Genomic DNA, 133,059 nt, shown 5'->3' with positions numbered 1-133,059 from the left:
CTGAGAGCTGAATAGAGAAGAGAAACAGGGCTTCTCCCTGATTCTTAAAGGAGTCGCTGCCCCCTCGTCCCCTCGTCTCTCTGGCTAACGAACTGGGCTGGACGCCTTGCCCCCTCCTTATGGTGCCGTTGAACTCCCCCTATAGGGGAAGAGACAGCCCGAGTCTGTGCAAACATGTCTCTAAACGACGTCTAACTAGCCCTTATTACATGAACAGATTGTTCGCAATGTGGGGGGACAGCATGTCAGGTCTTCATTTTACCCTTGAGTGCACTGTACAGTAGCACATGACACACACGCATACACCCACACACACACCCACACACACATACAGACCTATCCAGGCAGACATTCATCTACATTAAATTCAACCTGTCCAGTGCTTCCTGGTGCATACTAAGCAAGTTCAATAGTTCGCCTGGGGCCCAAGTGAGCTATATAAGCTGTATGCTTTCAGCCCTTTTAAAATTCATTGAGTTCAAACACAGCTCAAATATAATGTCCATCATGCCAATGGGTTGGTCTGATTGGATTTCCTAACAGTGCATAGGTCTAGTCATACAGCATAACTCCTCATTGTGTCGGAGGTCATGGAGCTGAGACAGGGGCGATCTGTATGGGGCCCTGTAGAGAGAGGTAGGGGCGATCTGTATGGGGCCCTATAGAGAGAGGTAGGGGCGTTCAGTATGGGGCCCTACAGAGAGAGGTAGGGGCGATCAGGGCAGTCATGGTAGGGAACTGGTCCCTGTGGTAGGGAACTGGTCTTGTGACCAGAGGGTTGTGAGTTCGCTTCCCAGGCCTGAGGCCATGACTGAGGTGTCCTTGAGCAAGGCACCTAACTGCTCCCCGGGCGCCGGGCTAGGGCTGCCCACCGCTCTGGGCATGTGTGCACCAGAGCCCCCTAGTAATCACTAGTGTGTGTATGTGTTCTTACTGCACAGATGGGTAAATGTGGAGGATAAATTTTGATTGTGGTGAAAAATCACAATTGACAAATATGGCACATTTCACAGTATGGGGCCCTATAGAGAGAGGTATGGGTGATCTGTATGGGACCCTATAGAGAGAGGTAGGGGTGATCTGTATGGGGCCCTATAGGGAGATGTAGGGGTTATCAGTATGGGGCCCTATAGGGAGAGGTAGGGGTGATCAGTATGGGGCCCTATAGAGAGAGGTAGGGGTGATCAGTATGGGGCCCTATAGAGAGAGGTAGGGGTGATCAGTATGGGGCCCTATAGAGAGAGGTAGGGGTGATCAGTATGGGGCCCTATAGAGATAACCTCATTCCCAGGGCAAGCAGGCTTCACACACACAAGGCAGCTTATTTCCAAACCAGCTGTTTGACATGTCTATAAATATCATTGTGACAACAGTAAATTTCTACCTGTATCACTAAATATTTTACATGCAGGTTTCTAACTCTGAATGTGGAGCTCTTCTCATCCGGAGTGAGAGAATGAATGAGTGAGCCCTTTATTACATGAACAGTGAGTGAGTGAATGAGTGAGTGATAGTGTGTGCTAGAACCGCTAGCAATATAGAAAGTACTGATATGTTGGGGACACTCAGGTAATTGAACAGAGCCATAACCAATGCATGGTTTCACATCCCTGTTATTTCCGCTGCCATGATTCTATAGCAGCAGTTTCAGATTGAGCTACCCTTGTGAGCTGAGTCTATTTAAGATTGGGGTGAATGTAGTGCATTGTGTTTTTCTATTACAACAGGGCTAGGATCACTTTACTGAATGCAATAGTGCACCCAATTATGATTCCGTGAGCCTGGATTCTCCCACAATATAAGCCACATCCAACATGCTGTTTTTAGACATATGTCTTGAGGTCTAATTAATCTACCTCTAGAGAAACTACTTCTTTATTTCATAAGTTATCTCATTTAATTCCTGCTTTATTCTCGAAATTAGCCCTAAATTTAAGTGTGTCATATCTGAGAGGTCAGTCAATCATCAATCAATGAATACAACAGTAGTTCTTACTGCAGGGAAATTCCAGGGAGTTGACCACTGCTAATGTTTTTGAAGTGCCACTACTAATCAGAGGATGTAGAACAGCTTTTAAAGTTTTTTTTAAGCTAATTTTGTTCAAATTAAATAGTAATTTTTTTCATTCTGCCAAAAAGGAAAAAAGTCAAAGTATGGAAGACGTAACCCAGCAGCATTGCAAGTGCCACGTCCACCGACAGCTTGGACTACCACACTTACTGGGTTGAATCTTGGTTTTCTATTATCAGAATTAACACATTTCAAATAAAACAATGCTGCTTTGGAATTCAGCGTCTCAACCATCAGTGGGAGAGAAACCCAGTGAATCCAGAATGCTGTTGATTCACACCCATGCTCAACAACACCCCTGCTGAAATACACTCGCATGAGGACCTGTGTCATGTGGAGTATTCATAGTGAAGGCTGAGAAATACGGCTGCCTTGTCTAAACGCAGTGGGCCGGGACACAGAACGATAGGCCAAGCAAAACCGTGCCGGTTACCCACACCCCATCTCAATTCATGGCAGGCCCGTGAATTATTCAGACCTTTATTCAGAGCCCAGCAGCTAATGGAAGATTGTGCCGGTAACAGAGGAAATATCACTCACACAACTCTGCCTGTCTGTATCACACAGACTTTTAAAATGACTTTTTGATCAGAAAAGTTGATACGAGTTTCCTGTTCGTCGGACTGCTCCACTGGCATTGGCCTGGATGTTTTATGTGCTATGTGCTCCTTTCCTTTCCAAGATCGTCCATCTATACGAGAGTAATGAGCTTCTCTCTCTGTGTGTCTCTCTCTGCCCCCAGGACTACACCTTGACCATGTACTTCCAGCAGTACTGGAGGGACAAACGACTTGCCTACTCCGGGATTCCTCTAAACCTCACCCTGGACAACAGGGTGGCAGACCAGCTCTGGGTCCCTGACACGTATTTCCTTAACGATAAGAAGTCCTTCGTCCACGGCGTGACCGTTAAGAACCGTATGATCCGTCTGCACCCCGATGGTACAGTCCTCTACGGACTTAGGTGAGCACTCGCACCTCTCGCACGGACTTAGGTGAGCACTCGCACCTCTCGCACAGACTTAGGTGAGCACTCGCACCTCTCGCACGGACTTAGGTGAGCACTCGCACCTCTCGCACGGACTTAGGTGAGCACTCGCACCTCTCGCACGGACTTAGGTGAGCACTCGCACCTCTCGCACGGACTTAGGTGAGCACTCGCACCTCTCGCACGGACTTAGGTGAGCACTCGCACCTCTCGCAAACTTTGCTACTACTTCCAGGTTAAAGGGTTCCCAGCTGTGCACAACAAATCATCATCAGTCACTAACGCCTGCACATTGTACAGGCTCTGTACAGGCCGTCGAGCTGGAGTGAAGAATGGAGCACTGAATGAGGAAACGCTCTCATGGAGCATTGAAAGCACAGACTACAAACTTTAGAGAAATCCAATCCAGTGTTTGTTATAAACAAAAGCACTGGATGAACAATACGCTGTGAAATGCAAATGATATAAACTGAGTTTGTTGTCGCTGTTGAAATGCTTTTATCCTATTCTTTTCTCAGTATTATTGAATCTTTGTTAAGGTAAGACACTCGTGATGCCTGGACTCTGAGAACGTGCTGATGTATTGCCAGAGAATGTCCTATTCTGGTCAGAGCACTCGGCTGCTAAATTACATAACTGCTAATGTGCGTCCTTATCTCATTAGAGCCCTTTAGTGTTATCAGGTTTTTCGATGCTAAATGAGCTCTTCTGCTTCACCCGACACGTAAAGAGCCTGGTGTGACTCTGTTTCAAGCTGCAGTGGAGAATGAGAGCGAGAGCGCAACTCGATATAGCTTCCCGACTCGCGCAAGAGTTCTCAGCCGCCACGTGGCATCCTGCCGCTCGCGCTAGGCAGGGTAAGGTTGCGCAGTTGCGTCCTGGAATAATTTCTAGAGTGACATTTGAAAGCAGGCTTAGAAATCGGTGCCGTGTTTTCCCACGGCGCGGCCGAGAGTCTCGATCAGAGGAGACGGTCGCGCAGGGGCGGATGGGAGGGACCGTTCATTTGTCGCCGTGGCCATTAGAGCCGGAGCGTGCGTACAGTGCTGCGTGGGAGTGCTCTCATTAGCGCGTCTCTGAAGGCACGCGCAGGTGATTTAAGCGATTCTCGCTCGCTTCTGAAATGCGCTCGCAAATGTGGCGGCAGAGGCGGGAGGCAGCCGCGCTCCTCCCCAGGACGCGTGCTGACCGAAACTTCTGTTAAGGCAACGCCGTGAGAGGAAACCTGAAAGTGGCCGCTTGATTCTCAGAGCTCTTCTTCATGGAGAGATGTTCCATTGCATCTCCAGGAACCTGGATGTGGACCCCTAATGAGAAAGCCAGAATCGACAGTGGCAAGGCAGAAGCAGCCGGACAGCATTAGAAGGCCTGAAAAGCCCATACTGAGATGGGAAACTGCAGGAATGGCAGGGTTCCTAAAGAACATAAATGAATCATAATAGGCAGAAATGTTATATAAATGTAATAGATGTTATCTTCTGCCCTGCTCATTTGTGCATTTTAGAGTTAGCTCTTTGTCATAAATGCAACCCTCAAATCTCATAGAGAAAACAAATCAGTTTGTTATTAAAGTTCATGTTCTCATTTGGTGGGAGATGAGATGATAGATTGTAAAGGTTCCATGTGACCACAGCAGTTGTGAACTGAGAGGCGCTTAATTTCCCCCGAGTTAACAGTGCATCTCTCCTCTTCTCCATCTCTAAATCCTTCCCTTCTCTCCCTCTCTCTTTCTCCTCTATCTGTCTTAAACAAATGAAAACACAACCATGATAAATAACCGTTCGTTCCTGAAAAACTGCTGTGACATGAATTTAGAACAAGCAGGCAGCATTTTTTTATATTCACATCACTTTGGATATTCATATGCAGTTATGCGTGATGGTGACTGTGTGTGTGCGCCCTGTTCTAGATTGAGTTCGGAACCTTCTGCAGGGTGGGGGCACACACATGGTATGAAGGATTCAAAGGGTTGAGCTTGATTTGTAGATTTGTAGTGGACCCCCCCCCAAGCTAGCAGCCAATCATTGAACCCCATCTAGGATGCTGACATGTTGTAACATGGTGCTCGGCTAAACAGGAGTGCAAAAAAGAGCGATGTAACCAAAGTGAAACAAACAGCGGGTTATTTGAGAAGTAGTAGTGCTTAGTGCAAAGTACAACTAATGAACTCTCAAGGCATCGTGTGAGCACACCTTAGAGTCTGGGTGGTTTAAAGGCTGCTTTCTTCGTCTTGATCTCACTCGTCGGTCGTTTCTGGTGAGGGGAGCAGCTCAGGACGGGGACTGCACTCACGGGTCAGTCGTGGATGCTCGGACGTGCCCCGCGCAGCTGGTTAAAGGAGCTGAATGATGTGTGAACATCAGCTGCATCTTCTCCATCCCTCCGCAGAAGGGCCGTGTCCACAAACAGAAATAATTATTTGCATCTACTGTAAATGGGAAAAAAATGGATCAAAATGTGTTTGGATTTGCCCTGAACACATGTTTATGCTAGAAAATGTGAGCGTAATATGCAGGTCTTTTGTGCATGAAGCAATATGTCAGTATGGTGGCTGGGATTTGCTGCCTTTGTGTGTGTGTGTGTGTGTGTGTGTGTGTGTGTGTGTGTGTGTGTGTGTGTGTGTGTGTGTGTGTGTGTGTGTGTGTGTGTGTGTGTGTGTGTGTGTACTTGCTGTCCTCTCATGACTGTGTGAAGGTAAGAGTTTTATAGGCAGATCCTGGTGGCACTGACAGAGGTGTAGGGAATGATAATGGCTCCTCTGTGCACTCATGTGTTCTGTAATTGAACCCATACCAAAATCCACCTACAAAACACACACACACACACACACACACACACACACACACACACACACACACACACACACACACACACACAAACACACACACACACACACACACACACACACACACACACACACACACACACACACACACACACACACACACATAATCCTCCCCTTATGCAGAGCAATTCAGGTAAGGTCACACAATTATTCAACAAGATGGGAAAGTGTTACAACCATATCGATGGTTCCTTAGAGAACTACCTCTTCAGTTCTCCCCTCTACTTCTCTTTCGTTGTGTGTGACTAGTGTGTGTGTGTGTGTGTGTGTGTGTGTGTGTGTGTGTGTGTGTGTGTGTGTGTGTGTGTGTGTGTGTTTCTTCTTTATTGTGTTCTTCACTCACTGCTCTGTGTCTGTAATGTAGAATCACCACAACCGCTGCTTGTATGATGGACCTGAGGAGATACCCTCTCGACGAACAGAACTGCACCCTGGAGATAGAGAGCTGTGAGTGTCTTATTCCCACACATATACACTTTAAAAAAAGCAAGAATGGATAAAAAATCCACAGTACAGCTTGTGTCTTAGGAGATCTCAGAAAGTGCCTAGCAGTCGAAGGCCCTTCTCTAACCAATACATGTTTTTGAAATGGAGATGGTACTTTTACCCAGGCAGGCCAGGGGCCCGGAGCAGGTCAGGGCCCGGAGCAGGCCAGGGGCCCGGAGCAGGTCAGGGGCCCGGAGCAGGCCAGGGGCCCCATCTGCCTGCTCCTAGCCTCTCTCTTTAGCTCTCGCTGCTGCTCTCAAATATGTCACATTTGTGCTTAAGCTATTACTGTACAACATGTCTAAAGACAGCTCCAGAACCCTGACTCTAATGTATGTACTCACAGTGAATGTATATTGTACATGGGACAATTAGGCAAAAACAAGGTTCTTTAGGCACAGTGGTGTTTAGGTCACTAACGTCTAGAGCCAGCACTGTCCAACTCCATGATGTCTACGGCTCGCTGTGCAGATGGCTACACGACTGACGATATCGAGTTCTACTGGCAAGGAGGAGACACCGCCGTGACTGGTGTGGCCCGAATAGAACTCCCCCAGTTCTCCATCGTTGACTACAAACTGGTCTCCCGCAACGTTGTTTTCTCTACTGGTGAGTCACTGCCTGACAGCCTATACATAAGTATAATACAGCTTATGTCAGGAGACCCACTTACACATTGATTTATGTTCGTGTATCGCAGAGCACATTCCTGGGCTCTTATTTGAGATCGGAAACACGAGTTGTGCTTTACACAAGTGTCTGGCTGCCTTCATCCCGTCCCCATGACATGCAGCGGTGGCTCAGGGGGGGAAGGCCTGCTCAGCCGGTCCTGCGCGGGTTATCCGAGCAGAACCATGACAAGGCTGCTCCAGAGACTTCTCCGTTGGTTCAGAGTGCTGCCACTGGCTGCCTTGAGCATCTCGCACCTTTGCCATGTTGACCTCAACTGACCCTTGATGCTCCTCGGCATGGAGTTTGTGGCCCTTCTCTTTCTCCCTCTGTCTGTCTCTCTCCCTCTCTTTCTCTCTCTTTCTCTCTCTCTCTCTCTCCCTCTCTTTCAGCCTTCTCAGGAGGACTCGTGGAGAATATCTTTCAAAGGCAGGATTAATTATCAACTTAGCATCATGCATCTAACCTCCTGTCATAGAAACACTATCACTAGCAAGTGATAATGGAAGGCCAATTACTTCTCTGTTTCTTCAAGCTGTTAAAAAAAGAGAGTCAGAGAAAGTGAGCAGGAGAGGAAGAGAGAACCACTTGATTCAAGACATCATATATTCATGAGCCAGTGGACCCACTGCATAAATGAATCTGCTCTAAAGCTGCAGGACTCACAGAAGCCATGCAGTAATGATTAGTCCCACTCCTGAATGAATGGCTCAGAGAATGGGCTTCAACAGCCACTGCACATATTGGTGGGGATTCGAAAGAATCGCTGGTTTGTTGTTTGAACTCACCGTGGATGAGAACAGAAGGGGAAAGAGGAGGATGAGGGTTGAGGGGGTGCACAGAGGAGGAAAGTGACCTCCTTGTGGAGAAGAGAATGAAAATCTAAGATGCACATTGAAATGGTACCCTGAAAGATGAAATAAAGGAATAGTTCACATCAGACATCTATGCCATGCCCTGATTCCTATTGAAAAATGTGTGTGCACAAGGTGTGTTTGGCACAGAGCATGTTCCGCGTGAGCCGTGCCTTCCAGTGCGTGTGCTGTCGCTGGGCAAGGCGTGTGGTCCACGTGAGCTGAGCCTTCCCGGGCGTGTGCTGTCGCTGGGCGAGACACATGGTTCGAGTGATCTGTGCTTTCCCATGCGTGTGCTGTCCCTGGGCAGGGCGCGTGGTCTGTGTGAGTGTGCCGTCGGTGGGTGGGGCACGTGGTCCACGTGAGCTGTGTTTTCCCGAGCGCGTACTGTTGCTGGGCAGGGCGCGTGTGCCACGGTGACTCGCAGAGCTGAACAGGCATTCAGATCTCAGGCCGTGTCGTTCCTGGGTGATTTGCCGCAGTGTCAGATCAGCATTAAACTCCTTTTCTGAGAAGTTAATCTTTGTTTTTCTGTTCTGTTCGGGCACTAGCGCTCAAGGCTGAGCTACAACAAATCACAGACAATTTATTCGGCCGTGATAGTCTGTTGCCGTAGCGACAGAGGCAGTCTGCACAGCCATTGCCATAGAAACTGAAACAAAACATGAAGTATGGCTCCGCTCTCCTTGACATAAATAGCTTGTCTGTCTCTCTTCTTTCTCCACCTGTCCTCGCTGTCTCACTCTCATCCATCCTCCGTTACAGGTGCCTATCCACGCCTGTCTCTCAGCTTCAGGCTCAAGAGGAACATCGGATACTTCATCCTGCAGACGTACATGCCCTCCATCCTGATCACCATCCTGTCCTGGGTCTCCTTCTGGATCAACTACGATGCCTCGGCAGCCAGAGTAGCATTAGGTACGTTCTTCTCCCCTGCGTGCACACCTCGCACCGCCGAGAGAAAGTAGGTGTGAAAAAGCGGAGAAATCTCACCTCCGTCGCTCCGATCTGTCCCGCCCGGCCGTTCATATATGGGAGAGTGGTGCGAACTCCTTCCTCAGGACACGCGTGAGCGTGTAAACACAGGGAGCGCCCGCACGCTGCCTTGTCGGCTGGTGCTGTGTAGGCCCTGCAGGCTGGACCATGACTCAGTCTGCCCCACAGGCCACGCAGACTCTTCGGTTGGAGCGAGGAGGAGGAGAGAGTAGACACCTGCCTATTCCATTTCAACCTCACTTCCTCCACCTCCTGTGGCACATCCACCCTCCGCTGCACACTCCCACACCCCGGAGTCTGGAGTGTGCTGGCAGTGGTGGGTGTCCAGCAGGGGTCAAACCCCGTCGTGTCCTGTAAAAATTAAAAATTTAACATTTTTTATGTGGACTTTTCTCTAATGCTGTGTGTTATGACAAGGGATGTGTAGCAAGTGTGTGTGGGCGGGAGAGCAAACAAGAGAGAAAGAAAACAAGAGAAAGGCAGAGACACCGAACTCGGTAACTGTGTGTGTGTGTGTGTGTGTGTGTGTGTGTGTGTGTGTGTGTGTGCGTGTGTGTGTGTGTGTGTGTGTGTGTGTGTGTGTGTGTGTGTGTGTGTGTGTGTGTATGTGTGTGTGTGTGTGTGTGTGTGTGTGTGTGTGTGTGTGTGTGTGTGTGTGTGTGTGTGTATTTGTTTCTGTGATAAAACTGGTGTGCTGGGCAGTGGTCTACTTTTGGGAGAATATCCTCATTAACCACGTTAAGCAGAGAAATGAGAGCACTTTGCACTGGGAGGAAAAAGTCTCCAGACACACACACACACACACACACACACACACACAGAGCACCCACTGCACCTGCTGCTAAGGATCTCTGTCTGTTTCTCTGCCTCTGTCTCTCTCACACTCTGTCTGTCTCTCTCTCTGTGCATCTCTTCCTCTATTTGCCTTTGTCTCTCTCTGTTGTACTTTCTCTTTCTCACTGTGCTTCAAGTTAACCCACTAAAACCAGAGATCAATGCATCTGTTGGGCAATTGCATTTCACCTCCATCTCCGTGCTGTGCTTAGACACAGTTCTGGCTGGTGGAGCTCGTCTTGAAACGGCTCAGACCTCCCACCCCGCCTCCTCATCCGGCTCTGGCCTTCCCACCAGACACAGTGCTGTCTCCGTCCCCCCCCCCCCACACACACACACACACGGAAGTCCATCATATCAGAAGGGAAATGCGAAAGGGGATCACATAATGCAGATGCTCTGCTACTGTTTCTCAGTTTAAGCCCTTTCTGTTTCATCATTCAACTCACTTGGCCACCCATTCACGTGCTGAGGGTTCAGTTTGCACAGAGCTTTAACGGGATTCGTGGAACTTGAGCTCTGGCTAATGACTAAAACCTGTTCAACTGAGAGTCTTTCAATGCCAGTTTAAATATGTACTTGTGAATCCATTACATAAAGAATTTGTTACAAACTTCTAGAGAGTTCTAGACGTGTGAATTGTGAATTAGTTAAGTCCATAACCTGAAACGTGGTTGTTGTGCAACCTGTTTTGGCATCATCATTGGTTTGTAAATCATTACATCCAACCATATACTCACTGATGAGAAGGCAAAATTATTCTCAACCAAGTATGTTAACCAAAGACGAATCTAAGTCGAATTATTCCGGTTGTTCCGGTGATGTGAGCTGAGAGTGAGAGTGACTGTTTCTGAGTGTTTCCAGAAACAGCGGTGTAGTGGGTACTGGAGCACCCCTGTGAGTCTGCCTGCCTGCCCCTGCCTCCGTGCTGAGCACACCCCTCTCATCTGGCTCAGGTGAAGACCTGCTTCACTGCGGTTAGCTGACCAGCCAGCACATTTGATCTTCTCGAGCTGTGCCTTGTTCAGGAACAAATCGATGTGCTGAGCTGCACCTCTACAGAGACACACTGGCTTTAGGATTATGTAAGACAGCATCTTTCCGCCCACATATGTCCCCTCTTAATCTGGGGACTCCTACCTAAAAAAGAACTGGAAGTGTTTTTCTTTTCTGTTCTGTTGAACAAAACTGGCTAGTTCTGTTGCGTTTGAGTATATCATCTACTTTTTTCCGTTTTTCTTTTTTCATTCTACTTTTTAGGTCCGTAACTGACCTAAAGTTTTGCATGAATATTGCTTCTTTATTATGAAAATAAAACACTTTTCAATATGCACAAATAATCTTATGTGTCTTTTAAATGTTGTTGCTCAAAACAACAGCTTTGACCTAACACCCGATTTAGTGCATTTTAATTTGGGAAATTTAAACTGGAAACCACCCAAGATGTCTATCCTGTTATTTTGCAGCAGTTCACAGAAATGGAAGGCAAGTGTGGTTTGTTTCACACATAAGATCCTCAGTTTATGCTTAAGAGCTGCTTTGCTTTTGCACCAGTTCTATATAAAGGTGTCAATTTTAGACTGTGCATCTCAGTCTTTAAGGAGGAATCTTTTGTTAAACATGGAATCAGCTTTCTCTATCATTGCAAAGGATGCTTCCACCAAATGACTGAATCCATCTGAATATCCTTGGAGAGAGAATATGTACATCCTCTTAGAATTCAATATCTGTGCAATGCCAGGTAGTCACATCCTCATTTATGACGTGTCTGGATTGTAATTCCAGGAATCGTGTTAAATGTGTCTTTAAATGGTTCTGCGACAGGTCGGGATCAAGCTAGGCCAGGCCCATTTTGCAGTCAGCAGACAGAGCCCTCTCTCGTTAACAAGATAGCTGTCTTCTCAGGGGGGGATATGCTGCAGACATCACTCTCCCTAAACCACCGTCGCCCACACTAATTACTTCTTTTGGTTTTAACATTATTCCTATTGCTAACATAGTCCACGACAAGCATCTGAATGACTGCCTCACTGCCCCTCTCTCTGTCAGCAATTAAGTGAAGAAACTTGTCACGTTAAAGACTTAACATGGACTAAAGCTAAAGAAAACAAACCCCAAATCATGGACACTCCCTGCAGATTTATAAAGCGGTCACTGCTCTTCAGGGGTCTGCCGAGGAAGAGCACCTCACCTCCATGTGCCTACCCTGAGAGGCAGGGTCAGCACCCCCACTCCACACATCCGCACCTGGCCTGACCCGCCTCCTCGTAAAGGGGATATTTAGGTGAGTTCATCTGGCCCTGTGACTGTGTGCGAGCTCAGGCTACGAAAGGCATCTCGTATGAGACGGCCCCTTCCTCATTAGCTCCTGAAATCCCTGTAGGGTGACTCACGGGTAGGTCTGATTTAGTGACGGACGGAGGTTCCAAATAAGTCGCATTTCAGAAAAAGAGGTATTGAAACCCCAAATTCCATTCCATATTGGACAATGCGTCATTCCATCACTGATGGAGGCATTACTTCATAATAAAATATAGGAATAGTTGAACGTAACTGTGGCAGTAGCAGTGGTATCAGTGATGTAGCTGCCATGATGTCAATTTTAGTACAACTTGAGTAATACTGAACACAGTGTATGAACGAGCACATACATTCCCATATGTCTTCCCCTCACATGACTCTATTACCATGTATACTGTACGTATACCGCACCATTAACAGAGTGTCAGAGCGTGACCCAGTAGTGCAGGGCAGGTGCTGATGGCCTGTGATGCATGAACAACCAGAATACAGCATTACTGCTAGCAGTATGCAGTGGCAGCTGTGATGGGCATATAATTTAGGAACGTAATCCTGTTTTATGCATGGTTGTGATGTATGTAACATGAGAGTATGCTGGTAGTTTGTAGGTAAAGTAAGGTGCTAATAACTCCCAGGTCATGGGTTTATTTCCCAGGGTGTGCATAGTCATACTGGTAAATATATGTAAGAGAACATGTCAAATGCTGGTAAAATATTACAAAGATGTTTTAAAATTACATATATTCTTAATTTAAGAACAACAATGTTGATATTGTCTGGTATGTACAGTATTTCTCTTTTAATTTCACAGGACAGGAAGGCCTGTGGATGCTGTTGCATTCGTCCACGTCTTAGTTTCCCAGACATGCATAACCCCTCAGGATGGGCCATTTACTTCATTGTGCTGCCCTCTCTGTTTTCCACATTGGGGCTCCTAGCTAAATGATCTGAAAGAAATGATTCAGAGGCTCTCTGAAGTACACTCAGGCCAGATTAGATCAGATTTGGGACACCCCCCTGACAGAGCCACAGCAGCAGTCTGTGTGGAAACCAATGCCACACCATGTACCAATAGTCAAAATACCTTAAAGGTTTGTAACATCTAATTTGGTTGTTACTGAGAGGCTAAATATATTTATAGACCTTCATAGATAAACATATTCCATTGTTGGCTATCAGTTATGTTTAGCTAAGGCCAAAAGCCTATCAAAGATAATCCTATATCCTGCAAAGCTGACTCACTGAACACACAGAATAGAATAGCGTAATACACATGCACAATGTAAATGGATGTAGATAGAAGATCTCCACCCAATATTTAGATCATATAGTCTGGGAGAAAAACCATAGCTATGAAAAATGAATGCCATTCTGTATCATTACATGGAAGGGCAGGGTCAAGAAAAGGCAGAAATCGGGAGTACGGGAGCAAATCGTGCTCTTCATGTACTGAGATGATGGATTAAAATCTAGCATGTCGATCATCCATGACATCTTATAGGCTTTGTGGATGCTGTATATCTCCTTATGGTTTTGATTTGCTTGCAGTAAGTTCTCTCATTTCCAAAGCTTCATAGCCAGATGGGTCTTGTTTGGCACTTTAGATGGGTGGTAGCCATTTGTCATGAAAAAAAATGTGCCTATTACCTTCCATATGGAAGTGAAAGTTAGGCCATGAAAATATAATAAACAGTACAGGAGTTTTTACAATACATACACTGCCATCACAGGAGGATGATTCACTGCTCAATTTGACACTGTGATTGTGTAATTGGGTTTAGTAAGCAGAGCTCATTTTTGGCATTTGCAATTTGTGACAGAGCTCAATCTGTAGCACCCATCCACATAGTCCAGATTCATGGTGGGCGTTGGAGCAGAGCTGTCAAAGGAGAACGATTTCATCACAGTTCCTTTGGCTCAATCTCTGAATAATCTCAGTGTCGCAATGTTCTTTCTATGTATACAGCCCCATATATGTCTTATTTCAATTTGTACTTTTTTTTCCAGTGGGCCAAATGGATATTTTGTGTTATTCTGAAGCCAGCTAAAATTATGGACTGTGAGAGACTACCAATTCCTACCATGTTACAATGTTAAGTCTGTTTTGAGGATGTGTGACCTTGTACAAACACCCGATTGGCCAGGCTGGGTCCTGAAGCCTTGGGCTAGCTTGACTTCCAGATTGGAGATCCTGTGCTCTGCTTTTGTTTTACAAGTAATACATTCGATACATGAAAATGTACAGCGCATGAGGTCTTAAATACTGGGACCAAATTCCACTGGTCTTTGGGACTTCTTAAGTGGCTATTAACGTCCATTAATCTCATGCAGGAATCACTACCGTACTGACCATGACCACCATCAACACCCATCTGAGAGAAACACTTCCTAAGATCCCCTACGTCAAAGCCATAGACATGTACCTGATGGGCTGCTTCGTCTTCGTCTTCCTCGCCCTGCTGGAATACGCCTTCGTCAACTACATCTTCTTTGGCCGAGGCCCACAGATGCAGAAGAAACTGGCCGAGAAGGCCGAGAAAACGACCAACGACCGGCCCAGATACGACGGCAACAAGGTGAGGGCAATCATGATTCATTAACATCACTGTGACCTGCTACGATGGTTCCTCGGGGCAGACAGCTCCAGGTCCAGGATCAAGCAGTTAAGATGGTAATCTACAGATTAGGTTGAATTAGGTGCGATTAAGGCAGGAATTCATCAACTGTCTTGAAGTCCAGTTCTCTGGAACTAGAGCTCAGCTCCTCCTGTTTTAGACTGTTTGTGTATATAGTTACAAACCTACTTCATAGTTCTGGTAAAGCCTGTTTACATGTAATGTAGTTGTAATTGCGGAATGGCAACATTTGTTGAGAGAAGAGCATCAACTCAAGACAAAACAGATTACCCACAGATTGTTTAGCTTCACGGATAGAGTTACACTAAATGGGGCATAGAGAGAGCAAAGCTTTTAGTATTAAAATCAGACTGAGTTATTGAATTAGTATACTTTTACTCTTCACTCTCTTTCACACAGATGGATAGTCTAGCTTTGCACATCTGATGGACGCAACTTTTAACATACGCAATTTCTGCATAGTATATAATGTACTATATATATATATATATATATATATATATATATATATATATATATATATATATATATATATATATATATATATATACACACACGTGCACACACACACCCTAATTAATACACTTTGATCTTTGATGCCAGGATTTTGTCATGTTCTACTTCTGTCTGTTTTCTCACCAATTACAGTGATTCTTTTTCCAGTGATTTTCCAATTTTAGCAAAAACCTTTAACTACTAACCTACGCAGGCCATTCCCTCTTATGAATTAATTAGCATGATTTCTCTGTTTTAGAAGTGCTTCAGAAGTTCAGCTGTTGCCTTGTCAACACGAGGAGAAATATGGCCACATGCAAATTTACATACGACTGTGTCATTGTTAACCTTGTACATGAGAACACAGCATACGTTATGTTGTTATTAGTTATGTAATGAACTTCTATCCTGGCTCAGAGACCCAGTGGAATATACAGTTACTGTGGAGTAACTCTTCTCACTCATAACGAGACACGACTTAAGCTTTTAGCCTCTTGCTGTGAAAGGTGAAGCCAACGCTCTCATTAAGAGAATCTCTCCTTTGTGTTTTTCTGGCCAGTCTGTTCAGGAAGGAGGGAATTGCAAGTCGTCGACCGTTAAACAGTCCAATCAGGTACAAGGCCACCGTCACTCACGAGGGGTGAGTGTGTGTATTGCTGGCTGTTCCTTCAGTATCTGTGACCTGCTTGAGGTCCTGACTCACCGTCCAGGTCTTGGGCTGTGAACACAGAGCTCGGAGGCTGTTCCTTGGACACGCATCGGGTGCATTTTGTGACATCTTTGGAGCTCTCTGTCTCTCTCTCTGCCACATTGTTCTCCATTTTATTGCACATTTAACTTCAGGTGCAGTTAACCAGCAACTGGTCAACATGACCAACATATCTGAACACCTTCAAATTAATGTTTTCTATTCTGCTTTAATTCACTCTACTCTGTATTACACCACCACTGGTGCGGGTCATTACTGAGATGCTTGAGCTGTAATTATATTTCTCCTAGAATGTTTTTCTGAATTATTTATTACTGCCGAGACACAGAGGTAAAAGTAAATAAACAATGGATTTCACTGAGGCACATCCTATAGGAAATAACCAAAAGATGGTGATTTTGTTCAGAGAAATACAGATTACTATGGGCATTACAGTTTTACAACTGCTAGTCACACTGGGATTGAACTCCTGAGACCTGACAGTTGAGGAGAGTATTATGCAATGGGAATTTTTTGATAGAATCAGTCAGCTAACTTTATGTGCAGTGCAATGTATACAAACAAACAACCAACACAATCGAGTTAACTTGCGCACTATGCAATGTATTGCGTTTATTAAATACAGATATGATTGAGGAACAACAAAACATACATATATATATATATATATATATATATATATATATATATATATATATATATATATATATATATATATATATATATATACATTAAGTAGTGAAGTACACAAGGAGAAACACACCATCAGAAAGGAAAAGGAAGCTTAAATAAAAGTTTCAGTGCACTATTCAAGGTTTCCAAACAAAAAAGAAGCGACTTGTTTATACATTCATATAAGCGCCGATCAGCCGTAACATTAAAACCATCTGCAAAATATTGCAAATAGCAATATCTTCTTCATGCCACTACAACAGCTCTGATGCCGTGAGGCATGGACTCCACAAGACCTTCCAGCGTGTTTTGTGGTATTTGGCATCAGGATGTTGGCGGTGGATCCTTTAAGTCCTGAAGTCTTGAAGTCCTGTAGTCCTGTAGTTGAGGCCTGGATTGCACTTGTGTTTTCACATCATTCCACAGATGCTCGACTGGACAGAGATGTGGGGAATTTGAAGGCCAAGTTAACACCTTGAACACTTTGCCATGTTCCTCAAACCATTCCTGAAGAATGTTTGCAGTGTAGCAAGGTGCATTATGGTGCTGAAAGAGGCCAAGGCTATTTGAAAATACTGCAGTATGGTGTACTGTGATGTGGTGGATAAAGTTCAGCATGGGCACTCTGACTATTCCATGGCTACGCAGCCCTATACGCTGCAAGCTGCAGTGCAGTGTGCTCCAACACCTTTCTGTCATAGCCAGCATGAACCTTTTCAACAATTACTGCTGTGTGGTCCGTGCAGACGGGCAGGCCTTCGCAACCCCAAGCACATCAGTGAGCCTTGGGCATCCCTGACCCCATCGCTGGTTCACCAGTGGTCCGTTCTTGCGCCACTTTTGGGAGGTTTTTGGGAGGTTGCATTCTGGGAACACTCCACAAGACCTGCCATTTTGTAGAGGCTCTGACCCAGTCGTGAAGCTGTCACAATTTGGCCCGTGTCAAAGTCATTTGGATCCTTATGTTTGCCCATTTTTCCTGCTTCCAACACATCAACTTCAAGAACAGACTGTTCACCTGCTGCCTAATATATCCCACCTCTCGACAGGTGCCACTGTAATGAGATAATCGATGTTATTCTCTTCGCCTGTCAGTGGTTCTAATGTTACGGCTGGTGTGTATAACAATCATGGTTTTTGGTTGTCACTGTAGTGGAGCTTAATTAAAGGCCACTTAGCACACATTGAGAATTCACTGTTAAGAAAAGATACTAAGAAAAGATACTAAGATGAATTAACACTGAGAGTTGCTGGTTGCGAAAGACATTGTGGACATTGTGATCCCATACACTCTACCCAATGCCTTTTAGCCCAAGGTGAATAGATTTATTCTTTCAGGGACAGAAAAAGACTCATCTGAAGCCTGTTTGGCAGGGAGCAGGTTTATAGCACAAATCCCACTCCCTGTGAAGCAGACCTATTTCCTCCTGCAGGTCACTTAAGTGTCTCCACTCTACCTTATCCAGATTGCTGTAGCTGAAATTTACTTCATAACCCCTTACATTCTAAATCTGCACCTCTAGGGGGCTTATGCGAGTCGTATCAAATTCTGATATGATTCTGATATGATTTTTGATAAAAGCTTTATCGGGAATACAACAAATGATTAAAAAACACAAGGAAAAATAGAAGCAAAGCCCGCAGCCATCCTGACCCTCCTCTGCATGCAGGTGGACGCCCAAGGCAGCATTCTCCTGACCACCCTGGAGATCCACAACGAGGTGGCCGGGGGCGAGGTCACCACCAGCATTAGCGAGACGCGCAACTCCACTTCCGTGGAGTTTGACAGCTCAGGGATCCAGTACCGGAAGGCCGGCGGGCTCCGCTCGGACGGCGCAGGACGGCCCGGCCTGGACAGAAGCGCGCAGCCCAAGAAAGCGCGCCTCCGTCGCCGGTCCTCACAGCTCAAGATCAAGATCCCCGACCTCACGGACGTCAATGCCATCGACCGATGGTCGCGAATCATATTCCCTGCAGCTTTTTCCCTCTTCAATTTGATCTACTGGCTTTACTATGTGAATTAAGTCATGGATCTGCGTGGGTTTCTCCCGCTGCAATTCTCTTTAACATTTCAGAGGTAAAAGGAGACCTTTTTTTTGTCTTTTCGAGGGACGTGTTTGTGCGCCAATATGTTGAGTTTTTTTGTACCTTTAAACCCTTGCATTTCTGTGAAGGGTACCAAGGGAAAATGAAAAATGCACTAAATTGGGATACATTTGCAAACACCTTCAAACCCATGTCTGTTTCTACATGCACGCACATCCATACACACACATACAAAGCAGAATCAGTTTTATAAAGACTCTGTACATAACTGCTGAAAGTCATGGGACTTCCACATGATGCAATCAGAACCTTTTTAACGTCTATGAGCCTAATGCGAGGAAATGTCAGCTGTGGTGAATTTATCAAGCGATTTAGTTTAAAGGCATCATCTCCAAATGTGACATGCCACTCAGTCTCCACTGTTAAGAGTACTGAGTACACATTACTGACCTTTGTATTATGCCAAATCATGGAAATGCAATATACTTTATTTAGGGTTGTGGTTTCACAAGTCTCAGTGTTGGATATTTTTCCATGAGTTGTTCTATTAAATTTTAGAATTTTTGCTGATATCAACATATTCATGTGTATGAATGGACTGTTTGTAAATAGTCATGCTATAGAATGCTTTGATGACATCATTTCCATCAGGGTTGATATTATTTCCATCTGGGTTGATTATAAACAATCTTTCACAGACTTCTTGTAAGTACTTCAGTACATCTAAAAATGTCAGTACTACAGCTAAAAAAGTCAGGCTTGATCATTCATCACTATTCAACAGCATCCAAATGTATAAACGTGTACATGCCAGAGTTGGAATGTTCAAATCAGGGCCTACTAATGATTTCCATAATGCTGACATATGCATTATAGGATTAATTATTAAGTATTATTCATAGAATTGGGATTCAAGTTGCTTTTGTCAGTGGATGTATAGCATTTAGCATGTTTATGTTTTTTCAGTGAGACATTATGACTCATTTTTAATGAATGCGTGAGCATAATAATATTAATATGGGCCTTCCAGGAGCTACTGGATGGTCCATTGATCATTCTCCATTGTTTGTTCTATTCTTTTTCCAGTCATTGTCTTTTTCTGCTGAATTGTAGGCTAAAGTAATTGTGGTTTGGAGGGTACAGTGTAAACCGACTTGTCTCAGGGTCTACTCCATAATGTTCCTGCATACTTTTCATTGTTGGCCATGTGCATATATCAGTATTATATTTGTTGCGCTTCTTTTCTATGATATCACCATGTACACTAAACATAATGACTGCATATCATATTTTGTCTTCTTATTACAATAGCATGGTATTATTTATATCTACTGAAATATACAAATTCCATCTTGCTTTGGAGATCTTTGCTATGAGTTATAGTGCTTCAGGGACTGATGGCCATGATGTTCAGTGAGAGAATTATGTAATTTATTGAATATGCAGAAATGAATAAATGACCCAAGTATGTTTATATTACCCTTTGGAAATACGCGGTCTGTTTTGTCAGCATGTCATGCTCTCTGGCGGCTTGGCAGTGATGTGGTGTCGAACGTTGCTCAGTATCGCATATTTGATTGCGCCTTTTCCTTCTATTACATGTTGTAAATATTTGACATGATATCCAGATGTAATCTCTTTTACGTGTTTCATTTTCAACCTGTTCTTTTTGTTTTATTCTGTTTCTCAGCAAATCATCACATCTCTATTAATGAAATGTGTCTGAATTGGCAGGTGTTTGTAGGGTGGAATTACAGAGAGACTGAGGGCATTGGTTTTAAAAATAAACTTCACTCTTTCGCCTAGTCATTTTTTCTTATTTTGAACTGCTATGTGCAGTGTTTATATAAGGCAAAAGAATAAATGCATTCTCTGTCTGTGCTCCAACATCTACATGTACCCATCACATACATAAGACCCAAGTGCTAATGCAGGCGTTTCTTAAACCTGTTTATTTCTAAGATTTACTCATAGACCTTAACAGATCTCTTTGAACTTCAACTTTTAAACCTTAACGTTTTCTACCAAAGCAAAAGCAAGACTGTATAGAGAGTTTATTACATTTGCTTTATCCACGTCTTGATATCGAATCTGGTGCCAGCCTGTGTCCTATGCAGAACTACTGCCTGAAATAGAGCCAGTGCTTCTGTGCTGCACATTCTGTAGATTCTGCCAGCATTGTTACTTAACAGTGTGAGACAATGATAAACCTCTCTCATTTCATATAACTACTACCAACAATGGCCTCTTTGTAATAAATGCACGTCATCAAAACAGACTAGCCTTTCTCCTGAATTTCTCTGCTCTCTGCTCAGTAATGCTGCTAAATTAGCATGATCCAAAATGGTAAAGAATGTTTTTCCTTTCTGCTTTATACAGTTTAAGGGATTATGTGATTTTAAGTGTATAACAGTGTACAGTAGGAAAATATATAGAGATAGTTTAAAAAGAGACATAGGACATAGGACAGGTCCTTCATCATTCCTGTACTTTGCTTGCACAGATGATGAAGGACCCGAAATGTCCTGGTTCTCTGGAAACTCTGTGTACTTCACTACAATTTTGAATCTTTCTCTGTCTCTGTCTCTCTCTCTGTCTCTCTCCTATCTTTATATAGAAAGATTTGTGTCTATATATAGAAAGATTTGTGTCTATCTATCTATCTATCTATCTATCTATCTATCTATCTATATATATATATATATATATATATATATATATATATATATATATATATATATATATATATATATATAATGGTATATATGTATTTTATTTTATTAGTGAGAACATTTGCAAAGGCTTCAAGCTCTGAGATTGGCAGTTGTGCAGTTGTCCAAATATCCTTGAGAGAGTTGGCATGACTGGCGTGACCCTGCATGTGTGTGTTCCCGCGTGTGCCTGAATGTGTGTCTGATTATGTGTGCCTGCATACGTCCCCTAGGCACAGTGGGTTTATAAAAAGAAGTGACTGTCCCTCGAAGCCTGGCACAGCCATGGGGTCAGAGGTCAGGGCAGACCCTTGGCACCGCCACAGTACGACACAGATTCCTCTGCACGATTCGTCCATATTTGGGTCTTGCTCATCATAGCGACCATGGGGCAGTGAACACCACAGCAGCTATGATGGATCCAGAGCGTAAACCCATCAGACAACCGAGCAAGGTCAAGCAAGAGAGGTAAGGTGGTGGCAGACGGGGGAGGAGGGGTACCTGCTTCTCCATCACCTTCAGATGGGGGAGGAGGGGTACCTGCTTCTCCATCACCTTCAGACGGGGGAGGAGGGGTACCTGCTTCTCCATCACCTTCAGACGGGGGAGGAGGGGTACCTGCTTCTCCATCACCTTCAGACGGGGGAGGAGGGGTACCTGCTTCTCCATCACCTTCAGACGGGGGAGGAGGGGTACCTGCTTCTCCATCACCTTCAGACGGGGGAGGAGGGGTACCTGCTTCTCCATCACCTTCAGACGGGGGAGGAGGGGTACCTGCTTCTCCATCACCTTCAGATGGGGGAGGAGGGGTACCTGCTTCTCCATCACCTTCAGACGGGGGAGGAGGGGTACCTGCTTCTCCATCACCTTCAGACGGGGGAGGAGGGGTACCTGCTTCTCCATCACCTTCAGACAGGGGAGGAGGGGTACCTGCTTCTCCATCACCTTCAGACGGGGGAGGAGGGGTACCTGCTTCTCCATCACCTTCAGACGGGGGAGGAGGGGTACCTGCTTCTCCATCACCTTCAGACGGGGGAGGAGGGGTACCTGCTTCTCCATCACCTTCAGACGGGGGAGGAGAGGTACCTGCTTCTCCATCACCTTCAGACGGGGGAGGAGAGGTACCTGCTTCTCCATCACCTTCAGACGGGGGAGGAGGGGTACCTGCTTCTCCATCACCTTCAGACGGGGGAGGAGGGGTACCTGCTTCTCCATCACCTTCAGACGGGGGAGGAGAGATACCTGCTTCTCCATCACCTTCAGACGGGGGAGGAGGGGTACCTGCTTCTCCATCACCTTCAGACAGGGGAGGAGGGGTACCTGCTTCTCCATCACCTTCAGACGGGGGAGGAGGGGTACCTGCTTCTCCATCACCTTCAGACGGGGGAGGAGAGGTACCTGCTTCTCCATCACCTTCAGACGGGGGAGGAGGGGTACCTGCTTCTCCATCACCTTCAGACGGGGGAGGAGAGGTACCTGCTTCTCCATCACCTTCAGACAGGGGAGGAGGGGTACCTGCTTCTCCATCACCTTCAGACGGGGGAGGAGGGGTACCTGCTTCTCCATCACCTTCAGACGGGGGAGGAAGGGTACCTGCTTCTCCATCACCTTCAGACGGGGGAGGAGGGGTACCTGCTTCTCCATCACCTTCAGCTTCCTTTCAATGAGGAGCTACGCCAACTGTTTTTAAGTAACTTGTGCATACTTGGCTAAATGCACTTAAGAAATATTTTTGGAAGAATTTGTTTACTCTCTCAAAATGCTTGTTTTCAGCTGTGTGACTTAAAAGTGTACTGTGATCCCTATTTATTTACGTCGCATTTTTCATATTGCACAGAATAAGTGAACACATTTCATGACCCAACTAATTAGAGTTTGCTGCGATGTGCGCAAATAAGATGAAGACACAGAATGTTTGGTTAAAGGTTAAAAAATCTAGGATAAAATACATGAGGCTTTGATAAAATGATGGTTTGAAGAGGTATCAAGATGCTTAAGAGAGCATTGTAACAGGAGCCTTTCAAGGACAGATTTGCTGTGTTCTGAACAGATCAAATTGATGTATGTGAAACAGTATGAAGTGCCTCACTAAATGCACAATAAATAATAAATAAATGCTTATAATGACATAATAAATGCTTAATATGGCACATTAGCAAGAGATAGTTTGAATCAGTTTGGAAATATATGGACCCACCTATACATGTAGGTTAGAGGTTACACACACATACAAACATTAATTCATTTGAGGTGAATATGTTCTGACTGCTTAATTATGACAGATATAACTAAATCAGATGAAAATACAGGTGCTAGCAGTGATTATTTTAAACAAATACCTAAGAGTGTATACTTATTTTTCTCCTTCTTCTTGTTATTATTATTTTTATTATTATTATTCTCCCCCTCTACCACGCTGATGAAGAAATAAATCAGCCAGCATCCCAGCATCCATCGATCAGCCGTATGTGCGCTAAAGGCATGACTTGAGTTATTCTGCTTCCCCTAAAGGTTTATTCATTCATTGTGGTAAATAACCCAAGGAGTGAAATATATGTAATATATATAATATAAATATAACACTAAATGAATGGTATTTGCATCACTCTTCCCTGCTTTTCTTGTGCAGGCTCACTGTACACAATCTGAACTCAAATGTCTTCGTGATGGTACTGAACTGTTTCCTTCAATACGATCAGTCACTAGGACACCCAACAGGACCTGATCAGGAGATAAGTGTGTTTACTGTGTCTGCACCAATTTCGCATGTATCTAAATGTCTTCAGCTCTGATGAAGAGGTCATGAGCTTGTGAAATGCATGACTCTTCTCCTCTCCAGGGACCATAAACATCTCCTCTTGCTCACTGTGTTTGCCTTAGGGCATCGAAGGATCCCTCTGACATTTCTCCATGGCACCCTGCAACTAATCCTTTTATAGGCCTGTTCCTCTCTCACTCCTCAAAGCAAACGGAACTGGGAACTTTAGGCCACGCACTAAAACACTATCACGTTTCCTCCTGTCATTCATATACTGCGTCTGCCTTTCGTTAAATCATCTACTGAATGTACACCTCTAGTATATCTATGCATTTCAACCGAGGTCTGTTTCAAGCTCTTTACTGTTCATAAGGGGATGGTCTTTGTCATTTACATGAGTGATGCACTGCTAAATGGAAATGAAATCTTTATGCAAAGTGCAAATCCTTTTCGACTGCTTAATAGGCTTTACGCCTGAACAGAAACCTTATTATGCTCTTATCTTCAGATTCATCTCCTACATCTGTTCCATACAGGTTCTGCAGTCCTCTTCAGGTTCCACTCAAAGATGTGCGCCAGGTTTCATATACGCAATTCTACTCCTGTGTGGAATTTAACAATTACAAAATGTACTGAATAAAGAAATGCTTAGAATGCTTCTAACACTCAAATAAAGTTGGTCCAATACTCCAGATGCCAGAGTAATGAAAACTTTACTTACATCTATTAACTAAAAGCCAATGCCATCAGAATGGTGATTGTAATATCCTACACGTGTATTATTTATAAGGCAGGAATATGAAGTATTATGATCATGACCATAAGGTCCTGTATCATGAGCATATGCTCAATTTGTGTTTCCGTCAGCTTGACAACATGATTGATTAGTGTAGTTGCAAATGCCATGAGATGAATAATTACAGCATACATGATTAATTAAAATGCACTATCAAATCTTAGCCCCTTTAGCCACACAGAATACATTTAAAGGTCGAATTCTATAATTAGTTTATTTTGAGGAAAACACAAAGATGAGTGTGCAAATAAGCCTTACTGGCTCCTTTAACAGAATGAGTCTTTTTACAGTGCTGTATCAATTTGTGCGGTAATTGGCATGTAAATTAGAGCTCTGATATAATGCTGAGAGCGGAGGTCTTCTCCACAGGGAATAATAGCAGGTAAATTAGCTTCCTTCTCTTGGAATTAAAAAGCTCTTAGCTCTGAATATACGATGTTAAGCAGGTCAGGCCCATAGCTATAGTCACATAGCCTTCCATAGGGAATGGTGAAAGATGGGTAATATCCTCACGGGTATAAGTAACCCACATTCTGTGTCTGTGCAGTTTACACTGTCTATACAAGTGGACCTCACTGCTAGTCAGTAGCTAAGAGTATAAGAGTACAATAAGTGAGTCCAGCCCACATAGCCCCCAGGTTAGCAGTAATGCAGGCTCATGCTTACACTGGACTGCTTCTCTTCCTCCTTGTATATATGGCTTTGTGGAGAACCTTCACGGGTATAAGTAACCCACATTCTGTGTCTGTGCAGTTTACACTGTCTATACAAGTGGACCTCACTGCTAGTCAGTAGCTAAGAGTATAAGAGTACAATAAGTGAGTCCAGCCCACATAGCCCCCAGGTTAGCAATAATGCAGGCTCATGCTTACACTGGACTGCTTCTCTTCCTCCTTGTATATATGGCTTTGTGGAGAACCTTCACACACTGAGGCCCAAGAGGATTTCTCACTCCAGAGCTTCGGTGGTTCGGCCCGGCCCAGTAATTGTGACGCCCCGTGACTGGGCCGGAAGAGCAGCTGAGGAGCAGCGATAAGGGGCGGAGCTGTCCGGAGTTGGCGGGAAAACCCGGACACCCCCCCCCCCCAAAAAAAAAAAAAAACAAAAAAAAAACCCACCCCGACACCGAGTCACGCAGCAGCCAAGCCTGTTCTCCAGCAGGACTCCCCCACATCAGCAGGCTGCTGGGGTAGCCATGATGAATGGCTGTCGTCAAGCTATACAGCGAGACGGTGCGATTATGATGTAAAACCTTCAGGATGACCTTGTACCCAACGGTTAGAGCAAAAGCATGACACAAACACAGGTCCATGCAGATGCAGCGCCTGTTTAATGCCATTAATATCTCACATAGCAGCTAGTTCATAGCCGTTACCCGTTACTAATGGTCTTGCTAGTTCATTAAGAAGAACTTTTAAAGCAGTCATAATTAAAGAATTCAGAAGTCTTTTAAATCAGGATGATTTCTTGATAAATCTCATTAGAAAGATTTGCTAACAGCTGCCTGCATATATCAGAAAGATGAAAACTGATGAGGAGAAGCGAATTACATCTGTTTATGCAAAACTTGGCAGCAATTGTTGGGCCATCAAAATTATTTAAGGACTGTCTGACAACTCTCACCATAAGTCTAATCAAAATGTAAATCAAGGCATTACACAGATAATTAATTTCCAACTTTGCTTAACATTGCAAACGCACAAAGCTAGCGTCTGGATGTGTTCTATTCCATGGTTGATTTGAGTGTTACAAAAAAAAGATAAACGCTAATAGACATTAGTGTGAAAATTTAAATTAATCCACAGTGCATTTTGTTTCTATTAGTCAATGACATCAAAAGAAATAAAGCAAGTAAATAATCTAGGCAGTGTATGAATACCTTAGCTTGTGTTCAGCATTGTAAAAAAATATACTTGATGGACAATGTATAATTATGATGTTATTACACCATCCTTTAGACAGGTTATGTACAAAGAGGGAGAAATATGAAAAAATCATCTTACAAATGGCAAGGTTTTTTTTTTTGTCTCCAGTCTCCGTGACTGAGGAATAACATCAGTCTTCTTTATGCCTGACCTTTTCTTTGCCTCTCTCCAGAATAAACCACGAAAGTCTTCCCCCTCTCTCTTACCCTTCACATTAATGCCAATCTCCACATTCATCTGTGAGAAAGACATTACAGAGCCTGTTACAGCAGAAGAGAAGCTGTGAATCACAGCACTATTCTGTAATGTAGTTACCCAGAAACAGACCAAACATGCATTCATTTTTGCTGAAAGATGCGGTGAGGTTCGTAATTAATTGGACAATAACAAAAAGAAATGGCGCTGCTATGGCTCGACCACGCTGGACTCAAAGTGAAACAGTGTCTGTGATGTTAAAGGGCAGGCCGTCTGTATAATTTGAGGGGCTGCGCGTCCATGAGGGGTGAACTGTGCGGGATTAACTGTCCTTTTACCACACCGTCTTCTCTTTTTCAGGAACAAAAAGTAATTAAAAGCAATCGGTCAAATTAATGTAATCTTAAATTAAAATATACTGGCTGCAAGCATTTTGCAATTGATGACTACCAGAAGTGTGAAACTCAAACATATCACACTGGGTATCTTCACTGGTGATCTTCCAGTTACAGACCACGCAGTTTAAGCATTCTTCTGGTTCATGTTGTTCTTGGTCTCTCCCAACACTGGTGATTGTACACAATATTTTTGTACACACAATAAGATTAGCTCAGGCATTTTTTTGTCATGATTAGTCTGAGATGGTTGGTCCAGGTAGTTGGCACCACAATTAAGGACGACATACGGGCTCAGTTGGAAAGATTCCAGCAGTCCAACCACAGTCCAACCACAGTCCAACTACAGTCCAAAAGGTCCCAGGCTACAGCGATTTGACAGCGATCAGAGGTGGGAGGGCCAACATTGCCTGCCGCTGAAATAAGGCGTCTCAAGTTTCAGCGCCATGACAGGCAGGGTGCATAACAACGCTCATCCTCCAGCTTTCATGAACACTGCTTCGTATGTGGCTATTAGCTGCGATCAGATTCATATCTGTCTGATTCATTGGCAGTTCGGTCTGTACTCACATATATCATTCACACATCTAAACTGTGGCAGTGAACACCGATGCCACATTACCAGCATTATCAGGAATAAATTCAGGAGGGCGTCAAATAACACAGGTCTTAAATCAATGAGGGCTTGCATTCTTCAATACTCTTTAGTTCTACAATATTTTACTGGCACTTAGCATTTGTCTGATTACATTGCAATATTGCTTCAGCAAAATTTCTGTGTTCATGGTTTGGAAAAAATGCTCAAACATGTCCTAAGCATGTTCATTAGGCCAGTACAACACACCAATGTCATACATCAATAAAAGGCCTGAGAAAGGACTTGTCTGCAGAATTTATCGTCTCCTTCTATTTCCTTCTCAACTGTGCAAACCAAGCCATCAATCAAGCCATCAGTCCAGCCTACAAATAGAGGAATAAGTATCTGTCAAAGGGAGCGTGCCCATAGATCTGAGCTAGTAGTGGATGGCGCAGGGTAGCTGGCCAGCTGCAGTTGTACCTTAACTGAACCACAGCCTAGCAATGACTTATGGGAGATGACTGGGAAGAGGGCGACCAATCAGCAGCGACCGCAGCAGAAGGCTAAACGGGCCTGGACGACCTTAACTGTAATCCGTCAGACAGAACGTTCCAGAACAAGCATTTATTCTCAGAGGCATCATGCGTTTCCTCACTCTCCTTTCTCCACATTTGGGATGGACCCCTCAAGAATTTGAAAAGACATAAATCCAGGCTGGATCTGGCAATAATTTTCTGTCATGGATGAACAGTGACTGCCAATCCTACTGACTGGTAATGGGTACAATCTCCTGCTGTCTGTTTTTACTTCTCCCTGATGTCCTTGGGTTGCTCCTACATTGTGCTGGCCGCTGTTTGGTTTTCTGCCACACCTCCCAAAGATTCATTCCAATATTTATCCTGTTTGATTCTCTATTCACTGTCTTTTAAAGACCTTCACGGCCACATATGTAATAGTCGTGCTTAACAATACAACTTGCTTGGCAATAAATACTCATATTACTCTATGATGAGTTACAAAAGACAGTTTTCTTTTACTTACAAATTATTAGGAACATTTTTCTTTCTTCATTATAACTGTACAGATTCAAGTGAACAGCAATATGATGTGTTTTGTGTTGTCTTGTTTGTACAATAATTAGTTGTTGGTTACATGATACTGAAGCCTAGCCAGAGAACGGTAGCTGGACATGTTCCCTATTGAATCATTCAGCGCTCGTCAGAATGGCCACACACACAGAGCGGCTGTAACACAGCAGATAGCTGTCCAATAGTAAAATGGAAGGTCTCATCAGCAAATGGTAAGACTTGCCTGGTTGCGTCAGATTGTCCACCTCTTTGCCCTTTACACACCCAGGCTCTCCTTGCTCTTGATTTGTAGTCATAAATGTTTTTTATAAATTTGCATTTTAAGAAGTGTGCACTTGACCACATTCTAGGGTTATGGTTTCTGGATGAGATGAAGATGCATTAAACCTTCACACTGAGCCAATTTTTTGTATTTTTGAAATACTGGATTAATTAACACAACCATACTACCACCCTACCACACTACTACACAACCATACTATCAATCAATCAAATTTTATTTATATAGCTTTTTACAACAGTTGTTGTCACAAAGCAGCTTTACAAGTGTCCAAGTCCAAGCCCCCAGTGAGCAAGCCAAGGTACTACCACACTACCACACTACTAAACAACCATACTACCACACTACTACACAACAATACTATCACACTACTATACAACCATACTACCACACTAGTACCCTAGTACCCAACCACAACCATTCCACAGTACCACACTACTACACAACCATACTTCCACACTGCCACACTGTGTAGTATTGTGGTAGGATTGTTGTGTAGTATGGTTATACTACACAACCATACTACCACACTACTACACAGCAATACTACCACACTACTACTACACAACAGTGGGGAACTGTCAGGGCCCTCTACGCCCTCTCAGAGGGCCTAAAATATTCTTAAAACATTATATATAATTATCCAAATTTATTTTATCTACTTACAGTTTTACAATCAACATCTAAAAAATTACAAAAATATAAGCAAATAAATTATTCAACTGTGTCTATTCAATCTGTGTTGGAAGGTGAGGGGTTAAGTGGAAGCCTGTGAGCCTGTGTCTCCCTCTATCAGGACTGTGATGCCCGCTGTTCGTTTACAGAGGGCCTGGCAGTTATAATTCAGCATAATACCAGTTTCAAATGACAGTAAAATTGACCAATCATATCTTCCCTCTTAGTGGGCAGGCTTAACTGTATGATAATTTCTGCCCGCTGTGGCGACGCTAGCTGTCGTTAGCACCACCGCTAGCTAGTTTCGATTCAGTCCTTTGACGTCCTCATTTACATATTCCGCTTCCGAGAACCACGGAGCTGTGAAAAACTTATTTTGTTTGGAAACTTATTTTGCTTAACAGTTATCTAGTACAAATGTTATTGCTTATTGCGTTTCTAAAGCTATACTGTCTTCTCGGTTTTTCTTTATTCTTTATTGCAGTTTATTAGGAGAGGAAAATTTTTTTGGGGGGGTGGGGGGGGGGGGGGGTATGCGGGCCCAGGTTTAATGGTCACGGTTCGCTACTGCTACACAACCATACTACCACAGTACCACACTACAACACTACCAGAGCTTAAAAGAGAGCAGGCAGAGCATATGCAAGGGCTCACTGGGTGTTCAGATCTGAAAAATTTGCTGATGTTACTGACTGTCAGGCAGTGGGTGTTTCTCTGATGGTAATATGATGCCACACCGTCCTCCGCTCTGGCATTAATCAGTACTTTTTGCTAAATGCTCTGCTTTACCCTGCACTGCTTTGGCCATACTAGGTTTTGTGGCATTAGCACTGTCAAGGGATTCTAGATCTTTCAGTGTTACGCTCTACATTGCGACTGCATAGTACTTTACCAAAGAGACATTCCCTGACCAGCTCGGGATGACCATCCTCAAATCAGACCTGACACTCCCTTCCCCTTACAAATCACACACCAGCACCTTCTTTTGCTTATCTTAATTGATTGGGTGCATTTTCCTCCCTGTCCTCCCTTGGCGTTCTGTCAGAGACATCATTATGCATTCAGAGTGCTGTGCTTGGCAGGCACGAGGGCGAGATTTCACTGCATCCATTATCCTCCTCCACAACCTCACCCAGCGTTAATGATAGAATCATTAGCACCATCAGTGCAGGAACTTGTGTCTCTTCAGTAAGAGCACTTTTGCCTTGCAGGAGTCACTGAAAGGCTTTCTGCATGTGCATGCATGCATTCATGTACACTTACATTAAAGCTGCATGATGATGTGTGTGATGTGTGCATACAGTGTTTGTAAACATTCTTATACTTTCACAGGTGTGTGTGTGTGTGTGTGTGTGTGTGTGTGTGTGTGTGTGTGTGTGTGTGTGTGTGTGTGTGTGTGTGTGTGTGTGTGTGTGTATTTGTCACCAGATTGTTCATATTCCTTATTGGAGTCATGTGAAAGGCAGTGTGTGAAGGCAAGGGAATGAAGAACCCATGCCTCACTTTGTTTTGTGTGTGTGTGTGTGTGTGTGTGTGTGTGTGTGTGTGTGTGTGTGTGTGTGTGTGTGTGTGTGTGTGAGAGAGAGAGAGAGAGAGAGAGAGAGAGAGCAGGGTTGTATTCAGACTTGGTGGGGGGAAGTGGGCGTGAATGTGATTAGTCTTCTCCAATATAAAAAGAAAGCAATGTGTGAAAAGTATTTTCCCATGGCTGACCCCTATGCCTACACACAAAAGACAGCAACATTAATCAAAGCCAAGCTGGGCTGGAAATCAAGTCTGACAGTGGCTGGGCCCTTCTACAACAACACAGATAATATGTAGCAATCAAGCACCCCTAACAAGCTTTTATTAACAGATGTGCCACAGAGACAATCCAATAATGACCTAAGCTCTTTAACAATCAGACAACCAAACCAGTGCTCCTACAAAGGAATTCAGAGGGCCCCATCAAACTGAAAGCTTACTTGTGGCTTTTGAATGTAGGGAATCAGATTGTATATTTTAGTAGTATGTAGTAACTGAGCTAGTGTCAACATATGGGCTTATAAAAGAAAAAGTTCTCCTGTCATTCTACGGGAGCCCGTTCAAACCCTTTAGATAAGAATTTCACCATCGCAGCTACTGTTGGATTGCAATGCATAAACGTCATTAAAAATAAATTGCATAAATTAAAATGCATCAGATCTACTTCTCTCATCTAGGCGTCTAGGCTTACACTGGGATATATTTGGCCTTTCACAAAAACACAAACAGCCACAGCTGCCGCATGAAAGTAACAAAGATATGTCAGGATATTTGAGGTCATTTGTGTCTTTAGGGACGCCGTGGTCACATGTGGCTCATACAGTGTAAATAACCAAAGACCTTGTTCAGATTTTACAGCAGTTATTATGAATTGTGCATAGCTTGTCACATCTGCATTTTCCTCGAGACACTTGATCCTCGTAAAACTTAAAGCACAAGCATGCTGGCCCACAAACAGACACCCACAAGGAGGATTCATTTGATATGATCAGGTTTTAGTCTTATGATCAATGCTAACAAATCATAACTGGGAAATCTACATATTAGGTCTTTACATAACCTCTCTGGTATGTCTGAAAATACAATTAATATGTTTATCATCTTTGGAGGTCTGTATCAGTGTCAGCTCACACCAGAGACGGTCTCTGGCTCACACCCACAGTTGACCCCTGCATGGTGCATACTGTCACGGTGACAGCTCCGGACCCCTCCTTGTGGGCATGTCGCTACGTTGTCTGCGTGCCGTTATGTCCATGTTTGTAGTTCCGTGGGTGTGGGTCGTCTGTGAGCGTGTTCGTTAGTCTCACCTGTTCCTTGTCTCGTGATCACGAGGGTATGTGTTATTCACCTATTTAATGTGCATTCGTGCAATATCTTGTGCTCGTCTTTGTCTGAAGATCGTGCCGTGTGAGTGTCTGTGTGAAGTGCTTGCGCTATATGCGCCACACTTTGTTCGTTGTTCTTCACAATAAACGTTGCATGTTGAAGATACCCGCTTGTCGTGCCTGCCTCCTCCCTCCCCGTAACACATACATTATTAAACCCTCCTATCATTCTACCTTTTCGGCCCATATGCACAGCAAGCAAAATGTATGGCCTCTGTGTCTTTGCAGGCTAATCCTGGTCTGGCCTGCATGGTGTTTTAGAAGTGCCTAATAATAATAATAATAATAAATATATATATATATAATTATCATGTATGGATTACACATCAAAACCACAACATGATTTATATGTTTTAAAGCCGCATACAATATGGAACTGCACATTTTGCATGCAGTAACACACATGACAATGACCTACAGCATGAGAAGTTAGTCTTGTATAACAACCCTCATCCTACTTTGTTTGTAATAGTGGGTGGGCCACTCCAACATCTCTACACGTTGAGCTGTTTGGTGCTCTACTTTAATATGCCCTCCAGAAGCTTGGCACATAGCCCGGAATCCCTTTTTACGTAATGAGGAAACTCCATACATACATGCACATGTCCTGAGATAGGACCTCTGCAGAGGTACTCTTAAAAGGGCAACACAAAGCTTCAATATCACTTTAGTGGGTTAAACAAGAGCACGCAACAAACAGGCGACAACAATCCAATTCAAACCACTTTTAGGAACAGTGAGTGAAATATTACACAGGCTGTACTTTCAACCGTGGTGATGGTCCACTAAATTTTAGCAAGGTCTCCCAAAATGTCAATGAGTGTTTCAAGGCTGAAGAGAGACGATGAGGACTGTTGAGTTGATGAGTTTGCGTTGGCTGAGGAAGCGCATGAGGGAGTATAGGAGAAGGGACACGCAGGTACACTGTGGGTTGATGATCAAATTCAGCTCGGTATTATTCAACTGTAGACACCTAAACTCCAACTGACTCAAGAGCTGAGACATAGTAATAGAATGTTTAATCACTAAAGAGAGAGAATAGAGATGTGAACAGATGTGAAAAATGACCTTAAAGTTGAATTATTGGTCTGTATGTTTCACAAATGTAACATGACAAAACAGAACAGATGTTTAAAGAGGCCTAAAATAACACAACATAGCATACATATGAGCAGGCTCTGAGTCTGAGGAGAGACACTGGATTGTGGAACCATGACCTGGAGTATTGAGCTGGAGTATTCGGGGCGACAAATCTGAGAGTAAATGTTTACTGTAAGAGATGTCGCATAAACCCATGTTGTAAAAACTGTTGTAAGGCACGAGACACATCTCCAAAAAGCCATTTCACACACGCTCTTCTTTGTGTGTGTGTTAGCTGAGTGCCTACATGACTCAAGCTCTTCAAATGAAGGACTGGTAGAACAAAGCCGTATCCCCTGAGGCCAAGACACAACCTCTCGCTTCCCTCACTGCTTGTGAATATCAACAATGATGTAACATTCATTGTCAGTCCTTCCTCCCACACAGACCCAGACTCAGACACACATCCATGCACACGTGCACACACATCCCTCTCTACACCAGCTCACACTAAGTGGAAAGGTATATTTACAGCTAGCGGGCAGCCTCGAACATGCCTCATTAGAGCACTCCCCACAGCAATACCTGACATTCTCACCAATTCACTCATGGTCATCTGAGGTCATCTTGGCTGCAGGAATCTGGTAAGAGTTGTGGTGACCCTGTTATTCTGGAATTAGTGAGTCTAATAGGCTCTTTAATGTAGGAGATCGCTGCTTCCAGCGACAGTTTATCATTTACTCGCATTCATTCAGCTTCTGAGCAGCCTCTCATTAGATGGAAGTGCGTTCAGACACAACAAACGAGGATTCGTACTTGGGCACTCACTGTTAAATAATATTAATACCAGTGCTGTGTTACGCTACAAAAGGACCTTTTCTTTGCCTTTTATTCAAGGCAGGTCTACTTCAACTAAGGGGTCATTTCATTTGCAGGGCTGCCCTTTGCATGTTTCATCTCTCGGCCGCTTACGCCAAGCATTGTCCCGTTTAATAAATAATGGAGAAAAGCGGCGGAGACATGAGTCCTTTAACCAAATTCTGAGGATACGCCAACTTCATTTCCCATGAACCTTTGCATCAATATAACGGTGCGTTTGTTGTAAAGGGATGAACGAGTGAATGCAATTAAATGCAAAATCATGAATGTTATTAGGCCCCAACTAGAGTGAGTATGACAGCTGTCTCATCACGCAAGCATCTCAGTTCAGTAGCTAGCTAACTTGCTAGTTCGTATACAATTAGCTAGCTAGCTGTGTAATGTTAAGTTTGTCATTAACTAAACTTGTTATACAGCAACTTTAGTAACGTTTTGCTCTTGTTTGTTGTGTAGAGAGCATGGGAAAGTTTAACCTTGCCAGTTCCAGTAACCTGTATTCGAGCCACAAACGTCGACCTCTCGGTAGGGTTGCCACCTAGGTCTGACAAAAAACAAGGACACTGTCATACTGACACATGGTGGCGAATGTAATCTGGCGAACGTAAGTTGTTGAGCCAGGGGGGTGGCAAACGTAAGTTGTTGAGCGGGGGGGTGGCAAACGTAAAATGTTACCGGAGGGGTTTAAAATGGACACAGCGAGAAAAAAAAAAACAGATTTAAAGTGTGCAGAAACAGTCTGAATCTTGGTTTGAACTAACCTAGTTTTTTTGCCGGGACCGAATATTAAAAAGAAGAAAAACCGGCACACCCGGGACAGCCCGGGAAAACCGGGACAGGCACGTGAAAACCGGGACAGTCCCGGGAAAACCGGGACAGGTGGCAACACTACCTCTCAGCCTATCAGACACGAGAATTACACGTGACGCCACAGTAGGTATGAGTCCTTTACACGTGACGCCACAGTAGGTATGAGTCCTTTACACGTCATGCCACAGGAGCTATGAGTCCTTGATAGTCTGCATCATTTGGTGCTAAGGTAGGGAGACCAAATGTTTGTATTTCACGTCCTGTCTCGGGCCAGGGTTTTTAATAAATCAACTGTAAATATCATGTTATTGTAGGATTACGTGGGCCTATGTTAAGTGAGTGCATGCCACTGTATATATGCCCCCTCCCCCTGGCTCCAAGATGTCCCAAACGAAAATATGGTCACCCTATGCTAAGGACACTGGCTATCTAGCCACGGTCATATAAGTGAGACGTGTTCAATATATTATTACGAAAAAACACACAGTAGTAAACGAAGCTCACAAAAAAAGTTGAAAATGCAATGTTTGCAAATATATTTTGGCAGTCATGGCCTAGTGTTTAGGGAACTGGTCTTGTGACCGGAGGGTCATGGGTTCGATTCCCAGACCTGAGGCCATGACTGAGCTGCCCCTGAGCAAGGCCCTTAACCCTCAATTGCTCACTTGTATAAAAAAGAGATAAAAATGTAAGTTGCTCTGGATAAGGGTGTCTATGGCAAATGCCATAAATGTAAATATATTATAGGTGTGGCCTCATAAGTGCCGGTCTGAAATATGCCTTTGGACACTAGTCTGTAAGTTTAAAAGAATGGCTACTAAAGCACTCTACACAGGACATCCCTTCAGTATCAGCATAAGGGCACAGGAGAGACTGCATGCACTGTTTTATTGCTTTGGTCATCCTTTTATTAGGATGAAAATTTTTTGTTCCCTGTTAAGTGCAGCATGGAGAGGATTGTGAAATGATCTCCATTCCACTGCTGGGCATTGCCACTGCAGTGTCACTGAGCATGTGTAATGATCACCATTCCAGAGTTTCAGTATTAGAATGAGTTCTCCATCACCTCATAGACACGGGACACATTCATGGATTGGAGTGTTTATATCAGGGGTGGGAGCAGGTCACTTCGTTTTTTTAAAGTGTGCAGTTGAAAGGTTTATTGTAAAGGCAAAAAGCTGGAGAACAGCTGGCCAAGTGGTGATATCCCCCTAGTGAGTAACCCCATGCTAATTAGGAGTTATGTGTTTGAACTCATTAAGAGGTATAATCTCAGACATGCAGAGGGAATGAAGCTCTTTCTTAAAATTACGCACCTAATGAATTCCTTCTTCTCAGGATACCACACACTCTTTGTTTAAGAGTGGTCATGGAGGAAGAGAGAGAGACACACACAAAAAGAGATTGACTGCTCATTAAAGTTCTTCTTTGTGACTGGGAGAATAGACTCCCACTTCAGTGTGCTGTTTGAAGCTGCTTCACTGTCTTAAGGAAATCAAAGAGGGTCTGCGAAACAGCATCTGGGTCAAGAGTCCTAAGATGGCTGTCCATGTGCCTCACTGCAGATTTCTTTGATTTCAGAAATTATTTGAAGCAAAAAAATTGGACTGAGTGTTGCCTGCAAATAGTGTGGAAAGCTGACCTCAATTTTTTTCATTGTTTACGGTAGAGAACAGTTAACTGGTTAGTCGCAAAAGTCTTGTGGAAGTATCATTATACTCTCCAAATCTGGAAAAAAAAAAGATTTAGCTGAAAAGAAATATACTGTATAGGCAGTTTTGTGTGGGAGTGACAGTGTGTTAAAGGACTTGCCGCGGTAAAGGTGTTCACTCTGTGGAAAGCGGGCCAGTCTCTAGGGAGACGGGCATCCTGTCTTCACAAGCACATTTGGCTGGAGGCTCAGCAGTGAACTGGATCTTAGGGAAACCCCTGGTAAAGCCTTCACTGAAAACATTTACATGACAGGCAAGATGGCTAAACCTGGGGTATACCTGGGCTTCTGCCTACCCACTGGATGGAGTAAGTATGGATTTTGAACTATGATTATCATTTAGCAGGTGTAGTCCTCAGGAATTTCTTTTAGGGTGCAGACTTATGTTGCTATTTTAGCAATGCATTAAAGTCTAGAGTTTGTATGAATGATAGATATCATGAAGTAGGTTATATGAAACCCTAGTGTGGTGGCCTACCTTTTAGCAAGCATTTTAACCTCTTGTGGTAGATATGCCACTGGCTAAAAGCATCAGATGTGAACACTAGGATGGAGAATAGCGTTTACCCTGTTCACTCGGGCTAATGGTGAGAAACTGCTCACTCCCCATGTTCATTCCAGAATATTTAGTCATGTTTTTGGCAGGTGCAGCCAGTGTGTGATAAGGCAGCTCAGGTCATATGAAGAATTCTTTTGGCTGACCAGACATGAACATGATTGTTCTTGTTAATTATGAACAGAACTGCAATAAACATTTCCCAACTCTAACAAATGGAAATTACAGGTCATAGATTACCCCCTGAATACTTCATTACAGAATCAAAATAATGACAGAGAGAGAGAGAGAGAGAGAGAGAGGAAGAAAGAGAACAAAAAGAGAGACAGAGGGACAGAAAGGTACCCCAAACTCTCCATGGCCTATTGAGAGTGTGACTAAATATCTTCTCTATCAATGCAGTCATGGCCATACAGTACCCAGACACTGCTTCCCATACCTCCTCCAGAGTATCTTAAGACCTGTTCTTCTGCTATAATGCCATTACAGTATAACAGCAAGCATTGAGAAATATTTTTAACTATTTCTTGCCATAAATCTGCCTGGGATTGATCAATAATCAATCAATACCTGTTTGCAAAGCAGTTGATTTGAAATTAAATATTCATTTTGGTGATTTAAGGGCCCCTATGTCAGCAGGTTTTTGCTCATTAATTTCTGCAAGTTTTGTATTTTGACTTGGGACTGCAGCATTTGGAGACTGTTCAACAAGATGATTACCATCTATGTCTTTTATACAGGCAGAACAGAATTATTACCATCTGTGTCTTTTATACAGGCAGATCCTTTTTACTTCAGCAGTGGGGATGAGACTTTTGTTTGCGGCTTTCTTGTAGCGCCAAATCTCATCAAATGCTGGGTCTGCCTTATGCAAGACTCAAGGTAATCAAACATTAAAAACATCCTTGAAAATGTTCTGGAGTAATGGCAATTTAAGTGTTTAATGTCACCCCAAGAACATTTCATGTAGCAAGGAACATATCTATCCAAGGCTGCAGACTCGACAACGGGACCCAAGAGAGCATGGCGTCTAAGAAGAGTACCTGGACTGCTTTAATGGAGAGAGAGCTCTGTGGGTTGCTCCCAGGGGGATTGGCCCGGGCGACTGGGACACACCTGTGAATCTGATCATAATCTGAGCTGACAGTGACCAAAAACAAACTGCAACACACGCACACACAGGATTCAGGTGATGGTCAACATGATGGAGACAGCAGTATTCTCTGTTTCTCTGTGCCTTTAGTAATTCACTGGATGGGTCTGGATAGGTCTGGATAGGTCCGAGCCCTTGCTCACTGTGACGTGAACAGAACAGGCCCACTACCACCGAGCTGGCAAGAAGGAGGGAGACGCATGCGTGCGAAGGGGGAGGAGGGAGCTCAGTTTCCTCTCCTCCGCTGTGTTCCTCCTCAGTCTGGTGTACTGCGGCTCCTGATGGATTGATTAAAGGGTGACTGAGTGGCTCACTGCTCTGCTGCGGTGTAATTAAACAGTGACTTCCCCTCCGGCCAAAGCGACCTGTTGCTCCAACTCATGAACCCTTCATCCCATGTCTCCCCACTTTACCACACAAGCCGTGCTGCAGAGTATGCAAAAACTACTGCCATGTTATGAAGACAAAAAAAAAATTCAATCAATCATGGAGTTAATTGCTTTGAATTTATTCGAGATTTTCTTGCAAGAAATTCTGGAATTATATTACACATTCAGAAGCACAAGGCAAAATCCTGTTAAATAAGTGTATCATGCACACAAGCAGAGACTGATTGGTATGTTTTCGATTGCTATGGATCAACAGTTATCACAAAAACAGAAGCATATGAATTATTTAACAGTACGGTGTTTTAATGAGCTGTGTGCACAGACAACCTGCATTTGCATCAGTAACATGCGATCAGTGTTTCATAACATTGTTGGATACATATTTTCTTTTCTCTTGCAAGAACAAAGGTGGTCTGGATAATTAAACAACAGCGAAACACTCCATGACCAAAGTCTTTCATTGTGACATAACAGAAATATAAAGAACCACTGAGTTGGACAGACAATACAGGGGGAAGGAAAGATGATGCCTGTTTGCTGTTGTAGGGACCTCTGCTAAACTACTAAACTGGCCAGATCTTTAGAATAAACAACTTTTGCAAATCAGTACAAATTTTCAGGAGTCGTCTGAACTTTTAGCAGGTGTAGCTTTTCATATCGTTTAGGAAAATCCAGTAAATCGACTCTAATTGTTAAATTTCTCTCTTTTCTCCATAAGACACAGTTGACAAAACCCAGTCCTCCACATGCTCACCCCTTACATTGCACATCCACTTTGATGAAACGTGCATTCATCACAACCCCTTCAGGTAACACCCGTGCCCTCCTGCCAGCCACGGGCACAGGTCCTCGCTCTCCTGTCTTCATCGACAGGCACAAGAAACGCGTGCGGTCCAGAAGCTCAGGGGTTGGCCCTAAAACAGAACCACGGTGACGTGTCAGAGCTGAAACATTGGCTGGGAAGCAGGTCTACACGTGTCAGCTCGTTTCATAGAGTCCGTGACACCACAGTACTATTTACAAACACCCTTTCTAAGTATAACACCTGTGGCAGGAGCCATCTTCTACCTCTACAGCCCATCACCCTATCTATTTGTATTTGTGCTTAGTGTATTGCATCTCCCACATAAACTCATTTCCAGGCTGGTCTACAACATAACTTACTAATGATAACCTTCGCAGCTGAGATGGCTGTAAAGCACTTCATAGCTTAATGGATGGACAACACGAGAGAACACAGTCTCTCTAATTCCATCACTCTCTACCCTCCGAGAGCCATTTTCTTCCTTTAGATTTCATTGGTGGTACTGAAAGGAGTTTGAAACTAGACTCAAACATGACTTATATTGCATCATGTACAACTGAACTGAAAGGGAAAAAAGATGAGTGAAACTGAAAAACAGGCCTGGTTAGTTTTACCTGGTTTATATACGTAACATGACATATATACTGTATATACAACTTGAGAGAAAATCACGATTTGCATAACTGACTCTGGGCCTTGTCCAACTTCTTGTAAACTTTTAAATATCACCACTAAGAAATCAAGACAAAAGGAAAACCAGACAGAAGAAAAACTGTAGGATAAAGAACTTGTACATAAAGTTGTACATAGAGTTGTACATAAAGAACTTGTACATAGTCTGTTGTTTTACATCCTTTCATTCTTTCTGTTTCTCTCTCACTACAGATCTTTATTTTTCAGGAGAAGGTAATAGAAGCTGTAGTTTCCCTGGTGCAGGACTGCACTTCAAGGCTAATATGTAAACACTGGCATAAATATAGAAGTGTCAGAGCATGATGCACGGTGACACCTACATAAAACAATATGTAGTGTTTATTACTCCAATATCTGACAAAAAAAAGCCAGAAGAAAAATATCTGAGGGATTGTGGGTAAGCAATGAGCTGTTGAAATGAGATGGTTATGTTTTGGCCCACGAACCGATGTTGGTCTGAGACAGCTTTGAGCTGTGTGGTAGAATGAGGTAATAGTGGATTAAAGAAGCCTGTGGACACAGCTCTGATGAGAAAAGAGTAGGTTATATAGCACTTCATCACTCCAGGTGTCGGTGTTCAGCCTACTGTAATCGTGACTATGAAACAGAATGCCAACCCACTGTTGCCTAATCTCTCAGTTCTCTATCAACACCTCCCTTCCCGTCACTTCCTCTGTAAGTGCAGCTTCTTCTTCTTTTAACTTCTTGCATTCAAGTCAATGACGCGAGACTTCGTTGAAGGTTTTCAAAATTTACTAAATGAAACATTTCTCATAAGACAACGTACAAACTCTTTCTTTTTCGCTATACAGCTTAGCTCCGTGTAGTCACGGTCAAAGACTGTTGTGCTGTGTCACTCTAGCGGCTACTGCAGCTTCAAGCCTAAAAATGACGTCATGTATAAATTAACATTATTAGGCCAGAAAATATTTAACAGTCAGTCTTATATTCAAACACTCAAACATTACAAATAAATAAATTACAAATAAAGAAACTATATTCTGTACATAATGGCTCCAACATCCTCCCTTTGTCTTTTCTCTCTCCTTAGATGTTTTGATATCTCTGTTCTCCCAACTTAACGGCAAAAAAAAAGAACCCATAAAAATCCAGGGACTACAGTCAGAATGTGGGCGTTAATTTTACAACTCATCTAAATCTATATGGGCTGATGGTTCTTTAATTAAATGGACCACTGGCCACTTCATAAACTCTTGGGTGGAAAACAGGCATGATCAGCCAATGTGCATTCCAATTAAACAGCAATATCAGAGTAAATCTCCAGTGAGTTTGCTATCTGGAGGCTTACTGGCTGAAAGGTTTGGGGGGCGGGGCTTCAGCCGCTATATTGGCTTTGGAGTGAGCTTGTCACAGATGCCAGCCGAGGAGGCTAATGGCCTCTGCCAGTGAGACTCTGGCTTTATCAAGTCAATTTCACAGCATCGATCAAACACCGTCCCTCTTCATCTCTCCTCGTCGCATCTGTGTGTGGTACTTAATTGTTGGCACACTCTCTCTGGGCTATGCCAGCCCACGCCAGCGTAGAAGGACTGAGCTCTTAGCCCCTTCCACTGGCAGTATAAGGTCTGGGCCCCTCTGTGGTGAAATGAGCCGGATCTCCTGGGCCTGCATTTAATGCTGCCTGTCTACTCTAACTCAGTCTGACTTGTAGATGTTGGCATGGCTATATTGAATACAAACCTCTCTTGCTTCTTTTAACAGGCAAAATATGTTCCGCAAGCAAAGCATTCTGTGTTTAACAAACAGTATGTAGTCACTGTAGGGTTAGGAATTGGTGCCAAATGTTCTTGTAGACATGTTAAACTCGTTGCTAAAATTAACTGGTGAATGGACAGATATGCATATCCACTGCCACCTTATATTTCCAAGCAAATTTAACCCATTTCACTTGATTGACCAAAGTACTCCTTTCACATATTCAGGTGTAATTTAATATCATATTGCTTGTCATTCAGGGATAAAGAAATTTTGGAAATAATCCATTGTATTACTAGTCAGTGTTTTACTGTTGACAAAGAGAGGAAAAGTCCCAGTAGGCTCTATAGGTGCCAAGTCACGAAGCAAATCCTTTAAGTTGTCCCCATAACTCCTCAGTAATGACAGCTCGGATAACTTCTCATGTGTCCTGCCATATTCCAGCTGATCACATTGAGTCCCACACCCTCTTGGTGAAGTGCAGGAGGCACAGCAGAGACAGGAGAAGAATATCTCACAGAGGGATCAGGCTGATGGTGATAGCCAGTCAGGAAGAACAAGAGACCACATGTAGCCCTGTATGTTGAGGCACTTGCTGGGGGGAAAAGAGAGAACCCCACCTGCATTGATTTTTCTACTTTCCACTGCTATTCCTCTTCCGCCGTATTGCTCTAATCCAATAACGCTCCTCACAGACGGGCCTGATACGCTCTCCCCGTTCTGAATCCAGATCGTTTAACGTCTGCTTTGCTTCTCTCATTGCTTCTGCAGTAATGGACTCTGAAATTCCATCAGTCAGGCTGTCCGGTTCGCCATCACTCTAGCCTGAGTCTCAAAGACGCTGAAATCATACATTTAATGTTCCAGAAGTAATCTGCATACAAAGACCTAGAGCCTTCTGTACCAAAGTAATTAATAATAATCATTAACATTTTAATAATTGTTAGGAAATATTGTCTTATTGATATTGTTGTTGTGATTTGTGGACTTTATTGGTGGGCCATTGGCCAAAAATAAATAAATTGACAGATTTTATACATAAACATCTCAAACACTTGTTCAAAATACTGGCTCTTACAGGTTTGTAGTGATGGTCTATATATCTTCCAGCAGTTTAAATAGATATTGCAACTGCAAACTGGGGTCCAAACAAACCAGATGACCTAGATGTGTTATCCTGAAACGGGCTTATTTGAAGTCCACCCCTGGCTTCGTTTCAGCATTCTGGTTAATTACGCCAGTTCTAAACCGAGCTGGGGCTTCGTGCTCGATGAAATAATTAGCATGAGGGAGAATTCAGCCACCGGGCTAGTCGTGGAATGCTGGTGTCACACTTTGGAGGTGTTTGTGAAAAGCAGGATTGAGTGTGTTAGCATAATGGCTATAATCAGGGCTAATGTAAGGAACTTTAGACTCTCAGCCAGGCATGTGCTTGCGCCCACTTTAACGCTGTTTCCTCCGCTCTTTTGTTTTTCCCTGTCTCCTCTTACGCACCATTGTCTTGTTTGCTCTTTCTCCTCTTTCTTTGATGACGTATGCCCACTGTTTCAGTCGCAGCAGGTGGCAGGTCTGTGCGGCAGGTGCACCATTGGCATTCCTGCAATCACAGCATACCTCCCAGTCCATAGCAGGATGGCATAGCGGAGTCCTTCGACACTACCCACTCCATTCCATGAGCTTTACCTCTTCGCACATACTGTCGTTACTTTTACCGACGTTTACTTTTTTTTCCCACTGTAACACCCTCCCTCAAATGGTTGCTTCCGTATGGCTGCGATTGCTGACAGATGTCGTTTATCATGGAATGAATGATTTAGAACTGACTGAGTAAGGCAGGTTATGGTGCGCCCTGCTTGCTGTAGCAACACTCATGTTAGCAGCATAATTGTACTTTGAAGTGAACGCACAGTGCCAGATGGGGAAATCACTGTTGCTATTGATAGCTTACAGAACACCTACCACATGGGTTAAAATAGAGTCGTTAGTTTACCCCATATGTCCACATAACACCTTATCTTTTTGTATTCTGTAGATAGTGATTACATAGTTTGACGTAAATGCTTCACAAGTAGCTTATATGGAGCTTTTATATAGCTATACAGGCCTACGCGCACATGCACCATAGAACATGAGACACCAACAAGATTTTTTTTCCATCATAGAGGTCGTATCTAAATTACAGTATTGTGAGCACAGTTAAGTGCTTTTAGGCTGGCTGAACATTGTTGTGTTGATGCAAACACCATGAGTATCTGGATAATGAATGAAAGGTGCCTTTATACTTTGTCTGTTTAAGTTATGGAAAAAATAATTTGGGGTAGTGAATCCAGCTCCCCAAGACAATGGACAACTAGCTGAGAGAGCCGTCAGAAATATAACAAATCCCCACCTCCACTGTCCACACTGGCCACTTAAGACTGGTGGCTGCAAATATGGAACTCTAAAGTAAACTTACAGTGAGTTTCTGTTAGTAAGAGCATTACATTTTTATTGTCATCCAGCATGGTTTGAAATTGCTGACCTTTGCATGTTAACAGAGAGAACTGATGTGCTCTGTGTATGTATGAGTGGAGGAGGGGGTTATAACTATGATTTTCACAAGCCACTAGTGCATTTTATTATTTAATTAGTTTAAAGGGCATTTTCAAGCACCCTCTGATTGCATTAGAGCTTCTCTACACAGGCAGAGAATGGTGCTCACATTAACATTATCCCAGCGTTACTGTAGTCACCAGGCAACGAGAGCAGATTTGGGAGCGTATTCTCAGTCTGCTGTCAGCTCTGACCGTGAACTTTCCTCAACTTGTAGATCTTCCTCACCATGACAATATGACAACACAGAACAACTCCTCAGCATCTCACGCCTGGACCAAGTTGGTTTAATAACACTGGGCCACTTCAGCATTGTGACTTTTAGGGTGGGAATGGGACTGAAGTTAAAGACGATGAACCGACAGTTTCTGATTGGAACTGCTTTGGCGTGACTGAAAGGGACTGGAGCAACAAACAAAGAATTGAATTACTGCAGAGAGGTGAAAGTGGGAGGCTACATATTGCTCTGTGCATCCCTGCAGTGCACTTAAATACTCACTTACTCCCAACATACCGGATGGAGTCTAGCACCCTCTACTGGTGACGCGGGCATCTATGTTCACAATTGACTTGTCATCCTCCGAAGACTGCGGCACAGAGATGAGCTCTACATTACTGTGCTCAGCATGCCCAGGAGAAAGCGTACAAAGGATAATAAGGTGCGCGTGTTTAAAATGGGCAGATACATGCCCATGCATTGCTTTTCAAGAGAAATCTTACCTTCATTTCAAAACCAGATTAGAAGTTTGTCATCTTCGTTTCAGTTGTGAAAAGTCTTATATTGTATCCACTAACAATCATCAACTGTAGTTTAAATGGTAGAGATTAATTTGTAAATATAGCACTGCATATTAAAATGCAACATTAGACGTCCTCAGCTAATTCGCTTGTCTCTTTGTGTAAATAGCCATGTACGACATCGAGTTTCAGGAGGCAGTAGGCCTATAGATGCTACACTGTTGTTTTCGAGTGGAAGAGGTAAGAGCAGGTAAGACTGTTTCTGTATTATCTTATCCTCCTCCCCCATGTATACACACCAACCTTTATCACAAACGTCTCTCCACCTGTCCCAGCCCCTTCCCAACCGAGCACCAAACTCATTTTCGGCTGATACTGCCGCATTCCCGTGAGACTGACCCAGATAGCACATTCTAGTGTTTCTGGACCCCAAGCTTTGCTTATTAAAGAATGTGAGGGAGTCAGTTGTAAATGCTGCTATCAGCCCTGCCTTAGTCATCACTTCACAGGCACAGCCAACTGTGCAAAACAAAATCTGCACTCCGATGATACACGAGGTATTGAGCAGTCATTTATCACTGGGGCACCTCTGCAGCAGATGAAATGCAAGCTGACTTATCAGGGAGGAGAGCAAAGCCATAGAAGATCGTGATTAACCACCAATGAACTGACGACCTTCACATCATTGTGAGCATGCAGCCATGATGTGAAGCCCTGCTGTAAGCATGTCCACGTTGGCCAGAGCTGTGTGGTCTGCACAGCTGGGTGGCTGGCTGGCCGTGGAGAGCAGTATTAGCAGCCTTCTCATGGAGTGACATTTTAACCAAACCGAGACTGACCCTACGATCCTGGGTTTCCTTTCACAAGATGCACGAATAAACATGTCTGAACTTGACGAAGAACCTTTTGTATACAAGAGGCTGTAATTGGAAGGGAATTCTCTGCGCTTGCTGTTTTAAACTTGCTGAAAAGGCAAAAAAACGGTTACAAATGAACCAAAGAAAGGCTTCAGCTGCAGCTTCTACTACACGAGAGGTTAAAGATAATTGAATTGGGCTGGAAAAAAATGGAGGAATCCCTGCACTGCATATTAGGCTCATTACTATAGCAACCCCTTGAGTGGAAGAGAGGTGCCAGAGGACAAGTCATCTTCTTCTTCTTCTTTTCTTCTCTGCACTTCTGTGTTCAGGAGCAATCTGAGTGTCATCTACTGTTCTCCACAGCAGAGCAAGGGGACACATCACAGCTGAGTTTGTGTTGTGTTTGTATTTGGTTGTATCTGCTGGCAGTGGGCGGGAGGGGGTAATTCCATCTTGACAGGTCCTCGCTTCTTGTCGCTGTTAAGATGAGACAAACAAACCAAAATGCTTAATAAATCTATGATTTCAGTTTTTTTTTCTTTCATGTTTTCATTATAGTAAGTTAAACACACCCATAAATTAACCACACTTATAATTAATTTAAATGAAAATTATTACCTTTGAACATGATTGACAATGTGAGTGCATATACAGGTGATAAATTCTAGACAAATTTAATATGCCTTATCTACCCTGTCTATATCATTCATGAATGAAACTGACAAGCAGGAAACACATCAAGCACATATATATAAATGCAAACTGGGAGTATTACATGAAGAACCTCAGTTAAATACCTAACTCTGTGATTTATTCTGGTAGCTGCCAATCAAATTGTGATGCAGATTAAAATAAGATTTTTTTGTGTTTACATGATCTTCACGTATGAGGCTCAAAAATGAGATGTGAATAGGAAGGGCCATTATGTCCTCTAGCAATTTTTTGTATGTTTCTCTCCTAACAGTTCGAAATAGTTCTAATTCTGTTAACTCCTTGTCTAACACATAATATGCTAACTTCCTGCTATATAAAAATAATTAGATGACCTGTTTGTGCCATGTTATTTTCTATATGTAATAAAGAATGGAATTAAAACCATTAATCTCCACATTTAATATTCATTTTAAAAAACAACAAAACAGCTGCATAAACGTGTGAAGACTTACTGCCAGTGCGCAGAATTGTGTTTACAAGCTGCTGTGAAAAATATTATACAAACATTGTTCATGAGGGCTCCGTATTCTTTATCAGTATCAGTCTCGTTATCTCCTTCCCAAAACAGTCCATATGTAGCTAGTGGTGACGACAACAAAAGCATGTATATGTGCCTATCCACAAGGGGGCGCTTTCAGTTACTGTTCTATAAGCCTTTGTTTATTCACAGTGGGTCTATTGAGCAGCTGCCATGCTGGGGTAAGAGCAGGCACACTGCAGCATGCTGAGGTTAAGGGTACTTGCTTTAAGAAGCAACAGTGGTTGGTCCAAGTGCCCACCTCAGACTCACTGGGCTCTGAGTCTCTGCCCCAGGACTGCACACTGGCCACTCATGGTTCTTAAGGTACAACCTGCATAGAACAGATGGCAGTGACCACAGCACAGGTCATTAAAGACACAGCTTTAATCAGCAAAAACGCAGCTAACCTGAAAACACAAAGCACAAATGTTTGCGTGTGATTTGGCTACTCTGTTGTGAAACAACAAAATAAAGTTGTAATAATTAACAACTAAAGCTGCAGTGAACTCTGAATCGGATCTTTGACCAAGCAGGGCTAGCCTCTGCTTTTCTGCAGGAGGCTGCATCGCCTGCCCAAAGCACCGTATGTCAGCAGATTCGTGAGTGCCGGGTCATTTAGTCCTCAGTGAACAGAGCTGGAGAAGATCAATCAGAAGCCCATCCAGCCCGTGTCACCTGTGATTTGCGCTAGCACCATCCAGCTAGTGCAGCTAGTGGGTTGGCTAAAAAATAATGGCTGATTGGACCCCATGGCATCTTGGCACTGGGGAATGATTCAATTTCCTCGTGATAGATGTACAAAGAGAGAGCTGGACCTGACACTCTGGCAGTCTGGTCCTGACCCAACAGCATCCTGGGAAACTGTAATGAGTTATGCCATGTTTCAGGGCATTACAGGCTGTTATGCTCAACCCCTCTACAATCTGGACGTCCCTGTGGGAGTGCTGTGGGCCACGCCTTCTCACCTGAACAAGGAAAGAACCGATCGGTCAGTTCTATCCTCATATATCCAGTTCCTCTGTTCTCCAGCCCTCAGCGGTGCATTGTGGTGTGATGTTGTTTGTTAGGGTTTGTGAACAAGACATCTCAAACCCCAACTCCACACAAGGGAATGCCAGCTTTAGCTTCGATGCTATGAACACACAATTGGAAATAATGCGGACAAAATCTCAGCTCACCAAACCTAAGCAATAAACACATCAAATGAGACCATTGCCTACCACTAAATAAAGAGTTGTAAATGCATCACCGTCTCTCATGAGAAATCAGTTTTATTGCTATGCTTTATCACATAGTAGAGTATAATCACATTGCATTTTTTTTGTGCAAATGTGTACTTGTCTTTCATTTCCATGTATAATTAAAGCTAGGTCTAGTGTGACTTGTAGTTCAGAAGAGAAAGAATGAAAGTGCAAAGGCTCAAACAGCCTAGTAGTGTCACTGTAAATGTCACCAGACTAAAACACTGGGCCAGACAGGACAAGAGACCTGGTGACTACTGTCATCAACAACATTAAAAAAATTGAAGTTAGAGACCATTAACAACAACTGTGTGTGGTTACATAAACACTTCTCCCAGCTCCACTGCGTTTTCACATGATGAAACATTTGTTTGACACAATCCTTCAGATTATTCAGTTCAGTCTTCAAAAACCCAGATGTTATAATGTTTAATCTTATGCTCCATTATTTTTTTTAATCAGTCCAGAGATAACAAGATAAACAAACATTTCAGACTTTAATAAATACACTGATCCATTGCATTAGTGTGGACTACATTGCAACCTCCTTAGTCAAAAATGATGTATTAGAGTTACTTATTTGTACAGATTAATAATGTCAGCTGTGTAATTGTCAACCACAGAATCTTTAACAGTAGTAAACCTGCCTACAAAATGTACAACCACTCCATGAACCAGTATCCAAGGTTTGGTATTTGCAAGGTTTTGGCACAAGAACACAAGCTTGAACATTGTAGAAGAAAAAGCAGGTCCAAAACTGCTAGATGGGAGTGTACTGAAAATAGCTATTTAAATGTTTGATCTTTAAAGGAGCGATAAAGGTTGTGTTCATAACCATCCAGGTCTACATATCCCATCAGTGATCAGCAACTACTACAAACCATATGGCTTGCCAGTACATTGTAGTAGGAGGTCATGGCAACTACTAGCATTGTGGGAAAGCTGTGCATTTATAGTTTAGTTGGAAACTTAGAAAAGTTTATGTGAATGACTCATCTGAGTCGGAGTCAGAAGTTTGGCAGTCAAAGCTCAATACATGCGTGTGCACGTGTATCTTTCACTGGGATTCAGTTTGCCTCAAGAATTTCTGCCTATTTATGTGGACCATACAAACTCTGTGAATAGGCAAGTTCAGATATTCCTTTAATGATAGCCTAAAACAGAGATTATCGTAGCCCAATACGGCATAAGGACAACAATGAAGTGATTGAAGAATAATATACCTAAATTATAGTAAGGTTCACTGACGTGAGTCTTAAAGTAGACTTTCTTCCATCAACCTAAAAAAAGGTTGTTCGTCATAAATTGTTTTTAATCCTCTGAAGTAAACCGTAAAGTAGTTTACATCGAACTTTATAACCGTAAATCATATCGGCTTATTATTAAAGACGTCAACGAGCCACCCATTTCTCATTAGGGCGAACTGCGACTTCCAAAGGTGGACGTGTAACGATAACGCGTGGCACTTCCAGTCAGTGGAGACTCGAGAGGCGGAGCACAGAACTCGTTTCGTCAGAGGTGACGAGAGTTTTCAGCCTCCCCGTAATCGCGCTGCCCTTGTGGCAACTGCGTAAAAATGTAGCACACAAAACAGTACGGATAGACTCAAAGACCGCGCCACGAAAGTACGTTATATCACTTCGTAATATACGTCAGTGGGCATGCGCACTAAGGGTCGCTCGGCCCAGCTTTAAAGCATCTTCAACTGAGGGGAAAAAAGATGCAACAATAAAACTTTCCAGTGGACTTGGGAGGAAAAGCGAGAGAGTCGGCGAAATGGATAAGAAAGAAAAAAGAAGACGAACAACTTTGTATGTGCACCCTTAAGTACGAGAAGGAGCGGCATGATCACATAGGAAACATCTGTTTTGTACACGGAAAAGAGACAAAAGTTTGGCGAGTTTGTGGAAGCATGGCGCGAGAAGTTGGAGAAGCTGGAGAAGACAAAAGTCCCACTGCTAAAAAGCACAAAAAGAGAAAAAGCAAGAAGGAGACCAAGACGAGAATAGTACACGCAAATATTGTATATGACCACGCCAAAGGAGGGGACAACCCTAACAGACACTATGCAAACAACAAGATAAAAACCACCAAATACACTCTACTCTCTTTCATACCGAAAAACCTATTCGAGCAGTTCCACCGATTTGCCAACGTGTATTTTGTTTTTATAGCCTTGCTGAATTTTGTGCCCGTGGTCAACGCTTTTCAACCGGAGCTTGCACTCGCTCCTGTGGTCTTTATTCTGTCCGTGACCGCTATAAAGGATTTATGGGAGGATTACAGGCGGCACAGATCAGATAAAGAAATAAATCATATGGATTGTCTGGTTTACAGTAGGTAAGTACACGTTTCAGTGCTGCAGACTATTCACGCGTCGTGGACGTTGCAATCATGTTGCTTCTGTTCCTCTGAAATATGAACATTTAATGCAGTTATGGTATGAGATTGCTGAGTGTGGCTGCTAACAGCAGGCCTAGCGTACCTAATGCACTTGACCAACTGTTGCACCTTTTTGTTAACTATTGTTCGCGCTCTTCTTTTGGCAACAAGTGATTACTATTGATGTCTAGTTTATTTATTTTTTAGCAACTTTTTTTTTAACTTTTGCATAAAATCATGATTGCATGAGCCCAGCGCTGCCGTGGATGCAGCTGGTTTGATGGGTGAACCTTGGACATCACCAGGAGAGACGGTAGTGTCTAACCCCAGCACAGGCCTCAGGTTGCCTCAGGGCAGGAGGTGTATCAGGGAAAGTGGACGTTAAGAAGGAGCTTTCCGCCTATTGTCGAATTCCGATAGTTCGTGGTGTGTATAAAGTTGTATACTTCAGTGGTAGTATACAATCTTGGTTAACGTGAATTGGAAATATTGAACTTGACCAGTATCTCGAGCTGATGGACTGGGGATGTTCAGACCTAAGATTTCAAGCACAGTTTCTTCACATCTAATAAAAAATGTCCGCAAATGGCTTGATTAAATTTAGTTTGGACGTAGGTAACATAATTGGGGATTTATAATTAGCCAAATTGACAGTTAAATGATTTGGTCAGAGGACTCTTCTTTACATCCACAAGTTGGAACATTGTTTAGCTGAGGCAATAAAAATATTTGCTCCTGTTTATGAACTCACCACGGAATCTTACCTCAGCAATTACTGAATTATTGAACATGTATCCCTTTAATTATATAGCTTGTGATATTAACATATTTGAATTTTGTTTGCTTTTGTTTTTAAAAGTGACAGGTAATGTTTTTTTGCTTCAGTAATTTCTGGATATGAATTGATTGAAATGAAATCATGTAGAGAATTGTATCATGGTTTGAATTAGGAAACTTCACATTCCTAAGCTATTTTTAAGAAAATAGATGTTTGAATTGTAAATCTGAGAAATTTTTACTGCCTCCAGTAATGACACATATGAATGTATAGTAGTTAGTTACATTAATGCACATTCAGAAGTGTATTCCAAGTGGTCAGGTAATATGTAATATTGCTTTCAAACTGCAAACAAAATGCATTTAATATTCATGTATTTGCATCTTGTGCATCTTCAAATACATTTTGATGTCTCCTGCAATGCTCTCAATAGGCAAAACCATGTTTTACAGCACATTTTTAATGAAAGGAATGCTTGCAAAGTAAATTAATGGTGAAATAATAAAAAACCTTCTCCTAAGCTTGCATGGAGCAGAGACCAACATGGTTAAACTGCTTTGGGTAACAGTGCTAGTGCAGACATGTAGTATTCAACAACAGTATTATTATTTTCATCTTATGGTAAGAATAGAACACTGAAACCTGATAACTTGCCTGGGGAAAATGTTACGGCTCTGCACAAATTTTAATGTTGTGTGCAGTGATGTCATTGATTATGAGCTACAATGTGTAAACAGTTGTTGGGCAAAAAACCTAACACACAGGTATCTGAAGTTTGTATGGCCTGAATGCTAACTGTATAGCTAATAGGCAAGTAATGATTTCATGCTAAAAGGTTCAGAAATTCCAAATCAAGAATATGGAGTTTGTGTGCTTTGTATACAACCCCATTCTGAACTCCTAGCTTCATGCCCTCTAGACCCACTGGAAGCATATGAGAAGGCATGAGAACCAACGTGGTGTACTCCTTCAAAATCCGCTATAAACAAGGGCTTCTGACGGCCAGTTTTTTGCAGTTATTTTCAGCTTTGATTGTCCTAGTCATTTTGAAATTGCTGTTTCCCTGGTTGGTAAACTGTTGTACTGTATATTTGGGTATGTTTCACTCAAAAAAAATGTGCATGGAGTTTATCTAGAACTAGTAGACCTTTTTTATACAGAGTACATCGCATGACCAAGACCTTGTGAAATATAGCTCTGTCACTGAGGCCGTGAGTAGGCGTGTAACTTTGAAATTCCGCATTGACATTTTTATCCTGTTTTGTCCTTGGTGGATAAACACAACTTCAACAAGCAAATTGCAGGAACACACTATTCATTTTATCCCACTCCAGCTATTTAGTACCTTAGAGGCACTGAAAAGGCATCATGCTCTGTACAGAAATGAAGGTTGTTCTATTAGCAGGCTCTGTTAGCAGGTCAGTGTTTTCACCTTCTCCAAGGTGGGATCTGTTTGGCACAGTATTGGTTGCGCTTGTCTGTTTGGCTGGAGTCAGAGGTTCAGCCTAGCGGCTCTATTTCCCTATGAAAAGCTGCTCTGTAGGCCGTGGTTGCAGTGCCATCAAAAGGCCAGTGTTTCTCTGACTCTATAACCTGAACTCGCACTGTAACACAGCTCAGGGTTTGACATGAGAGAATTTTCTCAAGTCAGTTCTTTTGTGGGAATGCTTGGTAGAACACATACCCTGAACTTAATTAAACTTTAAGTCTAAAATGTTAGATTTATAGCCAATATGGTGTCTCGCTGTGATTTGAAATGGAAGAGGTTAATACACCACGTTCCTCAGCTAACTTGGTGCATAAGGTGTGGGTGTGGGTGTGGGTGTGGGTGTGGGTGTGGGTGTGTGTGTGGGTGTGTGTGTGTGTGGGTGTGTGTGTGTTAAAATATATATATATATATATTTATGCCCACAGGCTCACTGTACAAAGGTTTGCCCCTCACCAGACTCTGATAGAAGTCGCCAACTGTAATGATAGAAACCTTTCCAAAGGCTGAATAATCTCAGTCTGTTTTATCTATTTCAGATATATATATATAAAGCACTTGCTTGCACAGCTGATGAAGGACCTCTTTCCTTTTTCTGAAACAAAACTTTGTGTGTGTGTGTGTGTGTGTGTGTGTGTGTGTGTGTGTGTGTGAAATCTGTAGAACACAAAATACGGTCTTTTGCTTTAGAGGCGGGTCATAAACATCCACTGCTTGTTGTGTAACTCCTGCCAGCTCAGCCTTCTCTTGCAGAACATCTCCCTCTGCTTCCCACAACACTAAACCGGCTTCTCATCTTACCAGCTTCTCAGTACATACTGCCATGGACGCTTCATCTGAATACTCTTGGTCACCATTTTATTCCCACTGCAGAAGGGAGCTTGGCATAGGTATCGATTGGTGTGTTAGACTTTATTTTTACCTCTGATCAGACATGCCAGATGTGACTGTGATCCTCGCAAATGTTTTCTTCTTAGAAGTACCACCACTATTTCAGGCCCAGCTTTCCTCTGCTGAGACCTAGATTGATGACTAGATATGGTGACTATATCTATATCTTGATGAGATGTAGTGAAAATGTACAGCATATGAATTGTCGGGAAAGGTCAATAGCTACTCGTTAAAGATGCGCAGACACTTATTTGTTTTGAGAAATGCTTTTTCATTATGAATTCATGTTACCATTTCTTATCAGGTGGAGAGAACATATCAGAGATACAGTTACTCTATTAATTTCATTTACAATCAGTGACTTATGAGGTGATGGCATGATGCAAGATCACAGTTTCAGATTCATGCAAAAATTGATTGCATAGGTGCAAGTTGTCCTGTTATGAGTGGGGAGTTGGCATTGACCCAATCTCAGAAGTGTGGTACACCAGCAATCGGATCAGCTGGTGTTATATATTGGCGGTTAATGTTGATACCAGTGGTAGGTTAATATAGCTTTACAGCGCGTCTTAAATGGCATGCCTGTGACTTTTTTTTTTTTTTTCTCATTTCATACCTCTGAATAATGGTCACTTGACCGGTTAATGTTTCATTCATTGTGCTCTAGAAAGTTTCAGATTAATGTGTCTATGTATCGTCTAAGCTTGTAAACAGTGCCAAATGTAGTCTTTCTAATTATCATGTTAAAAGTACAGGAAAGTGTAGCATCATTTTATTCGTGTCGGTGTTTCTGTGAGGGAAGTGTGGCTCACGCTGTGGGGCCTTGTATCCCCCCCAACCTTAGTAGATTTTGTCACACCAGTGGATTAAAATGTCAGTTTTGCTGAAATATGTTGTTCACTTTCAATGAAATTCATTTCTCAAAGCTTGTATGATGCGTAAACCCCTCTCTGTTTGCAGGACCTTGGCATTTCTCACGAGCACATTGATGATGAGTGGGAGAGTTTCACAGGGCCAAAGGATGAATTCATTCTTTTAAAGGGAGAGAAATTGAATTACCTTTGACCGAGTACTTTTCCCTCAAACTTTTGATAAATACCAGGAAATGAACTTTCTACCAAAGCAGCTGATGGCTCCACTGCTAACAAACTGGACAGTGCCTGTATTTATGTATCTGGTTATAATATTTATAGAGTGTGGAGATTGTAGCTAGTACCTGTTTACTGTCTCCGATCTGTTTTTGCTGGATTTTTCCTCTCTGTTTAGACATGTTTATTGAATGTCTTTTCTCTCCTTATAAATATGAAGATAAGTCAGGCAGGAACATTTCATTTGATCGATGTACAGTACAGTGATTCCGGAGCTCTTCTGTTTGGGCCTTTACCCAGAAGCATGATCATGTTGATGTATCTGCTTTTGATTTCATTCATAATCACCTCCTGTTTGGCTTCCATGTAAATGAATATTGCAGGATCTGCAGCAATTTGTTAGTGTACAACCTGCGCTGCTACAGGAGATGGACTCAGGAAGCAGAAGGAAAGATGGGTAAGATGAGGAGGGTACATGTTGTGGGATCTGTGATCATCCATATTTGTTTGTGAATGTTAAAGCTCGCCTCGAATATCTAGCCCGAAATTTCATAGCTGAAGTTGATGGTACAGTAGAAGGACCATTTTAGATTGGTCGTCATGCACAGTAAGGCCGATGTGTGAAATGACATCAGATCTGTCACACAGCTGTTAAATGGTCAGCAAAAACCTTGTTAATGTTTTGTTTTTGCTTTGCTGTATTTAGACACGCCCTCTGAAGATGGAAAAGGCTTTGTGTTAGTGGTGTTGTAGTTATGACGTCCATATTGATATGCAATATGAACCGTGCTCCCTTTTGGGTTTGTGAAGTCTCCTGTTATATCAAGTTGCATCAGTGGATATAGTGTTCAGTGCACGCACTATGAATGTACAGTGGATGTGATGCCAGACTATGTATAATCCTTTTTGCATGGAGAACTGACAGCTGATCTCTGCCATGGCATTTTTACTTTGCACCTAAAAAAAACCCTCTACACAATATTTCAAGCACTGTATAGAAATATTCAAGCTGGGTTAAGAAATGGCATTGCAGATTAGAAACACAACCCAACTCTTACGGTGCAAGAAAGACCGATGCAGAAGATACAGATTTATCTCTTTGCATATATAGTTTGATGCCCATTAACCAATAAAAGTTTATGGTTCCGAGAAGAATATACTATGTGCTGATTCCATGTCTGCAGTCCAATGCGTTTGCATGGTGATGGTGACTGATCAGCACACTGCAACCCTGGGGGAGTACTCCGACAGCAGCCTGCACCTCCTCGTTGTGTCACGTCACCGGCCTCACGTCACCGGCCTCACGTCAGTCTTTGCTCCTTTTTCTTCCAGGTTTATGGGGCTTTAGTCTCTTGCACAGTCCCTGTCCCCTCAAGCCAGTGTCTGTTGGGACCTCACCTCAGTCATCTGGCACTACAGCTGAGGAAACAGACTCTTCCTTCAGCTGGAGAGCAAGTTGAACAACTTGTGCCATGACCTATACTAGCATATTTAATGGGTCTTTGTTGCATTTGCCTAAAGAAAAATGGGCAAAAAGTTTGAGACTGACATTTATATTTATTTCCAAAATGTAACCTCTTGTTCAAGGCCCTTTTTCTGTGTACCTTTCGTTTGTTAGGTCCGATTTAGTAGACCTCTTGTTGTTGTTGTTGTTGAATCCAATTAATAGTTAAAATGTTAACCAAAGGCTTTGGAAAACAATAGATACGAGTAGAAAGTGACCGTTTTATGTTTCCCCACCTTTCCTGTGTTCTGCTGTTTGAGACTCGGTGGCAGAGGGTGCGGGGCTACTCTATTGTATTTTCACCGCATTCAAAACATTATACCATTTCAACAGAATCTGTTTACGAGCCGAAACAATTTCCTGAGGTGTTTGAGATCAACACTTGTTTTGCTTGGCATGAGCTGAGAGAGCGTGCTGCTGAGAGAAGCAGGAATTCTGGGAATTTTCTTCATGCTGGTTTGGGTAGTCGACTCCTTCACACAGTCCTCTGCTCTTCCAGCTGGGAATGAGTACGTTCTGTCCCGACGGAATGGACAAGGTAACACCAGCACATGACCTTCTGGAGTGATTGGCTCCTTAGGGAAGTTTCTAGAATGTCATATGCACAACTTAGTATAAAGGTTTCAAGTTTCTTAATGATTGATTGGAGACTGTCAAAAAACTGTCAGACTGAAGATGTCAGTTTGGAAATAATTGTTCATTTCCACTTTTCTGCCATGCCTGTGCCTTGTGAAATCTTCCATTTATTTATTATAAGAAGCATAGATTGCATCACAGGCAGCTGTGCAGTGAAGGTAGCATCAGCACAGATAATGGAGGCTGAGACACCGTGATGACCCTGGATGAACCTTTTGTAAATAAATTGCCAAAAAAAAAAACAAAGTGTGTGAGCAAAGTGTACTGCGTGTATGAATCATTAGCTTTTCTCAGCAAAAATATTTTAAGAAGCTAATCTTGGATCTGTCTTGCACTGCTGTGCACTCCTCTGCATTGACATAGAAATTCTCCATATATTGACCTTCTACATGGGCAAAGGTTTTAGAAATTTGTGGTGTGATTTGATACACCATCTTAAAATGTCTACTACAGGTCTACCAGTTAAAATTCTATTGTCCTCTCTTTTATGCTGTAAGGATATTGAAACATTAATTCACAACTTTGGTCTCCCAAATTCTGACCCAAGAATGCAGAAACCTTTTTGGGCATAAACATCCTTATAATAATTATGCAAGAAGCTGATTGTCAGTTTTTTTGGCTTGCTCTGTATACTGTACACTTCTCAGCAGTGAACTGGAGCAGGGTGAAGCCATCAGGCGTAGCCAGGCCATGACAAACCCATGCTGATGTCTACGCCTTTCACCACTGTAGGTGGTTGACTGTCAAGTACAGTGCGATCTCTTTAGTCATCTCTTCTTCATGTCATTTCAGACTGTGAATTTTCAAGCACATGTTCATTTCGGTATCTGGCTATCATGCCACGTCCATTGGTGGGAGAGCTGTATATCACGTGCTGCTGATTGTTGAGGGGAAATACCTTAAAACTCTAGGCTGTGTGTACGGGGCCGTGCTGTAATGCTCTCCTGCTGACTGCCCGGTCTGTTGTTCTTAAGCACTCCGCTATAGGACCTCAGGACACAGCACATGTGGCACCACCTAAATAGAATCAACCCACACATTTTGGGGACAGCATTTATGGTGAATCAAATAACCCTATGAACCAGTAGGGTGGGATTCAGTGCTGCAGGTCACACTCTTCAACAGTGTGTGGAGGAAATTGATTACGTGGGGGGGTGAAACAGTGAAGGGACAAATGTCATTTTGGATTCGGTTTAAAATACGGTTTTAAAAGGTAAATATGGCAGGTGGAATGTTTGATGTGGTGGTGGAGCAGGGGTGGAGGAGCAGGGGTGGTGGTGCTGGTGAAAGTGGAGTGGGATCTGCATTCTGCACAAATAGTGGTGTCCTCCCCCACCATACACCCCTCCCATACACACACACACACACACACACACACACACACACACACACACACACACACACACACACACACACACACACACACCCATCTCTAGGCAAGATCTGTGGGCAAATGCTTTGAATAACAGTATAGAAAATAATTAAAACAAATTAGCTATGGCAGCAGATGTAGACTATAATTAATTAGCCTTGGGCCAATAAACAATATTATCAAATCTTGTGATTATTTAAATTTGACTATACTAAACAAATTATTTTATTGCTTTCTACCTTATACCATGTATTTTAAACAGCTTCAGCTTTTTTTTTGGACAAGCGGTCTAATCTATGCTTGGTTAAAGGTACAAAACACTTAATGTTTAGGCATTAACATATGACCAACTTTATTGGTCTCAATTCCACTTGCTCATTTCATGATGCTGTTGTGTGGATTCTATCCTGATAAGATTTTAACCACATGCTTTTACACTTGTTAGTCAAAAACATTGCTGCTAATTCAGTTTGAAATCTAATTGCACCGTAGCGATTTCCAAATCAGCCACCACCTATCATATAAACCACCTATCTGTGTTTCTCCTGTTTATTTTTCTGCATTTTCATTTTTTGTGGCTGTGGCTGGAGTGAAGACTGGTGGAAGGAACCCAATCGTGGTCGTAGATCATGTCTGTTGTGAAGTTCCATACTGGGTTTGGGGTGTTCAGTGTGGCTCGGAGACACTGGGCCATTACATCAGGCTAAAGAGCGTCTCACCACCTCCTAAAGTGATTTGAATGAATCTACTTTAAATACTTTTTGGGAGCCTTTTCATCTGCTTATGGATCACCTCTACCTATAATCCACTCACTCAAAAACAACAGGAAGAACACAGGGTAATTATATATGAGATATATATAAACACCTCTAAACGTGTATATAGTGCGTCGTGTTTATATATACAATATAACTACATATATGGTATATTTGTGTCACACCTACCTTCACATTAGAAAAATACAGATGAATCCAGGATGAATCCATATAGTCTACCTGATACCGACTGCGTTGCTGTCATGAGTGCAAAAAATATTCCAATCTGATGTACAAGCATTAAATCTCAGTAAGGACTAATAAACTATACATATAAAGCCTTTTTGTTTAACATATTTTTCAAGGTTTGCTATCTTATATTTCCCTATTTCTCCACCGAGATGAAGCAGTTCACTTTTGTAGCGCTTCAAGAAAGGTGTCACGTGACATACGATGAAAAGCCCTCTAACACTCATACATGGTAGTTAACTGAATTTGCAGCATAATGATCCTCTTTATTGCTACAAAGGCGGTACTCATTTATCTAAATTTACATTGTCAGCCAATACATATAAAGTGTGTGTGTGTGTGTGTGTGTGTGTGTGTGTGTGTGTGTGTGTGTGTGTGTGTGTGTGTGTGTGTGTGTATATGAGAGAGAGATAGATATTGCTGAGCTCAGTAAAAATGTAAAATAAGTCAGTGAAGTGCATGTTTCCAAAGAAACGGGACGTTTCAGATAAAGGTCCTTCATCAGTTGTGCAAGCAAAGTGCTTCTGATATATCTTGTGTGTGTGTGTGTGTGTGTGTGTGTGTGTGTGTGTGTGTGTGTGTGTGTGTATAAAACCCTCTAAACTGCTTTCTGCTAGCAGATTTAGCCACTTTTACTGGTAGTAAAAGCCTCATGTGTCCCTTCATCTAGGGCATCCAGGGTAACCGTAACCACGGCTCCAGCCAAGGAGCTGTTATTTGAGGTAAAACTAGCCCCAACGCTCAACCAGTGTGTTGAGCTTGTTTGGAGGTGAACCACCTTTTGTCTGACCTTTTTGTTTTTTGTTTAAGTCTATAAAAGGGACCAAATGCTCAGACTCTGTTACCCTGACCCAAAGGTTATGCAAGAATAACCAGCACAGAAGATCGAAATTATATGAAGACAAGCACTTGAAGAGCATGAGCTCCTTGCCAAAGTAGGAATGGTGATACTTTCTGTTCAAAGAATTACGCAATAAAGCCTACACGTCCCATCAATCTCTGTTCAGTCTCAAAATGGTTGTCTTCATTCAGGTTCACGTGGTGTTCTATTCCCTCACCGCTCTGTGGACTTTCTGGTTGCTGTGTTCTTTGAGACTGGTTTTGTTTAGCCAGGGGTCATAGTTTCCCTCCTGGCAGAAACTGCGCTTTCTTAAGTTGGGAAGGGCGGGAAAAGGAACAGAGGGAAGGTTTGTGTCCCAGTGAGTCAGAGAGAGAGGCCGGGCCCTGCAGTGCTGTTTGCCTGACTCCGCTTGTCTCCTCTCTGCTTCTGCTGGATCGGATGGCCATTTTGCTCATCACCTCTGGCCCAGGCGGCACTCTCCCAACACCGGAGGAGCTGGTGCGGCCGCCACACACAGCCTCCTTTATCAGGCCCTTTAATGGCACTTCGTTTTGGGCCTTGTGTCGATGGTTTCTCAAGTGTTCCACACAGATTTTTCATGGTAGTGTGATTTAAATTCCTCTAGAATGCCATAAATGAAAGTCCATTAACCCGGTTCTACGTTTCTGAATAAGATTAAGTTTAGTATTTTTAATAAAACCAAACCTAAGTCTAGGTGCTTTTGTGCGCCTCTTTCCTCCGGCTCCCTCTCGGCAGGAGTGAGCAGCGGTATTTGGAGTGCTACTGGAAGGAGGTGCGTGTGGGCGACTTCATCCGGCTACGCTGCAACGAGATCCTACCTGCGGACGTTCTGCTCCTCAGCTCCAGCGATCCGGACCGCTTGTGTCACATCGAGACGGCCACGCTGGACGGAGAGACCAACCTCAAGCAGAGACAAGTGGTGCGCAGCTTCATAGACCTGGTGAGACACACGCCCCCCCCCCCCACACACACAGGCACGCACACACACTCCTGCGGACACTCCCCTCAGCACACTTTAGAGTTTTCCGATCAGTTCCACCACTCACCATTTTATGTAGGAATGTTCCATTTTCATGGTTTCCAGGAAAGCATTGTGGATTGATAACATGGAGTTTGGATGGGAATTGTTAATGTAGTGGTGTTGGTTTGTTCACTGAGTGGATTCAGCTGGACTCTATTTGCCCAGTTAAATAACTTTGCTCATTCTAGAGCTGACACTAATATGTGAGTTCACCTCAGTTTGCTCTTGGTGTTGAAGCTTTAGATGTATCTTAGTTGAGCCCAACTGTCAAAACTAAACAAGCATTAGCTGAACTTGAGAAATATATAAGCATTACTTTTCATAGTATATGAACTTCGCTGTAATTAATCATATGCTCTTGATCATCCAACACAATAAAATGTAAGTAGTGTAATGCCAGTCTAGCCACAGAAAGTGTAGAATGTTTGCTGCTTTTGTTTTGAAGCAGTCTCCATTACATAATGTGAACTAGACCAATACTCACTGTCAAAATCAACTCTTTGACAGGATACTGAGTTCGACCCCTTGAAGTACAACAGTATAATAGAGTGTGAGAAACCCAACAACGACCTGAACCGATTCCGTGGCTATATGTAAGTATAATATAGATAATATGTAATATAATGTATGGCAAGGTGTCTTTCCTCACGAGTACTCCTGTTGTTGTGGACCCTGACCACGGTGTTAGCCCATCAGTCATGCATAGCAAGCGTTGTTGAACATCTCCGAGTGCCTGATGCAGGCTCACCATTGCTGGGGTGTCCGCCATGGCTGAAAGTCCAATAGCTTCCGAGATCCAAACGGCTGCATAAGTGGGTGTTTGGGCCCCTCTACTGAGACTTTAATGAAGTGTTCAGTGAGAATTCATTTGCATTAGTCTTGAACTCTGCATTATGCAGGTAAACTTTCAATCCATTTATGCTAATTACCCCACAGCATGACAATACAGGCTTGATGTTCTTTGAAAGTGTCACGAGACTCATTCTCTTCTAGAAATGTTTGGCCATTTTTGAAAATACACACTTGAGTGAGTTCTTTGCATGCCACATTCTAAACAGCATTTCATCATGAACATCTGTAAGAATATAGTATTAAGATTGCATGTTTATACTTGAGATTTAAAGTAACTTTTCACATGTGGGCAGTTCATCAAGTTCTTCTTGGAATGCATGAAAGAAAGCTAGTGATTTGGAATTGCAGATATTTTAGGTATTAATTGGGAATATCCCTTCTGTGATATGATACTCTGAGAAAGGATGTACTGTGCAGTCACTGCAGTCACTAGCTGTGTACCCTGCTGCTAAGAGCTTGATTATTAGTTGTGATGAAAGCTTCGAGATTCAGTTGCCCCAGTCAGACAAGTTCAACACCTGTGTTCAATGTAAATGTAGTCTCAGCTTTGTAGTCTGAGGCCTACTATAGATCTACTTTCACTTACGCATGTACGAACAAGGCAGGTGCAGACCTACGTACTGATTGCAGATTGGCAGGTGCAGTCAAACAACTTGCGAGAACTGGACAGACTGACATTTATTCCTGCTTCATGAAGGGGAGCAGATGTTGCTGGCATGTTGCCAGTGATCGGTTGCCCAGCAACACCAAAGTGCTTCCAATGGCCGGAGTGGGGCGGGGCTGAGGCCTGGTCAGCGTCATCGGTGGGGGTGGGGCTACCTGTGATTTTTGGAGGGAGCTGAGGGGAAGAGGCACGAGTGTGCGGATGCAGCCCAGTGCGGTCCAGCTGTGTGACGGGCGCTGGTGTTGAGCGCACGCCCCCGCCGCCTGTGTTTAGCATTCAGCGCACCCCTCCGCTTGCTTTTGCCACCACCTTTATTACTGTGCTCATCAAGAGGACCTGCCGAACATGCCTGCTGCGTTGATTAGATTCTCCCCTCCCTCCAGAGGCCTTCTGTGGTGTTGTGACTTTATCCATCAGCCCCTCTCTCATTCAGCTCCATTTTGGCCTTTTCTTTGACATTCCTTTAAAGTGGAGCTGGGGGATTTGAGAGAAAGCGCTGCGCTGGCCGAATAGCTTTAGTGTCCTTGGAGCTTCCGGATGGTTCCAGGCTCTACCTGGGCAGCTCGGGGTTTCACAGAGCTCCTCCATCGCATTTCTGCTGAGATAAGGGGACTGGTGCCGTGTGATGTAAGCCATTAAGGATCGATGTGTCGAGCGTGCAGTATCGTGCACTGAAATGGGTGTCTGTAGGCTCACACTTGGCCTCTGCAGAAAATGAAAATGCCTTTTGTTAAATTCGGAACGGACTGTGGGACGTTCAGAAGGATCCAGGCAGCTCGCGGGCACCAAGGTGAATGGGCTGATTGCATGTAACCTGTTTTGGCAGAACCCATCGCAGCGGGAGGCGAGATGGCCTGTACAAAGATAACCTGCTGCTCAGAGGGTGCACCATTCGCAACACGGAGGAGGCTGTGGGCATCGTCATCTACGCAGGTACTGAGTAAGCCATGGGAAACCAAATTAAACACCATAGCAAGCACCCAATCAGTGATCTCTGGACGCTCACACCAATACTGCCATACGACACTACTACACAGTACACTACTATACTGCTACTACAAATGAGCTCTTCAGTATGATGCAGAGGTTTGTCGGTATACTGTATTCCACAAGCAACAGGGCGGATTTTTGAGGGCAAGGTGCCTGGAGGTTGCACAATGTGAGTGGACATGCCCTGTGGCTTGTGGGTAATGGCAGGTTGCGTGTTGTGCTTGGTTTGCTAGGCCACGAGACCAAAGCCATGCTGAACAACAGCGGCCCGCGCTACAAACGCAGTAAGCTGGAGCGACAGATGAACGTGGACGTCTTCTGGTGTGTCATCATCCTGCTGGTCATGTGCCTGTTCTCAGCCATCGGTACAGAGCTTTCCGGCACTTTCCTGCTTTCTGCTCTGCTCTCTTAGAAGGTGGAAGTGTGTTTTGATTCATGTTTGGTGGGAGCGTTTTGGGGTGGATTATAATACGCAGCCATTCTAAAGCAGGAGGTGGTGTAGAGTTCTGGGTTCTCAAGAACCTACTCCAAAGATCTCTAATCAGTAATGTAGTGTTTCTTCTGTATAAATGCTTGTTTACCTTGAACTGCTGCCTGTTGTTGGTTAACACTTGTTTCCCCCTTGTTTCTTTGTAACCGCACGTCTGTAGGTCACGGCCTGTGGATGTTTCAGTATGGAGATAAGAGACCTGTCTTTGATGTTCTAAGTCCTGAGGGGACGGATTTATCTCCTGTGGTCTCTGCCATTTATCTCTTCCTCACCATGATCATTGTGTTCCAGGTGACTAGTGATTGTGGCATCCAAATATAGAAAGATAGCAGCTTTTTGTATGTGTGCGTGTGTTCGTGTGCAAGCCAGTGTGCAACCCATTCAGTAGGCTAATCAGTGTTATTAAATAGATGTTGAGCAGTAATATGTCAGACAAAGAACTGTCAATGCCCTCTGAGCTTATATTTGATCCTGATGTGGGGTATAAAAGATTTTCCTTCACAATTACTTATGCAAAGTGCTTTGTTTTTTATTGACAAGTCTAAAAATAATTCTAGCTCTTGTTCCAAGTGTTCAGGTTTGTGTAATTGTCCACTTAAAACCTTGATCTCGCTTCTCATAGTTGATGATTTAAGATGGATTACCACAACCACCTACTATTACTACTACTATTACCACCACCACCACCACCTCTACTACTATTACCACCACCACCACCACCTCTACTACTATTACCACCACCACCACCACCACCACCTCTACTACTATTACCACCACCACCACCACCACCTCTACTACTATTACCACTACCACCACCTCTACTACTATTACCACCACCACCACCTCTACTACTATTACCACCACCACCACCTCTACTACTATTACCACCACCACCACCTTTACTACTATTACCACCACCACCTCTACTACTATTACCACCACCACCACCTCTACTACTATTACCACCACCACCACCACCTTTACTACTATTACCACCACCACCACCACCTTTACTACTATTACCACCACCACCACCACCTTTACTACTATTACCACCACCTCTACTACTATTACCACCACCTCTACTACTATTACCACCACCTCTACTACTATTACCACCACCACCACCTCTACTACTATTACCACCACCACCACCTCTACTACTATTACCACCACCACCTCTACTACTATTACCACCACCACCTCTACTACTATTACCACCACCACCTCTACTACTATTACCACCACCACCACCTCTACTACTATTACCACCACCACCACCTCTACTACTATTACCACCACCACCACCTCTACTACTATTACCACCACCACCACCTTTACTACTATTACCACCACCACCTCTACTACTATTACCACCACCACCACCTCTACTACTATTACCACCACCACCACCACCTTTACTACTATTACCACCACCACCACCACCTTTACTACTATTACCACCACCACCACCACCTTTACTACTATTACCACCACCACCACCACCTTTACTACTATTACCACCACCACCACCACTACTACTATTACCACCACCTCTACTACTATTACCACCACCTCTACTACTATTACCACCACCACCACCTCTACTACTATTACCACCACCACCACCTCTACTACTATTACCACCACCACCACCTCTACTACTATTACCACCACCACCTCTACTACTATTACCACCACCACCTCTACTACTATTACCACCACCACCTCTACTACTATTACCACCACCACCACCACCACCACCTCTACTACTATTACCACCACCACCACCACCACCTCTACTACTATTACCACCACCACCACCACCACCTCTACTACTATTACCACCACCTCTACTACTATTACCACCACCTCTACTACTATTACCACCACCTCTACTACTATTACCACCACCACCACCTCTACTACTATTACCACCACCACCACCTCTACTACTATTACCACCACCACCACCTCTACTACTATTACCATCACCACCTCTACTACTATTACCACCACCACCACCTCTACTACTATTACCATCACCACCTCTACTACTATTACCATCACCACCACCACCACCACCTCTACTACTATTACCATCACCACCTCTACTACTATTACCACCACCACCTCTACTACTATTACCACCACCACCTCTACTACTATTACCACCACCACCACCACCTCTACTACTATTACCACCACCACCACCACCACCTCTACTACTATTACCACCACCACCACCACCACCTCTACTACTATTACCACCACCACCTCTACTACTATTACCACCACCACCACCTCTACTACTATTACCACCACCACCACCACCACCTCTACTACTATTACCACCACCACCACCACCTCTACTACTATTACCACCACCACCTCTACTACTATTACCACCACCACCACCTCTACTACTATTACCACCACCACCAACTCTACTACTATTACCACCACCAACTCTACTACTATTACCACCACCAACTCTACTACTATTACCACCACCACCACCTCTACTACTATTACCACCACCACCACCTCTACTACTATTACCACCACCTCTACTACTATTACCATCACCACCACCACCACCACCTCTACTACTATTACCATCACCACCTCTACTACTATTACCATCACCACCTCTACTACTATTACCATCACCACCACCACCACCACCTCTACTACTATTACCATCACCACCTCTACTACTATTACCATCACCACCACCACCACCACCACCTCTACTACTATTACCATCACCACCACCTCTACTACTATTACCACCACCACCTCTACTACTATTACCACCACCACCTCTACTACTATTACCACCACTACCTCTACTACTATTACCACCACTACCTCTACTACTATTACCACCACCACCACCTCTACTACTATTACCACCACCACCTCTACTACTATTACCACCACCACCTCTACTACTATTACCACCACCACCTCTACTACTATTACCATCACCACCTCTACTACTATTACCATCACCACCTCTACTACTATTACCATCACCACCTCTACTACTATTACCATCACCACCACCACCACCACCTCTACTACTATTACCATCACCACCTCTACTACTATTACCATCACCACCTCTACTACTATTACCATCACCACCTCTACTACTATTACCACCACCACCTCTACTACTATTACCACCACCACCACCTCTACTACTATTACCACCACCACCACCACCTCTACTACTATTACCACCACCACCTCTACTACTATTACCACCACCACCTCTACTACTATTACCACCACCACCACCACCTCTACTACTATTACCACCACCACCACCACCTCTACTACTATTACCACCACCACCACCACCTCTACTACTATTACCACCACCACCACCACCTCTACTACTATTACCACCACCTCTACTACTATTACCATCACCACCACCACCTCTACTACTATTACCATCACCACCACCACCTCTACTACTATTACCACCACCACCACCACCACCTCTACTACTATTACCACCACCACCACCACCACCACCTCTACTACTATTACCATCACCACCACCACCTCTACTACTATTACCACCACCACCACCACCTCTACTACTATTACCACCACCACCACCTCTACTACTATTACCACCACCACCTCTACTACTATTACCACCACCACCACCACCTCTACTACTATTACCACCACCACCACCACCTCTACTACTATTACCACCACCACCACCTCTACTACTATTACCACCACCACCACCTCTACTACTATTACCACCACCACCACCACCACCTCTACTAGTATTACCACCACCACCTCTACTACTATTACCACCACCACCACCACCACCTCTACTACTATTACCACCACCACCACCACCACCACCTCTACTACTATTACCACCACCACCACCACCTCTACTACTATTACCACCACCACCTCTACTACTATTACCACCACCACCACCACCTCTACTACTATTACCACCACCACCTCTACTACTATTACCACCACCTCTACTACTACTATTACCACCACCTCTACTACTACTATTACCACCACCACCACCACCACCTCTACTACTATTACCACCACCTCTACTACTACTATTACCACCACCACCACCTCTACTACTATTACCACCACCTCTACTACTACTACTACTACTACTACTATTACCACCACCACCACCTCTACTACTATTACCATCACCACCACCACTAATTCCACCAACACCACCACCTCTACTACTATTACTACTGCTATTGCTGCTGCTCTACTATTCCAACCACCACCTACTACTACACCACCCCCACCACTACTACAACACCACCATCGCCACCTCCACCACTACTACTATGAATAATACTGCTATTACCACTACCACCACCATCACTGTACACTGGACCCTTGTATAAAATGAGCTAAACACCATCGAAAATGGTTATTATAGGCAAATAAATGAACTATTTTCTATTCCTGTAGGTGCTCATCCCCATCTCCCTGTTCGTCTCCATCGAGATCGTGAAGATCTGCCAGGTGTACTTCATTCACCAGGACACTGATCTCTACGATGAGGAGACGGACTCCCACCTGCAGTGCCGAGCCCTCAACATCACCGAGGACCTTGGCCAGATGCAGTACATCTTCTCCGATAAGACGGGCACGCTCACCGAGAACAAGATGGTGTTCCGCCGCTGCACCGTGGCGGGGGTGGAGTACTCGCACGACGCCAATGGTGAGGGTCCCTCCCATCACCTCCCTCCCATCACCTCCCTCCCATCACCTCCCTCCCATCACCTCCCTCCATCACCTCCCTCCATCACCTCCTTCCTTCATCTCCTCCCATCACCTCCCTCCTGCACCTCCCCCATCACGTTAGAGATGCTGCGGAAAGTTTTCAAAGTTCTAGGACGGGGTTGTTGAAGTATCGCTGAAGAATGGGTCACGTTTCACGTGCCGATTTAAAGCTTCTCGATTTACCCGCTAATTCCCCATCATGTGTCTGGTGTCCTCAGCGAGGAGGTTGGCCATGTACCAGGAGGTGGATTCGGAGGAGGACGAGGGCCTGTCCCGCGGGGGGACGCTGCCCAGGAGAGAGAGCCTCACCAGTCAGCACAGCGCCGCCAAAGTAGTGCTGCGCTCCCAGAGCACCAAGTCACACCGCCGCACGGGAAGCCGCGCAGAAGCCAAGCGGGCCAGCATCCTGTCCAAACACACGGCCTTCAGCAGCCCTATGGTCGGTGCACACACGCACACGCACACACACGCACACACACACACACACACACACACGCATGCCCTCTCTCCCTCACACTCATACTCTCATACTTGCATGCGTTGCTCTCAGCACTGAACCAGCTGGCTAATCTCAGTGCACAGTATGAAGTGTAAAGAGGTGTACTTGTGTGTACGACCCTAGAAAAACAGCGTCCTCTAATGATTACAGTTTCAAATCCTCCTCAGATCCACTTACATACCCTACGTGTGTTGTACACCGTATCTACACTGTACGAATGTCAATTAGTCAAGATTCATTTCCATTAACATGTAGGATTACTTAGGAGTCCTACAGTCTCACTGTTTTCACATGAAAATCTTATTCTCAGCTGTGCTAGATAATATTGTTTGTGGTTTGTGCGTGTGTGTGTGCGTGTGTGTGTGCGTGTGTGTGTGCGTGTGTGTGTGCGTGTGCGTGTGCGTGTGTGTGTGCGTGTGCGTGTGCGTGTGCGTGTGTGTGTGCGTGTGTGTGTGCGTGTGTGTGTGCGTGTGTGTGTGCGTGTGTGTGTGCGTGTGTGTGTGCGTGTGTGTGTGCGTGTGTGTGTGCGTGTGTGTGTGTGTGCGTGTGCGTGTGTGTGTGTGTGTGCGTGTGCGTGTGCGCGTGTGCAGGAAAAAGACATCACTCCTGATCCCCAGCTGAGAGATAAGGTGAATGACTGCGGCAGTCAGATGGAGTTCATGCGCTTCCATAATCAGCTGCTGAGCCAGATCTCGCCGGACCTGCAGGACGTCTTCGACTTCTTCGTTGCGCTCACCATCTGTAACACGGTGGTCGTGTCCTCACCCAATCAGCCTCGGCAGAAGGTGAGCGGATCCCAGCGCACCGTGCTGCACTCGGGAGGCACCGGTAGGTTTCGTTGTCGGACACTCCCTGGAGAGTGAGCTCAGTCGTGTTGCAGCACCACTGTGGTAGCTATAATACCACAAAAAAATGTCAAGAGCTTCCCTCCAAAAGTGCGGAATATACACTGGGCATTTTCCAAAGGTAACAGCAGGCCATCCAAATCAATCTCTCCATCTCCTCTTCCCTGGGACAACCTGCTCCTCCAAGCTGTGCTTAGAAGCTCGTTTCTGTTTATAATGCGAGAACCCCTCCAGCTGCGGTGTGTTTATGTATCGCTTGGTGTCCAAGGGCAGCAGCGTTCAGCTTGTTCTGGCCCTTACCGTTGTGAAGGTCCGGCAGGCCCCCCCCGCCCCTCATACCGGAGGCAACGCCCGGCTTCTCTGGAGGTGCGCCTGCGTGGGAGGGTCGGAGCGGCCGCGTTCTTCCCGGGGCCGTCGGAATGCCAGGAGCAGGGTGGGGCAGCATCCTGTACGGCTGTGGTGTGAACGCTCCTCTCTGACCTCCTGGTGCCACCCGTCTGAAGCCGGTCCAGAGACGCCACCCTGCGTGCCGGTTCGTCCCCTTACTGCTTCTTCTCGCCCGCGGGCTTTGCCGGAGTTCGGCTTGTGCTCTGCTCTGGGGCCCAGCTGGACTGCTGCTGGTAGGATCAGATGTCTCGCGCTTGAACAGACTCTCCAAAGCCAGAACCTGCCCAGGGCCAGCAGGGGAGGCGCAGAAGGACCGGGCCCAGCGAGCAGATGGGGCAGATCAGGCATAAAGCTGTCATGAGCTTTCAATGACAGATGAACACGGTTAAAGTCCTTGCTGCTGCGTGTAGCTGGACATTTTGTTTTTGATGAATAAGTCAGTGTTCAGTCAGTACCATGTGATGTGTCTCACTCACTTGTACACGCTCCTCTCAGCACACGGAGCGTACTTCTTGTTGGATAGCACCTCCCCCGACAGCCGTGAAGCCCTCTGGGTGTGGTCAGGACCGTTGAGGATGTCATGAGCTGACCTTTCTTGCTGTTGGTTTTATGCAACTTCTTTTACTTTGCTGAAACATTTGAGCGTATCTAATTATTGGCGGGCACGAACACACCTACACGTCAAAACGTTTAGAGTAATTAAAACCTGCTGGGGTTCCAAGCCCTAGTGGAAGACAGAGTGTTGTAAATCATTATTTGAAATTTGCTTGCAAGATGTTTCTTTGGGAAGCTTCCTTCTGGCTCTCTGTTTGCGGCAGTATTACCAAAGAGGGTTTAATGAATGCCAGTGGTACAGTCGGTGAGGTTTGAACAGACGTGCATATTACCAGAGATGCTTGTGCTCATTGGTCCTTGACTGAAAGTGACCGACCTCAATATCTTCAGAGACATGTGTCTTTAAAAATGATACCCAGAGGAGGAAGGTGTTGGTGTGAGATCGGATAGTCGAGGGACAATTTCAGCCTTTTCCTCACAGAGAGCTAGCTGGCCTGTGTAGCATAGTTATGACATGTGCATACAACCAACACCATGCATTTCAAGCAGTGTGTGTTGGGTATGAACAATGCAAATAATATGATCGATATTCCACCAGTCTTCAGATGTATAAGACCACAGTCCTCAACATGGCACACTTCAAACGTTTAATGAACAAATGAATAAATGTGTCTTTGCTTTTCCGCCTGTAGGTGCGTCGTTTTGAGCTGAAGTCTCCCGTGAAGACCATCGAGGACTTCATCAAGCGCTTCACGCCGAGCCGCCTCACGTCGGCCTCCAGCAGCGGGAGCTCGTCCAGTCTGGCCACCAGCCGCTCGTCCTCGCACCGCGCCTGCTCCGTGCTGCTGTCCTCCCCCTCGGCCGAGAGCACGCTGGCCAAACTGGAGGAGGAGCGCCTCCCTGCCCCGGGCCCCCAGGGGCCCTCGGGCGCCACTCCCGTCTGCCTCGACGCGGCCGGCAGGGCGGCCGGAGGCCCGGACGAGGGCGAGCTGCGCTACGAGGCGGAGTCTCCGGACGAGGCGGCGTTGGTGTACGCGGCGCGGGCCTACAAGTGTTCGCTGGTGGGGCGTCTGGCCGACCAGGTGACGGTGGAGCTGCCCCACCTGGGACGCCTCAGCTTCGAGCTGCTGCACACGCTCGCCTTCGACTCCACCCGGAAAAGGATGTCCGTGGTGGTGCGTCACCCGCTCACCGAGCAGATCACCGTCTACACCAAAGGAGCCGACTCTGTCATCATGGACCTCGTGGGTCCTCCTGCTGCAGGTGGGGGCTCCACCCCGTCTGGGTGTTTTGTTGGGGGGGGGGGGGCTTATTTTTAGCAGACATCTTTGCATTGGTCATAATAAGAAATTGCCTGATCCTCATGGAAGGTGCGGTGGATCCCTGTGTCATGAGGGATCCCATCCCTGTGTCATGAGGGATCCCATCCCTGTGTCATGAGGGATCCCATCCCTGTGTCATGAGGGATCCCATCCCTGTGTCATGAGGGATCCCATCCCTGTGAAAACGAGGCTTTCCCTGACACGGCCCATGAGCCGAGGGTCCCCCGTTAGAACTGGTCCAGTGAACGACGTGACCCGGCGTAGATCTTGAAGCTTCAGTCTGTTGTGTAAGCCTGGATGACGTTTTGATTTGCGCATGAGTAAATAGATGAAAGGTCAGTCAGTCATGGAGGTCCGTACACAGTCCAGCCGACTTAAGGGAAGCGCCAGAGTAGCGACGAAGGCCAACTGCCCTGTGAACGTCCAGACCTGTTGTGTTTCAAGGGCTTGTTGGTGTATTCTGTAAGTTAGTAAGAGTGATTACCCCATGTTGAACTGCCTGTTTCACAATTTGGGCATGGCCATCTTAATTAAATGCTTTGATGCAAATAAAAATGCTTCTGTTCTGATAAAACATTTGCACATTCCAAAGCATAGTAAGATAAATGTATACAAGTTTGTTGATTTTTTTTTGTCATGTGGGATCATCAACAGTTTCATATTTCTTACTGTTCTGCATCAAAGCAATGCTAACAGTTTAAAATAAAACTCCACCCCTGGACACGCCCATAATCAAGTGTCCTAACGATGACGCTTTTCACTGATACTGTGTACGTAAAGCCACTGGACGCATCCCAGAGTGCCTAGCAAAGGAGGCTGGGCTCCTTACAGGGTCCCACCTCCTGCTGACAGACAAGCCCTCAGAAAGAACACAAACACTGCCACGCCCGTTTGAGTGCTCGAGAGAAAATGGCGGGGGTTAGTTGTCAGTTTTCATGCTCTGTGAAGCTCTGTGATCCAGCTCGTCAGATCATGTCCTTACGTGGATGCAGGCTGGTGTTAGTATGTCTGTGTGTTTTTGTTTGTTGTTTTTAAATGCCTTGCAAGAATGTGCAAGCAAACAGCGGGCAGAGCTCCTCTCCGTCTGGGCTGTAAAATCATGCTCATGGCTAGTTGCTTTTTGGGGATTAAGCAGCTCATAAATCAGTCGTGACACCAGTTGTCCATTGAGCTCTTGAGTGATCATTAAAACAGTTACTAATGCTGTTGTAAGATAAAATGGGTTCTTTGTTTACCTAAAATGTTCTGATAGTGAGTCCACTTGGAGATGTACAAAAAAAAAAAAGTTTTTTAATGGGCTGAAATCCCTTTCCCACATGTATACACATGCACAACCACAAATAAACCAAATGACGTGCAGGTCATTCGGCTTAATTCGAGCGTGGATCCCTCTGGGGTGTGGACCTCCCCAGTTGCTATGACTCCAGAGGCAGGACCTCCAGACCTTCCTGATGGCATAATTCAGCTGGACCTTCTGACCTGCTGACAGGACACTAAAGTTTTCTGACCAAATCATCACAGGACATCCAGAAGGCAGAACTCCACCCTGATGGGACACACAAACACAGCTTCTTCTCTTTTTTTGGAGTGTTACCTGTATCTCTTGTTCACAAAATGGGGTAGAACATTGTGGATGGAGACCGGAATGATCTTGTGAATGTTTCAGTACAAATTCTTAATATGCTTACCTAGTTTACTTTGGAGGTGTTAAGAAAGGTAGTGAAGTTTGTTTACAGGTATCTGGAATTGGTGGAGGAATTCTCATAAATTTCAAAAATCCTGTGAGCTTCTGTAGGCCGAGATGCCGTCCCTGTCGTATTCACACTTCTAAAAACAGTCCTTCTTGAATACTTCAAGAGAGCAAGTTGACCTGTCATATCCACACAGTAAAATTATGAGAATGTCACAAGAGTGCGAGCTGTCTGTCACAGGTGCACGCTAATGCCTCTGCTCTCGGGATGCCTCTGGAGTGTGAGCTGCCTTTTCTTGCCATTTTACTGTTGGGCAGCAGGTGGGATGGGGATGGGGGAGGGGACAGCAGTGTAATCGGCGGAGTGAGTGTCTTCACGCACAGGAAAACAAGTCGTGTTGGCAAGGCAGGCTAACGCAGCATGGCGATGACTCAGCGGGCGGGGGAACGAGAGCGGGGGGGTTGGGGGGGGGGGGGGGGGGGGGGTGCCGCCTGCTCCGCTTGGCGACCTTCCGGCCGAGCGGCGCCAGCGTCTAGCTGCACGTTGCCACCTTCCTGCCAGGAAGCAATAGGGTGGGGTGGGGGGGGGGTGAGGGGTGCTGAGATAAGGGCGCCCCCCCCCCATCACACTGCTTCACGCCAAACCTCTGCCGTCTCCCGTCCACGGAGCTGCCTGCTTTTGTAAGAGCACGCAGCTGGTAGTGAAGGTGGATTGCCTGTAGCCACTGACACAGCTTGGCGTACCTTGTCGTTTGAGGCATCTTCCACTAATGTAATCGGCTGTTTCGTTATGTCTTTGCACAGATGACTCCAAAGGGAAACGGCAAAGGAAGATTTTGTTTAAAACCCAGAACTACCTGAACCTGTATGCCATGGATGGCCTCCGAACTCTGTGTGTTGCTAAAAGGGTGAGTGTCCGTCTCCCTCTAACAGCCAAGACGTGGTGGTGTCACACAACACCCTGCACAGATGGTTGCATGAGACTTCTTATTGCCTGTGGGATCTGTTACTCTGTGGCAGGCACTCTCTTGCTCTCTGTCCGTCTGTCCTTCTCTCTCCGTCTCTGTCCCCCATCTCTCTCTCTCTCTCTCTCTCTCTCTCGATTGCTCTGCCACTTTAACTTTGTTTTTGCGATGTCGAAGCCACATGATGCGATAAGTCTTTTCTCCTGAAGGTTTCACGCGCTCTCGAAGATTGTGGCTGCGGGTTTTCAGCACGTGTCCACGTGTTGTTGTCTTTAGCAAAAATGGGGCATTTCTCTGGAGCTACAGCAAAGCTTTAAAACATGTTCAAATCTCTCGTATAGCAGACTCACATTTTGCATCTAGATGGTGATGGTGGCAGCCAACTAAATGCTTCTTGGGTTTGTCTGAACCATTCAAACTGGACTCCTGAACATCCCTCTTAATCACTTAGCATGTGGGAGATGATGAACTTACTTATGCAATCATGCTGTATTCCATAAAGCCATTAATCAAGAGACATCCACATGGTCATGTTTGCAGTCAGCTGTGACTTTCTTTATCAGGTGCTCAGTAAGGAGCAGTATGCCAGCTGGCTACGGCGCCATCTAGAGGCTGAGACGGCTATCCAGGGACGAGAGGAACTGCTGTTCGAGTCAGCACTCCGACTGGAGACTGACCTCCATCTGTTAGGTGAGAGATCGTCTCACTCAGCTATTTGCTAATGAATAAATTCATTAAAGGGTCTCACCACATGTGCTGAAACATTTCTGCGTATGGCGCCTTGATTCATTGCATTGCTCTTAAAGGGTGAATTAATTCAGGCCACAAAGCTAAGTATCCTTTCATCAGCTAATTTAAGAGTACTTTTTAGTTTTGTCCGTGTGTTTATTTTAAACAAATTGGTGTTAGAATGCAAGGGGACTACTATATAGATCATGAATTTTATCATGTGTTTATCGTTTCCAAGTCCAGCTTATTTAATTCTTCTGTAGGAAGCCATTATGGACCCAAAAACTAAGTTTGGCCCATCTCTGCCAGCAATATCTAGGTTATTTTATCAATAAAGATGTACCCACAACTTAAGCCCGTCTTTCCATTTGTCTGTCTGTCTGTCTGTCTCTGTCCCTCTTGCACACAGGAGCGACCGGTATCGAGGATCGTCTGCAAGACGGCGTTCCGGAGACCATCGCCGCTCTGAGGAGAGCTGGCCTGCAGATCTGGGTGCTGACGGGTGACAAACAGGAGACGGCCGTCAACATCGCCTACGCCTGCAAACTCCTCGAGCCTGAGGAGGAGATCATCACCCTGAACGCCGACTCCCAGGTTTGGCCCCACCCCCTTCTCCTCTGCCCCCTCTCCTTGTTCGTATGGCCCCTGGTCCAAAGGTGCTCTGGTTATGGGCTGATGTACGCGTGGGCTTCCAATATTCAACTTCTGTTCATAGCTCTGCGTTCAAAGAACAGAGAATGACTGAGAGAAAGAATGTAAAGCTTTTTCCCAAATGACTTGTGGAATCTCGGATCATGTTTCCATATCCTGTCCCTCCAATCTTTACCCAGAAAGACAGTGTTGCGATTCTTGGTGATGGGGCCAGCAATTCATTGTTGTAATTGTTATTCCGTAAATATTCCACTGCAGTCTCCATTCTCTGCGTGCTCTGATCAAGGCTAGAAATATTTTTAGTTTTGCAATCTTCGTGGGGTATTTTTTTTTTCTTGCTTGATAAGTGTGAGTGGTATTTTGAAGAGGAAACGTCCCTCACCTCCAGTGTTTTTGAATGAGCTTTCATGATGATGGTCCTTCCCCTCTGTGCCATACAGCCACTCCAGGAGATTTGTTTAGAAACTTAAGGGCATGAAAAAAGAAAAAAAAAGTTTGTCCTGCAGAGGTTTCAAGGTGCAGAGGTACAGGGTGAATTATAGCGCCCGCCTCCTGTTAGTCTGGCTGGAAGTAGGTGTGGTGTGCATTTTAGATCTCTGATGTTTTTAGTCCCATTCCTGGGCTGACTCAGCTCTCTCCATGGACGCAGTGTCTGCTGGCCAGATGTCCTGAACATTCTGTCAGCATCTTTGCTCTGATCTCTCTCTCTCCCTGACTCGTGTGTGTGTGTGTGTGTGTGTGTGTGTGTGTGTGTGTGTGTGCGTGTGCGTGCGCGTGCGCGTGTGCGTGCGCGTGCGTGTGTGTGTGTGTGTTCCACAGGAGGCTTGTGCTGTGTTACTGGACGAAAGCCTCCACTACATACAGGCCAAGTTCCTGTGCAACTCCTCGGCAGCTTTCCAGCCGGACTACGCTGCGGTCCACTTCCATGCTTCTCCAGCCTCCTCGGGCCTCGCTGGCCCAGTGATGGTGCACCGGCTGGGCTTGGTGATCGACGGCCGCACCCTGGCCTACGCGCTGGACAAGACCCTGGAGGAGAAGTTCCTGGCGGTGGCTCGGAGCTGCCGCTCGGTGCTGTGCTGCCGCTCCACCCCTCTGCAGAAGAGCATGGTGGTCAAGCTGGTGCGCAACAAGCTGAAGGTCATGACCTTGGCCATTGGTAAGCACCGTGACCTCAACCCGACCGTGTGACCCATGCCTCTGACCTTTTTCTACAGTGAGAGTTCATGGATCCTTTGTATGGTAGGATATCATTTGTTCAGTGTAGAGTTCATTTTAAAGCAGCGTTCAGTAAGCCTTGAGCATGAGTTGAGGAGCGAGGTCTTCCTCAACTCAGATCCCAGTTTTTGCCAAGTAATTATTTTAGCAGTGAGTGGACAAGCCATGTCTGTGCTAAGTCTTGTTCAGTGCCACAGTCCAAGAACCTATGCGACATTCTGCTTAATTACCCAGATGGCCAGTGGGGGGGGAGAGGGGGGGTTGGACTTGGAGACAACGGAATGAAAATAAAACCCAAGCTGCTTCTGTTCTGACCCACGAAGAGAAACTGAGACGTTGACATTATTCATTGAGAGTGACCCGTCCCACTGCGTCCATGTTGTTTAGAACTGACGAGTATAAATGTAATTATTAACATAGTAGTTTAAGCAAATTGTTCATGTATTACTTTGATTTAGTTGAACATCAGACCACATTTTAACAGTAGTTAATGTGGAAATCCAGGTCATTTCAAAAGGTTCACAAACTTTTTTTTTTTCCTTCACAACAGCAATAAGGTTTTAATGTCTTGTTTTGAAATTGCATAAGCACGTTAGTTAGCTGTAATATTGAAATGGTAATTTAGGAAGCGCAACAAAGGGCGTGCTGGAAAACAATAGCCCTCCATGGGGCAGTGAACAAGGCGTAAACAAGATTCTTCTAACTAGGTCTGGGGCCTTCCTCCCTTATGCCGTGCTTTTAATGGCTGGTGCTGTAGTTAAGACAAATGGTGCGGTATCATGCTCTCAAAATGCTGAGGGCCAAAGGTGATCGTGTTTAATTTGACTGTTGATTATTTTTAAACTAATTGTGGTGGGCGGGGGGATGCTCTTTGTTCTGAGCTGTGCCGTGTGTTTATTTGGGTTGCCGTGTTCTGCCATTTCAGGGGCAGAAGTAAATGTTTGGCACTGAACCCCAGCCTTGAAACAGACGACTTCTCCTCTCCCCTTTTCCACCATTACCCAATGGTGACCCTCCAAGTTTGGATGAGGTTTTTTTCTTGGATATGAGGTGCGAATGATGAACTGAGAATTGGGCACTTACTGGTACGCGTTCCCCCGGTGCAAAATCAGCAGGTTGCAATGGCTTGGTGGTCATAACCAACTGGGGCGGAATCGTTAATTAGTTAATATGCCTTGGCAAGAGATGTATTATATGCGTTTTGCGTCTTTACGACACATTTAGCTAATTCCGCTTGGTACAAGGAGTAGAAGGACGTTATTTAAGGGACTCTGAAGTTATTTTGTGGGACTTTTTTTTTCTCTAATGGACAAGCAGCAGGTTCTACTGATACCACTACAGTTGGTTCCAGAGGGAGGTTTCCTGCCGACCAGACCGATGGACAAAGCTCGTCTGAGAACCGTACTGGGCATTGCTGTGGGTTGGTCTGTGAGGGAGGGGTTGGCTGCTGCTGAAGGAGAGCTGGGGGGGGGCACTCGTCTTGGAGAGATGGTTGAAGGTGACCTGGGTCCTCCTGAACCTCCCATCTCCCCAGCTTCACAAGCAGAGAACGTCCCTTCCATCAGAGCCAGCCGAGCCTGCTACAGGAGACTGAGTGAAGTAGATGGGGAGACTGATGAGGAAGCATGCAGGAGGTTGAGACCAGACACACCATGACAGTCAAGCAGAAGACCTAGACTACATTCAGAGCTGCCTCTTCAAATCATTTGATGCATTGAGTTCTGTATTTGGATTTTATGGGAACGGAACTTTGACAATACTTATGTGTTGTTGTTTTTTTTTTTTTTTTTCGCAATTACAAATTGAGGGGACCTTTCAGTTATTATTTTCAATAATCATTGAATCTGCAATTTCCTTAAAGTGTTATATTAAGCAAGCACTGTTGGTATTTTAGCTCTTAATGATGGGGCTTTAGAGGTGTTTAAATTTGAAAGAGCAACTCACGCAATGCACAGTTTGCTTCCACTAAAGGCCCAGGTTCAATGTTCTCTTGTGTTTACATTTTTTTTTCATTTATTTGGTTCTTCTAATCAGCAGAGCACTCTGATGCCAGGCTATATGTATATTGATGTAGATGAAATTTCTTTCCCTTTTGCTGACTTTCTTACAGTCCTTGCCACTCACAGTTGTGTTCTCATGCTCTATCTTGCTCTCCTCCCCTCCCTCTCTCCATCTCTCTCCCCTCCCTCCCTCCCTCTCTTGTCCTCTCATTAATCCCTAGGTGACGGGGCTAATGATGTCAGTATGATCCAGGTGGCAGATGTTGGAGTGGGCATCTCTGGTCAGGAGGGCATGCAGGTAAGGTCAAAAGGCGGCGAAGAAGAAGAAGAGTGAAACAGAGGAGAGCGTGGCTAAAATGCCACGTTAAACCGACATCTACATCAGTTTGTGAAGCAGGGATGCTGCTGTTAGACGGACTGGACATTCTTGCAGTGTAGTCCTTTGCAGATTCAGTTATGTTAACATCTGCAGGGTTTTAAAATCTCTGATCTTGCATTATAATTCATGAATTGTAGCCATCCGCCCTTATACACACACATAGTCGTGTGGCCTTTATGGGCATCAGCCCAATTCAACCCACTACATGGCGACCCGTGTGAGGTTGATCCACAGCGTGTGCTATTCTCACAAGAGACTTGTAGGTGGGGGAGTTTGGGATCTGACAGCAGTCTCAGAATACCTAGAATAATCAAGGCCTCCAAATCCTGGATTATTCCTCCCTTTTTTCCCCCCCACCGGGTCAAGTGGTGCGTCCCCAACATGGCAGCTGATCTCCGTACACATTGAAGAACACCCCGATTAACCTGGGAGTGAAGCAGCAAGACGGAGCTGTGCTGGGAGCCCATCTGCTCAGCACTCTGTCTTCAGCCTACAGAATGTCTCGGGCCTGATGAATTATTTCATTAGGAACTCAGAACTCTGTGAGACGCCATTTGCTCCTGTGGCGCCTGCAGGGTGCCAGGATGCACTTAACTTCCTCCGTGTCCCACCGAGCCCGGCGGACATGATTAACAAGCTTTCTCCTGAGATGAACCTGAGCTTCACTTTATCCTTTAGGCCCCAAGGTTCTCCAATCACAACAGCACTGGTGTTCTCTTCCCAACGATGGACGTCAGTTGGTTTTTTTTTTTTTTTTTTTGCATGACTGACAGGACAGAAAGTGACTGTGGTAATGATGGCACTGGAAGTGTGGGCAAAGATAGTAAACCCCACGTCTGGAGAGACTGATGGATCACCTGCTAACTCTCTTTGACGCGTGCAGCCATCAAGACCATGTAGTAAAATGGACGGGTGATGGATGTGTGTTCATAGTAGTGTCTGGAGCGTGACGTTCTTCAGGATTCTTTTATGCAGATGTGTCCTTCATGTAACGTGGCTCCCTTTGACAAGCCTTTTGTCACAAGGCTGTACGTCATGTCTTATCGTTATTAAACATGGGTGGAATGCCGCCACTGGTGTTTTTAAATGTGCCTTTAGGTGGACCTTGGACAGGACAGTTCACGTGTCTCTTGGGGTCTGCTTAACACTGTATGGTTGTATTTTACTCGCCTGATTCTCCCCTCCTGGCCCGCAGGCAGTGATGGCCAGTGATTTTGCTCTCCCGCGTTTCCAGTACCTGCAGAAGTTGCTGCTCGTCCATGGCCACTGGTGCTACTCTCGCCTGGCCAACATGATCCTCTACTTCTTCTACAAGAATGCCGTGAGTGCAACACTGCATGCTGAAGTCAAATCTCACAAATGCTATGCAGACTTGCTGAAATTCGAACACCTACACTGTACCTACACTACTTAGTGCATTTTATAAGTGCACTATTACAGACTAGAGCTCATGTGTTTGATGGCACAGTTCGTCAGCCATATTATGCTTGCAGAACTCCTGTTTGATGGTATTGAGCTGATGCGTGTTTGAGGCACAACAGACCTGATGGGGTTTGTATACATGTGTTCATTTCAGCGGTCAAGTGGGCCTAAAAATAAACAGCCAACAGGTCCTGTGATCAAATATACTGACCGTTAATGAAAGGCTAAAGCATGGCTAACCCTAATTGTGCACAGCAACAGATGGGCTATAAACTGCATCTCTCCGAGGCCTTTTTAATAAAGCAGTGTTACTGGTGAGTAGTTTGTGTGCATATTTGGTGGTATATAAAATGCAAAAAACAAAAGCATACACAACAGAACAGCACTGCTTCTCCCCAGGGGAAAAGCAATCCTAAGGAAAAACAGCGGAGTCTGGCAGCATATCAGGGCGAGACAAATGCATCTTTCATTTTGTACAGTGTTGCAAAAGTCAACATTACAAAAGCAGTGTTTTCCATTCAAGCAAGGAATGCCAAATCTCTCCACATGAGCACAAACGGAGACACGTGCCATGCAGTCTGGAGATGGGCAGTGGTGTTTCTTATCTTTATAGCTAAAGTTATGCAGTTCCCCAATAATGTAATAATTTTAAATATATATAACATGCAGATTAGTAATAAATCATCATTTTTGTTCTTGAAAAGTCATGCATTACTATTGATACTAAAATGAGCCCGCTGCACTCTAAACATTACTACCTCTACCTCTCTAAGTCTTGGCTGTGTCTATACACCAATGATGGAAGACATTGTATCATATGGACTTAATTTGTGTTGTTTTCCTTCAGTGTAAGCTCTTTAAAATTGGGGAGCTCCTATGCTGCCTGATCTGTTTATGCTGTTTCATTAGTGAAGATCTATTCTTTTATGGTCCTGGGAGCAGCTGAACTTAATGTCTATACGTCCCTCATAACGAAGGACCAACAACATGCTTTGCTAGACTAGAGGCTAGAGGTGGGTTTTATCATTTCCTTTATTTATGAGTATTCATGTGTTTTTGTTTTGTTTTTGTTTTTTACACTTCTTCTCCAGATGTTCGTGGCCCTCATCTTCTGGTATCAGTTCTACTGCGGGTTCTCCGGGTCAGCTATGATAGATCAGTGGTATCTCATCTTCTTCAACTTGATGTTCTCCGCATTCCCCCAGCTCATCACTGGCACTCTCGACAAGGATGTGTCTGCGGACACCCTGCAGGAACTACCTCAGCTCTATATGAATGGACAGAACTCCGAGGTACCTGCCCACCTCTCGCTGTTAACTGTGAAGCAGTAATCAGCTGGTGCTGAGCCTCATATCTGAAGCCTAAATAGTATTTACTTTCAGTTATTATTAATATGATCTAAAGGGGACTGTGTTAATTTTGAGCCTGATAAGTCGTTAAGGATCCATCATTGGGTGCAACGCCACCTGTATGGCCTTCAAACCTTTCAAACCTTTAAAATCACGGTTATGACTGCAAACAGGTGCAAACTAAATGTTTACTCTGTACATTGTATCACAACATGGAGAGAAACCGCTGTGCGGTTGCTGATGGTGATGCCTACCCTGTCTGGCTCACCGGAGTACTGCCAAACACAGGCAGTGACCAGAAATGCCCAGTTTGTCATAATCAAGCCATAATTCAGGCGTTGGCGACGACCCTGTAGTCGTTTGCAGGTTTTTGGCACACGCCTTGCAAGCAGGTGGAGCCATTTGTTTTTTGGCAGGCAGTTCATGCTTTGTGTGGTAACATTATGCTTTTGCACGGGAACGCAAAGGGGCAAACAGGTTAAACATAAAAAGAGCTGCAGAAATACATGTTACGTGACAACAATATACAGGCAAGGTCAGTAGCTGACTGAGAGGAAGAGCTGGGCAGATGTGAGACCATGATTGATGGTCACATGTCTTTCTGTACACCAATCAGCCGTAACCTTAAAACCGTCCTTCTATCCATTGGATAGACCGTCCAACTGGGACATGCCTGGAACACCTAATCAGGGAGACAACCAGAGTCCAGACCAGATGCCCGAACCGTCTTAGCTGGCCACTATCTATGGAGGAGCAGTGGCTCACCATATATCTCTGAGGGAGACCAGACGCTCTGGGAGGACCAACTGCTTGTATCTGTAATCTTGATCTTTTGGTCACTACCCAGAGCTCGTGGCCACAGCAGAGGGTCGTAGATTGACGGGTTAAATTGACAGCTTTGCCTTTTGGCTCAGCTCTGTTCACAACAGACTGGTACATTATCTGCAACACCACCAGTGCTGCACCAACCACCTGTCCACCTCCTGCCCCGTCCTCCCGTCACTCACCCTGAGATACTTGAACTCTTCTGCTTGAGGCAAAAATTAATTCCCGTCAGAGAGAGGGCATTCCAGCCTGTTCCACCACCATGGTCTCACATTTACAGCTGCTGATTCTCATCCCAGCTGCTTAAAATTGTAAACCACCTAAAGTCTAATATCTAATGTATAATATATGATGTCTAGTGGATAATATTGTGTATATATTCTCCTCATGCTGCCAGATCAGCTCTGACTTTATATGAGTCATAGAATTTATCTGACCACTGAGGTGTCCTGTGGTATCCATATAGACAAAATTAAGAATAAACAGAATTCCTGAATCCAGCCAATAGCTTGTAAGGTTATCTTAACAGGATTTAACTCTGAATATTAGAACTCATAAATGTTGCGATGCATGCCTGGAACATTCTCACCCATTTTCCATTGACCTGCTAGACATTTTAATACCACATTTTAGAGATGAATGTTTCTGCTTCACACTAGATTAATAATATAAACTTTCATATATACTGTTACCATCGATTCACTTCTCGGTAAGGCGTATTCACTACACATTACCATATGGATATTTTGTACACAGCCATAAGCTTCGGGTAGGTGGCACAGGTCAAAGTAACATCAACATGAATGCAGCTGACCCCCTTTCCATCACAGCCATTATTAACCTTGTTAGCAATTTGTACAGATCCCACTTCTCTGGGATCGGACCAGACGGGCTAAACCTGCTCTCCCCACACGCGTCATTGACCCTGTCACTGGTTCACTAGATGTCCTTCTTTGGGCCACTGTTTTTAGATGCTAACTACTGCATACCAGGGACACCCCACAAGACCTGCAGTTCTGAAGGTGCTCTGACCCACTCGTCCAGCAGTCGTTTTAGTCCTTGAGTCACTGAAATGCTTATGCTTGCTTCCAACACATCAAGAAACGACTGCCCACACACACACTGACTGACGCATCCCACCTCTTACGGGTGCCACTGTAATCGGATAATGTTCACCTGTCGGTAGTTTTGTGGCTGATCTGTGCACATGTGCATACTCGATCAAGTGTTGACTATTCCTCTAACCCAAGGTGTGCTCCACCAATCACGTGATCCGCTAATGTCTGAGTCCTTTCAACTTGTGAGATTTCAGAGAAGAATGAAGAAATGACGCAGAGGGTCAGTGGTGGGGTCCACTAATCTGACTCGGGGACATTTTTTTGTACAGTTCAATAACCATGCACAGAAAGCTGGGACAGTCCAATACTGGACAGTTAAATCAGAATTGCTGGCCCTGGGGCCCTCACGATGTGTCTGCAGGGTCAGGTCTTGAGTTTACCGGCTGTGAACCGTAACACACTACTGCCCTATTAGAAAGCAGTAGAAAAGCTATGGTGTGATATCCTAATGACGCACCCTCTGCTCACACTCTTGTCTGTTTTCTCTAAGCAAGCTTGTCAACTTGTCTGGCACTTTTTGCAGGAATATAAACCATACATGTTCTGGATGAACATGATTGACGCCTTCTACCAAAGCCTCGTCTGTTTCTTCATACCATATTTTGTGAGTCTGCTTACATAGCTTCCTCCTTTCATATCTTTTGTGATGTAGCTGCATGTGTGTTGTGGGTGTGGATGTGAACATGTTCAAGTCTTCCGTCTTCCCTCCCTCCTGGGCTGCAGGCGTATGCCGACTCGGAGGTGGATCTGTTCACCTGGGGCACGCCCATCACCACTCTCGCCCTGCTCACCATTCTGCTGCACCTGGGCATCGAAACCAAAACCTGGGTGAGCCTCAATGTGCTAAGATCTGATCTCTCTTCAGATAAACTGTTAGTAATGGTGTAACTAGTGTAGATCTGTGTTTTACCTGGATTACTGTGTAGACTTCTTTGCTTTTTTAGACATCTGTTTATTATTATTATTGCAGTTTTACTGCAGGATTGCTGTCGTTTGTAATGTACTGCCCACAGTACAGAGAACTGTTAGAAAGTAGTTGGAAAATGGAGAAATGGCAGTGTTTCTTCAGAAGTGAGAATGTGGGCCAAGCTTTGGGCAGTAGGATTGAGAATATGTGGGGGGGTTGAGCTCGTGTCTCTCCAGGAATGAGACGAGCCGTCAGCTATCATAGTGCAGGCAGCACTGACCTGACCCAGAATATTTATGCATTGAGCCGGCCTGATTAGATTGAATCAAGAGACGTTGCACCATCACAGACGATGCATCACCCAGACAGAGAGTATAGCCTGTTACAGCCTTGCACGTGCGTGTGCATGCACACAGTTTATATATATGTGTGTGTGTGTGTGTGTGTGTGTGTGTGTGTGTGTGTGCGCCCGCCCCCCCCTGCCTGTCTGCTTGTGTGTGTCTATAGCTCATGCCTACCTGGCTCCTTCCCCCGTGAGTCTGTCTCAGACTTTAGAGGCTGAATTGAATTAGAGCCCTTTCCATTACACTGTGGCTGTAAATTTTGAGCTGACAAGTTTTTGCGCGTGAAAAATGTCCTCTGCGGCCGAGCCAACTTTGCGGACACGATGGCTGTGCCCCGCGCGGGAGCCGTACCTCACCGGGAGCAGTGCGCGTTAAGAGTAAACGCTTCCAAACGGCATTCTGGCAGGTGCATCGTTCCCCTGCCTGCCTGGGAAAATGAAACTCTTGTATGGGAGAGAGTGACTCGATTCAGGCCGTTTGTGTATGAAAGAGGGCCTTGGGTGTGACGTTGGTGCTCAGTGTCGTAGCGGTCTGGCTATGACCACCCCAGAAGATAAACATGGGTGTCCAAGTCTCCTCCACCTGACGTATCTGAAATTGCTTTTGTTTCCTCTGTTTCACAGACTTGGATGAACTGGGCGTCAATTGCTTTCAGCCTCGTACTCTTCTTTATGGTGGCCTTGTTCTACAATTCCTCCTGCCCTACCTGCTACTCTCCCTCCAACCCCTACTGGACCATGCAAAGACTTCTGGGAGATCCTGTCTTCTATCTTCTGTGTCTCATCACACCCATTGCTGCCCTTCTGCCTAGGTAGACTTCACTGTTCATACCTTACAGTGCTGTGTGTGTGTGTGCGTGTGCGTGTGCGTGTGCTTGTGCTTGTGAGGTATTTCCATAGTAAAGAGTGATCATGGGGATATTGAAGATGCTTAATGGGCTTGTGTGTTTGTGTGTTTCAGATACTTCTACCGAGCCTGCCAGGGGTCTCTGTTCCCCAGCCCGGTGCAGGTTGGCAGGCAGCTGGACGAAGTGCCACTAGAGCTGCGTAAGCACCTCGTCAGCCAGAGCCGAATGAAGGCGGGGCCTCTTAGACAAGGACCCGCCCCTCACACGTCACTCTTCCCTCTCAGCCCACCTTTCCTGAAAGGCTGCAGCTCTAAAATCACATGCCCCTACTCCACCAAACGAAAACAAAAGGCCCAAGCAGCCAGTCCCATACACTTGAAGAGTGTAGAGATGAAGGACACGCCAGTGAGCTCAAAGAATCCTAAGAACTGTCTTGAACATGTTCAGAAGGCGTGTGGCTGGGCAGGTGAAGAGATCTCAGACAGCCCCAGGTCAGAAGCTTTAGACTCCAGAGCCCAGCCTATAAGCCATGTTGGCCTTACAGAGATCAGCACTCTGACTTACTCAAGAGATCCGTCTCAGCCTGGGGCAGTTTCACTTCCTACAGGCCTGGAAAGCTCTTTGAGCCCAGGACAGTCAAGTGAAGTCATCTGGCTTACCTCCACGCCACTGGTGCCTCAGACAGAGCATGTGCGGCTCATATCGCCCCCTAGTGGGGGTCCTCCGGGAGTAACTTATCAAAAGAGCCAAGAAAGCTTGGATTGTCCACAACAGAACGTTCTCAGACAGACATGTGGTGAGCGTCTGTCCGACTTTCCTGACTCAGTCCTGGAATGCTCAAAAACACCTTCAAGAGCAAACCTAGCATGACACCTTCTACATTCTGTTTCTTCAGTCCAAATTTGCACGTTAGCGCTAAGAAATTAATTCTATTTTCCCGAGTTTTATATATATATATATATATATATATATATATATATATATATATATATATATATATATATATATATATATATATATATGGGTACTATGCATCACATATTTTAGCTAGATGTGTAAAATTGAGAGATTATTTTTAAGAATAGATATTGGACACAAACTGGATGGTATTACTATATGTTTTAATACAGATTGTATGTAGGTTTTTCTTTTCTTTTCATTATTTTTTTTTTCTTTTTCTAAATGTCTTATTGAGCCATCTCAGTTCTGGAGGATTGTTGAAATATTTCTTATTTTTTTGCTTCAGTCCAGAAACATTCCTTTATCTGTTAATTGGACCCAGATTTTCTGCCTGGTTCCAAATGCCTGGCGCTCTCAGACACGTTGGAGAACACTACTTTAGCTGAATTCTTTGACCTCCTCATCTCCAAAAAGCTGTATGATTAATTCAAAGCTTATAAAATTGAAGGTGATTTAACACTTGAACACTAAAGCTATAAATTTGTGATATCTGAAAATACTTAGCATCCCCAGTACTTGTAAATGCTGTGAACAAGAAGAAGCCCACACCACATACACAGGTGTACACACACACACACACACACACACACACACACACACACACACACACACACACACACACACACACGCTAGCTGAACAGTTTGTGTAGCAGCTTCCCTTATGCCATCAATGTCGGCAGCATGGCTGCCAATGAACATGGTTGAGAGTGAGTTTCGAGGTCAGTGTTTCATCTACTTGTGGTATGACACTAGTTCAAGTGACGTATCGCCAGGTTTGCATGGAAAACTTGAAGTCCCCTTTTGAGCAATGCAGAAGTGCATCATGTTCAGCACCAGTTTCGCCTGTTTTATATGTATGCGTGATTGCTGTTCTTGTCCTTTCCAGCCACGGACAGCTGTTCTATGCCTTATTTTGAATACATATATGCTGCTTCTTTTTGTATCAGAAATACAGTTATATATATTAAGAATAGATGCGTTTTAGGTATGTAGTAGGCTATATCAAGCTGAAATTAATTGCATTAATGCTGACATTTTATTCAGTTCATTTGCAATATGGTGGATGTTTACTGCTAAAATCACTTGTCATAAGTGGTAATTGTCTGATGTTTTGCTGTTTACTTTGAGCTTTTTGTGTGGGATTTATGGATGCTTGAGTGAAGGGGGACCTCGTTTTTGAGTATGCAAATTCACTCCTTATGTTAGAAAAGCCAAAATGAATCACCCACAGTTTGTCCAGTAATTTATTCTTTGTTGTATCCCTTTCAAATAATACAGGTGAACGTACTGATATTCCTTGACCAAAGATGCAAAAAGCACATTTGAGGTTTAACCCTTGATGATACTGGATGAAGTTTCTAGAGATAACAGAGCTAATGTTGGTCACATCTGAGCTACGTGTTTAGCACCGTCTGTTTTCCATCACCACTTAACGTGGTACTGCTCATCAGACTCAGTACAAGCACTATATATATATCTAGTTGTGTTTAGAACCTCAGAGAAATAAAACCCTATAGCACTACAACAGTGGTCTCTGTTCCAGGAACAGATTCCATTTTTGTCACTACCATTTTGGCGGTTTTGTGGTTATAACTATGTGCTAAATTCTTGTGTTTTAAACCTGTGGCATGTGCAGTCCTGGTTAGCCATGGGGTTCACTCAAGTGCCTGGATAATGAGTATCTATGCAGCCATAGATCTGAAATGCTGAAAAACTAAATCGGATGCTAAATCATTTTTATGAGAGATCTGGGTTGATCGTTTATCATCTCTCATGACCTAAAGAATCTCATCATAGTATCTGATTTGTGAAATGTCGGACAGGGGAATGCTAGTAAGTCTCTCGAGTGCGGGGTTCAGGTTCAGACATTGCAGCGTTTGTTCAGTGCTGCGGAGTCTGTTCATGGTTACGATCTGAAGTTTACCACGTGAAAACTGCTAAAATGTCGGCGCACTCCGTTTAAGTGGCCTTAAATTATCGTTTTTAGAAACTTCAGTTAACATCCCAAACCCGACATTTTACAGATACTATATGAGGGGTGCTTTTGTTATTTGTTCTTTTATATTCCAAAGTAAAAGTGTTGCTGGTAGACAACCACCGTCTCACCCTGCAGTTTGCACACTGCCTAGAAGGCAGAGGAGAGTGAAGAAGGAAGTGGCAGGTGGCCAAGCACCTTGGCCTGCAGTCTCATTAAGTGCCTCTCTGGACGCCTGCACACACTGTCTGGGACATCCGAGCACAGAGAGGCAGTGTTTGTGTTAGTTCATTCACTTAAAAACTCTTCTTTCTACAATGCAAAACACCTACCCATTATAACACGATGGAAAGCGAGCGGTATTTATAAGTACTTTATGTGCTATGTACTTTAAATTTTGCCAAATTGCTTAACACTGGAGACAGCACTATTTTTAGACCAATGCCTTTACAGTTGTTATACATTATGTATATATAGATATTTGACAGTTCTAATGCTAACCAAGGTTTAATAAAAACTTTTAAAATGGAGATTATTTTAGCAACAGAGCATTTCCCTGTATTTATTTTCCTTGTATGTTGTTAGCGGGGGAGGTTGTGTTTTTATCTCTGTGGTGGATGTGGACACACGGGTGTTCCCTGCTGCCAGATCTCCAGTTGCTCCCTGAGCATCCAATGCTGTAGTGCCTGATGGCCTGATGGCCTCCCACTGTGCTGTATCACCAAACTGGAAGGAGGTGGCCAGCACCGATGCTCCTCCTCCTCCCCGTCCGACTTGAGTAACCACTGGGATTTTCACTTCATGTGGCCGTTAAGAGTGTCATTGCTGTGACCGTGTTCCTCGGTCACTCTACTGTCGTTTGTCTCACTAATGTTCAAGCATTGGTTTATTTTTTTTGTTTGTTTTGTTTTTTTTTTTCCCGTTGCTATATGTTTGTCACCCCTCACCCAAAGCAGCTGTTCAGAGTAATTCTGCGTCATTGGGGATCCATCTGCTATGTATTCATTCCCATTATGTTGGTTCTTTGATAAGACCATATTTTGTCACATTGCAGAAATAAAAACTTCTTTTTTTGTCTGCATCTCTTATTTGGCCAGTCAGTGTTTATCTCCAAGGTCCTGATCCCAGTATAGAGGGGAAAAAACTCCCCCTCTCCCTATAATCCTTCCCTCGACTGCCTAGCCAAAGTGCTGCCAGCTGCCTTGAACAGAACTCTTTGGGCTTGACAACTGTGTGCTGAATGAGCTCTTTTAGCGTTCGCTGTCTTCTCCGCGCCCAACACGGGGTGTGTTTGCTCCTGGGGATCGTGTGGCTGGCAGCCACCGCTGGGCTGCATGTGCACACTTCAGCTTCCTGTCCCAGCATATTTATACAGAACTGGACTCCTGCTCTTGGGTTGAAGTGGCACACAAAGGGTCTCTTTAAATGGAGCTCCCCCATGCTTACCTAGCGTGATTATGCATGAATCATAATCGTTACACTGGAAAATCTGAAATGCGGTACCAGAACTTTGGAAAGAGGTATTTATTTAGTACATGTCGAGGATGGCAGAGTAACTTCAGGGCTTGTAGTGTTCCTTCGTTCCTTCACAGAGCAGGACTGTGGAACATGGCAGGACAGATCAGGTTAGCTCTGTCTCTGCTAAAAGACCTTAAAAACACTCAACCTTTCTATAGCACTTTTTCTGTCCCCCTGCTGCACTAAACTTCTACATGCCTCCAAGTGTCAAGATCCCTGGAGACAGAACTTTGAGATACTTTAAAACTTCGATTCTCCCCAAGAAGCTGACCTGGTCCTTAAGTATGAGTGTGGAAGATGGATGATCTTTGGCCCAGAATTGCTGCGGTAGGTCTTTGCGTGGTGACCGTAGCGTCTGAGGGATGTTATTAATGAACCTCTTCCAGCACGCTGGGGGATGGAGGGAGCAATGGCTGGAGCTGTGGGATGTTCGGCTGACGCGCCCGCCGCCCGCACCTCTCCGCCCTCCTCCATCTGCATGGTGCTGACCACCACCGCTGCATTTTGCAAATGCATCCTTCATCTTGACGTGGGGGTAATGATCAGCCTTTCCTGATAGCTCAACTCTAAACAGTTGAGCTAGAGTGCTGGAGTGTAAAGTGTTTTCTCTCTCTCTCTCTCACCCTTTCTCCCAGGTTACTTCTCATAGATCTGTTCCGCTGTGTCTGGCCATGTTTGGGATGGCCTCTTCTCACGCCCTCCCCATCCGTGCAGAAGATACAGGAGCGATCAGTCTCAGGTGAGCGAACGCAGCACTGGAGCTGCAGCTGACCAGTAGTGCACGAACTTAGAGATTCTAGGTGGAAGTTGTATGTGGTGAAGTGTGTAGCAAGCTCGCATGAGTGCATTAGTAATTAGAGGTTCCTGGTCCTATGCTTTGACAATGATGGAGATGTTTGTTTTTTTCCTTTTCTTCCAGGGAACATAAACCGATACTACAGAAAACAACTAGACATTTGACTGAATAAAGAATGCCTGTCCATTGAACAAAAATTTACATTATATGCATATTATAAATGTATTAAATGTTTGTTTACAGGTCAGAGAGCGTTGAAGCCAGCACTGAGGCAGTCAATGAAACATGATGAGTATCTTTGGTCTGAAATGTGGGCGCTTAATGTGTCCTTACTCATCACGTCCTTGAGCTACAATCAAAACAACTTTCCCATGAGCCCTTGAAATGGCCTCTTTGCACCCTGGCTCCTCTGAAAGCTGTTTGGCTGGATCCCACTGAACACCAACACAAGCAAAAAGCAAAAAAGCACAGCACACAGAAGCAATGGTGAGCAAGTAAGTGACTTAACCTTTCAAAGCTCCTTCTAATCGCCAAATTCGCTCTTTAGCTCAACTCCCTTATTTGGTCATTTGCATTTTGTAAGGATATTTAAAACTGGTTTTGAAGGTTCTTCTGCCCTCCTCATCATTCCTTCCATACACGTGTTGACGGAACAGCTTGGGCGAATGATAATGAGCCCGATATTTTAAGGTTAACAGTCCGAGTCTTAACTACAAGGATCAGAGGTACGTGGAAGACGAGGACTTGTGAAGATCAAACCACGCTCTCGTAATGACTCCCCAGACCCTTTCAGCTTGTATCCCTCTCTCACATTCCTCATACGCCACATTCACAGGAGCTGCTCAGCTGTACTGGGGGGGAGGGGCCAGTTTTCCTCTCCTGCCAACAACCTTCGCTCGTGCTCGTCCCCTTGCAGGTGGGGTATCATGAGCAGGATTCATGAATATTCATCACAAGCGCGCACAGTTCCGTTTGTATCTGCGGTTCATGTGTTTAATACACACGCCTCTGGAGCAAGGTCAGCTCATCATACAGCGTGATGGGTGACTGACATCCGCCCCGGTGCTAATCCCGGTGAATTATAACGGCACAGATTTATGCCCTCATGCCTCCGCCCTTCACGCATCCTGCCATTCAAACGGCTACCTGGCTAAAATCCACGTGGACAAAGAGCCGCCCAAGGTGAAGTCTTCTGTGTTTCAGCCCGGCCCGTCAACTCTCCCCATCTGGGTTCTTTTCACGTGTGACTGAAGCAGATAATGACTGAAACAGGTTCGTAATGTGTGTGTATATATGTGTGTCCAGCAGGGGAAGGCAGTGTTGTCCTGTGGAGGACAAACGGGGACGTCTCCTCCCGTCTCCAGCTGCAGGCTCTGTGCGGACAGAGTGTCCCGGTCCCCCGTGGCTCCATGTTCCCAGCGCCGATGCAGAGCGACCCACGGGCTGGGAAAAGGTCCGCTTCTCCGCACATTGAACTTGCCACGGTCAGCGATGTACTGCTCTCCAGGGGGCCACCATAAGCATGTTGGGACGAGGACCGTGGTGTAGGGACGGAGCAGAAGTGTGGAGATCAATGAGCTGCATTGAGTCACATTTCTAAGCCTGAGGAATATACAATACCTGCATGAATTAAGGTGCCCTGGACTCTCAATTGTATGAATGTTGAAGTCAATGCTCTGGTTCATCTGTTCTTTAGGACAACCAATACAAAACTGAAACAGTCCACAGTAAAGTATGCCTGACCTGTCACCTAATTATTGATGTAAACATTATTCATTTGCAGTTGTTTCCATTTACTAGTATATATGTGTATGTTTATCATCCATGAGAGGTTCCATTGAGTCTGGTCCTTCCAAGGTTACTTCCTTCAACCAATGGCGTTTTCCTTGCCACCATCAGTTTGTCTTTCTCATTAGAGGTCTACACCTGGTAGAAATTGGATGTTTCATTTGATCTCTGGGCTGTAATCAAATAATTCCTCCTTTGAGAAAGAAAAAAAAATAATAGACATGCTTGATTTTTCACGGACTGAACACAGTGGTTCAATCAATCAAAGCAGAGAACATGTTAAATGTACCATTAAATGTTGTTGATTCTGAAACCAAAGGTCATCAGATGCTTTGAGTTAGCCACATGTCTCCCCTGAGCCCTACCGGTTCCACCTTCCTCTCTACCCAGCTCATTCCCCCAGGTTGGTTTTAAAACATCAGAACCACAAACCACTCCAGTATCACTAATCCCACTGACAAAAAGGACATGTAATTGCACAAGGATTGAGTAAAGACAAAAAGACATTTCTTCTCTCCTTCTGTCCTATCAGTAATAGAAGTCATTTATAACACATTTTTAAAAGAATGCTAAAGCCTCTGACTCAGACTCCCCACTCTCACCTAGCTAATGGTTTATTGATGTTCTTTGGGTGCAAAAGGGAACATTGCAGTGTGCTCTCATAGGCTTTGAGGCAGGTGCTCTTCATTGGTGCTGATTCAACTTGCAGAGTCATTTAAGGTCACTTAGTGCTTCTGCTTGTGCTCATCCAAACAGCAGCAAGCGTGTGAAAACTACCATGTGATCACAGTTCCTAACAGACCGTGTTTCTTCAAACGCTAATTATGGGCAGTATGTGTACAGATGGATGAACTATTTGCTGATTGACCTTTTTTTTCTTCTAAACAATGAAACTTAAAGCCTAAACCGAAGGCTGAAAGGCAGTAACCACTTAGTTTGAAATGTATAGTGTGAGCAGAGAATCTCTTCCAGGGGCATTATCACACCAGTGAGATTACAGGGACTCCCAGTGTTCAAGCGCGTAATAGCACGGAGGCTTCCACACACACACACACACACACACACACACACACACACACATGCATACACTATATGGCCAAAAAAATGTGGACACCTGCCAGTCACATCTATATGAGCTCGTAGGGCATCCCATTCCAAAATCGTGAGCATTCGTTTGGAATTAGCTCCCCTTTGTGGCTATAACAGTGTCTGCTCTTCTGGGAAGGTTCTGCTAGATGTTGGACAAGAAGGCCAGGCTTTCGATTGATGATCCATTTCATCCCTAAGGTGTTTAACGGGCTAAACACTGCCCTGACAGCTGTGTAGCACAGCGTGATCCGTCACGCCGGAGTCCAGTGGTGGGGTAATTTACACTTGGCATTGAGCATAGTGATATTAGGCTTGTGCGTGGTTTCTTGGCTGTAGCAAACCACTTAGTGAAGCTCCTGGTGCACAGTGCTTATACTGATATTGTTCAGGGAAGCAGTTTGGATCTCCGCAGCGAGTGATGCAACAGAGGATGTACCCCACCGTCTGCGTCCCCGTGAGCCGTTGTTGCTCCTAGACGTTTCCGTCTTATAATAATACGCATTTACGGCTGACCAAAATAAATAAATAAAGCAGGGCAGAAATGGCACACAATGACTTCTGGGGTAGATGATGTCTGTCGACCGTCCCACGCCTCTGAGGCGTTAGATCTCAGGACTGTTCTACTCCTTTTATTTTTCTTTTATAAAATCGCTTTCATTTCTGGTTTTTTGTTTCTATTTATTTTGAATTTTTTCATATCCCCCCATTTAATTTTCTTATGTTCTACATTTATTCTGTTTCTTGTATTTTCTCATCTTTAAAGTACTATGGGTGACCACAATGGATGACAGGTGCAATGTCTATCAACGGGCTTTGCTTTTAAAGTCACTGAGTTCTTCAGCATGACTGTCAGTGTCCATTCTACTGTCAGTGTGTGTCTGCGGAAACCACATGGCTATAGAAAGGGGATTAGTAAATACCTCACTACCTCACATCCTAATTTGGTGGGTTTGGCAGCTATATTGGGGTTCTTCCTGCAGCAAAACCATTACCTTAAAATCATTTTAATGTATAAGGGGTGTGGTTATAAATCCTATCTTTGCTTGTGGATTGTTTTTGAGAGTTCATTCTCTTTGTATTGTACTGAGCAAAAATGTCTATGTGGGAGTCAAGGTACAAATGCTCTGCAGTCACTTAGGTATGTATGATTCAATGATTTCTTTTGTTGTGGTGTACGTGTGAGGGGGGGAGAGCAAGAGAGAGAGAGAGAGAGACAGAGAGAGAGAGAGAGAAATTAAGTGACTGAACCCTCTCTGCCACAAATAGCAATGACAGCTGCCTAAACCAAATGTCTTGTTAAATGTATGACTCCCATTTGTGATTGGTAGCCTACGCATGCAGCATAATAACACATCTGAAACTGCAAAAAAAATCAACTTGGGGAGGAAAAAAAAAATCACATCAGCTGAAATCATGCATTATTTAAAAATATATCCTTCAGAGGTGGATTTTATAGTGTTATATAGTACTGTGTGGAGAAATGTGAATCTAAGCACAATTCAAATTTTGAAGAACTAATATGAGCATACAAAAGCATGAATGGCAGACTGCCCCATGTATGACCCTCACCGTGAGTCTTTGTATTGCATCTCCACATAATGAAAGTGTGTGAAAGTCCACTTTAAGATGCTCTCAGTGCTTCCTGGCCTGCCAACCTGGTCTAACGTTCTGCTGCGTATCCACTGAAATCAACATGCCCTTTAGAAGTATTAAAGGAAAGATATTATGAAAGCTCTGGCTTTGTTGGGAACATGTACCTTCTGAAGAACCTTTTAAAGGCCCTTTTACTTGATCCAAGTTCAAAGCAGCTCCTGACTGATGACTCCTCTGATTCTGTTAGACATGTGACTTGTGCAGTGCTCCCGAACACACGGCACCGTTCGGCGGTCTACGTGAAGATGTTTGCCCATTAGGATTTGAAAGGCTTCCTCTGATGGCTCCTCTCCAGGCTTTAAATGAAGTGTGAGGAGACAGCCTGGTTGATTGATGAGCACCTGTTTGTCAGTGCCATTTAAGCAGATTCTAAAACCGATGAAGGGGAAAGCGCTGAGCGATGAGCTGTCACGCGAGGGGGCCGAGCGGAGGTGACGGCCGCGCCAGAACACTCCCCTGCCCACCAGATACGCCAGACACACCAGGCACACCTTGCAGTTCAGCTGGAGATAAGGACGAGGCACACACCACATATTCACTCTTCCCCCTGCAGATCAGGATCACAGGCATTGGGCTATTTGTGCAGTCCTGTCTATGCAACACTGAGGCCAGGAATATGCTCGATAGTATCGACATTTGTGGAGAAGAAGTACTGCTTTAAAGACTCTACCCTATACATCGTATATGTTTTATTCTGAAGTATAAATTAAGGCCCTGGCTGTAGCTGTTTTTGTGTCGTTTATATTTTGGTGCCTCGAAAAAGGTGTGGAATGCCACGTTGGCAAAGCCTCACAAATCAGGAGATGAGATGTGAAATTCAGGAAGACAAGAAATCAGAATTCTGGGAGTGCCAGCTGTCCTCTCCGTGCCTGCAGTCTCTCCAGCCACGTGCACAGGAAGACAAGCTATTCAGGAAGAGAGCATTTCCTCCACCCCCTCACCAATGGAGTGGAGTCCCTTGTGGAGATCTCTAAAGGGTTTAAAGAACATCGGTAAAAAACAGGTGTATTTTTTTTCTGCTGTCAGATGCTGAGGCCTTAATAAGTTCAAAATGACGTTAAGGCTCACTTTCTCATAATAGAACAGTATGTGACACTTGTCAAAGGAAGTTTCAGTGCAGTGTCATAGATGTTTCCATCTTCTGAAGCATATTGATGCTGCTTTACTGTGTGCTTTTGCACTGAAACACCACATAATGAAAGTCTAAAAGTGTGCTCTTTATTTGCCGACCTGCTACAACATTGCCGCGTATTCTGCGGAAATCAACATCCTGTAACGGCACGACACACACCCCTATGGTAAACCCACATGGTACAGCCTGCCTCAAGTGTTTTGTGCTCCTGTGTTGCCACACCAACATGATTGTGTTTTCACTTTCACTACGTTGTAACCACAACTCTCTTCTTAGTCATTTCACACCTGCACCTTGTTAAATGACCTCTTTTTTTAATGTTTTAAAACCTTAAACCTACAGTGTTTGTAGCATGATTTGTCAGTCAATGCTTTATGTTTTGTGTTGTGTTTGTATGGTGTAGCTCATGTGTGCACCTTGCCTGTACTGCTCATCAGCTACCATAACTCCATACAGAAAATAGTTCCCTCTCATTATTCTGAGTTATTCAGCAAATTTCTGCCTTTGTGATGGGCGGCATTAATTGTATTTGCACCTCTGCTGTGTCAGGTCTGTTTACGACAGGTGTGAGTTCACATTCCTTTTTGTATTTTTCCTACATCTTCCTGTAAAATTCAAAACAAGCTTGTAATCTCTCTGACTTAAGATTCATTCTGCACACATCATGCACACTTCACTCCTCCCTAATGACTACAGAGAGCAGTAATTGTACTGCTGAGTACAGTGTTAAACAGGCTGGTGGAAAAGGTCACTTGAAGTAGGACACCCTGGCAGACAGCCATATGATAAATATGAATTAAGCTTCTTCTTGCTTCCTGAAGGGGCAGTGGTGATAAATTATTTTGTTACAAGGAGACAGAGAGAAATATGAAGAGTTCTAAAGATACCTTTTAACATGCTTTGCAATTTGGAGGTCTTAACTGTCCACCGTGCTCTCTTTACAAATGTGGGCTCCTATTTTTGCCTATACTCTCTCTAATCTCATCCACTGTGGGAGAAGGGAGCATATCCCAGTCACCAGGTCTGCAATAACGGCCAGATTCATCCACAGCCAAGTTCCTGTCTGCTACAGTCAGTTAATGAGACAAGTGGAGTGGTGTGATCTAGGTCTGCTTCTAATTCACTGCTACATCACCATGTCTGTTTCTTCTCAGAAAGAAAAGCAAACAAGTGAAAATTCGAGAAGCCGATGCTTGAGTGTGTGAAACTCAAATGAATTATTTCAATCTACCCATCATTGTACATACCTCTCTCAAGACTCATGTCACTAAGTGAGGTGGTGAATAAACTTTTTTGCAGCATTGACGATATGATTTAGATGGGATATATGTGACATCAAGTGCTTTAGAAAACATGCAACCATTGAGATGGGCTAAAGGTCTACATTGAGATGAAAGGGTTAAAACTCCTCAAAACCGGCAGGTCTTTTGGGGTGTTCCAAAAGAAAGAATAGCCCAAGAACAGCCCAAGAAAGGACAGCAAGTGAACCGGCACCAGAGTCATAGGTGAGCAAAGCTCAGTGATGTGGGTAGGGAGTGATGGCTCGCTCATCTGATTGTAACCCACAGACGACCTATTGCGACCGTGCTGAAAGGGTTAATGCTGGATGGAAAGATGTAAGAACACACAGGGCATCACAGCTTGCTGTGTACGCAGGACTCTCGGCGTCCATGTTGACCTTCTCCACTGCTGAGAGCACCAACGCTGTGCCTGTGAAGATTAGAACCAGGAAGCAAAGGATGATGGTAAAGGCCTGGTCAGATGAATCACATTTCGTTTTACATAACGTGAATGGCTGGACACTCGGGCATCACATACGCGAGGAAGAGAAGCCGGAATAGGCAGTGTGTTGGTTAGGCAATGTCCATGGCAACAAAATACCCTAACAACCGTTGCCTCTTTCAGCAGGATAATGTGCATAGCCCCATGGCAGAAAATGTTCAGGAATGGATTGAGGCATGTAACAAATAGTTCAAGGTGTTGATTTGTCTTCCGGATTGCCCAGATCTTAATCTGATCAAGCATCTATAATCTGATGGAAAAACAAATGCAGTCCATGCATGTCAACAAACCGCATGGAAATTGCTGTACTGATATGTAACATCAAACATAATGAACCAGTAGCTCAATACAGCAGTCACTGTCAATAACATGGACCACTGTAAAATTCCTTGGTTTTTAGGACCCACAGTTTGAGCCTTTTAAAATGAAGTATATTCCAAGTGCATTTCTACTGTGTCTCTCTGCAGAACAGCCTGTCTGGATCGCAGTCCAATAGCTTTTTGGCAGTCCATTTTTTGCTCTTCCCCAGCAACAGTGCCTGTTTGTGTGGTGAGCACAATAAATTCTCACTACTAAATTCTTGCTGCTGTTATGATGGCTCGAAAATTATAGCATTATGTGTCATCTGTGGTACCTTTCAGGAAAGCAAAAGAACAAGTTTTAGCACCGTTTCCCATCTCCAGGCTGCTGTCAAATTGGCTCTTGTAAAATCTCTTAGCTCAGTCCAGTTTTGCTGCATTCGGTGCAGCCGCAATAAGTAGATTAATAAATACATTTAGAACATTTTTTAATCACCACTGAAATACCTGAGACAGGGGGTATAATGAAAAATCATGGTGCTGAGAACCAAATTCACAGCGCTCATTTCCACAACATTTACCTAGTGGTCAGGTGTGACACCTGTCTCACATCCCCTGCAGAAATATGATGTGTACTTGATCTGGAACACGCTTAAAGGTTCTAAAATACTCAAATATTTTTTCTCTGCAATATTTTAAGGTTTTTCACAGGTTTTTTAAGAGATATAGTATAAATAATGTGGCCAATTAAATCGTTTTATTTACATTTGAAGAAATGCTGGTTTTCCTGTTTTTTGTACATACATAGTTTATTGCCATAAATCATGAACTGATAATTAACTGTGCACTGTGCTGCACACATGATCTCCAGAAATGTCCAGCTCATTGCTTTAATCATGCTGAATCAGGCTGAACACTGTGCAGCAGTCCTCTCTGCCATGCTCCCCGGAGCCCTCTTCTCTTTGCTGCCCCGCGAATGGGAAAGAACAAGGAGTGGGTATGTCAGACTGTGGACATGTCCTTTGAGAGCTGCTTGTGCCTTCTCTGCTGGCAATGCCACTGGGGACCTCACTTCTTATAGGAGGGTCAATCCAGAGAAAACAATCAAACAAACAAACAAAAAAGGCCTGAGGCTTTCTGAGAATGCATCTCTCACCCAGAGGCTCCAGTGTGTCATCTAACCAGGCGGTGGGGATTGTGGGAAAACAGCCTTTGGGCTTGTCATCCAAAGTCCCTGCTGTTACTAACTCAATCCAACCAGACAAATCCTTCAGTGCTGACCCTAAATATCAGACATAGCCCTTACAAACATGGCACGGACCAGAGACTATCAAATCCGTGCTGAGATGCTCTGTGTGACCAATGTTAGTGTGAAAATGCATATTATTTACCTATAATGTCTGCCTGTTGGGAGAAATTGCTCCCATGAAAGTATAACTACTTTTGGGAATTTAAATGTTGCACAAAATAAATTATGCATGAAATTCACATTTAAATGGCCTTTTAACAGTTTGGTGTCCATGCCTTAGTGGCAATGAGGCCATTATACATTATGATGGTTCATGTACTGATCATGAACCTGTAATAAGGTGGTTAACATTCTGTCCCACAGATGATAAATATCCTTAAATTAAATTAAATTAAATAGAATGGAATGGAATAAATGAATAGGCTGAAACTGACCTGTTTGTAGAATCACCCAGAATTTTTATATTGTTAGAAGTTTTTTCACGATGGTTTTATGGAAATTGTTAACGGACATGCTCCCATTAGAAAGCATAGGGTTGGAAGGTGGCCTATCTTGGATCATTATAGGGCCATTTAAGGTTTTGGTCTAGTTAAGGTTTTGGAATATTTTGGAATAATTTTATTATAATAAATACAAAGACTCAGTAATGCAGGTGTCACGTTGCAGCCCCAGGCCCCTCCCTGTGGGTGTGCGTGTATGTGTAGTCTACGTCTGGTTATGTTCATGTATGTATTTCCTTTGGGTGTGGTCCTATGTGTGTGTGTGTGTGTTCATCCATCTCACCTGTGGCTTGTCTCGTTAACACTTTGGTCTCATTTATTTCAACCTATATAATGTGTGTTAAACCAATGTCCTGTGCTCGTCTTTATCAGTCTTTACTCGTCGTGTTTAATGTCTATATGTTGTAAGCACTACTAAGTGCACCTCTGAGGTAATAAAGCATGTGTTCACTTTTACACTTGTGTCGACATCCTGCCTTTCCCTCGCTTGTGATAGATAGCTTGTGATTGCTTCGCAATACACACTATTTGTTGGGAATCATTTATCAGGAAGGACTCAAATTGTACATGCAAAAGTATGTAGAAGTATGTACATTATGTCTAGCCCCTTTAGTGTATCCAAGGGTGTGCCACAAGGACCGATTTTGGGCATACACTTTTTTTAATCATATATTGTAATTCAAAATGAATCAAAAACTTTTAATGACAAACTTTATTTTTTATGTAGACGATACAGTAATATATATGTCTATATTTGTCAATTACAACTAGTCTTTAATGCTGTGAAACGTACTTTGTATGAACACAGACTTGTTTTGAATGCTGCCTCGGCTTCCTGGAATCATCTCCATCATCTCCAGAGTTGTTTGGACCTTCCAGAGCTGGTCTTCTGGAAGAGTTTGAGAGTTGGTCTTTCTGAAAGTGTTTAAAACAATTCTTGATGATACGGAATCAAATGCATAAGGTAGTAGGTGTTGCTCCTGATTTCAGTGTCCTTGTTTCTTAAGTATGATGATAGTGTCGTTTTATTGCTAAAGTTTGTGGTTTTTATAATTATGTAATTTATTACATGTTTGCAGTACTCTCTGTAAGTCCTATCTGTATTGCTACCCATCTTGGCCAGGACACCAATGTAACAGAAATGGATAATCCTAATGGGAACTATCTTGCTTAATGGTTAATAAAGGTTATAATAATTATTAGAAAATTGTTCAAATCCAATGTTACTCTAGGCTTAAAATTATTTAAGGAAAGGTGTGCACTATTTGTATGTTTGGTTTGACTGAACCACTTGCAACACATAAGCAGATTTGTATGAGTGGATTTTAATCTAAAACCCTGTTGACTTTGAGCTAAACAGTAGTCTATATTCATGAGACCCTGATTCTTCATCACTGTATCACCCTAAACATAGACGGCTTTTCCATTATTCAGCACTACACACATCTCCATTGGTTCCTACAGAATAAACACAACCATATCTTTCTTCCACTCTTCTCTCAAAAACAATCTCAGTAAGGAGGAGGTGTATGTGTCAGAAGTTGTGCTATATATATATATATTAGTTAATTGTTAATAATGTAATTATGACTAAGATATGTAATTGAGATGTAATTAAGACTAATTTATAATAAGGTTGTTACTGTCTTATTGAAAATGTTCTGAGTTAACTGCATTGATGCCTAATTTGAATGCAAAAACTTACATGTAGCATGTATCCAACAAAACATAAGCAGGTCTTATTTTCTTACCGTTTTGCCCTAAGGCATTGTCTTATTAAAATATCATCGTTTAGAAACCCTTTCTTTTCTTTGTGAGACATAAGATTGGCAAAAATGAATAACTTCGATTATTCGGTCTCTTATTCGGATTATGCCACCTGGCGATATTTGTCGTTATTGCAAGAGTTACTATTTAAAAACTGAGTAATAATGTGAGGAGGAAAAACAAAAACGGCTAAGGCTGTTTGTTATGGTCCTTATATATGTCAGTGGTCAACACTTTTCAAATAAGTAATATGCTGCTGTAATATGTGCAGGGTCAACGGCACATTTTCACATAGCGTTTCTGGTCGTGAAATGTCTATGGTTTCGAAGACTTCACGTTGCATCTCGGGATACGTTCCGCGTTCGCCTCAGCTATCAAGATGGCCGATGATATTTTGTTGAGGGATTGGAGTTGAATAGAAAACCGAATTGGAGCGATTGTGATGTTGAGTGGCAGGATTTATTCGCCCACAACAGAGCATCTTCACAAGTAAGCCGTCAAGATGTTACTCGCGCGTTTTTGCGTAAAATCGCTCGCGGGCAAAGCATTAGTACGTGCTTTCAGGTCAGCGACCAGCTAGTAGCTTAGCTTAGCTTAGCATGTTGCTAACCAGCTAGCTCGTCGGCTAAAAGGGAGCTCGTCGTAAACGCGCATATCCCGTGAAGTAATATAGTAGCGAGGGCGTGTAGTTTCTGTAGCTCGCCGAACGTTATGTCCAAAAACATGTCCGAAAAGCACGAGAAAATTGCATAATTACTCTAAAACGCGAACTGGTTAGCGCCCGTCAAGCTAGCTGGCTGGCTTGATAGCTTTGTGGCTAGCTAGCTAGCATGCTAGTTTGGCGCTGGCGAGCGTTCCGCCGTCAAATCCAGTTGACAGTTGCAGCAAGGTTACCCGGGCGGTGTTGATACGCGGCGTGTTCGTGTGCTCGGCGTGCCTCAGACTGGGAGTCGCTTCGTCTGTTCGGTCGACGTCTATCGTAGCCGTGGCCTTACGGTCTGTGTGTGTGCCCCCCCCCCGAAATGACGCCGCTGGTGGTGCAGCTGAACGCTCAGCACCTCCATGTTTGTGCACAGTCATACCCCCTACCCTCGGCGGCCTGTCCGCCTGCCGCTCACCACTTCACAAGCCACTGTTTATATTATTTTATTACTATATTATTATAATATTTTATTTATTATTTTAGTATTATTACGGGGCTGTGATGTGTTTATTATATTTGACAGCCTTTGGTGTGGTACTCCCCACGTATGGAGCTGGTCAGTGTGCTTGGCTGCGTACCTCAGGTTGTAAATACACGACCACGTTCGGCCAAAGCGTCGTCCGACACCGTCTTATCGGTGTGACGGCTGGTGTTTTTACATTACTGGGCTCAGCCGTCGTTATCATGTCTCCTGTGCTGCTGTTGTACACATTATAGTCATTTAACACGCAGCTGCTCCGTTCCATTGAGAGTGCAACTTGAGAGTGAAGTTTTTCTGTGTAGCCAAGCGCTAACCCGTCCTCTCGTCATCTAACTTACAGGACTGTTTCCTGACCACGTTTTGTTCTCTCTAGAGTTAAGAGCATAGAAGAATCCAGCATTGGAAACTTTAAGCAAGTCTAATGTAAGTACAGTTTATTTTTTTAGTAGTATAATTTGTGAATGTCAATTTATATACATAATGTACAGTTGTAGCATGACATACTGTTTAATTAGCCCAAAACATAAGCAAAACCAGCATTGGTTTTCACCTGGCTTTTAATGTTGGTTTACCACAATTCTGATAACCTCATTATGGATGCTGTCAGTTCTGGAAAATGACAAGCAGGTGTCAGGATCAGCATGCAACCAGAATGCAGGATATGCTGTGCTTTTTGTTTTTTATTGTGTCTTTAGAAAATAATAATTAGCCTGTTATATCGCATGAAATATTTACAGCAAACGTGGTGTTGCATGAGTGTTTGCACTTGGAAGAGCCTTAGTTACAGTTATTCTCTTCATCAGACTTTTCCACGATAACTGTAGTCTTAGACGTGGATTCTGTTTGTGTAATGGATATTAATATAGTCGTAATTGGTTGACTGATACATGATCATCTTTAGTTATATATTTATAGGCTAATATATTTAACAATTTAAGAACTACAGACATTAAATTAACCACCTTTTAGATGCTGTTTGGTGACCTTTATATATATTTCCTTACATTTCTAGAAAATTGAAGGGATTGTACTGTATGGGCTCTCTAATTCTTAATGCTGATGTATCTTTATCACATTTGCCATTTTACTGTAATAGGCCTAAAATTGTTTTGGGAATGAACCTTACTAATCCCTTGGTGTCTTGTTTGAATGTCTGATGCAGGAAGCGAGCAGCTGCAAAACATCTAATTGAGCGCTACTACCACCAGTTAACTGAGGGCTGTGGAAATGAGGCCTGCACGAATGAGGCTTGTGGCTCCTCGCCGGGTTTCCGACGCATGGATAACAATGCAGCGGCCATCAAAGCCCTGGAGCTGTATAAGAGTAATGCCAAACTGTGTGATCCTCACCCCTCCAAGAAAGGTGCTAGCTCGGCTTTCCCGGAGAACAGTGCCAAAGGAGCCCACAATTTCTCCGCTTGCAGCAACGGGAAGATGAACCACAAGGAGCTGCCTCCCTCCAGGGAAGACTTTAGAGGTACGTGTGTCACTGAGTTCCTTTTTGCCATTTGGATTCATGTTAAACTCCCTTCTTAAAGATCAGCTCCGAAAGTTAGCTAACATTACAGGCCATGTTTTCAGGTGATCTTTCTTTTTTTCTCCCTTTCTCTTTAAGTCAACATTTTCAGTGATTCCCTAAATGTGTGTGTGTGTTTTTTTTCCAGATTTGAATTATTTGACAGAGGAGAAGGTTTATGAAATCCTAGCTGTATGTGCGGAGACTGAAGACTTCTCCCCTCTGATCCGTGTCATTGGGAGGGTCTTCTCCAGCGCGGAGAGCCTGGTGCAGAGCTTCCGCAAGGCTAAGCAACACACCAAGGAGGAGCTGAAGTCACTGCAGGCCAAGGACGAGGACAAAGACGAAGATGAGAAAGAGACGGCCTCGGGTTCATCCACCGCCATGGAGGTGGAAGCAGGAGCTGCTGCTTCCAGTGGAGAAGGAGCTTCCCATGACGGCAACAACATTCAGAAGGTGGGCCCGGTAGAAGTGTCGGTTGACATCGAGGCGGTTAGAAGGGTTTACGACAGACTGCTGTCCAACGAGAAGATCGAGGCGGCGTTCCTCAATGCCCTGGTGTACTTGTCTCCCAACGTGGAGTGCGACCTCACCTACCACAACGTGTACGCTGCCGACCCCAACTATTTGAACGTGTTCATCATCGTCATGGAGAACAGCAACCTGCACAGCCCGGAGTATCTGGAGATCGCCCTGCCGCAGTTCTGCAAGGCCATGAGCAAACTACCCCTGCCGGCGCTGGCCAAGCTGGCCCGCTTGTGGTCGCAGTACGGGGCCGACCAGATCCGCCGCCTGGTGGAGACCTTCCAGCAGCTCATCACCTACACGGTCATTAGCAACGAGTTCAACAACGACAACCTCGTGAACGAGGACGACGGCGTGGTGGCCGCCACCAAGTGCTTGAAGATCGTCTACTATGCAAACGTGCTGGGCGGCGACCTGGACACGGACCACAACGACGAGGAGGACGACGAGCCGATTCCCGAGTCGAGCGAGCTGACGCTGCAGGAGCTGCTGGGTGAGGAGCGTCGCAACAAGAAGGGGCCTCGCGTGGACCCGCTGGAGACGGAGCTGGGCATCCGCACGTCCGACTGCCGTAAGCCCCTCGTCCCCTTCGAGGAGTTCGTCAACGAGCCCCTCAACGATGTGCTGGAGATGGACAAGGACTACACGTTCTTCAAGGTGGAGACCGAGAGCAAGTTCTCCTTCATGACCTGCCCGTTCATCCTCAACGCCGTGACGAAGAACCTGGGCCTCTACTACGACAACAGGATCCGCATGTACAGCGAACGCAGGATCACCGCCCTCTACAGCCTGGTGCAGGGACAGCAGCTCAACCCCTACCTGCGTCTCAAAGTGCGCCGAGACCACATAATAGACGACGCCCTTGTCAGGGTGAGTGTGGTGCCCGTTTCGGGGGATTAGAACATGTGTGCTATATTGCTTAGCTTTCATCTGTGTTCTCCATAGCTGCTGTGCAAAAACCTGTTAATCTGGAAGTGTTAGTGGATGTAAATGTTTTTGATAGCAACCTGCATGATGGGACTGGTTTTTTGGTGTAACTTCAGCTGGAGATGATTGCCATGGAGAACCCAGCAGACCTGAAGAAGCAGCTATATGTGGAGTTTGAAGGCGAGCAAGGAGTGGATGAAGGAGGAGTTTCCAAAGAGTTCTTTCAGCTTGTAGTAGAAGAGATCTTCAACCCAGATATAGGTAATCAGGATAAAGCAATTTTTTATGAAAGTCCACACACTTTTATTCTTGAAAGCTGTGAATATAATTCCTCATCCTCTAGGTGGGGTATGCCCAAGCAGACTTATCACACACTGCAAACATAGACACTTCTTTCCAATAATAGGCTTGTATTGAGTTCAAACTTCCCCAGGTTCATGATGAGACTTGAGCAGTGATTTATAAAAAACATGAATTTATGACATGGTTGTGTTTAACCAATATAGAATTTTTTTGCCCACTCATTAGCACTTGTCTTTCACTTAAGATACTGGCCATAAAAAATTACCACATTGTTTGTCTGGATACAAGGATGATTTGTTATTTTAAAGAACATTGTATGACAAATATTGGCATACCACTATTGTGTATACTGTTAAGTACTATAAAAACATACCGTCATGGCATTAATATAAGATCAAATCCATACAGTAGTCAGTGTAACCGATGATACATTTTATTAATCCTGATGTAATGTTTGTCACTTCATTTGTAGCCTTGTGTTGGTCCATGGTCACGTCTGCTCTATGTCTGCTCTCTAAATGCAGGCATGTTCACCTATGATGAAAGCACAAAACTCTTCTGGTTCAATCCCTCCTCGTTTGAGAACGAGGGCCAGTTCACTCTGATTGGTATTGTGCTGGGCCTAGCCATCTACAACAACTGCATTCTGGACGTGCATTTCCCTATGGTGGTTTACAGAAAGCTAATGGGAAAGAAAGGAACCTTCCGGGATCTTGCAGATTCCCATCCGGTAAAACTGATTGATTCCTTTTTTGTTTGTGTTTTCAAAGTGTTCATGTGTCCTTTTTTTGAAGTACCAAGTCTCCTTCAGAGCTTAAATGGTCTTGTTATATTTGCTACCTCTTATAAATTTTGAACATTTTAGTCAGCACTTATTATTTTACTAACAACCTACATAATTAAAACATATACAGTCCAGACTAAAATTGATGCTTTATTCTGATTGGAATTATTTTGTAGGAAAATGATTTTCAAATGATAAATTATATTCTGCAGTTTTCTATCAATAGAATTTTCTCCTTACAATATTCAACTTAAGATGTAATGTCCACTTCATAAAAGCTAGTTTAACTGTCATATTACGATAAGATATATGTTATATTATTGAGAACGATTCCAAACGTGGGGGTTCTGCTTGGGCCAGGTTCTTTACCAGAGCCTGAAGGAGTTGATGGAGTATGAGGGCAATGTGGAGGAGGACATGATGATCACCTTCCAGATATCACAGACGGACCTCTTTGGAAACCCTCTCATGTATGACTTAAAGGACGGTGGAGACAAAATCCCTGTCACCAATGACAACAGGAAGGTCAGTTTCCTGTTAGGGGCAGAAATGGTATCATTGGCAATCAGTTTAAATTTGTTCTTGGGTAACTGTGTGTATACGTGTGTGCTCGTGTGTGTGTGTGCATGTCTGTGTGTGTTGTCTGCAGGAGTTTGTAGCACTGTATGCTGAGTACATGCTGAACAAAAGTGTGGAAAAACAGTTCAAGGCCTTCAGAAGAGGCTTCCACATGGTTACTAATGAGTCTCCACTGAAATACCTGTTTCGACCTGAGGAAATTGAGCTGCTTATATGTGGCAGTAGAGTAAGTGAGCTCCACACTGCCTAACCGTCACCTGATTCCACTGCTGCCATCTATAAACCATGCGGTGTGTATGATGCCCGTGTCTTCTAAACCTCTCCAGAATCTTGACTTTCAAGCACTTGAGGAGACTACAGAATATGACGGTGGTTACAACAGGGACTGTCGCATTATTAAGTATGTGGGAGAAAACGCGCATACACTTAATTTTGTGATAAAAATTTGCTCAAATTTTGTGTGTGCAGCTAGTCATTGTTGAGACCTTGTTATGATCATTGTGCTGGTAAGCTAGTTCTATACTCCTGCATTAGTGGTGGAGGTGTTGGTGGTGATGTTCTCGTGGATGTGATTGCCCTCAGGGACTTCTGGGAGACGGTGCATTCATTTGGGCAGGAGCAGAAGAGGCTGTTTCTGCAGTTCACCACTGGCACAGACCGAGCACCTGTGGGTGGCCTGGGAAAACTGAAGATGATTATTGCCAAGAACGGGCCAGACTCAGACAGGTAATAGCATCAAAATATTGTATATGGTATATATAAACTATGGTATAGTCTGGCTTAGGAATAGCTGTAATTTTCCAGACATCTTGTTTGGTTTATGTATAAAGATTAAATCATTTTCAGTTTTGTTTAATTATTCTCTCTCTTGCCCTCTCTCTCTCTCCTCTCTCTCTCTTCCTCCCCCTCTTTCTCTCTCAGGTTACCAACCTCTCACACCTGTTTCAATGTGCTGCTCCTCCCAGAATACTCCACCATGGAGAAACTTAGAGAGAGACTCCTCAAAGCCATCACTTACGCCAAAGGCTTCGGCATGCTCTGAGGCCCGGGGAGCCGCTAAAGAACTCGCTCAACGTCTTGAGTTTTCATGTGTCCGTCAAAGGCGAATCAGCTACACCGACAACAAAAAGTTAAATATCAAGTTTAAATGTAAGGCAGGATATGAAACGGGCTAAAATGGGAAAGTTCTGGTGACCGAGTGCCTGTGCCTAAATAGTAGATGAAACCACACTGGACTCTTGGCTCTCTCCCTCTTAATGTAAGTGTTGCGTTTCCCTTTTGTATGCACTGAGATATAGCACTATTTATTTTAAGGGATAAAGTCTGTTCATGTCTGCCTGGAATACAGCTCACGTTTTGATTTCTAATGCGGTAAAAGGAGGGGCGGTTAGTGATTTCCAACAGCATCAGGACTGATCAACATGCGAACTGAAAGAAATAATAATAATAATAATAGTGATAATAATAAATAAAGATAGAACAAAAATAAGTCAAAGGGAGGAGGAAGTCGTACTATGGTTGAACTGTGAAAGTGCACTTAACACAATCTTCAGAATGTCTGGTTTTCCGTCGACCGCCCGTCGACACATCATGCTCATGGTTCGTAGGTCTTCCCCAGTCAGTCCGCACTCGTCAGCGATGCTTTCTGAGGTACTGAGCAGCTTCAATCCCGGCCTCGTCATCAGGAGTCTGTATTTATTGAGGAACTGCGTTGTCTCTAATGCCATGTTGGCAGGTGTGCTGCTTGCTTATGGCCAGTGATCTGTTTTTAGCTGCAGAGTCTGGTCCTGCGTCTTACGTCCTCATGAATCACGAATAGCTGAAGAGCAGTCTGCTCCCATGGTGTACTCCTGGAAATGAAGAGAATATGAATAGAGGAATGAAAGAAAGAAAACCACCTCTCCTTTACAAAGATTGGGAAGCCCTTATATGGAGAGGTGTATTTGTTTCACAGTCTTGTTTTAATTTGAGACGGCAGACTTTTAGCTAATTACAATATGCCCTTATCAGTACTCCATTGAAGTAAGCTGTGCTCATATTTTAGTGGCTTCTGTTTTGCTCTGCACATTGTGTGGCCCAAATACTGTTGAATGAACGAGGGGATATTGGCACTAGTTGTACCACTATAGTGTTGTGCCAAACATGTATGCTGAGAACCAACCCTCAGGTTTACGCAAGAATAGCTGGAAACTCACTCTGGTGATGCCCTGGACCCAATGACTTTCTTTTGCTCATAATTTTGCTCCCCCCCCCCCCCCCCCCCAATTTAAAATATGTCTGTGGTTTGTTCCACTGCTGATGGCGCTCACATTAAAGGAGTAACAGAACTTGATATTGAGAATGAAAAGCATTTGATTGTTTGTTTCAAGTTATTCTTAAATAAATTAAAAAATGTAAAAACAAAGTCTTTAGTGTGTAAACATGAATCAGCTTAGATAGAAGTAGTTTTTTTTTTTTGTTTGTTTTTTTTTTTTTTGTTTGTTTTGTGGTACAATAACATAAAGCTGTCCTAAGTCCTCACGGCTAGAGAGTCCTGCCTTTGTCATGAGTTTAAAAGGGCTGTTTTGTTTTTGTTGTTTGTTTGTTGTCTTATGAAAATGTCTAGAAAGTAATTACATTTACAGATATCAGTCTTCTGGGATTTTAAAACACATGGTGATCCTGAGATTTGCTTTGCTTTGGAACTGGCTGAGGTAGCTGCAGACATGAATCACATTTCTCAGTCAACTTTTACCCAGTGTCTCGTGCCTGAGCCAATAGTTAGCAATTCAAGGGACTGATGTGTTTTTACTGTGTAAAGACTGGTACTGCGTTACGATGAAACATCAGAAGAAAAACCGTCACTGAAAGTTATCTTCAAGAATACGTACACTACAGGCAAGTTTGGAAGCAACACTCCATAAGACTCAAAATGCACATTTCTACAAGACAGAGACGTTTATCTCTAAGGGCATCAGTGCATATGTTGCTGATATGCCATTCCAAACTTCCATAAGTAATTGTAGTCTGCCTACAATGTAGTTCTAACCAAGAGTTCTGGTAAAGGTGTTTGGGTTTTTTTTATATGTTCATAGTCTAGAATCACTGCTTTCTTCCATGATATTGCCCTGTAGTATATGTACCACAAAGTAAATTCTTTGCACAGCTTGAATAGAATTACTTACTGAAGATGAGTTTGCTAAGAGTTGATATTCTGAGGTAACAGAGCTAATGTGCTAAGCATAAAAGTACCTAAAATTCATCATGTGCAAATGAACTCGTACATTTGTAGCTTGCAGAGCACAGTATATTGTTAAACCTGACCATAACCTTGTTAAAACTGGTATGACATTCGTTGACATTAAGCCACCTACCAAGTGAAGTTTGTCCCATAAAACCTTTTCCTTTCCAAGGTCTCTACAGTTCTTCTTTGTGTGGTATTACAACACTGCAGTCGACTAGCAGCAGTTTGAGGTCCAGTGACTACGCCAGCTGGTGTTGGGTCTGTGCATTCAGCAAGTCTGTTCCTGCGCCAGCGTCTGACCTGATCGTGTTGTTGCTCAGGCTGAGGGTCCCAGAGCATCAGGGTCCAGCGATCCCTTGATGCACACACAGGGGTCCTGGGTCTCTCAGTCTGTTTAAACTGCAATCTCACTTCCAGCCTGAGTATGGCTCATGTTCCCTAACCTGCGTTTCTGCCAGACTTCCCATGAACACCATGGCCTATGATGATCCTTCGGCACTGAGATCACCACCTGGTTTGGCTGAGTGGTTCTGAATAACTGGAAAACAGGTAATACAGGTAAATGTGTCCCAGCAGCATGAAGCTTGTGTTACAAATCTTGCACTGATTTCCCTTCTCCCAAAATCGCATCACATCCTGCCAGGATTATAAAACATTCATTACACTGAACAGTCCAACAGTTCTACATTTTTACCTTAAATCAAGCTTACAGATGGTGGTACACTTGTCTGCAGTGACTGCATTGTCTGATTTTTATTTTTTACCGCAATACATTTCTCCTACGTCATTTAAAGCACCATCTTGTTCTTTATACAGCTAGCCTTCAAGCACAAATCAGACAAACTATAATGAAAGCATCAAAAACAGCAGCGGCAAAAATATATTCATAGTAAGTTTAACGCAGAGATGACCAAACCATTAAATTAACACACCAGATGTTTCAGTGTTTATAAGGTTTCCTGCTCTGTGTATATACATGTAATGCTATCCGTCAGCTTCTTCATCACTATATCTGATTTTGTGTGAGGCCTGCAGTGCAGTGGTGCTTATACACTGCTCACTGACCAACCCAGTAGAAAGCCTTTCTTCAAAAAAAAATGATTGACACGCAATCATTTTTAAAAACTTTTATTAAAGAACATTAAAATCAGTTAAACATCCTTCATTCCACCAGGGATGCTGTGTATTTAAAAAAAAATTCTGATTATATGCATTGCCTCAGGAATCATTTCAATCCTAGACAGTTATAAAACGTGTTTAGACGGCAGTACACTCACATTGAAATTATATTCATTAATCAATAGAATTAACACAAACACATGTTGAGCAAAAGCCTCTTAGAATCACGCTTGTTAAATTAGAGCTTTGATATGTTTGAGGCTCTGTAACAGTCTGCACATTACCTCCAGTGGCTTTAGTATTTGGCATACTCAAAATTCTTTGAAAGACATTTTTGCATCTTGAATTGTCCTTGGAGATAAAGAGAGCATTTCCATGACACTACTTAGGCAGCACTGTATAGTCTCATGCACAATCAGTATAAGCAGAGCGCAAGACACTGCTAACAACACTGAGCAGTGAGTGCACATGAACAAAAGTCCTCAACGGTTTAACAGACAGCAATATAAGCTCACATAAAGCAAATTAACAATTTAAAAGTAGAGTGCTAACTATTTACACTGTCTTGATCCCATTGTCTATGCTGTGCCCATTCACACTGTGTGCCTATTATGTTTTCTTATTTGCTGTCTTCCACCACCTCAGACAGATGTTCTGATCGTAGCGTCTTCACTTTACTCTCCATGTTGGTGAGCCTGTGCTTGATCTTGCTCTGGTGCGATGTGTACTCTGCCATGAGTTTGGCAAACTTGGCAGACATTGCATCAAGGTTGCTCTCCAACCGCAAAATTTTCTCCTCCAGATCTTTGGGATCAGCGCCTGTGTTGGCCACTGTCTCATCAATCAGGTTGTCCTTCATCAATATGGCCCTGCCTTTCTCCTCCAGGGCCTTCTTGGCTTCAGGGTACTCCGTAAGTGCCTCCATCAGGTCATCTTTGGACAAGGCAAACAAGTCAGAGTAACCTACGCTCCGGATGTTGGCTGTTCTCCTGTTCCCAGCTTTACTGCCTTTGATACCAAGGATGCTAATTTCTCCAAAGTAAGCACCGTCGCTGAGTACCACAAACTGCGTGACACCGTCGTCCGCCACCACAGCGAGCTTTCCTTCCTTGATAATGTACATTTCTCTTCCAATGTCACCCTTCTTGCAGATGTAGTCTCCAGGGCTAAACACCTGAGGCTGCAGTTTGAGCACTAACTCTATAAGCAGTCCGGCCTCACAATCCTGGAAGATTCTAACCTTCTTCAGCGTGTCCAGGTGGACGTTAATGGCGATCTCGGCCCGGAGCTTGTCTGGCAGATTCTTCAGCACCTCTTTCTCATCACATGTCTTCTTCTCTGTCCAAAGATAGTCAAACCACTTGATGACTCTGGCCTCCAGGTCTTTGGTGACTTTGCGGAACTGCATGTATTGTTTGATGGAGTCAATCTTGGCTTGGAACTCTGCACGGGAGGCATTCATGTTAGAGATCATGGCACCAACATTACCAACAATGGTAGCGAAAATCAGAACTCCAATAAGGAAGTCAGTGATGACAAACAAATATTCAACATCTTTGACAGGAGGAGGCGTTTCTCCAATGGTGGTGAGCGTTAGAGTGGACCAGTATAGACAGTAGATGTATTTTCTAGCTAGTCGTCCATATTCTGGATGGCTAATGTTGGGGTACACCCATGTGTCAGTGCCAAAGCCAATGGTTTTGGAAATGGCAAAGAATATACAAGCATTCCAGTGAATAATCACCAAAATGTAGAGTACGAGGTTACTGATGCGGAAGATGTTGGGATAGCTGGTTCTGGTCTCGGTGCGATCACAGAATTCAAAGAGCCGGGCCATTCTAAAGAGACGATTGAAGCGCAGCTCTGGGTTGTTGTATCCCACCTTCAGCATCACGATGTCAGTTGGAATCATTGACAAAATGTCATATTTAAACTGTGTGGTTTTTCTGTAATGGATCATCAACTTCTTGGTGTCTTTAACTAGGAGGCCTTGCTCCAGGAATCCTGAAAATTGGAAAGTCATGTTAGAATCTGTTTCATACTTAGTGATTTCTACATTTAAATTACATCCAACTATAAACCATTACAAGATTAAAATATAGTGCTCTATCTTTACCTGTTCTTGATCTTACATATGTGTCTGTATAGTAGAGAGCATCAGAGGTATAGTCTAAAATGACCCACAGAATTGTGTACATGTCTTGAAGCTCATTGAAACAGGCTCTGTAGGAATTAGAACAGCACAATAAAATAAGCATTGTAACACCAACCCCAACACTGCCAAGCTTATGTAAAGTTTATTACAGATGTTCATGGGCAGACCTTGTTATGAGCATCATCAGGTTGTAAAATACTGGTACTGCTATTATTGACAGCCATCGATAATAATTGTCTGTGGCTGGATCCATGATCCACGTCTCTTTCCTGAGGACACAAACTTTGTCACCATCTATATTTTTAAAGAGACAAAGTACATTTACAAGTATATGCAAAAACGGGGATAGTGTCCATCATTTTTAAATGCACAATGTGAATTTTTATTTTATTTGCAAAGAAGACATCATCTGTTGAATGTGGTGGTATAAAAGGAACACACTTCATATCTAGTGGTTATTGGGTTTGGTCTAACAGACTGGAGGCTATTCTTCAACTGTACTTACAGCAGCTCGTCCTTCTTAGCATTTTTCTCATCCTTCTGATCATCCTTCTTTTCATCCTTCTTATCGTCCTTCTTGTCTCCATCTTTTTTCTCTCTTTTCTCATCATTCTCTTTTTCCTCCTTTTTGCTGAAGGTAACACTTTTGGCTTTTATTTAAGCACCCACATTTTTTTTGCACAAGGATGGACTATTGACCTAAACACTACTCTACTGTAGTGTATTGTCATTTACTTGCCTGTAGATGGCAGCACAAAAACTACCAAATAGGCTTTAGTAAGTGCATTAAACCAAGGAGTCTATAGAAAACATTGCTACAACCATCATCACGATATCTCTATGCTTAATAACTATGTCTAGGATTCAGGACATCTGGAGCAGAAGTGGATTAGTGATGAATATTTGTATAGGATGTACATTGACTGTACATTGCTGCGTAGTGAAATTGTAAAATGATAAATATCACGAAACTATATCATGTATTCTGTGCTAAGGGTTCAGATCTACTGTAACTACTGAGTACTTACTCATCTGTGTTGTTGCAGTTGTTCACATTGTAAACTGCAAGGAGCCATTGACTTGTTTCACTTAGGAAGGAAGAAACCATTTTGTTTCTGCATTATCAGCGCTGATGAAAATTCTGCAGACATTAAAACTGAAGTGTGCTGCATGGCTATTACTCTGATACTTTTTCTATATTTTTACTGCACTTCACTATTTAGTTTTCCTCGATGTGGGACCTAAGTGGAAATCTGCATACTGTCTCTCTACATTGAATCGGTCATTCATTCTGGCCCAGTCCTTATTTTACCTTGGCCTCATCACGTCAGGCCAGTGAGGGCAATGCTGATAGCATTAGTACAGGTGCAAGCCAGTTCCCCACTTTCTCACACCATTGTACTTCACACCACCATTTGTAGCACTGGTGCCGCCACTCGCATCATTTTCATCTGTGCAGTAAAGACGACACCAGGACTTACTTACTTCTTCTGAAGCCTGTCCGGGTGCTGTGTAGAAGAGCGGCCATTGCTGCCGCGGCTGGAGACATCTTTAAGCTCAGGCCCGCGGAAACGCTCCAGGAAGGAGTCTGGCCGCTCGGCTTCACGGTGCAGCCTATTGGACGCCCAGTTCCGCAGCATAAACAGGAAGTGGGAGAGCCTAGGACATGGGTACATGACACTAAAACCCCATGCAGTACAGTATGAAGCTTTCTCTGCATACGTTACACATTTTAGCACATGTTTCTGAAACCTTGTTGTTATAAAGTACCATCTGTTCTTATGATACAAGCACATACACCTAATTTGTTGAAGATAATGTCTGGGAGTTACCTGGCCATGGTCCCAACACCTGTAAACGAGCTCCTGCGTGATTCCTGGAGCTGACTGGTTGCCACAGAAATGACCCCTTGCATGTCAGAGGTCGTGTCGTCACTTACAGAGTGTGGCCTGAGATGCAGAGAACAGCAAGGAGACAGAAGCACAAACTGATCAACTCCTTTATGTCGCACCTGCCATGTTGGACACCTTCGTGCTCGCATACAAAAAAGTTTTGAGCTCACTGCTCAAAAGATGCAGATTTTTCTGCACAGTGATGGTGGATACTACTAAGCCTTTTAATATACCTATTGAATATAGGAAAACAAAGTTATAAAGGGTCAAGACCATCAAAAAAACATAAGCCATAATGCTGTCAAACCTGCTGGCACTGTTTTCGGTTTCATCCAGTTCATCTTCTGAGGCTCGGACTGATGGTCTTTGGCTGGATGGGTACGACTGCTTGGTGCAGATCTTTGCCATTTCTCCCCACCTTCACTCCGGACGAACCATGCAGCTCCTGTGAGAACATGCCAGCGTTTACATATCCCTTCAGCATCATGGTCCATATCTCACATACCAGCACAGCTAGCTAACAGCTTTACCACCCGTTAAATGTTGCCTTCGTTATGTGCTCATAATAATTAGATTTATGTGTATGTATTAGCAAGCTCATTATTTCTCATAAATTGAGGAGGTAATTAAATATATGCGGATCTAGGTGGTGGTTTGGCATGAATTGTATTCATTACTGCTCATATCAGATAGCTCAAAGGTGAACTTATTTTAATGCCAAGTGAGCTGAGTGCATTTGAACTGCCAGTTCCCGCTTGTTTATCATTAGAGACTCTTCAGCGTGAAAAGCTGTACACGTGGTGCGCCCCTTTGCTCCAGAAGAGATGTTCCACGGCGCACCGATAGTGCCATCTGAGCTCGGTCTAAAAATACAACCTGCTTACCCATGTTGCCTAAACACTAAACAGGATGAGCCACGCCGTGAAAAACAAAAGCAGAGATTTACCTTGCCTTACAACACAACACGACACCTAATGTACCAAGACCACAGAAGTAAGCGACCCTCTATAAGTAATGTGATGTTGTTCCTGTCATGGACGGATATATACTTTCTAGTTCTTTTAGTTATGTGCTTCATTAAAATTTTATCTTTTTACATTTGTTTGGTTTTATTGTGGCGTGGGAGAAAATGTCTTTAAAATTTGCATAGCCCGCATTACAAAGTACTCAAAACGTTGGGACAAAGAAACTGCACAGGTCAGAAGCAGGCAGGCTTGGTCCTTGGGTTTAATTAGCCTACACGTTGTCGGATTTCAATGAGCATAGGCTACCTCGTCGAATCAGTTTTTAATCCTGATTGTCTTGTTTAATGAGAAACTGTGGAATTATAAACTGTTCTAAAACAGTATACAAATGTGCAGACATTAAGGTAAAGTGCGTTGCCCGTCCCTATTATGCGTGTGAATGAGATAGTGACAGTTTTGTGCTCTCAAACAATCTTGTCTTTTAGACCAGATTGTCTTTTAACAATCTGGTTAAGCAGATTTTTTTATGCAAAATGGCATAACTAAATATAAATCCCGCAGAAATTACCACGCAGAAATTACGCCATCCGAGCGCAATTGTTTTCTTATATTTGTATTTCATTCTTGCGTTGTCGAAATGTGAACTAGTCCAAACTTACCAGAAAGGCTTGATTTAGTAACAAAAATCACATCAACAGATTTAACTGGGATTATATCTCCTCTGAGTGCGCATATTGATTAATCCTCAAACGGTTCCTTTTTCAAAGTATCTGATGTCTTAATGTGTGTATAATCCATGCTTTTAAAAATCAGTTTTTTCTTTACGAAGGTCGTCATATCAGTCCGTTGTCCGCAATATTTAAGTTTTATGCATTGAGTGGTGTGAGAATCCTGAGAGCGACATGCGGAGTCCTCAGCACCACTGTGAACCACCACGCGCTGTGGGAGAGCTGTAGTGTAGCGCGAGACATCTCATTAATATTAATCTTTGGTGCTCACCCTTTCTTCTTCCCTCCCTTAAATCCAAACTCGCCCGCTTTCATACTTAACCTAGTAACGCAGTCAGATAATTTAGTGGTAACAGGCTATTTATGGGGTACAAAACAAACATTTTCCTCTTCTACACCTACAGTATAACGCTGGGCCATGTAGCAAACTTTGTCCAAAACATCTTCAAAACAGGACGGATAAATGAATTCTTAAACACAGCAGTTCTATTTATATTGTGAAGTGGACAGTATCTTTTGCTTGTTTGATTTTTATAAGCAGTATTTCCAACAGATGCAGACTGAGCTATTCGTCATTGCTTTGACTAATGTTATCACTTGAACTCAAATCGCAATATTGTCAGTTTAAAATCCAGTCTTTAGTTTTTTGTCTTGGCACATTTTAAGATGAACACGTTTATTAGCCAGCCAGTGTTACGCTGAACCAATCCGTTTTTGAGATGGACCAGCACTTATCATTTGGTGGCACCACCTGCACTGCACCAACAGCTCTCCCCCTCCACCCGAGCAATCCTCAACGCAATCTGCAAAGCTGCATCGCTAATCCCAGATTAGGCTTGAGCACTTATCTGAGCTGTTTAATGCTTCTTCTTGGATTCGGCCCCACAAATCATGCATACACCTGTTGCACTGAGCTTACCTCAGCATGTGCTGACCGCTCTGCTGATCTGGACATGATGTCAGAGTTTCTGAAACAGATACTGTACCAGCCAGAGCAATGAAGAAATGACAAAGGTGGAATAATGGAGTTGTAATATACTGGGGAGGGTAAGAGAAAGATATACAGACCTTTAATGTCATGTCATCCAGTCCTATGAATTCCTCCTTTATGCCCTTAAACCTCACTCACTGGGCACATTGAAAAGATTTATACAAAAAAAGTTTTATTGGACACACAGCCTAGTGATTTGTTCAGTGTATAAGTAACATAAGGTTTCACTAAACACAGCAAGCTCCAAAAGACTAGAGTTCAACTAATGATTTTTTGTTACATTTTAATGGTTCTCTATAATTTGCAGTTGACATCTGCAACCACATGAAAATGGAGTGATGTAAAATCAAACATTCATTCTGTTCAGATTGTCGCTTTTCTTCCACCTCTGTACTCCTTTCCTCACCTATAATCCACTACTCACAACACTTTCCCACCACATCCTCCACTCCATCTGTCCTCCACTCCATCTGTCCTCCACCCCATCTGTCCTCCACCCCATCTGTCCTCCACTCCATCTGTCCTCCACCCCATCTGTCCTCCACCCCATCTGTCCTCCACTCCATCTGTCCTCCACCCCATCTGTCCTCCACTCCATCTGTCCTCCACCCCATCTGTCCTCCACTCCATCTGTCCTCCACCCCATCTGTCCTCCACTCCATCTGTCCTCCACTCCATCTGTCCTCCACCCCATCTGTCCTCCACTCCATCTGTCCTCCACCCCATCTGTCCTCCACCCCATCTGTCCTCCACTCCATCTGTCCTCCACTCCATCTGTCCTCCACCCCATCTGTCCTCCACTCCATCTGTCCTCCACTCCATCTGTCCTCCACTCCATCTGTCCTCCACCCGTAGCTTCCAGCATCCAGCACCCCCTCCACTCACCTGACTCCTCTTCCTCTCCAGCCCTGACCATCATCTGGATGGAGTAGGGAGATGTCCTCACCCACCATGTTCTTCTAGCAAAGCTTTGATTGGACTGCATGCTTAGTCACCATTCTTCATGGAAGAAGTTTGTTAGGGTTATTTTTTTTCACTTTGCCGTATGCACAGTCTATCATGAGTCTATCAAGCCAGCACATTAACTAAAATATTAACCTAAAACATCTTATCTTCAACAAAGCTACTAGTTAATGTTAGTAAAAAATAATCATCAATGATTCTTTCTATATATTCTGCTATATTTACATTTTTTTGTTGATTTATTTTATATGAGTGGCATCCATTTGTGAATACCAAATACTTGCCATATTTCAAGGTCATGTCTGGTTGTTGTATTTTGGAACTGGGAGATTTGTCTTGAGAAAAGTGAGATGTTGCTATGACAACATTTAGCTTCATTAAATGCTGTCTTGCAGTGTCCTTCTGAAGTGCAGTGATTAGCAGGTCAGTCCCCTGTGGAAGAGAACAATTCACTTCAGAAATGCTGACTGAAAAACTAAACATAAGACCATAGTGATATTTTTTCAAGCCTTTCCCTTTTATAGCAGAATATATACAATTGTGCATCCGAAAGAGTTCTACATTCTGAAGACCTCTGGAAAACAAACATGCACATACAAACACACACACAAGCCCAGGGCATAACTACACCCAGCTCTCAAAATGGTCTTTGATGGGGCTGTCATGTCAAGGACGCCACATCTTCCGTTTGCTTCTTGAATCATCATCGCTTTTCTAATGCGAGGAGGCAGCATATGTGATGACACGCTTCACCCAAACCACCACAACGCATGCGTCTTCCTACTTCATGTCTCTGGGTGAGGGTGATGTGTAAGAGGAACATGGGAGCAAGGTTATCATCCTAGCGTCTCATCTGCATGACATCATCTCCTCATCCTCATCCTCACCGCAATCTCTACTCTAGTGCTGAAGGGTGAAAATGAAATGTGGGCAAGGCAAGATCTGCTTTTTGGACAGCACAGATGAATGAGGCTATTTAATGTGCTTTACAAGTCAAACCAAACAAAAAAAGACAAATGATGAAAACAGAACCATAAAGTTCATCTGGATCTTAGTCAGAGTAGATGAAAAATCTAAGATGAATAAAGCAGGCTAAGTCGATGGGTTATGTCACAGACTGATATACTGTTAGATGCCCCTGTGTTAAGAAGTGTGGCTCCCCATCTGGCCTTTTTTTGCCGCTTTCTCTATTAGATCTTTTATGTCTTTCCTTTCATCACAACAATAAGGCTTTGAAATAGCCAAAGGCAAAGTGTCAGGTATAAATCCTGTTTTACTTAAGGGCTGTTTATAAGAGTGTGAACCTGTGCTAAATCTATCTGCTCGATGTATTGCTGTAAAATGTAGTAATCCTCTGACTGCTTGCCACCCCGTGGTCTCCAATACAAACAATCGCTGATTCTTGATACTTGGCCTGAATATGCAGAATTCAGGAAGGCTGGAGAATTAATTTAGTGTTTTATATGCTACAGACTGGAGCTTGGCATTTGCATGTCAACCTGCATTTGTGTTTTGTTTTCATTTTATGCCTTCACAATAATCACAATATGCATGAGAGGTGAGAATTCACAAGAGAACTGCAGAAATTCAGCCATTCGTAACAATTGTTAAGTTGCCATGGCAGCCACTCAAAACCAAAGAGTGCCGTACCCTTGAGCCCACTCCATCGCCAGCGGTTTGCATGGCACTCTGTTGTCTGGAACACATAGACTGTGTGTCTACACTGCTCACTGTTGCTGCATTCAGCGACTGAAAGGACATACATGCCTATATTCACCTTCTGTAAAACACATGTCCACATATGCACTTCACAAACTTATTAAGCAGCCTAGTGGCACATGGATTTATAGATACAGGTCAGTATGATATAGCAATATTCCTCTATTCCATAATGTTTTACAATTACACAGAGGGCTACATACAGCAGTTAAAGTCAGTTATATCATTAATCATTCTTCTAAAGCAGACATCTTTGTGCTTTGGTAAAATTATATGATACAAATGAAAGAATATAAACCATGTATCAAAGAGTAACAAAAATAAATGCAGATTCACTTCGGATATATATTTCCTGACTGATTAATCAAAGAAACCAGACAGAGCACAATGCAGGAGGTATATTCCTTCATGGAAGACCGGAGATCTCAGAAATAAATTAGAAGAGAACAGACAGAACTCCTGTGCAAGCAAAGTGCTTCTCAAGTTCTAAGAGGAGGAACAAGTTTATACATGAAAAAGTATGAGAAAAAGGTCTGATGTGCCACTTTTCAGTGCAAACTTTAATAAATTTGTTATTTCCTATCAGTTATGACCATACACAGTGCATCCTTGGACATGGCCAATAAATCTGACACCGAGAAATTTACTACTGTTTAAGTCAATTACGCATTGTAAACACCAGGTGGTGCTAGTGGATGACTGGCTATGTGGTCAAGTCCAGTTCAGTTTGACCATGTCATAAATTGACTTATAAACACAAGTCACTCTTCAGACGCTTGTCATTGTTTCGTGTCTTTTAGAATGAGGGACAGATTTATTCCTATTTGTCGTGTACCTAAGCATGTGTTAGACATCTAATTAGTTTGATCATAGGATGCCACTTTCAACACAATATTACATTGCACCTTTAATGGAAAAATAAAATAAACAACTTAACCTTATGCATTCCTGTACTTAAGTAAAGATATGAGTTACAAATCTGCAATCAGGTTGTATGACAATTCGATTGTGCATTCCTGAAATAACTACAATATACTGGAAATAAGTAGTAACCAGAGACGGCAATGAAAATATCAATACACGGCACTACCAGCAAATTAGCATTAATACAAACAGGCCAGAATGCAATTGGACCTGTTAGATTAAAAAGAGAACCTTGCAGAAGGAAGCAAATACCATTTGGTGCAGGTTTTGTTAATAACTGTAAACATCTTAGTGACTGCATTCCTAATATATTTTAGAGGAGGTGATAGCAAGCACTGCATGCTGCTTTATTCTGGGGACTTTTATATTTATTATATTTATTATTTTTTTCAGCCATCTTGATTGCATGTTGTATTTCCTCTTTTCCTGGGATGAGGCCACAGCAAATGGCTGATGAGAGAGTTTTGTCTGTGGTGGCAGTGAAGAATTGCGTCAGTATAGGTAGAGCTCAACGGAATTAGACCAACCGTAAAGTAAATGTCTGTTTCTATGGTTTCAAGAGCATCGACAAGTTTTCCAGCTTCATCACATTATCTGGTTCACTTCCTGGTTGTATTTTTGTCATTAGTCATCAGACCAATAAGTCATGTTAACCTGTGTAATAATTTTTTCTCCATTCAGCCGAGTCCGTTCTGCGCCATCATATCCGACGATATTAATTGAAACGGGGCTAATCTGACCTGGTTCACTAAGTGCATTTTTATCCCAACACTGCTTAGTTTGGGATATCCAGTGTTGTTATTTTTCTTTAGCAAGCTCATAAAACTATTAGAGTTTTATGCAAACAAAGCTCCTGGGAACATGTATACTGTACCAATCACACTTCCTTAATTACCCTTGATGTGTCCTGTAAGTACCACGCACACAGCCGGACCTCCTCTCTCCTGACCTGTATTTGCTCTTGGAGTCAGCGTGCTCATCCACGTGCAGCTGACGCGTAGCATCGCGCACGTGCACACGCTTGACACGCAGAGGCTGAACCATTCTGAAGCAATGCATAGGAGGCATACGATTTCATTCTTATCCCATATATCGTAATTTGATTGCGTTAAAGTCAGAGAAAAAACCTGCTCGTTTTTAAAATCTCAGAAAGAAATGATTACACCCCACAGATAGAACAACTTTGCATTAAACCTTCGTCTAATCAAAACTTTGAAATTGGGAATTTTGAGAACTTTTGAAGTTCTTTTATATACGCCTGTTTATGACAGTAAATCCTTACTTTTGGTAAACTATGGTATACAATGAAAATAATGACAATGTTACAATGAAAGAAAACAGTGTTAAGAAGTTGGCCACACAAATGGAACCCCCCTCTACACCGAGGATTGGAATACTCCGGGCATGCTCTCAGTTCATTCAGGGCATATTCCATTTAGCCTATTGAGGAGTCCGGAAGGAAGGTTGGTTTATGTCTTTGCAAAAACAAAACAAGTATTTAGCGTTGCAGTACTTTAATAAGATAATGTTGTGTTTTTTTTCTGTATAGCCTAGTTATGTGTGGTGTAGAAAGTTCCAGAAACATACCCACTATGTGATAAGATGTAATGGAAGCAGGGGGAACAGAGCGAAGACGGGTAACGAGAGCCCGCAACAGGACAGGCTCGCAGGATGAGGCAGAGAAGACCCAACACACAGCTGTTCTTCGACCTTCAAGAGTCGGGAATATAGACGGCACGATGGAGGACGACTGCGATCATCTGAAACATGGGCGTTTAGGGCGGAAGGTGGTCGCCCCGCGGTACAGTCTGGTCCGTGAGATCGGTAGAGGTAGTTACGGGGTGGTGTACGAGGCGGTTGCGCGGAGGTCTGGCGCTATGGTGGCTGTGAAGAAGTTGCGGTGTGATGCGCCTGAAAATGTGGAGCTGGCTCTTGCTGAGTTCTGGGCCTTGGCGAGCTTGGAGAAACGACACGAGAATGTGGTCCAGCTGGAGGAGTGTGTGCTTCAAAGGAATGGCATGGCTCAGAAAATGAGCCACGGAAACAAGCGATCCAAGCAGTATTTGCGGCTGGTGGAGACTTCGTTGAAGGGTAAGACAAACGTTTACTGCCTGTTGTTTTGTAGCGGACCACAGGACGATCAAAAAAGAAGGAGTAGATGTTGGTCGACTCTGCTTGTGTGAGAGTTTAAAGGACTTAGCCTACATGTCCTAGATGACGTCAGCATGGACGTGCACTTTGTTGAATGTTTTTCTTTGCACATTTCAGCACATCAGTTAAATTATCCATATGGATTCGAGTTAAAAGCATAGGGCTGTTATTAGAAATGACTAAGATTTGTCCGAAGACGTGGAAACACGGCCAAGCTGGACGTTTCCATTGTTCGACGTATCAGCGTGACGTTTAATGTACTCCACGCAGTGTTGACGTAGCACCGGTCAGATGTTCAACCCTCCCCCACCTCGAGTTATGCAACCCTAATGTCTTGGAAGAGGGTCACGGAACAAGGAAGTAGTGTACTAGTTGACCTGATTTGTTTCTGGTTTTGTTTTGGTTTTTTTTTTCAGGATTTCATATCAAATGTGCTGTTGGTGGTTTGCTGTGGTGTCGTTTATAGAACGAGATATAACTGTAGTCCACCATTTTTAGTTTAGTTGTTTCCAGGAAGACGTTATTTCGTATTTTGAAGTGATTGTGAATCATTTAAGTCACCAAAATGGCTGAATGTGTTTTAAATGCATTGTGATATTACATATTCTAGACTTACTCTGAGTCTAGACTTACGAGATTTTAATTTTAGAATATATAGCATATATCTGATCCATGTCAAGCTCATGAAAACAAATTTTCCTCCTATTTTGATTAAGGTTGTCTTGTGGCCTTATATTGATATAGTTGCAAAATTTATCCATATATACAAGTACTTACAATTAGTCAATGATTCATTGAATATTGACAAGAAAGGCTCAAATTCTCCAGTATCAGGGTATCAAACAGCAAGACTTCCAGCATGTATGAAGGAGAAAGTTCCACTTGTGAATACCATAAACTTTGTATATGCCACCATGGTTGATCCTATTAGAAGAAAAGTGTGATGTGAACATTTTGTGCTTGTATTTGTCATACACAAATCTGTAATCTGTTCATCTGTAATGCATCATGTCCTGTGCTCAGGTGAGCGGGTGTTGTCAGGGGTGGAGGAGCCGTGCTACTTGTGGTTTGTGATGGAGTTCTGCGAGGGTGGAGACCTGAATCAGTTCATCCTCTCGCGCCGGCCCGACCCATGCACCAACGCCAGCTTCATGCTGCAGCTCAGTGGCGCCGTGGCCTTCCTACACCAGAACAACATCGTGCACAGGGACCTCAAGCCCGACAACATCCTGATCTCTGAGCGCTCGGGCGCCCCTGTGCTCAAGGTGGCCGATTTTGGCCTGAGCAAGGTGTGTGCAGGGCTGGGCGTGGGGTTGGGTGCGGGCCGGGACCAGCGGGACCCCGAAGAAAGGAACAGGAGCAGCGTGAACATCAACAAGTTCTGGTTGTCGTCTGCGTGCGGCTCGGACTTCTACATGGCGCCTGAGGTGTGGGAGGGCCACTACACGGCCAAGGCGGACATCTTCGCGCTGGGCATCATCATCTGGGCCATGCTTGAGCGCATCACATTCATCGACGCCGAGTCAAAGCGGGAGCTACTGGGGACGTACATACGCCAGGGCGCGGACATCGTGCCTGTGGGCGAGGCCCTGCTCGAGAACCCCAAGATGGTGCTGAACATTCCCCAGAAACGCCGCTCGCAGATGTCCGATGCGCTTCGGAAGCTTCTTCAGGATATGCTGGCTGTCAACCCTCAGGACCGACCCGACGCCATCGAGCTGCACGGCCGCATGGGACGCGTCACGTGTGCTGCCTGATCACGTGTGCTGCCTGTTCATGTGACGTATGTAGGTAAGCTTCAGCAGGGCTGTCCTCTTGCCACACGTTTACACGCTGATATGCTGGAACAGGAGGGCTGTTTTTTTTGTTTACATCTGTGTTGTGGACCTTGATTCTGCCTTTGAAAATATTGTTTTAATTTAATTAGCTTTGGTTTGATGGAAAAGATTAACATAATTTTTTGTAGTACATGTAACTCATGTTTACACTTTGAAATAATTGAAGAAGAGGATTTCAGTTGATGACTTTCTTGGAGCCTAAACAACTTATTTTAGTTAGTGGTGTCAATTTAGTTAGTGGTGTCAAATCTAGCAAGCTTGCTAGATTTTCTAATTAGCAATCCAGGTAAAATTAGTAGAATCAACACAATCCAGGAAGCCTGAGCAAAATCCTGGTGAGGATTTTTAATCTCTGAACCTGGAATTGACACCTCTAATTTTAGTGTTTGGTTCTACTATGTTTCCCTGAAAATAGTGCATTCAGACATGGTGGGATTGCTCAGCTTTGACTCACAATCATGTGTAGCATTTTGGAAACCAAAATGGAGGCTGACTTGATTCAGAATGCAGTAGCTACGCAGAAAGGAAATTTGTCTCTGGGTTTTGTGGGAACTCTGCATGCTGTTGGCATAGTAAAGCTTAATTACACTGATTTTTTTTTCTTTCATTTTATTGCAAAGTGTGTTCGAATAGGCTAGCTTGGCTTATTGGCGAGCAGTGTGTTTCCTGGAGGCTTGTTTTGAAGGAGAGCAGGGCAAGGTGGGGTAAGGACAGGGAGGCGGTGCTGCTGTCTCCTGCTCTTAATGAGTCCTTTACAGCTGTCTGCCCCGCTGCTCCAGGCTGGAGCTGCTCACGGCTTCTCCCCATCCCCCACTCGTCCTCCTGGGCTGCCATTACCGCTGTTGTGGGGCAAGGCAGACAGGACTGCAGTGTGTGTTGTTTCAGGAGTGGGGGGAGGAGGCTGAAGGCATTGGGGAAGGGCTTTGGTTTTGTGCTGATTTTAAACCACAAACTAAAGATGTTCTATATATGTGTGTGTGTACATGGTTTATAAACGTGTTGTAAGGCATTTTTGCTTGGACTCCTCATGACTTATTTTGTTGTCTCCCTCAAATTTACGCTTAAAAAAAATCTCTGAATTAAAATGACCTTTACCAGGGACCCTTTTGTTTAGGGTTGGGAGCAGGTTGTAGTTTGTGGCCAGGGTTCGCTTTACGTTAGCAAACTGTAGCTGTAAACAAATGTAGGTGCTCGGGAGAACAGAGCCAAGCGTGTTGTCTGAGAGGGAGATGCAGCCTGGGAGCAGCACTAATGACTCAGCACAGTGCTGCAGTGGAGGAGGGCGGGGACGGCTGATGGAGGCCTTCAGAACCGCGTGGTGCAGCAAAGCGGAGAATAAAAGCGTGGGTGATGTCACGTTCCTCATGGAGCTTCTCACGTGGACACCACTCTGGGCTGGTATTGATGATGTACATAGGTCGGCTGGTCACGTGCTTATCAGATCCGTGCGCTGCTTCGTTAGTCTCTGGTAAATTGCGGAGGGAAACGAGGCTTGTATGTGTAACTGGGGCACACCTGTTAGGGAGAGCACGTGTGAGGGCGGGGCACCCCTTACGTGTGCCACCTGTGTCCCGCCGCTAACGAGATCCACTGTTCTGACCTCAGCGTGCGTTCGGCTCTTACTTACACATGGCTTTCTCTTTTTCCAGGCTGTTCATTACTGGACCCCACAACTCTGCACAGGTGAAACAAAGGGACGACTTTTTGTTTTGGACTACTGTGAAGATTCTCTTGCACATCTAATGTGAAGTGTAAGCTTGCTCCCATGCAGTTATCTATTAGGATGCAACAGACAGAAATGTGTTACTCCTTCTACGTACTATTTGATTTTCTGTTTTATATTGTTTTTTATAGTTATATTTTCTTCTGACTTGAGGAATGTTTATTTTTGTTGTTGCCTGGGATTTGAGAATGTCTTTGTTTTTTTTTTAAGCACCTCATCTAAGCTGGAGACTTCATGTTTAGTGTATGTTCACCTACTAAGCAACACTTTATGAACATATTCTACACACATTTTATACTTTTCCAAATAGGAAATGTAAGTGCATTCAAAATAACACATTAACCAGCTGTTATTCAATACACAATGTCTTGACTGTCCTGCTTTGGAAATGGTGAGTGAGCTGCAATTTTGTCTCACCCAGAAATACATTAAGACATTCAACTGCAACCAAAGGAAAAAAAATTTTGGTTCGTGAAAATACTTGATATCCTTCCCTGATAGGCATAGTAAACGTACACTTAAACCACATCACATTTTTTTGTCATTTTAATGCCAACAAGCCTATATAGATCAGCTAGTTATATAGCTTAAAATATAAGATTTATTATTGTTTCATGTGCCTTGGGGTTATTTATACTTTATTGTAAATGTATGCAGTGTGGTCTCCATGCTGTTTACATTCCCACCCTTTGAGTGTTGAGCAAAACCAGTTAAACCAGTGAGTTCCAGTTGAACACCAAGAGCTTAAGCCCTCCCCCCTAGTGCTCTGTGAATAGTGCACTACCCCCTACCCCCAAAAGAACAGAGAAACAGGTGCATGCTGGTAAATGCTGAACCAGTGGCCAGTGTCAGAGGATCTGGTGATCGGTTGACTGTGGTAATCGGTTGACTGTGATGCTGGTGCATGATTAAGGGGCATATATGGATCATTTTTTTTCCTCTTTTTGAAGCGGTTATTTGTACTTCTGTTTATTCATTGAAAGTGTTCATTGCCTTTTTATTGGCTGTGTTTAAAGGCCCAGCTACCTTGTATAAGCAGATTCATTACTATGTGATAATGCTTTTAAAATGCTGCTTAAATTGGTGGGTTTCCTGTAAAAGTTTTTTGTCACTGAAACCATGGAAACATTACTGGTTCATGAGCAAAATGCTGCGGCAGGTCCACTCATGACTTGATCTGAACCATTTGAGGGAGAAAGGTGTGTGTGTGTGTGTGGGGGGGGGGGTGGGGGTGTGCGTGCGTGTGTGTGTGTGTGTGTGTGTGTAGAGGTGTGTGTAGGGGTGTGTGTGTGTGTGTGTGGGGGGGTGTGTGTGTGTGTGGGGGGGTGTGTGTGTGTGTGGGGGGGTGTGTGTGTGTGTGTGTGTGTGTGCGCGCGTGCTTGCCAGCATGCTTGTGTGTGCTGTAGTTCTACCTCGGCATGTTTGTGTAATTAGAACCTATCCACTAAATACACCTGTTCAGTGCTCTTGCAGAGGTACAGTGGTAGCTGGTGTCTGTTTGTCATGTTTTGATTCTTATTTCCTTTTGTCAAAGGTTTTGAACAGGTCAGGCACTAGTTGAAACCTCAGTTTTAACCAGTATTTTTAATATGTTCTTCCTCTTATTTTCTTTTCTGTTGTATTAATGGCTAGATTGTTCTCTGCTGTTGTGGAAACAAGTCATTAGCCCTGTTGGATACACACTTCTCATAGATTTCTTGTGCTTCTGGTGTTGACTAATTTTCATTTTAAATAATTGGAACCAATTTTTTTTTTTTTTACTTTAGATCAGTGTTTCTCAAGTCCAGTCACTATTACGTATTTAGTTTTTTTTTCTTCTCAGATGTGCCTGATTTTGATTAATCAGATAAGTGACACATTTTTGGATTTTCAAACAGGACAACAGCTGTGCAGTGATTCTTGTTCTAAAAAACTGTTGGCTGTCCCCTGCTGGGGATCACCACATATTTCTGCTCGTGTCTTTTCATTTTGTTTTGCTCTAGTCAGCACATTTGCGATGTCATTCGGTTTTACTTTATTTGTTCTTTGCACATAATGTGAAACTGTACCTCCCATGATTCAACATATCATGGTTCAACATATTTGTGTTTAG

At 43.9% G+C, this 133,059-nt stretch overlaps 5 protein-coding genes and 1 long non-coding RNA gene across 11 annotated transcripts in view; 4 read left to right on the top strand and 2 right to left on the bottom strand.

The window, feature by feature from the left end:
• The window catches only part of gabrb3 (gamma-aminobutyric acid type A receptor subunit beta3), a 36,280-nt gene extending 15,392 nt beyond the window's left edge, over window positions 1-20,888 (top strand). The window contains exons 4-10 of one of the 2 annotated variants that reach the window (XM_077014705.1): window positions 2,814-3,034; window positions 6,268-6,350; window positions 6,861-6,998; window positions 8,678-8,830; window positions 14,375-14,619; window positions 15,734-15,787; window positions 18,226-20,888. In XM_077014705.1, the coding sequence (XP_076870820.1) occupies window positions 2,814-3,034; window positions 6,268-6,350; window positions 6,861-6,998; window positions 8,678-8,830; window positions 14,375-14,619; window positions 15,734-15,787; window positions 18,226-18,579 (1,248 nt within the window). In that variant the 3' untranslated portion in view covers window positions 18,580-20,888. Of the gene's footprint in view, window positions 1-2,813; window positions 3,035-6,267; window positions 6,351-6,860; window positions 6,999-8,677; window positions 8,831-14,374; window positions 14,620-15,733; window positions 15,815-18,225 lie in introns of both variants that reach the window. The other variant, XM_077014704.1, reaches the window with a different exon arrangement.
• A 23,362-nt stretch (window positions 20,889-44,250) lies between these two features.
• Window positions 44,251-49,252, bottom strand: LOC143521047 (uncharacterized). The gene is made up of 3 exons (XR_013132613.1): window positions 49,089-49,252; window positions 48,383-48,454; window positions 44,251-47,366 (listed from the first exon to the last, which is right to left on the bottom strand). It is a non-coding gene; the product is annotated as an uncharacterized LOC143521047 (long non-coding RNA).
• Window positions 49,253-50,932: 1,680 nt separating this feature from the next.
• atp10a (ATPase phospholipid transporting 10A) lies at window positions 50,933-89,205 on the top strand. The gene is made up of 21 exons (XM_077014703.1): window positions 50,933-51,704; window positions 62,103-62,307; window positions 62,896-62,981; window positions 64,731-64,837; window positions 65,128-65,259; window positions 65,545-65,675; window positions 69,888-70,140; window positions 70,421-70,641; window positions 71,292-71,486; window positions 73,181-73,751; window positions 76,305-76,408; window positions 77,029-77,155; window positions 77,604-77,788; window positions 78,665-79,001; window positions 81,282-81,358; window positions 82,635-82,760; window positions 83,953-84,153; window positions 86,677-86,757; window positions 86,877-86,981; window positions 88,028-88,215; window positions 88,365-89,205. The coding sequence occupies exons 1-21, from the start codon at window positions 51,178-51,180 to the stop codon at window positions 89,119-89,121; spliced, it is 4,716 nt and encodes a 1,571-aa protein (XP_076870818.1). The 5' UTR covers window positions 50,933-51,177; the 3' UTR covers window positions 89,122-89,205.
• A 15,791-nt stretch (window positions 89,206-104,996) lies between these two features.
• On the top strand, window positions 104,997-112,825 carry ube3a (ubiquitin protein ligase E3A). 2 transcript variants are annotated; one of them, XM_077014696.1, is made up of 11 exons: window positions 104,997-105,248; window positions 106,317-106,366; window positions 107,106-107,419; window positions 107,607-108,853; window positions 109,027-109,171; window positions 109,738-109,943; window positions 110,358-110,522; window positions 110,647-110,802; window positions 110,903-110,976; window positions 111,159-111,302; window positions 111,498-112,825. In XM_077014696.1, coding segments are annotated over exons 2-11 (2,574 nt in total). In that variant the 5' UTR covers window positions 104,997-105,248; window positions 106,317-106,364; the 3' UTR covers window positions 111,619-112,825. The 2 variants fall into 2 exon arrangements, with proteins under 2 accessions (XP_076870811.1, XP_076870810.1); XM_077014695.1 differs by having other exon boundaries at window positions 106,284-106,366.
• A 2,140-nt stretch (window positions 112,826-114,965) lies between these two features.
• Window positions 114,966-126,978, bottom strand: cnga3a (cyclic nucleotide gated channel subunit alpha 3a). 4 transcript variants are annotated; one of them, XM_077014699.1, is made up of 13 exons: window positions 126,843-126,978; window positions 122,897-123,044; window positions 122,535-122,648; window positions 121,727-121,786; window positions 121,578-121,638; window positions 119,273-119,410; window positions 118,906-119,022; window positions 118,559-118,732; window positions 118,102-118,161; window positions 117,579-117,704; window positions 117,241-117,342; window positions 117,035-117,141; window positions 114,966-116,922 (listed from the first exon to the last, which is right to left on the bottom strand). In XM_077014699.1, the coding sequence occupies exons 6-13, from the start codon at window positions 119,371-119,373 to the stop codon at window positions 115,538-115,540; spliced, it is 2,172 nt and encodes a 723-aa protein (XP_076870814.1). In that variant the 5' UTR covers window positions 119,374-119,410; window positions 121,578-121,638; window positions 121,727-121,786; window positions 122,535-122,648; window positions 122,897-123,044; window positions 126,843-126,978; the 3' UTR covers window positions 114,966-115,537. The 4 variants fall into 4 exon arrangements, with proteins under 4 accessions (XP_076870814.1, XP_076870812.1, XP_076870816.1 ...); XM_077014697.1 differs by lacking the exon at window positions 126,843-126,978 and adding an exon at window positions 126,151-126,562; XM_077014701.1 differs by lacking the exons at window positions 117,579-117,704; window positions 118,102-118,161; window positions 126,843-126,978 and adding an exon at window positions 126,151-126,562.
• stk35l (serine/threonine kinase 35, like) lies at window positions 126,863-132,227 on the top strand. The gene is made up of 3 exons (XM_077014702.1): window positions 126,863-127,346; window positions 128,430-129,197; window positions 130,894-132,227. The coding sequence occupies exons 1-2, from the start codon at window positions 126,863-126,865 to the stop codon at window positions 129,161-129,163; spliced, it is 1,218 nt and encodes a 405-aa protein (XP_076870817.1). The 3' UTR covers window positions 129,164-129,197; window positions 130,894-132,227.
• The last annotated feature ends 832 nt before the right edge of the window (window positions 132,228-133,059 follow it).

Source organism: Brachyhypopomus gauderio, chromosome 8 (genome assembly GCF_052324685.1).
Source record: "Brachyhypopomus gauderio isolate BG-103 chromosome 8, BGAUD_0.2, whole genome shotgun sequence".
NCBI classification, from domain to species: domain Eukaryota; kingdom Metazoa; phylum Chordata; class Actinopteri; order Gymnotiformes; family Hypopomidae; genus Brachyhypopomus; species Brachyhypopomus gauderio.
Note: the sequence above shows the minus strand (reverse complement) of the source record. Positions and strands in the feature narration are given on the sequence as shown.

Bases quoted from the DNA above. Each gene is read 5' to 3' on its own strand.
- stk35l (XM_077014702.1), top strand. From the start codon at position 126,863: ATGGAAGCAGGGGGAACAGAGCGAAGACGGGTAACGAGAGCCCGCAAC. The intron at 127,347-128,429 runs GTAAGACAAACG...TCCTGTGCTCAG, and splicing joins GGTGGAGACTTCGTTGAAGG to GTGAGCGGGTGTTGTCAGGG.
- ube3a (XM_077014696.1), top strand. The intron at 109,172-109,737 runs GTAATCAGGATA...CTCTAAATGCAG, and splicing joins GATCTTCAACCCAGATATAG to GCATGTTCACCTATGATGAA. The intron at 110,523-110,646 runs GTCAGTTTCCTG...TGTTGTCTGCAG, and splicing joins TCACCAATGACAACAGGAAG to GAGTTTGTAGCACTGTATGC.
- atp10a (XM_077014703.1), top strand. From the start codon at position 51,178: ATGTGCACCCTTAAGTACGAGAAGGAGCGGCATGATCACATAGGAAAC. The intron at 73,752-76,304 runs GTGGGGGCTCCA...GTCTTTGCACAG, and splicing joins CGTGGGTCCTCCTGCTGCAG to ATGACTCCAAAGGGAAACGG. The intron at 82,761-83,952 runs GTGAGTGCAACA...CTTCTTCTCCAG, and splicing joins ACTTCTTCTACAAGAATGCC to ATGTTCGTGGCCCTCATCTT.
- cnga3a (XM_077014699.1), bottom strand. From the start codon at position 119,373: ATGGCAAAGATCTGCACCAAGCAGTCGTACCCATCCAGCCAAAGACCA. The intron at 118,733-118,905 runs GTAACTCCCAGA...CCCATGTCCTAG, and splicing joins GGTGTTGGGACCATGGCCAG to GCTCTCCCACTTCCTGTTTA. The intron at 117,343-117,578 runs GTAAGTACAGTT...TTGTGTCCTCAG, and splicing joins GCTAAGAAGGACGAGCTGCT to GAAAGAGACGTGGATCATGG.